Source organism: Alligator mississippiensis, chromosome 7 (assembly GCF_030867095.1).
Source record: "Alligator mississippiensis isolate rAllMis1 chromosome 7, rAllMis1, whole genome shotgun sequence".
Classification (NCBI taxonomy): Eukaryota; Metazoa; Chordata; order Crocodylia; family Alligatoridae; genus Alligator; species Alligator mississippiensis.
The window spans coordinates 85,904,408-86,010,428 of NC_081830.1; the positions used below are offsets into that span (position 1 = coordinate 85,904,408).

At 51.8% G+C, this 106,021-nt stretch overlaps 6 protein-coding genes across 7 annotated transcripts; 4 read left to right on the forward strand and 2 right to left on the reverse strand.

Annotated features, from left to right (window-relative positions):
* Nucleotides 1-429: 429 nt before the first annotated feature.
* On the reverse strand, nucleotides 430-21,877 carry PCYT1A (phosphate cytidylyltransferase 1A, choline). Of its 2 annotated transcripts, none has more exons than XM_059731257.1 (9): nucleotides 21,676-21,877; nucleotides 16,526-16,678; nucleotides 15,346-15,445; nucleotides 13,646-13,762; nucleotides 9,841-9,992; nucleotides 8,878-8,956; nucleotides 6,534-6,676; nucleotides 5,063-5,251; nucleotides 430-4,514 (listed from the first exon to the last, which is right to left on the reverse strand). In XM_059731257.1, exons 2-9 carry the CDS (start codon nucleotides 16,640-16,642, stop codon nucleotides 4,308-4,310), a joined length of 1,104 nt encoding a protein of 367 aa, XP_059587240.1. In that variant the 5' UTR covers nucleotides 16,643-16,678; nucleotides 21,676-21,877; the 3' UTR covers nucleotides 430-4,307. The 2 variants fall into 2 exon arrangements, with proteins under 2 accessions (XP_059587240.1, XP_059587241.1); XM_059731258.1 differs by lacking the exon at nucleotides 21,676-21,877 and adding an exon at nucleotides 20,815-20,869.
* Nucleotides 21,878-26,113: 4,236 nt separating this feature from the next.
* Nucleotides 26,114-31,384, reverse strand: DYNLT2B (dynein light chain Tctex-type 2B). The gene is made up of 5 exons (XM_019499066.2): nucleotides 31,272-31,384; nucleotides 30,278-30,411; nucleotides 28,543-28,612; nucleotides 27,256-27,319; nucleotides 26,114-26,622 (listed from the first exon to the last, which is right to left on the reverse strand). The coding sequence occupies exons 1-5, from the start codon at nucleotides 31,337-31,339 to the stop codon at nucleotides 26,575-26,577; spliced, it is 384 nt and encodes a 127-aa protein (XP_019354611.1). The 5' UTR covers nucleotides 31,340-31,384; the 3' UTR covers nucleotides 26,114-26,574.
* A 20,850-nt stretch (nucleotides 31,385-52,234) lies between these two features.
* On the forward strand, nucleotides 52,235-68,152 carry LOC106737595 (programmed cell death protein 1). The gene is made up of 5 exons (XM_019499038.2): nucleotides 52,235-52,635; nucleotides 60,396-60,728; nucleotides 64,306-64,473; nucleotides 65,383-65,417; nucleotides 66,927-68,152. Exons 1-5 carry the CDS (start codon nucleotides 52,554-52,556, stop codon nucleotides 67,140-67,142), a joined length of 834 nt encoding a protein of 277 aa, XP_019354583.1. The 5' UTR covers nucleotides 52,235-52,553; the 3' UTR covers nucleotides 67,143-68,152.
* An 18,112-nt stretch (nucleotides 68,153-86,264) lies between these two features.
* LOC102570376 (receptor-transporting protein 2) lies at nucleotides 86,265-89,143 on the forward strand. The gene is made up of 2 exons (XM_019499035.2): nucleotides 86,265-86,410; nucleotides 88,618-89,143. The coding sequence occupies exons 1-2, from the start codon at nucleotides 86,265-86,267 to the stop codon at nucleotides 89,141-89,143; spliced, it is 672 nt and encodes a 223-aa protein (XP_019354580.1).
* Nucleotides 89,144-90,778: 1,635 nt separating this feature from the next.
* LOC109286060 (receptor-transporting protein 3-like) lies at nucleotides 90,779-94,695 on the forward strand. The gene is made up of 2 exons (XM_019499037.2): nucleotides 90,779-91,070; nucleotides 93,339-94,695. The coding sequence occupies exons 1-2, from the start codon at nucleotides 90,925-90,927 to the stop codon at nucleotides 93,871-93,873; spliced, it is 681 nt and encodes a 226-aa protein (XP_019354582.1). The 5' UTR covers nucleotides 90,779-90,924; the 3' UTR covers nucleotides 93,874-94,695.
* Nucleotides 94,696-97,185: 2,490 nt separating this feature from the next.
* On the forward strand, nucleotides 97,186-102,015 carry LOC102570838 (receptor-transporting protein 3). Its single transcript, XM_019499031.2, has 2 exons — nucleotides 97,186-97,515; nucleotides 100,464-102,015. Exons 1-2 carry the CDS (start codon nucleotides 97,355-97,357, stop codon nucleotides 101,299-101,301), a joined length of 999 nt encoding a protein of 332 aa, XP_019354576.1. The 5' UTR covers nucleotides 97,186-97,354; the 3' UTR covers nucleotides 101,302-102,015.
* Nucleotides 102,016-106,021: the final 4,006 nt, after the last annotated feature.

The following is a 106,021-nucleotide window of genomic DNA, read 5'->3' on the forward strand; positions in this document are numbered from 1 at the left end:
GGGAGCCCCACCTGCTTCAGCAACGTGGGCCTTCCCGGAGGCGACTGGCGAGCTCTCTCAGGCTGCAGTCAGCAGCAAAACCGAGAAGAAGCGGACCCCCGGGCTGTAGCAGGTGTTTTCCGCTGGCCGCGTTTCAGCACGTGGCACAGAAGGCATGTTCCCTCTGCTTTGTGGAACGTGCCGGCAGTCCGGGACCAAATCCGACCCCCCTGGGACGGCAAACCCCGGGACAGCAGCAGGAGGGAGGAAACTGGTAAAATAAAAATAAAAATAGTGTCATTAACCCAGTTCTTCGTCAACCCCAGCTTCGCACCTAGGAGGGGCAAGGCTAGGGAAAGCTAGGGCTGACGGGCCCGTGTTAAAGGGCTGCAGAAGACAGCAAAACCGTGAGCACTGAGGAAGCCAAAGGAGGCGTCAGAGGCAGAGGGGTTGGGTAAAATTACTTTGTGTTTATTGGGCTAAACATAAAAGTCAGAAACCAACTCAAGAACAAGCCAGTGATGCACACACGGAAACCGAGACGGTGAACACTGATTGAGAAGGGGACGCCCCCGGCTGCGGAGACGTGACTGGTGAGAGAAGCCACCCGCCCCTCTCGTGTGGACCCAGCGTGGCAGCAGGCCTCAGCTAGGCTGCCACAACCCCTGAGGGTCTCCAGCACTGGGATCCCCAGGCTGTTTGATCCACGTCGCCTCCTGGCTCCCCCGTGAGCAGAGGTGAAGTTAAAGAACAACAATCCAGAACTTAAAATGTGGATGCCAACACATCCCTTTTGTGCATTTTGGAAAATAACCCCCGTAAAACTAAACCAACGAGCACCCTCCCGGAGAAGAAAACCAAACCGTTGCTCTGACACCTTGCAAGCAGCTATATATTGGAGAGCCCGTTCGGTTCACTGGGAAAAGACAAAGCCCAGGACAAACCATAACCCCACCATGATTAGTTACAAGATTGTCCAGTTCCACGCAGTTCGTTAGACTCCTATGATGACGCGTTGCTGGAGACGTTCCCAACAGATGCGGCTTTCAAGGATGTGAGCGGCAGCACTGGGCAATGGGACTGCATGCATCTGAGAAAGCTCTTTATCTGCTCACTGAGCTGAACGAGGGACAAGCCAGGCCCGGGGGCCACGTTCAAGGCGGGCAGTACGTCCACCGAGGAAGTCTCCTGCACCAACGAGCAGGGGCTGCATCTGGGCTCCCCACAGAATGATCCCCCCTTGTGCGTGTTCCAGATATACCGGGACGGAGAAGGGGACGGTCACCGAGGAGGCAGGAGAAAAACACACCCTGGACCGTAAACCCTACCGACGGGTGCTTGGAGGAACGGGATGGAGCCTCCCAGGGCTCGGGTCTGGGGTCCCTGTGAGAGATTAACAGAGGACAGATGTATTCTGCTTTCTTTCATCCAGCTTCCAGAGCCAGCCTTCTTCTGAAACCCAACCTACATGCCACTGAGTGTCAAAAGATCACAGCCGTAGAGCTGAAGCCATTTCGCCTTCAGTTCAGTTCAACCATCTGCCGTTCCTATCCTTCCTGCCCACCTGAAAACCATTTGCGAGGGTTTGCTTTCAAAGCTGACGGCCTTGGGCTGCGGATCAGGGCTGGCCCGACGCTGTCCTCTTGTGCTGTTGCAGCAAGGGACTCCTATGGGTGACATAGCACTACTTTCCATCTGAATACTGCAGAGGCTCTCCGTTGCAGGGCGCCTATCTGGAGCCTCCTCCTCCCTTGCCACTCTGTAGTGTTCGGCTAACCAGCCTCGTGTGATGTGCTGTGGAAGAGGCCGTGTGCAGGCAAGGTAGAGCTTGAATGGCGCTGAACAAACTGTACGAGGTAACACAGTGGGAAACCCAGCCTGTCTCTTCTGCAGCTCAGTGCATTGCAGGTTTTGCCACAGCGAGACTGTTGCCTCTCCCCTTCTCACAGCACCACACGTGAAAGGTGCCAGGCAAACAGTGAGATGATGCTGTTTCAGCACGTGCCACAATAAGCATGGGGAGCTGAGCGTCCATCTCCATGTGCAAAGCGCAAAGGGGGAGCGAGGGGTGTTGGCGACCAATGGCTTTGTTAAATCCAGCTCTGTGCGGATCCTGGGCACACAGGGCCTTGCAGAGGCCGGACCACTTGTGGGCTGCCTTGGGAGTGGGTTGACATCAGAAACACTCACCAGTAGTGAAAGAATACTGCTGCTCACACTGTGCCTACGGTGATGGCCAGGCCCTAAGCTGCCTGACCCCCGAATTGTGCGATCAGCTGGCGATATCACCTATGGACTCTAGTGTCTACTAACGGAGCGGGGGGAAATACGTCGGCATTAAACACCCTGTGCTCTTCGGTCACGCAGATACCGAAGAATGAAAAAATAACGTGCTTCCTTCCATCTTGTGGCTGGAAACAAAGCGACGGCTCCCCTGCAGCAGCTCGGCACGTGCCCAAGCGCGAAATCCAGCTGGTGTTTCAGGCAGCCAAAAGCTTTCCCTTGCTTCAGTGGAAATACATGGACGAAGGTGCACATGTGCGTGTGTCTGACCCAACACGGTGGGGAGGAACCGTCCATACGAAGCCTTCACAACAGCAGCACGAAGAACAGCTTGACAGATGGAGGAAGGCTAGCCCCTTTGAAGACGGGGATGGTCAGGTTCGACAGAAGCTTCTTTCTGCGGACAACGGCTCTAGTGGCTGTCTGTCATTTCCTTGGACCAGTCACCCCAGATTTGGAGAACGCCTGTCCCTTGGCTCTTGAGACTCTGCCCTGGCCTCATCATCAGCTCCCCAGCACCAGGGCACTCTGCTCAGGGAACTCTTTCTGAATGGGAGATGCTAGGACAAACACCAGCAGAAAAAACACACACACATAGGAGATTCACAGCTGACTCCGCTCCCGCCAGATGGCTCCCGGTTTAGAGAGAAGCCTGCTGGGACCACGACCTACCTGCCCAAGTCACCCCCATGGGAGCTCGCAGATGGCACCGCTACAGATGCTGCTAAGTAGCAAGGGACATTCAAAGCTCAACACAGACGTTTATTACGCGCTTGATGGCAATACGTCACGGGACCAGACTGGGCAGCGAGCGGGTTGGGGCCGAGCAATTAAAACCCGAAGAGGAGTGGTTTGCTCTGAGGCTATTTTGGGGCCCCTGCAAAGCAGTCGGGAGGTGACGCACCTGCATTTAAGGTGCTGCTGATTTAACATTGATACGAAGCTGCCGCTGGGAGAAAACGCGCCCTGCACCTCTCTTATGTCAGAGAACGGCCCCTCGCCAGCCCAAGGGCTTTTTTTACAGCTGTGGCTTCATCACGCAGGTATGAAAGATGGCTCCCAAATCCCTGCCTCTCCGCACGCGGCAATTTAAACACACAGACACACGAGGGAGGGGGGAAGGCAGAAGCAAACAGCTTGCAACTTCTAGCTGGGCTCACGCGCACACAAGACGACACAGCGGGTGTCCTGGGAGAAAAATTAATGCTCTTCTCACAATGGCAGGGCAGGGGTCAGAAAAAGTTCTTAGCTTGGGATTCAGCAATCCTCCCAGAGACCTGCCTGATTAAACAATCCCCAAAGGCCTTTCCCCCCTGGCTTCTGCAGCCAGCCTTCGAACAGCGAAAGCAGCGCTGACTAGGCTTGTGCTATGCTAGAGCATGCGGCCACGTCTGTCCTGCAGCGTCTTCTAACCTGGCGCTGTCCCCGCACAAGAGGCACCGTGAGAGGGCTCAGACCTCTGTGCCACGTGACTAGGACAGGCTGGGAACCGCAGCTAAGAGAAGCGAGAGCTTTTCTGAGACCTGGGGAGTTCCTGGCGCAGCACAGACATCTCTACACAATTAAAAAAAGAGAGCATTTCCCCCACGCTCCTGCTCCCAGCACCGTCTCCCAGGCTGAGGACCGTGGACAGCCACGACTCAAGGGACTCAGCAGCCAAGCCGGCTGCTTCCCAGTCGGGCAACAGAAGACTGCGGTGGGTCAGAGAAGAGACCCCTGATCTTCTCCCCATGCCCGCCACGCCCAGCAGAGGTTAACAGGGGCAAGCCCTAGAGCTAGCCTGTGATTAAAAGAATACCCTTATTTTTTTCTCTTTAAATAAAATCTTTCCCCCTGGAAACCACTGGGACGTAAACAATAAAAAGGGGCACAGGGAGGTGAGAATGTGCTTCCAGGGCAGCAGCCCTTGCTCAGAGCGGGCGAAGCCCCCACCTGCCATCAGCCCCGCCTGTGCCTATCGCGCTCTTGCTCAGCTGTGAAGCCCCCGTTGGGGTTAGAGTTGGGATCGGACGAGGCATGACGGGCGGCCAGCCCCCGCCGGCCACTTAATCCTCCTCGTCCTCGCTGATGTCATAGGTAATGGCGGCCTCGTTCCTGGCGCGGTTGGCTGGTGAGGCTGGCGGGGTCTTGGCGGAGAAGGGCCAGCGGAAGGAGGGGGACGGGGACCGGTCGTGCGTCGGGCTGCTGCTGGGGCTCTGCCGGGGGCTGATGGCCTGCAGCATCCGGCCCTTGCCTTCCTTCAGCATGTGTTTCTGGGGAGAGGAGGCACACAGGAGCAAGGTTACAGATGTGGGTCGGGGGTGTCATGCCACGAGAGACAGCTCGTGCACCACGCTGGGCGCTGCCCTGTCCCACCACAATGTCAGGCTGCAGTAGGAAGTCTATGCAAGACCCTCAGTGGAGCTGTGGGCCTGAGGACGTTTTATACAGGTTCAACTCCTTTGAAGCAGACTGCTCCTGGCAGGCACTGGTGGCATGCGGCTGGACCCCTATGGCGCCAGGTACCTGTACATAAAAATCTTGCCTCTGGGCCTTCAGTTCAAGCCCACTCGGGGACAGCAGTGATGGGAAGTTACCACAAGAACTGGAGCCTTAGTGGTCATCCAGGGATCTGCTAGCGTCCCCATTAAAGGTGTGTGCTGGGCATACCTGGGGACAGAGGCCTACACCATACCTGCGCTGGGTTAACTGTAGGTCACTGCTCTGCCAGGCTGTGGTCTGGGAAGCACTATGACCAGCCAGAAAGCCATCTGCAATTCTAACCCCTTCCCTCCCCTCCCCTTCCCCCCATCCTTATTACCAGTGCTCCTTCAGGGCCAAACATCTCCAGGAAGTTGCCAATGAACTCCCGGGACTTCTCCTCCCATTTCTGAATGAGGTCGATGCTCTTCTCCTCCACCTTCTGCACAAACTCCTTGGATTTCTCCTCCACGTCCTTCACCCGCTTCTTCACCTTGTCCACGCGCTCCTGCAGATGGTACCTCTTCTCCTGCGGACGCAAGCAGGGGCATTAGGAAAATTAGCAATCACGTTTCCCCACACACCATTCTGCAAGGGAACTGTCACTCGGACCTAGAGCGCCTGGGTTTGCTCAACAGTGGCTCCTGGATCTCAGCCTTTCCTCCTCTTCACCTGGTTCCTTCCTTACCCTACAGGGCAGCTGCAGAGTAAGTCTGAAAGACTCTGGAAACGCCAGTCCCAGAGACAGCAGAGGAGACCTGCAGAGCAGTTCAGAGTCTAAGGTAAATCAAGGTCCGTGAGCAACAAATGAGGAGGAAAATACAGACTACGTGACATACGGATCAGAATGTACCGCCGATGGTATCTGCAGGAAGGGGCAAACAGATCTACTTTGGCACCTGATCTGTTTTAGAGATCTCCTCTGGGGATCACAGGGATGGGCATAAGCCTGCTTGCTGGACGCTCTTTGCAGGCAGACAAGGGGAGATTATAACGAGGAGAGAGACTCTGACAATGGCACCATAAGCCGCCAGCTCTGTGTTTCTACATCAGATTGTCTCCATATACGAGATGGCGCCAGAGGCGTCCCAGCCACTGGAATGGAAACACACAACCTACCACTTGAACGCCCAGCCCTGCTGGTTGATAGAGAAGTTAGTCAGTACAGACTCAGCCTCGCCCACCCCTTCAGAGCCGGGCTGGTCCCGCAGGACTGAGGGGGAATGGTTGTGACAGCAGAAGCAAGTGGATCCTGCCCCCGCCCTGGGGAATAACACACTGCTGGTTTCCCTTGTCAGGACTGAACCGGGTGAAAGCCGTGTGCTGGCAACAACAAAACAGCCCCCTGGGAGGTGCTTCCCTTCCCTCACAGCCCCAGGGGACTCAACACCCGCACAGCCCCCAGCTGGGAATAAACAGACGAAGCTTCAGTCAAATGTGCAAGCCCCGTCTCCCCTGGCACAGGCTGGAAGCCAGTGCCTGTTTTATGCAGCTACGTTTCTCAGGGAATGAAAGCAGTGCCGTGACCTCAGTTATTTCCACTGCTCTCCTTATCCAGAAGCTCTCTCTCCCCTATGCTGACTTTCCAAGGGGACAAAATCGGAGCAGGTGTTACAGCATTAAAAAACCCACAAGGGCCCTGGAGAAGATGGACTCTTTAGCTTGGTGGAGTTATTGCAGTTCCCTTGGACCGCGACAGTGCCTGCAGGGCTCAGCAGGATATGGCTCCCACTAAGCTCCATGCTACTCAAAGGCGCAGCCACACAGCCTTTGATCTGGGGCAGCTCACGCTGCAACGTGCTCCGACTCACATTGATAAAGCTGACGTTGAGCTCCTTGGCCGTGTAGCCCCTCTGCAGGTTCCGCCGGGCGTAGACGTCATAGTCCCGCACGATACGGGTGATGATATCCGACGTGGAGATCCCCTCCGTCCTTTGGGTGGGAGCAAACATGCCTATGCCAGGGAGACAGAAACCGGGACAGCTGGAGCTCAGCGGGCAGCCGCGACAGACTGCTGCAGCATTTCACAGACTCTCACTTCTATCACCCTCTTTAACTGCTCATTTTCCAGTTGGCCTTTTACTTGATACCCATCCCCAAGCCTGGGATTCAAACTTCTAGAAGGCAACTGAAGAGACAGAGCGGGCCTCAGAGAGTTGCAAAAATGAGCAAAGGATGGGAAAATCTGCCTCAGAGAAAGGCTCCAGGGCTCAAGCTATTTCACCTCATCCAAGAGATGGGTCATGGTGTCTGTGTGCATGTGTATGAAATCTGGCTGCAGTTTATCGGCACCTATATGGGGAAGAAAGCTTTGATCACGGGTTGTTGGACTTTTGGCTGCTAGGTGCAAATACCACATCTCTCATACCACATGCCCCAGAATATAACATTTACCTTGTTTTTGAAAGGCAGAATGAAGGAAAGAAAATATTTTTCCACAGTTAAGGCTGCAAGGAGCAGGGACAGAGGTGAGTCTTCAGCTGATACACCCTCCCTTTTTTTTGCTTAACTAAAGCTGAAACCCTAGCTGCTGAAGACTGGTCTCCATAGATGGACCTATGATTTTGAAAAAACCTAAAAGAATCTCCAAGGCTGAAATAAGAGAGAGAGACCAGAAGCAGCTGGAGGCAGGAATGGACTCAGGGCTGTCCTAGGGACTCTGCTATGCTGCAGGTATGACTGGATGACCACCAATGGCCCCTTCTGGATTTTAAGGCTATGGAAATCAGCTCAGTAATAGCCCTGGGCCCCACTCCAAAACTGCCCTGGCAGACCCCTCCTTCTGCAGAGTTCCGCTAAGTCTGTGGTGCTCTACAACAGCACGAGGATCGGTCTATGATAGGGCCATGGTCACAGACTACAAGCAGAAGGTGACTTTTCACTGGCTTTCTCCTACTTGGGGAAAGGGACTCGCATATGCATGCAGGTTCTCCCTTTATGGTGTTGTTAAGGCCGGTGTCTTCAGACAGCCTTCAATGATCTGGCAGAAATCTGCCCGCAACACTGCAGGACCACGCATGCCTACGTAAGGATCCATCAGGCTGCAGCCAACGCTCTGTGCTCCTTTCTGCAAAAAAAAAAAAAAGGCTCCCCTGCTTAGCGGGCAGCGAGCCAGCCACTGGGCCTGCGCGTGTGGCAAGTAGTGTGCCTAGAAAGGGATCTCGGATTCTACACCTCTCAAACCAGTGGTTATTTAGTATCAGGCTGATTGCAAAGATGGGCTCTGAATATGAAGGCACTTTTGTACCAAGGATGGGAATCAGGGAAGGGGAACTTTCAGTTCGAAGGGCATTTTGTGCGGGGCTGTCGCACTTCGCTCGGTTCTCTTTGCTGCTATCAGAGATGTCTTTTAATGGAGGCTTCTCCTGCACTGACCTCATGGATGCTGGTCTGTTAAGGGACAAAGGACAACAGACTGAATGTAAGAGGAAAGCACTTTTGTTTGAGCTCAAATGAACACTGGTCACTGTGGCAGAGTGAGAAGGTCCCACAATGCAAGAGGGAAAAGTTCCATTTAAACTCAACAGGTACAAAGACCCTCCTTTTGACTGTCCTCAACCAAGAGATGAGGAGGACCGGTTATCTCTAGACCGTGGCACAATGGATGAGACCCACGCGTACAACAACAGGCAGTTCATTTTGTTCTCAGCTGAACAGTAGAACCTAGATTTTTTATACCCGGGTTGTTTGCAAACTGCTTCATTTGACAAATTAAGGATTTGACAAAACAGTTCCAGATGGGATGTTGCTGCAGCTACATCTACTCCAGCTAGTTTGCAAACCCCCAAGTTCATGGCAAGGGCCAGGAACCTGCCCTAGTGAAGAATCCAGGTCCTACTAAATCTCAGGCATGCAGACTTTACCCATGGGATATGCTAAGTGCAGCATTTCAGGCCTGGTAAGAAGAGTGCTGGGCTGTAGCCAGGGAGAGCAAAGGCTTCTGGTTTCTCAGTCTGTCACTGCATGGGCTTCCTCCCCACTGCCCTGGAAAGGAGCACCTGGCATGGCCCTAGCAATGGGAGCAGTGGAGGAGCCTAGGGAGAGGTGACCTCAGCCATCCATGCCATGCTTGGCAGTAGTGGGCACTGGTTATAGCAGTGCTTTCCAGGAGCAGGTGCCAACAGTGACAGGTCAGTGGTGTGTCTTAGGGCTCACCTGCATCTTTGATGTGCTTGTAGACATCGTCGCTGCCCGCAGAGGAATACGGGATGTCATCATGGGCAACAAAATCGATCTGGAAGTTAGAAAGGGGAGAAAAACGTTGGGGTGAACTCTCCCAGACCCCATGAGGAGCTGTTCGTTTGTAGAGAAAAGCAATGGTCAGGATGTTAGTGCATGTTGCCGGAGCACAGGTAGGTGTGTTCCAAAACAGGGACCTGCAAAGGGCTTTCCTAAAGACTGAGTTTAGCCCTTGACAGCCCAGTCCTCCTGACTGACCCTATTGCAGGCCGAGTGTCAGAAAGAAACCCTGAACCAGGAAATGCGTCAGAGATGCTGGCACAGAGAGCGGGTTGACCCAGACAGGGCCCGTTGCCAGCAGGGAGCCTAGTGTGGCTGGCTAAAAATCCCTGTGGGTGCTGGGCCCATGTCAGCATGCAGCCTGAGGCAGGATGGTGAACTGCCTTGATCTCCATCTGCATTAACACATGCAATAAAAATCACCCGCCTCCTTTTAAGTCCACCTGAGGCTTTTATCCCTTCAGACCCAGGAATTTTTAAATCAACCTGAGACTTTTGTCCCTCCAGACCCAGAATCTCGCTGCTGTTTGCTTTACAGTCACCTCCTGCTACCTCAGGTGACCCTTTGTTTCTGCCCAACGACAAAGCAGAGCCCAGGACAGATTAGCTCTATCTGTGACCTTCAGGCTTCTCACCTCCTTGCCAAGCCAGTGCCCAGATGGCAGCAGCACCTGCCATTCCAAGCTAATTCTGGTTGTGTTCCTAACTGCTTCAGAAATAAACATGCCTTGGATCCGACACAGGATTTTAAATGGAAAAGGGCTGCTTTGGGAACAATGCTCCCAGGGAAGTGCGACAGCCCCCCTGCCCAGGCCCTTCCTGCAGCCAGCTGGCACCTAGTCCCAACAAAGCTTGTGGCTACTGCAGGCTGTGCCTTACCCTGTGCTCTTTCAGGAACTCAGGGGTCAGCGTCCACGGCGCGTTCCTCACCACCTCGTCCACGTAGCGGCAGTGCTGTACTGCGTCGTACCGCTCATTCTCGTTCATCACCGTGAAGCCCTTGAAGTTGTGGGTCAGCTCGTCACTGCACACTGTGGAGAACGGCGCGTTGCCGGGAAGGTTAGCTAAACACATTGCCCTCATCCCAGAGCCCACCGCCTGCCTCTCTGCACCCTGAGACAGCTGGTGCTTGCATCCCACCAGGCACAGCCTGAGCGGCACTGGAGGCAATGGTGGATCAGGACGCCCATCCAGGTCTCCTCTCCAAACAACACAGCATTGGTGTGGGGAGGAGGGATGGTTGGAGGGGACAGAAGACAGAAAAGAGCCAAAGGGGCTTCTCCAACCAATTCCACTGGCTCACTGGGAGGAACTGGTCCTCTAACTTACTAGGTTCTCGATGCCAAACCCTCAGAAGAGTCTGGTGGTGATCAATACACAAGGCTAAAAATAAAGCCAACAGCCAAGGAGGTGGTCTCACTGCCAGGTTGATTCAACTGTGCCAAAACAAACCAACCTCTCATTGAAAGCTCTGCGCACAGTTCTGAGAAGGAAGGAGTTCTCTTCAGTAGAGATGCACTGATATATTGGTTGCGTATCGGATTGGCACCGATAAAAGGGAAATTTACATTATTTGCTACTGGCTCTTTTGGCCACTGGAGCTGATAATGCTCTCCGATAAATATAATTAATCATGCCTTCTGACCGGGGCCCCCAGACACCTGGTTTCCTTCTCCCCCACGGGGCCAGGGCCCCTAGATGCTTGGGTTCCCTTAGGAAACGGCAGGTTTCCCCTTGCAGGCAGGCAGCATTCTAGCCTGCGAGGGGTCCTGCTTGGGGTTGCTGGGAGCGAGACGCAGAAGGCATCGTGTTCATGTGCACAGCCTCACGCGAGCAGGCGGCCAGGAAAACAGCCAGGCAGCATGGAGAGCGGCTCCCTGCAGGTAAGTCTATAAGATGGGAAGGGGTGTGGTGGAGGAAAGGGGGGTGGGTGTGTGGGAGGTGGGGGCAGATTGAGGCCCCCATGATGAGGGAGGGAGTGGGCAAGGGGCAGGGGTAGGAGGTGCTGCCCAGCCAGGGTGGTGCTTGGGACCTGGGGCCAGGGCAGGGAGTGGGACAGAGCCACGGGTGGCTTGCCCACAGGGTACAGGGGGGCATTATATAAACCAAAAAAGAAAAAGGTTTATTTATGTCAGTACATTTTAAAGTACTGGTATAAATAAACCTTTTTTTTCATTTGACGTGCTCCAGCAGCCTCCAGCATCACATGTAACCAAATCAGTTATCAGATCAGTATTGGCTGATACGGCTGGTTAATAATTGGCTACCGGTATTAGCCAAGAAAATCTTTATTGGTGCACTCCTACTCTTGAGTGATCAGATCCCGAAGTAACCCACATATTGCCACCCCCCAGCCACAAACCAGCTGCTTGTACACCTATTAAACATCCCTCCGATCTCATCGGTCCCCAGCAGCCCCACAACGAAGCTGCATCCAGCATTCTGCTAGGATTCAAGTCAGTGCAGGTTTCAAACCCAAATGACGAATGCTTCACTTCTTGGGATGAACAGGCAACTTTTGAAACATGTGGGCGTGCAATCTGCCAGACAGCAAGGTGGCTTAACTGTGGTCTGCTTTATGTATCTGAGTAATTATTCTATAGATGCCACTTTAATATATTTTGTAGCTTTTAAGCCCACGTACACAGTCATTTCCTGCCATCGATTATAGCAAAAAAAGAAAAGAAAAGAAAAGAAAAGTGTAAGAATGCTATGGTAAGGGCAGCCCTCGACTGACACCAAAAAAATGGAAAAGAAACCCCCTGAACAAAGAGAGTCCTGTAGGATGGTTGCTAAGATTCGTATGGGTGTCTTCAGCTTCAAGAAGCTGCTACGTGGTTCAAAAGATGAGCCAGTGGTCTTACCAGCTCAGATGTGCTTGTGCTGAAGGACCAACAGGCTGACTTGAGGTTACTTCTAGACAGAAAAACTTAAGAGGCTGTTGCATTCCTGCCCTGTGGTGGTTAACCAGGAGAAAGGAGGATACACAGGCCCCTTTGGCAGATATGGCTGTGTTCATGGCTGGGGGCCAGTGGCCAATGCCACAGCAACAAGCCAGAAGCAATGGCTTCTTTTCCTCCTGAAGTGGTGGCCTGGCTGAGTCCTCCTGCTGAAGTCCCCATTGGTGCTCCTTACTGGTGGAGACTCCCATTCTGAAGTCCTTGGCACCACTCAAGGAGGCTGGATCGGGTCAAGGGCATCCTCGTTAGAGAAATTCTGGGCTCTAAGTCCAGTTAGTGTCCAAGTAGACCAGTCAGCAGCTATTAAGACACCTCAGATGATGGATCAGGCAGCCCACAGACATCTCATCTACCCCAATCCCCAATTTAGACTGAATCTCAGGAAAAAAAAACCTCACCGTTAGAACAGTGACACAGTGGAATAGGGAAGTGGTCCTTGCCCTACCTTGGGCAAATTCAAGAGGAGGTCGGATGATCACCTGTCTGGGGTCTTGTGAACCCAGCATTCATTCCTGCCGGTGGCAGGGGGTCAGGCTAGATGATCTGTTCAGGTCTATCCTGACCCTAGCTACTATGAAACTATGAAGATCCCTAAGAAAGTTGTGGACTCTCCATTGCTGGAGGTGCTGGATAGCCAGCCCCTGGTCGGGGATGATCCAGGTGTAGCAATGCCTATGTTCTACCATGGGGATTTTCCATTGCTGGTTGCCCCCTCCCCACCTTTCTGCTACATGTGCCTGGGTTTTTGCCTTCCTCAGGGGCACTAGGTTTTGGCTGCAGCCCAGGCTGGGGATTTTGCCTGGGCTGTGCCAGTGCTGCTGCTGTGACTTAAAGCTGGAGGTTCCTGGCTCGGGAGTCTCCCCCCTCTACTCAGGGTTGGAGCAATCACCATATTTGGGGTCAGGAAGGAATTTTACCCAATTAGTGTCAGACTGGTATTTGGGGGGGGAAGGTTCCCTTCCTCTGTAGTGGGGGGCACAGCCTCTACCTGGAGCTTCTTAAGCATATGTTAATAACCTTTCATAGAAGCAGGACACTAGCTGCTGTGGTCCCCCTGCTTTACCTGTGGCAGGTTTGGGTGTCAGATCTTGTGTTGTATCAGAGTTGATAGTAGTTTTACTAAGAGGTTGGACAATGGATTTGTACACGATGGTTTGGACAGGGCTGATCCTGCCTCAGGCAGGGGGTTGGATTAGATGTGACCTCTGGAGGTCCCTTCCAGCCCCATTCCTCTATGGTTCTATGAACTCCAAAACCATCACAAGTTGAAGCCAGCAGAACGCTAGGACTGACTCTCACAGTAAAACTCATCCCACGTTGGCTCAGCTACATGTACAGAAACAGTTCCTCCCTCCTCTGCTGCTCCTGGTTTACAGATAGTAGCCGAATGCCTCTTTTTATGGCTCAGTATTCAGCAGCTAAGCTCTGCCTAGCACTTGGCATGCAATACTGAGATGACAGGTTCAATGAACTCAGTTGGAACAGAGAGTCTTTCCCTCCCAGAAACAATTTCACAATTTCAGGATTTAATCTTTATGTTCAGGCCTACTATTTGCCTCAGTGTCCCACGCACACGCTGTGCTGAGCTGAACTCAAAGCTGAAGGGCGAGGCACTGCCACGTGACTGTCCTTTGAGGCAGAGAGCCCAAAGCAGGGTGTCACCTGCTGGAGAAGGACAGGGAAGATGCAGTAAGGTCTTCTCAAGGTAACAGATCTCGCCTTACCTCCCACAATGAGGTATGTGTTGGGGAAGAGGTTCTTAGCTTGCATCAAAGCCCGGGCATGTCCGGAGTGAAACAAGTCGAATATCCCATCAGCGTAGACCCTGACCGGCCGATCCACTGAACACAGAAAGAGATGGGCAGTTATGAGCAAGCAGGCCAGGGGCAGCAGTTTTTAGTCATACCTTACTGCATGGGCTTGGCTTCCCAGCTGGAAAGATCTAGCAAGGGCTGTCACTACAGAAATGACTGTTTGAATGTGAACCTGGGCCGGCACGCGTGTGGCCAGTGCGTGGCGTGGGGGCAATGACGTAAAAGGAACCTGGTGTAAAAGGAACGCCGGGGACATGCAGACGGCAAACCCCTCAGCCCCTGGAAAATCAAAATGCAACAGCGACATCCTGCTCAGTACCTGGCTACTCAGGCTGGCTTGTTGGAGATGTCAGAGTTGTTTATGAACTTCCCAGGATGAAGCCTCAGGACCTTCCCAACTTCCCACCTGCTTCAGTTCACTTCCATACGCCTGGAGGTGGAAGCTCACGATAACATCCACATCTTTGGGCTCCAGAAGATGGGCCAAGTCTCTTTTGAACCCACTTAACAGGACTCCTAAAATCAGCCAGAGGGGGCTGCTATGGAGTCAATTCTTAAACTGCCTGCTTCCGTGGTGTGCAAGGTTGTATGGTAAAACCCAGCTGGGGGATCATGGGAAGCAGCTAGGCACAGTACTCCTAGGCTGCTGGATCTGTTGGATCACTCCCTGCCCTAAGCCAGGGCAGACCAGAGCTTTCCTTGGACAGAGGCAACCATCAGCATCAAGTGACCAGGCAGGTTTCCAGAGGGCAAAGGCTGGAACCTCTGTTCTTGTGTAAGGTGCTGGGACTTTCAGAAATTCCTTCGGGAGACGGCTAGCTGGGTCTTCACATGTCACAACGGGACTAAGCTTGCTGCTAGTTGCTCTGTTGCTGTTTATTGAAAGAGGTGCAGGGGTTTTAGCATTTTCATTATGGTGGTAAAGGTGTCTCTGAGATGGGCTGGTAAGACAGGGGGGAGGATTGATGCCCCCTGTAGGGGTTGCCAACACCGCGTGAAGTAAACCACTTGTCTAGACCTTGTTCCTCTCTCACTGGCTCAGTTCTACTGGGAAAACTGACTGTAAAAGGAGCACTACTTTTGTCCCGAGGGGCTGACCTGTTGAGCTCACTGAAATTCCTTCAAAGGCCGTGCTGCATTTCACTGAGCATTTCCAAGAGCCAGCTGGGATGCTGACCTTGTGTTGGGGCTGGCTCTTGGAGTCACTTGCTCAGGTCAGGCTATTTTTCTTGTAAATGCCTCCTGTCTCTGTGACTGGTGGTGCTCTCAGCTACCCCTGGTCCTAGTGTACAAAAGATGCTTAGCCCTGACGCTTTTTTGCAGTGGTCTCTGGCTTTGAAGGGACTCAAGCAGGTGGTTGGAAGTGTTTACTGAGACCGCAAGTTAGTTGGATGACAAGTGACCTCACTGTGGGAAGAATGAGGCACCTGTTTCAGCGACAGGTGTAGGCAGTGGTGTAATCCTAGTAACAACAGCTGTCTTAATCACTAGGGTGAGTAGGGCTACCCAGCCCAGGAGAATGCTCCCCTGCCACAACTAAGGCTGAGTTGGGGGCAGGAGAAATCAGATATGCCGAGTTAGAGCATCGGTCTGCAATGGGGGTTACTCACACGGGGTTCCTCTCAGCGCCTCCTCGAATGTCACCCTGGCGTATGGCTTGCTGTAATCGATTTCGATCTCATCCGAGAAGGGGGCCGGCTCCCGCAAACTCTAAACAAGCAGAGAGAGAAGAGAAGCTCGCAAAGCCCCCTCCCCAGGTGAGCATGTTACCCAGCATGGCGAGGGAACTCTGATGTCACAGCGGTGAAGTAATCAGCTGTGTCCCTAAAAAAGTTTTATGCAAAACGCCTTCAAGGGATTTGCTGAAGCTAATCCTCCAGGCAGGCCCTGGGGGTGATTATCTGCTCTCTATACAGATTTTCAAAAAGCATCTTGATGCCCACCTTGCTGGGGTCATCTGATCCCAGCAGTCTTTCCTGGCCAACTGCAGGGGAGCTGGACCCGATGATCTTGTAAGGTCCCTTCCAGTCCCTAACATCTGTGAATCTATGAATCCTTAGGAGGGAGGGAGCTGAGCAAAGGTGAGGTTAACTTATGCCCCAAGTCAATGGAAAAGCTCGAGTGCAGCCCAGGGGCAGATCCACTTCTATGACTCATAACAGCTCCACTGAGCTCACTGGAACCATGACGGTGTGCATCAGTAGAGGAACAGTGCCAGGAGGCGGAGCTGCTGAGCCCTCAGGGAAAAACTCCCTTGACTGGTCCATAGCAGGGAACAAAAGATTACCCCTTCTTCTTCTTTTGCATGGCTGACTTGATGCAGTTTAGGATGAGTTAATCAGTCTAATGCTCTTGAGGAAAGGGAATGCATCTCTGCAAAGTCACTGTCACATCTGTATCGAGGGCAGAGTGTTGTTATGCGGTCCATAGTTTGATCAGGGTTGCCACAGTTACATCCTGCAGAGCTCCTAATACATCCCTGCTCTAGCATTAGTCCTGCAAGGGACAAGCGGCAACACCTGTCCCTGTACGGCCCTAAGGAGTGGTCTGAGGCCCCCGGGAAAGCATGCACTAGTCCTGGGGGACCAGTCAAAGCACAAAGCTAGGTGGGGAGGGTGGGAGGGGGGTGATGGAGCAAAGCTGTCATGCTTGCTTTGCAAGAAGCAAATACCAACACTGCTTCCCTCCTTGTCTTCTCCAGACACAGAACATTTTACTTGGCTCTGATCAATACTGCAGCTTCTGTGCCACTCACCCTGCTCCCCACCCCCAATTTAACTACTCGCTTACGAAGGCGCGGCGGGACATTTTTGCTGGGATTCCATCCAGCTCTGCTGCTCCGTTGGGTCCTGGGCCTTCTTTTCTTCTCTTCCGGGAATTCAGCCTGGATGAGGTTGGTGCCTCCATCTTCTTGGACGTGCCTGGTACGTCGGCTGGAGAGACCTAGAAGAAAGATACAAAAGAGGAATAGAAGTATCTGATACTTCTCTGAGGGAGCGCTGAAAGACTGGTCAATAAGGGGCACCGGATGCAGAAGGTCAGCCCAAAGACACAGCCATCTAAACACAGGGCTCAGCCCGTGTATTTGGCATCGGCTGTTAGAGCATCTTGACAAACGGTGCTTGAAGGGAATGCTGAATCACGGCTCCCTGTAAAGCAGCTCACAGTTGCATTAAACTGAGTGTCTAAGAATCAGCAGGCTGGAGAGAAACTCTCATGACAGCCAACGTCCTGCTTCTATAAAAGGATATCAACATATGCGCCAGAGATCCCAGGTAGAGACCATGCCCCTCACTACAGAGGAACGCGAGCCTCTGCCCCCCAGTCTGTACCAGTCTGACCACGGGGTGAAATACCTTCCTGACCCCAAATATGGTGTCGGTTTGAGCCTGAGCAGAGGGGCAAGACCCTCTAGCCAGCAACCTACGGCTTTACTTCCCATCATTAGCGAGAGGCGAACGAGGCTATTTTGGCACCTGCATGACAGGCCGGATTCAGAGCTGCCCGGTCCACGTGGAACGTTGCACAATTTCCCACTTCTAGTTTCAATGAAAGAGGATGCACTTCCCCTCCTCTGCACCCCCACCCCCACAGACAGCTGGCGGACGAAGCTGGGTTTCCCCTTGAAGCCCAAAGGGAGAAGCAGCCACTTTAAACAGGGAAACAAGGAGGAAAAGACCTGCTCGTGAACTCACCCTTGACCAGGGAAGCAGCAGCTGGCTCTCAGCTGCCCAAGTCACTAACTTATGGCTCGTGCTCTACTTACACCTTGGCACACGAGGGCGACAAGGGAAAAATCCCACTCCAGCTCCCACTAGAGTTAAAAGCGGGGAGCTGCTAACGGTGGGACCGACAGAGCCCGACTTCCTCCATGATGTGCCCATGAAAAGGGGGGCAGGCTCCCAGCTTGCACTTCTGTGCTGCCTTCGGTCAGAGAAGCTGATCAGACACCTGCCGGTAAAGGCCTGTCAAATCCTAGTGCTCTGTGGATTGAGAAATCCTCCCCACCCACATGCCACAGGTGTGCTGGGACAGATACTGGGTGTGTCTCGGCTCTGGCTGGCAGGCCAACACGCCATGCAGCAGAGAACAGGCCACGTCACAGGCAACCTTTTCTCCTACTCCCCTTCCCCCATCTGAAGCATTTAACAGCGTCTCGATTATGTCAGAGCTGTGGTGCCCCATGACCCTCCTGTGCAATCACCAGTCAGATCAGATAGGGAGGCCTCCGCAGGCAGAGCTAGAGAAGGGGCACGTGGGCAGCACTGCTGGCCTGGCACTTGGGAGCGTTTCCAACTAATGCATGGAGCAATGCTTCAGAATAAGGACAGGCAGCCCTTGGCAGCCTTCCCTGCTGCAATAATATGTGCCTAGCTTATGTCACATCAAGACTAAAAATGGCTGAGGAGGTTTTGGACAGCAAGTGCGGCAGCCTCCGGACACAAAGGGACCGAGGTCTGTCCAAGGCCTGTTCTTGGGCTAGTATGCGTGGTCCAGAGCAGAAGAGAAGGAGGGAGTTCAGAGAAGCTGAGGCGATCAGGGGGCTGGAGGAACACACCAGGTAGCAGGGAATGAAACGGCGCAGGAGGCGCAATGAATACCAGCAACAGAAAGCAACCGATCAGAACAGTGCAAAGGGAGACCGCAAGGTTTAACAGGACAAAGTTAATGGGGTAACCCAGGTGGAGCACGAGGGGGAAAAAGTCCATAGCAGTGAGATTTCCATCATCCAGTAAGTAGCAGCAGCCCGTCTTATGGGACCAGACCAGACCAGCCGAGGTACTGGGAAGTCCTGTCAATCTTGAACTGTCAACGAGCGGATCCCCCTCGCTCTTTGCTACTCGAGTCCCTTCTACAGTCCTGGTGCGTTAGTTCTGGCAAATGCTCGTTCTGGGAAGGGATCGACTGATTCGTAGCACCGGCGTGCTACAGAAAGCAACAATCAGCCCCCTTCAAAAAGTGTGCAACCTGGGGCCTTGGCTCAGCAAACACTTGTGCATGCTGGACTCAAAGCCTGCAGGTAATTCTGACTTTAAAAGACCTTCCTATGAAGAGACCAGCGTGCCTGGGGATGCTACCCGCAGCACAGACCAGCAGCAGGGAACACACGCTTCCCCTGTTCCACCAGGCAAGATCCCCCAGCCCCCACTTCAGCACCAGGGATCATTTCGCTGGTGCTGCCTCATCAAGCAGTGCCCAGCTCACGCACACCAGCGACCCTGGGCTACGGTTCAAGCTAACGGACATGAATGGAGATCAGCCGAGATGGTCTTCCATACGATCCGATACCTTGCTTCGCTGACGCCACATTGACAGGGACGAAGGAGGTGACTGAGCAGACAATCTGGACAGCTGATACAATAATCCCAGCTGGGGAAGACAAATCACTGGCTTACTCCCGGGCACGCTTTTAACTTTCCCGGCAGGGGGCTGGAGCGAGTCACAAGAATGATGGATCGGCTCAGCTGCTAACCCGCACGCCCCTTTCCAACACCGGCGGGAGGACTGTAACGGGAACCCCCATCGGGATGAATCCGAAAGATGCCTGCTTGCTGCGCTGAAGCCGAAGCGCAGAGTGATTGTGCCCTCTCCTATGACACGGGGAACGCTCTGCTGCCAGAAGAAAAGATTACGGCGGGGCCAGGAACCGTCTCCTCTTCTAGTACGGGATGATGCCGAGGGAACCACCATCCAAGTTCTGCCCTGACACCGACAGCAATAACCTCCCCGATTCTTCCCCCCACAACTACCGACTCCTCCTCTCCACTCAGTCGATCCACCTTCTTTCTCCCTCTCGCTGGGCTCCCTTCGGTCTCTGCTTTACCTACAGGAGCTGACTGCGACAGGGCCTGTCTGCTGGGGAAGGGGCTGCGCTCGCTTGCAGCTTGAGAAATACCCTGCTTTACGGGGGGGGGGTTGCGATACGTGCCAGCTGCAACGATGCCGAGGGCCACGTTCACTCCTGCCTAACCTACAGCAAAGCAGGTGCAGATCAAAGCTTGGAGAAAACCTCCTGTAAGAGCGGCGCGACCGCGCGGTGAGCCGCCTAAAGCATCTGCAGCCTTCGTCCTCGGCGGGTAGGCCGCCGTCTAGGCTGGCTTAGGAACAGCAAGCGTCCCGCTGATGTCAGTGCTGCGAAATCAGTGGGAGCCGTTCTGCGCTTTCCAAGGGGGCCGGACCGGGCGCCAGAGGAGCAAGCCCCGCTCTAACAGGTGCTAAAACGAGAGCGGCCCACGGCCAAGGGCTGCCCGTCTCCACGAACCTCCTCAGTGGAACAAGCCCTTATCGCCGATCTGGAAGCTCCTGCACTGAAAAGCACCCCTGCTATTTATACCTCAGACTAAAATAGCCCCAGGACCTATCAGCGACCCCTGCACCACCGGCCCGGCGCAGGCTCGAGCGCTTTATTCCCGAATGCTCGAAGCGCCCCGTCCGGCGGCAAGTTGGGGTTCGCTCCAAAAACTCGTTCGAGCAACTCGAGCGGGCACGGCCCCAAGGAAGAGCTCGTCTGCAGGCTCTCCACGAGCGGGACTTTCCCCGAAGCTGGGGCGTTTGCTCCGCTCGGACGAGAGCGGCAAGGGTAACAACCCATCCGGCAGATGCAGCGCTGGGGGCTTCGTCTCCGAGGTCGTCTCCCGCTGCGCCGGGCTGCAACGCGTTCGGCCTCGGAGCGAGGCTGTCCTACGAGCCCTCCTCTTGGCAGGAGAGCTCGAGGCGACTCGAAGGGGTCGGGATCTCCGGTGTGAACCCCCGCCCGCCCGCCCGGACCGGGACAGCGCTCCGGAAGATGGGATCTCCCCTTTAAACCGGATCGGGAATCACCACCCTCCACCGACAGCGCGGGGTCGGGGTGGGAACAGTCCCCATCCCCGACCTCGAGGGCCCGGCTGTTTCGGGCCTCCACGTTCACTTCAGCGACTCCCTATATCGGGGGGGGGGGCACCGCTCCAGCAACGCAAATACCGCCCCCCCATGACACGGCGCTGCAACGTGGCAGCGGTGCCAGCACGGGGGGGGGGGGGCGGCCACCGACCCCCCAGCCCAGCCCAGCCCAGCCCAGCCCGGGCCCCGGCTCTGACCTGCCGTGTGCCGCTCCGCTCCTGCCCGCAGGCCCCGCCCCGGAAGTGCCCGGCCCGCCGGAACGGACCGCCCGCCCCGCCCCCCGGAAACCGTCACCGCCACCGCGCGCGGGTTCCGCCCCCGACCACCGCCACCGCGGGGGGGGGGGGTTAGTAGTGAAGGCCGGGCCTGGGGACCCTGCAGTGACCTCGAGGGGAGACCCTACAAAAACACTGGGGGGCCCTACAAGAACGGGGGGACCCCAAAATAACGGGGGGGAGACCTTGCAATAACAACCAGCGGGAGACCTTCAAATAACACCGGGGGGGGGGGGGCTGGAGACCCCACGGGGTGAAGACCTTACAACAGTATCGCACGAGGGGAGACCCTACAATAACACTGGGGGGAGGCCCTAAAATAACACCCAAGGGAGACCCTACAATAATGGGGGGAAGCCCTAAAATAATGAGGGGGAGGCCCTAAAATAACACCCAGGGGAGACCCTACAATAATGGGGGGAGGCCCTAAAATAACACCCAAGGGAGACCCTACAATAATGGGGGGAAGCCCTAAAATAACACCCAGGGGAGACCCTACAATAATGGGGGGAAGCCCTAAAATAATGAGGGGGAGGCCCTAAAATAACACCCAGGGGAGACCCTACAATAATGGGGGGAGGCCCTAAAATAACACCCAAGGGAGACCCTACAATAATGGGGGGAAGCCCTAAAATAATGGGGGGAGGCCCTAAAATAACACCCGGGGGAGACCCTACAATAATGGGGGGAAGCCCTAAAATAATGGGGGGAGGCCCTACAATAACACCCAGGGGTGGTGGTGGGGGGGTGGAGACCGGTGCCCGTCAGCGGGGAGGGAGCTACCTGGGCCTGGCGCTTGTCCTGGCGGGGGGCCCCGGCGGAGGCCCGCGCCGGCCCAGGGGACAGGGGCCTGCTGCGCCACTCGGCGTCGAGGTCCAGCCGGGCGACGGGGAGCGGGGCGTCGCACTCGGGGCACAGCTCCCCCTCCGCCGTGCCCGGGAAGGGCGCCTCGCACAGCAGGCAGCGCTTGGACTTGCAGTGGTGCTTGCGCGGCCGCTCCGCCATGGCCTCGGCCACCTGCAGCAAGAGGGGAAGCGAGAGGAGGCCTGAAGGAGGGCCTGGGGGCTGCCCTAATTGAAGGGCGGGGCTTGGGGTTGAGTCCCCCCCCCCCCCAGGGAGGAAGTGGGGCGGCGGCTCGGAGACCTGGCAGCGGGAAAAGGCAGGCCCCCACGTGCGGGGCCGCCCTGCGGCACGTGGAGGGATTCGGGGAGGAAGCAAACCAAGGAGCCAACAAGCCCAAAGTTGCCAGGGGGGGCTGCAAACTGCCGGGTTCAATCCCGACTGCAGCACATGGCCTGCTCTGCGCTGATCACTGCGGCCTGGGGGACACATCTCTGCCGTGTGCTCGCTCCGGAAGAGACTGCCACTTGTTTTGTGCAGATCCTGGTGGAGCCAAGGCTCCCCTTCGTGCTAGCAATGTGACCGAGGTGATGCAATTAAGATGGCACCGAGTTGCGGAGGGTTGCACCCTCGTCTGCTTGTGGACAGGACTCCCGACAAGCTTCCCGCTGGCCAGCTTCCAGTGGGAGGTTCTTGGCTACACGCCGTCTTCATGGACATTCATGGAGATTTCTCTTTGGCTTGCTCCTGCGGCCGCACGGCTGAGGGCAAGTGAAGCTCACTGGCATCCAAACCCCAACCCTCCGGGCTCGGGCCTGCGCGTAGGATGCCCGCCAAAAGATTTGGAAGTATCCGAAGCCCCAGGCTGGAAAGTTTGGGGTGGGGGATATTTGCCGGTAGTAGGGCCACATATGGTTCTTGGAGGATCGAAAGGATTTGGAACTGATCTGGCTGATTGGACTTGGGACATGAAAAATTGTCCTTAAAACAACAACAAAAACCCACCCACCTTCTGTGCCCTTGAGCATGTGGCTCAGATCAAGCGTCTCAGCCTCTCGTGGGCTAAGATCAAATGGGGGCACCTGAATCCCAAGACACCTGGGCTTGGGCTGGCACGTAGGATGCCTGCCGATGGACTTGGGAGCATCTGAAATCCCAGGAGGAGAGCCTGGGAGGGAGGATGCTCACTGGCCGCAGCACCAGACAAGGTAGTTAGAATGACTGAGTCCTGCCTGCTCAATCGACATCGTTTTTGGAATGATTTTGTGCTCAATAGATATGATTTGGCTGATTTGACCTGGAACACAAAATATATGAATAAAAAAAAAAAGAAACTGCAGTCTGCACTGGCTTCCTGTATCTTTCCAGGCACAATCCAAGGTGCTGGTTTTGACCTCTACGGCCCTAAATGACCTGGGCCCTACAAACCACCTGCTCCCTTATGCCTCATCATGACTCCTGAGGTCAGCCCAGAGCAACCTTCTGCAAGTTTAAGCATCCATCAGTGTGCCAAGGCCGCACGGCAAAAACATGTGGGAAGGTTGTTTGCAGCAGTTGCTCCTCAGCCTTGGGACTCAATCCTTGAGGCCGCCAGAGCTGGAGCCTGGATATCTTCCAGAAGCACCCTGGACCTTTCTGCTTGGGCAGGCATTTAACAAGCAAGACCAGGCTGGGACAGTGTTTAGGTGGGTTGGTTTATATTTTATGTTAGCACTGTAAGTTGTTGCAAGTCGTATTGTATTATATTGCTCTGTAGCTGCACTGAGCCTTTGTTGGGAAGGGTAGCACATACATGTCAGAAATAAAACAGGGCTTCCTTTTTTTTTTTCAGTCCTTGCCTTAGTAAAAACCAAAATAATCACATGCCAGGTTTCATTACTATTTAAATTTTTTTTCCGATGACTTGATGAATCAGATTGATACAGGAAGATGGAGCAAAGAATTTAAACGTCAGCTTTTTAGCGAGTATTTTCATTGAATCGTCTTATTTTTTCTTTGCCCCCCTCATCTTCAAGCTCCTTTTCTTAAGTTAGTAAAGCTTGAGCTGCAATCTCAGCGATGCCAAGGCAAAATCATTTCTTAAGTGTGTGGAACATATGACAATCTGATGTGCTGATCTGTTAATAACTAAGTATATGGGGTGACAGTCTATTTGGTATTCAGATTCAAACTAGATGAAGCCGAGGTAGGTACTGCTTTGGGATATCACTCAGAGGAGGAAGAAAAATAATTATGGTGTGTGTCATGTCCAGCACTGTAGCATACTATTTCCAGCGCTGTAAGGTGGAACAGAATGCACAAGTCATAGAATCACAGACAACGAGGGTGGGAAGGGACCTCAGCAAGCCAGCTAGCCCAACCCCTGCTCAGAACAGGACCAGCCCCCACTCCATCATCCCAGCCAAGGCTTGGTCTACCTGGGTCTTAAAAACCTCCAAGGATGGAGACTGCACCACCTCTCTGGGGAACCTGGTCCAGTGCTTCACCACCCTCCTCATGAGAAAGTTTTTTCTAATATCAAACCGCAACTTCACTTGCTGCAACTTGAGCCCATTGCTCCTTGTCCTGTCAGCCGCACCACTAAGAACAGTTCAGCTCCATCCTCTTTGCAGACCCCCTGCAGGGAGTTGGAGGCTGCTCTCAAATCCCCTCCTCATAAGCGCAGTTCCCTCAGCCTCTCCTCACAAGTTATGTGCTCCAACCCCTGAGACATTTTTGTTGCCCTCCGCTGGAGTCTCTTCAATTTGTCCACAGCCTTTCTGTAGTGGGGGCCCACAGCTGGACACAGCACTCCAGATGTGGCCTCACCAGTGCTGAACAGAGGGGAAGAATCACCTCCCTCCATTTGCTGGCAACGCTCCTACCAATGCAGCCCAGGACGCTATCAGCCTTCTTGGCACAAGGGCACACTGCTGGCTCCTGTTCAGCTTCTTGTCCTCTGTCCCCCCAGGTCCTTTTCTGCAGAGCTGCTGCCCAGCCCGTCACCCCCAGCCTGCACTGATGCATGGGACTGTTCCGTCCTAAGTACAGGACTTTGTACTTTTCCTTATTGAACACCCTAAGTTTTAAGTCCAATCCTCCAATTTGTCAAGGTCTCTCTGAATCATAGCCCTACCCTCCAGCATATCTACCACTCCCCCCAGCTTAGTGTGATCCTTTATTCTTCATTTGCCTCCTAAAGTTTTGGAGTGTCATTGTGACCTGTTGTAACCCCCACTGTCATTATATGTAGCAACCATGGCTAATTTAGACTGTGATAATGCTAAAATGTCTTGAAATCCTACTGTGCATACACACACCTTGACACAGAATCAAGTGGGGTTGGAAGGGAGCTGCGGAGGTGACATCGAGTTGAACTCCCTGCCTGAGGCAGGATCAGCCCTATCCAAACCATGCTACACAAAGCCATAATCTAAATTCTTTGTAAAACTACCAATGACCCTGACACAACAGAAGACATCAAACCCAAACCTGACCCAGGTAAAGTAGGAGGACCACAGCAACCAACGTCCTGCTCCTTATTGAGATCCCAGGTAGAGACCATGCCCCACTACGCAGGAAGGCGACCACCACCCAGTCCGTACCAATCTGACTGTAGCGTAAAGTTCCTTCCTGACCCAAAATACAGCAGTTGGCCTGACCTTGAGCAGAGGGGCAAGACCCTCAAGCCAGAAACCTCTGGCTTTAAGTCCTAGCAGCACTGGCGCAACCTAGTCAAAATTCCTAGCCTTGGCTGCAGCTATCTAATGCTTAAACTGCAGGCACAATACTGCAGGTGCTTTACTTGGTAGTGGGGGGAAATTACAGACAAGAGTGAAGTTATCTCTGTCAGTGTTTGCAAAATCAGGGCCTACTTTGAAATCAGCTGCCAAAAGCCGGCATAGCAAGCAGTACGCAAACAAGGAGGAGGAGGAGGAGGAGGAGGCTGTAATAAAGTAACCAGCTGTGTGAGCTAATGTCTGACTTAACTGCCGTGAATCATTTTTCTTTCCATAAGTATCAGCTCAACCTAACTGGTTTATTAATGTAAGCTGGATTGATTAGCTTTCTTTTGTTCTTAGGCAACACTGAAGTCCATGATCTCATCATGGGATTCAGAAGAGGACAGGGTAGTGGTTTTGAGGATTAGTTGAAGATGGGCGTTCTGTGCCTTAGAAGTTGACTGGAAACAGTAGAGAAAGAAGCACTCTTGAATATCTAAGACTATTGTAAATGGTAGAGCAGGGCAGGGTGGCACCTTAAGACACTGACTGGTTCAGAGAGGCACACGATTTCATAAGAAACAGTCTATTTTGCCCGACAGTAGAGGGTGGAATGGAGGCAGCCCAGACAACACTGGAAGAGATGAGCAAACGTGGGGAGCAGCAGAGTTGCAAAAAGGTAAAATAAATACATTTACATTTATTATAATTGTGCTTCTCATAAATAGTTCAGACATTATAGAAACAAGTAGATACTCATAGAAAGGAATTGGCCATTTCAAGACAGAAGTTGGATATGCCTGCAGACACGAACTGTCTAGTGACTGAGCAAGATGCTTGGCTTGTGGGGATGGATAAATCCCTTTTTGCACACAGTACAAAGGGAAGGTTAAAAAGGATGACAGACTATTAACAGGCCACACAGCAACATTTAGCACGAGGAGGAGAGAGGAGAAGCTGTGAACACATGTATTCTATGGAGGGATGGCGAGTGTGCTTTATACAACCGTAGGTCTGCTGCTTTGAACAACTGAGTATGTAGCTTGCCTCATTTTTTCCCCTCCAAAACATATTACAGAAGAAAACCACACTAGAAATGCTCTAAAAGATTGTGAGCTCTTCTCTGCAATCTTCACCAGCATCAGTAGTAGAAGCACCCAAATGCAGCCACCACACAGAACAGAGTGTCCTGGGGGGAGAAAAATAACCAGACAATGGGGTTTTAAGACAAGTCAGCGGTCACAGAGAAGCACAACTAAAAGCAGAGCAGAAAGTTCCTAAGGCTTTTTGCACGAGAGCACCCATTTCAAAAAGTATCCATGGCAGACGCATGGGAGTGTGGAGAGATTAGCTTTTCTTCCCGTTGCATTAAGAACATAGGCTCTAATGGAAGATTCAGACAAGAGTACTTTAAGCGATCCCAACCATTTCTTATAGCAACTTTGCATGCCAGGTTTTCACCTGACTTCAGTCCATCCACTAAAATCTCACACATTCTCATCATTAGCTGTGCCCAAGCTACACTGACTTCGTATGAACAGCTGAATTCTGCCTCTGGGTGCATGTTTGAGGGTACTGAGAGTACTGTGTGTACCTCCCACGTCTTACTAATCCTCGGGTGACACAACAAGAGTTCTGCCAGCAGAGCTGTTGAAGGGTGACACATCCCATAGCTGAGGCAGATCTGGCAAAACCTTGTGTGTGGATACAGCTCTGCTGCAGAATCTCCTCCCCCCACCCCCTCCCACGTCACAGCCAAGAAAACACCCTGGGGAATAGATCAGCGCTCCCACCCTCGCCCTGCAAAAAAGGAAAGGCTTACATTCATGAAGACGTCGTGTGCATAGCTGTCTGTGTCAGCGTCCCAGAAGCATCGGGCAGCCATGCTAAACAAATGAACCGAGACAAAACCATTAACAAGACAGACTGCAGCATCAAGAGGGATATCATTGCGGAGTTGCTGTGAAGACCAATATTCTCCTTTAAACAACACGCAGGGCAGGAAGGTGCTTTTTGGGTCATCGAGTCCAGTGATTTGCTGTTGTGTGCGATGCCAACAGAATGTGACCCACCTCCAGTCTGGTTTCTTACCCCTGCTGCCTGCCTCAGAGCTGCTGTTCCAGACCCTCACTGTTCTGATCGTTAGGAACCTGCTTCTAATTTCCAGCCAAAAATTATTCCCAGCCAGTTTCTATCTACCTTTGGCTGAAAGATCCCTCCTCTCTCCCCTTGATATATTGGCAGAAAGCAGTCAGATCCCTTCTCGTCCTTCTTTTTTTCCAGGTTAAACACACCAAGCACTTTTAGTTTCCACCTATAGCATAGGCTCTTCTACTGGAAATACTTTGACTGAGGGTGGTTTGACTGGAACAGGCTACCTAGAGAAACTGTGGAATCTCCATCTTTGGAAGTTTCCAAGAGCAGGATAGACAGACACATGGCTGGGATGGGTTAGTCACGAATAATGCTGCTGTGAGCAGGTGGCTGGACTAGATGACCCCATGAGGTTCCTTCCAGCCCTACTTTCCTATGATCCCAGAAGGGCATGCGTCCTTACAGCTGCAAGGCACTGCGGGCTCATTGGTATCCTGTGACTAACACATACACCCACCTCCCTCGTCTCAGTCTTTTACAACTGCTGAGCTTCCAGTTCATAGCAGCGATACACAGATATGCTGCTGCACGGAGATGCAGCACATACAGATTACCTGGTTCTTGGGCTGTTCCAGCCGGTTTTCTTAGCTCAGCACCAGAGCCAGAACCTTGCTATGACATCAAGTAGAAACTTTCCTCTGATTGCAGACACCTGTGGCTAGATTGGCAGGTGCTCATCATCCACAGCTGGGACTGGGACTTAAAAGGCAGCACAGTATGGTGGGTGCAGGGCTCTTTAGGCACTTTAATCAGCTAAATAGGAGCTGAAAACTTTTAAATATTTAACCCTTAATACAATTCTTCCCCAGCTGCTTAACAAGACATTATAGTGGGCTTGGCATTTCTAACTCCAGCAGAGAGAACCTGATGAGAGCATCCGCTTCCAGGGACAGTTAGAAGCAATTCCTGAGAAGAACAACCAAAAGCAAAAACACTTGTGATGTGCAACACTTACTTCACCCCTTCACCTCTCTGCTCTCCAATCACAACCTGAACCACCATTTTGTACCTGTCAAACCCCTTCTCTGAAAAAGAAAAGAAAAAGATTACAAAGAAATAAAATTCAAAATTTAAGAGGCTTATAATTCTACTACAGAGGTTGCAAAGGCAGAACTATGTATTTTGTAGCTAGAAAGCTTTAGCATCTTATGGGTGGTAAAAGGAACGCAACCGATGAAGCATAAAGTTGCCTACTAGTCTTATTTTCATAAACGCTAATCACCCATTTACTTTAACAGGATGTTGAAGCGACTAGTGCTTAGTGCCTCCCACAAAACAAATCAAAGAGGAAAGTTCCCAAACAGCCACAATAAATGTAAACATTCCACTTATTATATCTTTCAAGGATTTAAAGATGCCCACAAGAGCCATTAAAACAAGCATCTGAGTGGAAAGGAGGCTGTTACATGAAATGAATCCAAAGGGATTCAGGCAATTTCACTGATTTTAAAATTAGTCTAATCCACAGGATGTTTCCTCCTGTTTCTGGCACACACAATGCCTTGAAGATTCCCGCTGTAGTGTTACAGACTTCTCAGAAGCAGGTGTAGGTCTAAGCTATGTGCTTGCAAAAGCACCTGGGTCTCTTTTAAAAGAAGAGCAAAGATGCACCCTGAGATCATGGGTGATCTCCACTTTGGACAAGGAAACTTGCCAGGAACCCAAAGGCCGGAACAAATTTGCCTTAAATAGAACAAAAAAAAGATTGCCTCTGTCTTTCACTCAGGAGGGCCCAGGAAAGCTTCAGCAGGCTACAGTCCATCTTTATCTCCCACTGCAGGGAACATGGGCTCTGTTAGTATGCCCTGTGAGCTGGACTGGGCTTCTTCTGCTGCAGGGCATTATATTTATATATTTAGATATAAATAGAGATTCTAGAGAGAGAGATTTTAAAGCCTTGCACTCAGGTCCTGGATGTTTAGATTGCATGCGTTTTGCACTCACAGGCACACACACACCCCCTTAATATGAATCTCTTGGGGAGGGAGTTAAGAAACCGTGGTCAGTGCAGGAACTTGCAGTGTTTCGGTTGTTCCTGCCACTGCAGCCAGCAGAGGGAGCACAACCCCGTTCCCTGACCACGCAAAGATCACTGATAAATTATCACTGAACAGCGATTATGCTGAATCTCCTACCGGGCCTTTGGAAATGTTTCAATGGGTCCTGAAATAATTACAAGTTACAACTACAGTACGGCCTCGTGCTGTACTGTGGGCTCAGCGTGGCAGTCTCGCAGCCCGTGCTTGCAATTTACACTCCTTCTCGTATCCTCCACTCTTTCCAATCCTCTTCCTGGATCCCGTTCTGATCCCCTATTACAATAGGGTTTACATGACAGTAAACCAGAAGCAATTTCCCTGAGGGTAGCAGGAGCGTGATCTGGCCCTTGTGTCTTCCCAGACTATCTGTGGCCAGTCGTGCTGTCTCTCATCCCCCCCTCTCAGGGGGATCCAGTCTGCATAATCATGTTTGTCTGTCTCAACCTGATTTTAAGTTCCTCCTTGCAGGGGGCAACTCCACCGAGCACCACACCCGTGGACAGGAATTTATTGAGCAACGCTAGGTTATGGGCAGTGAGTGGTCAGTGCAGAGGTGTAGGGAATGAGGAAGGAAAGAGGGAGTCAATACCTGTCAGAGGAAGAGGGCCAGCTCAGTAAGGAGAGAAGCATATCCCTATCCATCCTCATTACCTTTCAGCCTGTCCTTAATGGTCTCGGATAACTGCTTTGTGAGCTGCGGCGTCTCCTCCGGGCTGTACTGCACGTTGGCTAGCTCCTCCTTCAGTATGGCGTGGATGCACTCTTTTACCGCTGAAGACCTGAATCTGGAGGTGGACAAAAGCCAACAAAGTTCACACCCGGCCTCGACAAAAGCATCGCCACGCAAGAAGAAACGCAGCGTCCACGTCCGTCAGGTGGAAACGCGAGGGAAGCCGGATGCTCGGCCTCGCCACGCAGCCCCTGGGGTCGTACGGAAACCAGGCCCGAGTGCGAGATCGCGCCCTGCTCCCCTGCGCTTGGAGGTCGCTTGTCCCTTCCCTGGACGCTGCAGGGGGGCATCCCCCCTTTCCCTTTAGCCCCCCACGAGCTGCTCTACGTCCCAGCCTTTCTCGACCTGTGGGTTGCACCCGAAACCGGGTCGCGAGCGTGAACGTTCGAAAGGGGCGCGAGCAACTTCCAGGAAAGCGCGGGAGGGACGTCCTCCGCCCGGCACCCCGGCCTGCGAGGAGCCGCTTGGGCCCGCACGTGCGGAGCCAGGCCGGGTGGCGGAGCAGCCGGATGCAGGTAAGTGTCTGGGGAGCGGGGGCGGAGGGGCAGGGCTTGTCCGGGGCGCGGGGGGCACACGGCGACGCCTGGGGGGAAGTGGCCCGGCGCCGAGACTGCGCCAGGGCAGGGGAGGCAGTGGGGGAAGGTTAGGGGCGCTGACTCCCCCGTCACTCTGCCCAACGGGCACCTCCCCTTCCCCAAATCCCACCCCCATCAGTGCCCCCCTACGCTGGGGGCCCTTCCCCCCGTGAGCTCACCCTCTAGGGGCCCCTCCCCCCATGTGCTCACCCCCAGGGGCCCCTCCCACCATGAGCTCACCCGTTAGGGGCCCCTCCCCCTCCAGCCCAAACCCCGAGGGGCCCCTCCCCCCAGCGCACCCCAACCCCAGGGGCCCCTCCCCCGCAGCCCGGGCGCTCACTTGCGCTGGCCGGCGGGCCGCAGGCTGTACGTGTTCTCGGCCGCGGCCTCCAGCCCCAGCTCCCCCATGGCCCCGGGCCCCTCACACCGTTGTCACGGCAACGCGACCCATTTCCCCCTCGCTTCCGCTTCCGGGTTCACCTTTTCCCCCGTCACGTGGCGAAGGCGCGGCCCCGCCCCCCTGCCTCGGGGGAGCGCATGCGCGGTGGTACCCACGTGCGGGGCACGAGAGGGGCCTGGCTGCGCGCGGCGGCGGCCCCTGGCGGCGGGCGGGGGCGCTGCGGTCGGATTGGGCACGTGGCCCTGCCCAGGCTCCACTTGCCTGTGCACCCCCCAGCCCGGGTGGGAGTCACGCTGGCTTGCCCACCCCTGGTGCACGCATGCCTCCGTGGGCAGCGTCTGCTCGCTCCTCGTTCGAGGGCCAGGGCTCGCTGTTTGGCGTCCCCCTTGCATTGGCGCTCTAATTATTACCCTTCGACCACCGCTCCTGTCCCTGCTTTCGTCATTATTTGTCCCGCGCGATCTGCAACAAGACACTAGTAGCCCGCAGTGCTAAAGGGCATAAGGGTGGGCCACCCGGGCCATGGCCAGAGCAACTTTTGGCATGTTCATTTATATAACCCACCAATGCACAATTGTCATGCCAGTTAAAACGGTATAGCTGTTTTTTTAACTGCGTAGCTAGCTAAATGAACGTGCTAAAAGTTGGTTGGGTCATGGCCCGGGTGGCCCACCCAGTTCCACAGCCTGTGCTAAAGGGGCTTTATTGTTTCCCCAGTGGGCGCCTGGGTCAATGATTCCCCTCAACGTGTGAAAAGTCCTGTCCCTAGCCTGGTCACGTTTCAAGCTGAGGGTCAATGGGCAGCGTCCACTGGCTCCTCGGACTCATTTGCAGGCCAGTGGGTGCTGATGGGTGCTCTCTGCTTGGTGTCCCCCTTGCACGCGCGCACTCATTATTACCCTTTGGCTGCCACGCCTGTCCCTGCTTTCATTACTATTTGTCCAGAGTAATCTCTAACATGTCCTTAGTGCTTTCCCAGTACTAAAGCGGCCTTATAATGTCCTTGGTGGGTACCTGAGCCCATGATTTTCCTTGACGGGTTCAAAGTCCTGTCCCTAGTCTGGTCACGTTTCCAGGCAGAGGGTCAATGGGCAGTGTCTACTGGCTCCCCGACTCGTTCAATCTCACAAGGTCCCTTCCAGCCCTAAACTTCTGTGAGTTTGTGAGGGCCGGTGGGCACTGGCTGGTGCTCTCTGCTCAGTGTCCCCTCCTTGGATGAAGCCAGTAGGCAGTTAAGTTTAAAGTGCTTGTTATCAACCTTCTTTGGGTGAATCTGATATCTTTTATTAGACCAACTACACCTACAACCTACACCCTGGTTATCAACCTTGGACCCCCTGTCCCATGCCTGTCTTCATTTTGGTTGTCTTCCAGCATTAGTTGGTGCACGGCTCGTAACAGGGGAGCTAGCAGGTTCCTTGTGGGCTCACACCTACGGCTGTGCATCAGATAGGCCCGTGTAGCACAGACGGAGGCTGGAAGGGACAGTAGACAAGGTCTGACCAGGGTTTTTCCCCTGCTCCTCTCTCACTTCCAGCCTCCGGCATTTGAAGTCTAGTAAGCTCTGATTCAGAGACCCCTAATATTCAATAGCTACCATTGCACCTGTCCTCCAAGAAGGCGTCTAATCCCTTTTTGGACCAGGTTGAACTGTCAGCTTCCCTCACATCTTGCGGCAACGAGTTCTGCACTTTATGTGAACAAAAACATCCTTTTGTCAGATTTAAACTTAACTGCTTACTGGTTTCATTTTGTGACCCCTCGTTTTTGTGTTGTGAGAAACCATCAATAATAAATCCCAAATGACTACCTCTTTGCCGTTTGGTATTTGGTACACCTTTATCTTGTATCCCATCAAGCATCTCTTCTAAACAGAATAGATACATAGCATACGCTCTTATGAGCTCACTTTGTCAGATGCTGTGAAACAGCATCTCTTTATTCCCAGGCAGATCTAGATTTTTGAAAAGAGGGGTGCAGTGCATCAGCACTTATAACACAACACACAATTTTCTCCAGTTGAAAAGAAACTAGAAGCTTTATTAACATGCTTGGGGCCTCGGGCTGGGCTATTCAGTTTAAGATTGAAGAAAAAACAAGCACAAGTTCATTGAGATGAATTAAAAACAGTCTGCCGGGCTGTGAAATAGGAGCTTCGTGACCAGGAGCAATGAACGGACCGCAGCAGGGGGGAGCAGCAGTGAGCTTGATTGATGGAACAGCAAGCCTGTTCAAAAGAAGCGAGGGTCATTAATGCCTGTGGAATGAAGACTTTAAAAGGGATCAGGTAGATGATAACGAGCCACAAAGTCAAGCGACTCCCTCAGCACTGCCTGACTAGCAACGCTGCTGTCACTGCCAGGCAGATGATTTGAAACTTTGGGTGCAGCAGGAATCAAAGTGGGGTGCACGTGCACCAGTGCAACCCCCTGGGTACTCCCACGGGCCAGACCACAGTCCATCTTGCCCAGGCTCCTGTGTCACACAGGGCAGAGAGCAGAGGCTGGAAGGGAGAGTGACCTGGGTCTGAGCAGGGTTTTCTCCCCTGTTCCTCTCTCCCTTGCAGCCTCCAGCATTTAAGGTCCAGGAAAGTCTGATTCAGAGGCCGTGCCCCTCAGTCCCCTGCTCAATAGCTCCTAACGCCCCTTTCCTCCAAGTACATGTCCAGCCCCTGGGTGTATCTGGTTAAACTCTCAGCTTCTACCACATCTGGTGGCCGCGAGTCCCCCCCTTTAATGACACACAGTGTGAAAAAGAACTGCCTTTGGTTAATTTTAAATTAACTGCTTCCTAGTTTCATGTTGTGACCCCTCGTTCTTGTGTTGTGAGAGAGGCGAGACGCTGACTGCACAGTGGTTACTCCGCAGTTATTTAGTACTTGCATACCCAAGTACTAAATGATTGTGCAGTAACCAGCATTACTGCACAGTAGCATTCAGGCATGGCTTCATGGTGATGCTGGCTGCGCAGAAGCTCGTTACTACTGTGCAGTAGCGTCATGTCATGGTTCGTGCGCCGCGGTGCTACTGCACCGTAGTAATGAGCAGTAAGTGTCTTGTGTAGATGCAGCTGGTCAGTGATAAATGTCTAGTGACTTTCTCTTTGCCATTTAGTATTCGGTGAACCCTTATCCTGTACCTCCTCAAGCACCTTTCTAAAAGGAATAGATACAGGGCATCAGCTTTCATGAGCTCACGTTGTCCAGTGCTGTGAAAGGGCATCTCTTTAGCCTAGAAGGTGCAAATCTACCCTGCTTTCCGTCTAACTTGAGATTTGCGCAGGTACTTCCCTCTCCTTGGCCGAGGTGGAGGCTCAGCCTGCTAGCAATAGTGACCAGCAGCAACATGCACACTTTGCACACTTGTTGAACACACACTGGAGACTGGAGATCAAGAGGAGCTGGTGCCCCATGCAGTGCATCCCATAGGCAGCGAGGCGAGTGCAGGTGTTAGGGGTAACAGGTTGCAGGTGCTGTCTGTGGGCTAATGCAAAAGGGAGTTGGTTGGTGATCATTGGAGACGCCGCACGGCTGTGTGCAGTAGAGGATACCCCCTCTGAACTCCAGCCAGGTGAACCGCCATTCATTTTTCTTGTCCCACAACAGGATTCTTCCTTTCAGTCCCAAACCACTTGCTGCTCTGCAGCTGCAGCCTCTCATACGGCTCCCAAAGCAGCTCCCTTCTGGCTGTCAACGAGGTGCTGCAGACTGGGAAGACAGGAGAGAAATGTGAGATCTTAATTGTGAAAGAGCAGGGTGATGCTGAAGAGGCCTTTGCTTTCCCCTCGCCTTTGATCGAGCAGGCAGGAACACAGTCTGAAGATGTGCGATCTCGCAGCCAGGCGCCTTGTGGGAAGCTGCATACCGGGCTCGCACACAAAACACCTACTCGTGATGTTTTTTTTCTTTCGTTAAAGTGCGTGAAGCAGCGCGTGGAAATTATAGCCTGGCAGCTCAGAAAGCTCTATCTCATCTCATCTCGAGCACGTGTTCTGCAGTTTGCCTTTTTGTATGCCAGCTTGTTACCATCCTCCTAGGCGAGTTATCGGTACAGGGTGGGGGGGAGCCCGAGCAGGGCTGGAAGTCGGGGTTCTTGGGTTCTGCTCCCACCTCTGACCCTCTCGGGTCCCGTCCTCTCGGTTTGCTCTGTCTGCACCAGGAGATAGCACTTGCATTGCGAAGGGCCGGGGAGGAAGTGTGCAAAGTGCACTGGAAGCAGGAAGGGTTGTAGAGGAAGCGTCGGTGCTGGGTCGATAGGGTTAGAAGAGCTGAACAGTAAGATGTAAGAATAGGGAAGAAACTTCTTGCTTTTCCTTTATGAATAGCCCACCACAAACCTAGAAAACCCTGAAGTATCTGCTGGATAATTCAAGCTTTGAGGAACCAGGCTGCTTTTCACTACCAATGAACCCCTGAACCATGTGGGGAGCAGACATGACATCGGACACGTCCATATGGGAAAGGTTTTTGGGCCCGCATCCTCATCACCCCTGAGTGAGCGTGTCTGTGTATGCTCTGCTGTACGTAGGGAATACGTGCACCTCCTCTTCGTAACGTTGCCTGATTGATAGCATCCCAATAAACCGGTGCATAGTTCAGAAAAAGCAATCAGGACTCGTGGTAGAGGTGGTATCTTTTATTACACCAACTGGATTTTTGCAAAAAAAATGTTTCTAGTTGCATATGTTCACTGTATAGCTCCGAGGAACTTGTTTTGACTTCCCTGGATAAAATAAAAGCCCCCCCAGAGTCATCCTGGCTGTGACACTTTGGCCAGGCAGGTGGAGCCGGCTGCAGTGGACCGGGCACTCTCCTGGTTTGTGTCACAAACTGTTTACAAGCCCGGTCTGCATTCATCTCGATGCTTTGCCGCCCTCCGTTCAGCCCAGACTGGGCCTCCATTTGGATCTCACATGAGGCCGCCCATGTTTAAAAACACCGGCTTAAGTGACCTGAAGACAGCTCTGGGAACAGAAACAGGAGCTGCGACGGCAGTTCTGGGTCTCCAGAGAGACCCATCTAATAGCACTGACCGTTTTGGTGCTTGTCCCATCTAACCCCTGTCCTCCTCGTTGCTCTGGGATTATTCTGCTTTTCTCCAGGCAGAAGTGTCACTTCCAGCTTGCAGTTCACAGCAGGGACTTTTCTGTCTGCAAGGCAGAGCAGAGCATGTGAGAAAGCTTTATTAGTCGGAGGCTGGTTATATCTCGGAGGACAAGAGTAAGCAAGGAAGCCTGATAAGGAGCCGTGCAGTAATTAAATAGCAAACCACGGCAATTAGCAGCAGCCCCATGTTCCATCACACCTCCTCCTCGTATCACCCGCGCACACACCTGCATTACTGGAAATGCAGTGCCATAATATGCCCCATTGGAACTTGCTTAGTTGTTTTTAGCAGGTTTCTTTTGTTTAGTTTTGCTTTTAAAGGAGTCGCATCATTATTCTTACAAAAGGGGAAGTGACTGCAGCAGAAGCGGTGATGGTGAGAGATACAGGCTCCTTCCTGAGAAGTTATCCAGGAAGAGGAGCTATTCACAGGCCTTTCCAGTTCTCTGCTGTGCAAATCAAAGCTGCTCACATATGCTACCCCTGAATGGAGTCAGCTACACCCAGGGCTTCTGCATTTTAAAGCCTGGTTTTCCCCATTGACTGAGCTAGAGAAGCATGTTGGTTCATGCAGATTTGCAGGCAATCTAGAGCAGCCTGAGTGCCAGGCTGTGTGAATGGGGTTTTTACCAAACACAAGTGGCTTGGGTCTGGTTTTCTGTTTCAGAGCAGTATATAGAGGCGGAGAAGCATAGAAATGCTCTCTGTGTTCACATTCCAAATAGCCCGGCTTGTTCCCTACAGTACGGTGGGAAATGACTGCAAGGGATACCAGGTTTCGTGGTGGGGGAGAGGGCCAGGGTGGAATGAGGGATCACGGGTAAGGGATGGTGCAGCCACGGCTTGAAGCTGACAGTACGGTCCATGATACGGTCTGTCTCACTAGGACAGAGACGGACCACGGTCTACAGCTGCAAGGTGTAGGTAGGACCTGGTGTGCTGGGTGCATGCTCTTCCTCCCAGCCAGGCTGTATCTGCATTCGTGCTCGCGGACAGAGGAACAGGAGGAACTCAAGGATCCTGCCCTCCAACAGGGCATGGAGAGGGAGCAGAGCCCGGCCAGCCCCACGCGTACAAGGGAAACGGCTGATGGAGCCATGCTGCAGCCTCTCCCTTTCTCCAGCCCTGGCTTGTCTATAGGGTCCTCCACAGGCCCCACACCTCTGCCTCCGCGCCCTATATACAGACTTCTATACTGCCTGCCTGGGCAGGACTTGACCTATAGGCTTTTCTTAAAATACTTCAGCCGATGTATGAACCGTCCCGCTCTTTGCCTAACCCAGCTGCTCATGCAAGCCCTGCTTCCTTCCTCATCCCTATTCTTGCCTCGATGAGCGGTTCTTAGCAGGTGTCCTCAAGGAGATTATCATCACACAGCCCAGCTCATGTAACGACCTCCTGCAAAGCTCACATCCTGCTTCCTTTTTTATTTATCTTGTTACAACCACCCTCTTGCTCGCATTTCCGACGTGCAGCTGGTGACACTTTTCAGAAGCCGTCTCCAAGGACATTCCTGAGACGTGTAAAATGTAGCCACCGCTAAAATGCAACCGGCTCTGGGGTGGAGCACGGCACAAGTGCTAAACCGTGCTTTGTAATGGGGGGTGGAAACTGCTGTATCTCGTGGTGGCAGCACAGGGGCTTCAAGCAGCTGTGTGACCCAAGAGGAATTTGGCTGGGATCCTGGGGTTCATATATTAATTTTGCAAAAAAACACCCAGGGTGGCGTGGCACCTTCAGTGACCACAATGATGATGATATCCATCATGCAGCACCAAAGATGCCATCAACGACAGCACAGCATCCTCTGTCCCCGTGGTAGGCAGCCTCGAGTGACAAAAAGCCACGTGTCCACTTCCCCAGGGCACGGCTTGCATAGTGGAAGTTCCCGGTGTCAGAGCCGTTCGGATGCCTGGGGCTGTTTGTTTGTTTGTCAGTGCCTTGTGGTCCGGGCTGGCGTGTTTTGTGCATACAGGACAGCCTGTGCCTGGCATCACCCCGTACGATCTTGTGTTTCACAGACGAGCCCACGCTTTTCCTTGTCAGATAATGACTAATGACCTTTTTCTTTATCGGCAGCAGATCTGAGCATGTGAGTTTTGAAAGCACAGCTCTGCCATGATAGCTCGTCAGTGAGGTGTCAGGGTGCCGAAACGAGCCTGCAGCACACCAATACCCACTACTGGCCGGAGGCCAAACTGTTTGCCCCTAAAATCCCGGGGGCAGGGATTTTCGGAGTAGAGGAGTCGGGAATCTCAGGTGGCCACCAGCGTCGGGTGTTTCTCGGGGTGCAAGATCTGGACGCCGTCCTTGCTGACTGCTCCAAATCCTCGGTGGTGGCAGCAGTGCCGGGACTTGCAGCGTGGCACAGTTGCGATGCTTGCCAACTGATTTGTTTCTGGATGCTCGCTCACAAATGCCCCAGTTGAGGTTTGTCAGCAAAGGTCACGATAGTTCAGCCTAAAGGAATTTTTGCTTCATTATCTGCCCAAACCACCTGAACCTAACCTACCTGACGAGGTTAATTGCAAGTTCCCTTGGGAAAGTAGTGTACAGTCATATAGATATCACTGCCGGCATCTTTCTCACCTTCACAAGCAGATGATTAGCGTGGTGCCTATATAATTCCTGGGTGATACAAAATGCATAACATCACGGCACCTGCTTGAAAGAGTTTAGCAATCTAAACCGACCGAGGAAACAGAGGGGAAGTGGCCTGTGGAAAGTTGTGTAGTCGGTTGGTGGTGAAACCAGGAACAGAAGCCATCTCTCCCCAGTCCCCGTTGAGCCTCCTTTTCGATGCACTCGCCGTGTTCCCTACAATTTATGAAATAAATGACGCTCTGTTTGCTTCAGGTGCGTGTGTGATGTGAGAAGGCAGGGATCTTGCTGGATCCCCATCCTGCCTCAGTGAAGCTTGGCGTTCTTCGAAACCAGCCCTTTTCTCCAAGCAGGGCGGGTGTCACGTTCATGTGCCCGGGGCTGGCTTCCAGCTTGGAGAAGTCTGTTATCACCGCACCGCTGCTGAAAAGCAGGAGCTAGACTTCTAGGTATAGCACAAGCCTTTGCAGTGCAAGCCTTTGCACCCAAGTGGTGTTGGTATGAAACCCGCTGGGCCCACAGTTCCAGATGCCACATGTCTCAGCGAGGCGACGTTCTTGTCTCTGTCTGTACCACACATGACGTATCTGAAAACCCATTCAATGACCACAAAATGAACAGAGGAAACTGCCTGCCTGAAGCCATCATTAGACATGCAGCGTTTGGGAAAAAACTTTGCCTGTTAGTGCAGGGGTCAGGCTGATTTTAAGCCCTGAGGTCTGCCTTTTCATAGACATCCACGATCTTTTTCCTATAGTAGAGGTTTGCTCTGTGATCTTTGCAAGTGGAGCTCTGAGCTTCTGCTCTTCGCTCCAGTGGCAGCTGCTTCTCAGTGGTGTGGCCATCCTAGGGACCAAATCCCATCCATCTTGCATGCACTAAAATCCACAGACATATACAGTCCATAGGATAAATTGCCAAGAGAGAAGAAACAGGCCTGTGGGGCATGTGGAAGGCTTGGAGGTCTTCAGAAACTAGAGAAGTATAAAAGGACCTCGGGCAGCTTCGCACACTGGGGCAGGACAACGGGTTGGTACCACACGCCCAGTCTAAGCACAGATTCAGGCCCAGATCCTCACCGGGTTTGCATTTCAGTGGGCATTAGATAGGAGTTGGGGGTTTTATTATCTTTGAGGATCTGGGTCTCCAGGTTTTCAGGCCGGGCCGAGGTTCTGTGCCTTCAGAAGAGGAAGACTATTCCTTCTTTTCCTGCCATCTCTAAGTAGACAATGCTCGTTTGGGTTGTCTGCCTCAATCCTGATTGGCGTCTGTAGAGGTTATTGCAATATTATGATTAATGGAACCCTTCTGCTGGGCGGCAGCACCAAAACAGGCTGCGATCACATTTCAGGGCACCTTATAGATTATACCAGTGGCTCGAGCCCCCACCCAGAAATCTGGCAACACTAAATTTTCTGGGGTGTCCCATATGAACAAAAGTGCCTCCTTGCAAGCAGTGTAAATGCAACACCCCAAATATATTAGAGAATTAAAAAAAAAAAGAAAGAAAACACTAAATATAATTTAAAAACACTATTAACTATAAAACAAGGTCTGCAGGTGGCACTCTCTTGGGGAGGCGTCACTCATGCCCAGACAGCCTGGGACTTGGGGCTCCCCAATGGGTAGTTTCAGGGACCTGCACCCCTATATCTGCCCTTCAGCAATGGGCTGGAGAGTGGGGAGTCCTGAGCTGCTCCTTGAGTTTGCTGCTCGAGGGTGCAGGTCCTTCTGCATTTGCAAAGGGCTCCATTGCTCCTGGAGAAGTGGTAGAGCACCGACCTCCACTTCTGCATGGTGGCTTGCTTGGAGGGGCTAACTGCGGCATTCATCAGTGCACCGCACCCCAATATTCCTAGTCCCAATCCCAACTCGGTTGGGTGGAAAATGATAAAAAAATACTCAAAGAAAAGGTCAGGCCTATCTTGGCGTGGGCCTCAACTACAACTAGCGCTCAACCACACCGCTTGGTTGGGACATCAATGACAAAAGGGACAAAAGGCGACCTAGGTGTATCTCACTGGGCTGGAACAAGGCAGCAAAAGCCGGCCAGGCCTATACTCCACTTAGGGTTGCCAACTCTGTTTGAATCTATTTTGGGGGTTTTTATTGCATGATGTAAGGACATTAATGACTGATCTACTGTACTGTACTCAGGAAGGCAAATGCACATGACTACTACCTTTTAAAAACCCACTGGACTACTGTATAATTTGGATTCAACATTTAATATTTATTTTCATGAATGCCCTATCATTTATCTCCCGCGTGACTCTCAGCAAACTCCTGGAGATTTATATCTAATTCCTGGAGACTCCTGGGCAATCCTGGAGGGTTGACAACCCTAATTGCACGGAGGCCTGCATCAATGACAAAAAGTGCCCGGTCTTCCCCTGGCTCAGACCATGGCAGGCTTTACCCTGGCCCAAACACATGGCTGGGGTTCAGCCACACAGCTATGAAATGCAATAGCTGTGAAGCAGCAAAAACAAAGAAGCCGAGGCCTACGGCTGCAGCTCGGGCAGTCTCAGCTACAGCACAATGCGGAGACAATGCAATTATAAAACAAAGGGGGCCAGGCCCATGTGGCCAGTAATTGCCAGGACCCCATTCCTGGTCAGTCTGCTCCAGGGATTAATACCCCATGGTATTATCCCACTCAAAGCTTGTGTGGCCAAAACTGCCAGGACCCCATTCCTGATCATTTGCTCCAGGGATGAATACCCCCATAGTAGATTAGGGGTAAGAGGGAGGAAATTAGGGTCTCAAACTCCGAGACAGACTTTCTCTCCCTGTAGCCCAATAGCTTTTGTTCGCCTCTCCAGTGAAAGGGGGCAGGGGGAGATCCCCTCTCGTGGGGAGCAGGTTTTCTGGCTCCCAAATCAGCTCTTAGCAGCCCCAGGAGAAAGAGAGAAAAACCGTATTCGAGCTGTTCTTATATATCTGGTGTGACATCACCCACGCCTTGTCCAATGAGGGAGTGCCACGCTCCAGCCTCTTTTTTAACCAATCTGCCTAAGACGTCTTTGCTCCCCCTGGCCAATGAGGCCAGAGGATGTTGCATATTTGGTCCAGATATAGGCTCCAGCTTTCCACGTGCAGAGCACACAGCCAGAACAACAGGGGCTGTTTTGCCCACATTAAAACACACGCGCACACACACACACACACACACACAACCCCCCCCAAATACACAACCAAAAGCACACATTTTACCGTACACAACTCAAGTGTGCGTGGGTGTTACATTAACAATAACAGCTCTGCCATAGCTCTGTGGTTGGCTAGGTAGGCCTCATAACCGGTCAAATTCATTATTATCGTGGGCTGGTTGACTAATATGACGTCCCCTGTTAATTTGGCATTTAGGCATTTTAAGAACAGAAATGCTCCATACCCCTTGGTCCTGCATTTCAGTTTGCTACTGGGCTCAATTTTGTGACGGGGTCAGAGGCAGGTTATATAAAGCTGCTGCAGAATCCAAATTTCTGAGAAATGTTTGAAAGGCACTGAGCTTTCTGTGCATTTATTTGCAAACACTGTTAATCATTTCCTGTTCCTGCCCCAGCCACTGCTGCTCATGGTGCCTAGGTGAATTTGCATCAAGGAATCCCATTTTGGAAAGGAGTTGTGCATTGGCGATGCATAGGGGGTGCATGCGGGTGCACACGCGCCCCCCGAGATCGGCCGTGCACCCCCTGGAAGCGCTGGTTGTTAAACTGGAAGTGCACGTCCTGTTTCGCTGCTGGCTCAGCGGTTGGCAGTTGGGTGCTGGGGGACCCCCTGGTTGGCGATCAGTCATTGGGGGACCCCCTCCCTGTCGGTGATCTGCTGCCCCCCCGCAAACTTGGGAGGCACCAGTCACCCATGGATTTGTGCAATGCTGTTTTCAGGGATCTTACAGTCCTCAAGTCTCTCCCAGTCCCTGAGCTTTTCCAGTGACAGCGAACAGGGGTGCAGGATGAGACCTTGACCTTCAAGCTACGGCTGAGAAGATGTTGGATGAAAATAATGCTGAAGTTTGGTTGGGCCCCTCAACCAAAAGGCTTCTTGTCCTTTCTGGGTCAGATCAAGTGTAGATGGGGGTCAAATTAATTCCCAGACTGTCTGGCTCAGGAGCTGCACATAAGGTGCCAGTCCAGCAGAAATCAAGAGGTCTTGAAGCTGAATGACATGGAAAGTAGGTAGAGATGAGACTGGATTTGGCCTTTAATTGGAAATGATTTGGAAATGGAGCTCAGTTGAGGTACACACATACCAAAAATGTCATTGCTGTCCCCAAATTCTGTGATTTTGATCCTCCTTCAGAAATATCCGTGATGGTTTTGCCTATCCTGAGCCTGTTCCCAAGGTCTTTGCAATGGGTGTGAAGGGGCCAGGGTTGGTGAGCACGGCAGGGGGGAGCTGGATGCAATGGTGAGTGTGAACGTGGAGAAATTTGGGTTCTCATCCAAATCCCCTCAAAGCCAGTGGGATTTTTTCCTTTGAGTGCCACTTGGGTTTGATCCAGCCCTGAGAGAGCGTGCCCTGGTTTTCACACTTCCCTTGCTGGTGGAGACCAAAGAAAGGCAGGCGCTCTCCTAATTACAGTCAGGGCTTTGTCAGTTCGTTACAGTCAGTAGACAGAGTCCATGGATTAACAGTGAAATACTATCTTATGCTAATGATCATTATAGAGAAGCACAGTGCAACCTGTTTGGCTGTTAGAACTGGCTGGATTTTTTTCAACAATGTTGCTGAAAAATAACTTTTTTGCCAAAAAATGTCAATGTTAGAATTTTTCTGGTTTTATTCATTGAAGAAAACTGGAAAAAAAAATCAGTTGCTGTTTTGGGCTGCCTTTTTTCCTCCCTCCCCAGTGTTTTTATGTTGTTTCTCTTTTAATAGTCAAAAAGAAGCAAGAGGGGACAAAAGGTAAAACAGAGAGCACAAGGAAAAGAGAGAACGGGTAGTTTTTTAGTCTGAGATCTCTTGGTAGAAAAGGATGCAAGTGCTGTCTTCTGTCATTTGGCGACAAGCTATATTCTCTCTCTCATTCTCTGCTTTGTACTGCAGCTGGCCCGGTATTATTTTAAATTTTAGTCCTTTATTGCTATAATAGGTTTCCAATGACCAGCTGTGGTCATTGCTTGAGGAAGGACTTCCTAGTTGGCCAAATGCAGCAAAAACAGGATGTATTGCTCATTATTCTGTTTGCTGCTATTATTATTCCGTTTGCTGCTAGTCTATCAGTTTTGATTTGGCAGGTCAAAGTCTGCTCTGTGTCACCAGTATCAAACCCGGATAGAAATCCACTGATTTTAGTGCAGTGGTGCGGAGTAATGTGCGCGAGAGGAAAAAGGTTAGATCAAGTCTTGTCAAACACCTTAATTAATAGGCTGATAAGGGTAGTTAATCATAAATACTCCTTGGAGCTGATTGCTTCTGCCTAGTGATGGAAGGTAATGTGGTGATGCCCCTAAAAGAATTAAAGCACCATTTATGACAAGTGAAGAGCAGTGATCACCTCTATTGAGTCTGTGCAGTCTGTTTTCTTCCCCAGAGGGCTAATACTTGGTAAGAAAGTCTGCCAGCTGTTTGCTGAGGCCAACTTACCTTCTGTGATGTACTCAGTAGACTTGATTTTACCAGGAATGCCAGATGTTTCTGAAGGGCACAGCAGTTACCTCTGGGTAATACAGCGCTGGAGCTCTTAGAATAACACTTAGCTATTTGTACCCAATCTGCACAATCTGCAGTGTTAGCAGTTCCACTATTATCTGTGTAGGTGTGTTTATAGCTCTCGTGTGCTGATTAAATATAGCTCTTTCTGAGCGATAGTGCTGATCGGTGGTTCTGTCTGCCCTGGGACGGGGTTGCTGATCCTTGGTGCAACCAATACGAGGGGAGCCTGCCCACTCCAAACCTTTGTGGACATCTGCTCTCCTCACTATTGCCTAAGGACCAAATAGATGGAGCCTTCCTCTGTCCTCTCCCCTTTGGGGCCTTGCTCTGATGAAGCCTTGCTCTGTCCTCTCCCCTTCAGAGGGAAGGCAGAAATGATGGAGGAGCTACTAGGCCAACGTGGGCTTTTTGGGTCCCCTATTGTAAGATGGGTTCAGTGGAAGTTGCCCATCTCTTGGGGACAGGGGTTGTGAAGCTAAATTTCCTAATGCCTACAGGATGGTGCTAGAGAAGGAAAAGCCAATGTCAGGTGCGTGGGAACTTCTCGGTTGCACCACGTCATGCCCTTGCACAGTCAGCGTTCCCTGGAAGTAGCAAGGTTGATGACAAAGTCTTCTTCTCTGACACCCTGAGTTTCCACCGGTCTCTAGGACAAGGCCTGTGACACGCAGCGGAGCTGCATCGATTCCACCTAATGGAAACACATGGCTTGACCTGAAGGCTGGCCCATAGCCATGCTTTTTCCACCGATGGTCTTAGGTTCTGGACCGGCCACATTGTTATGTAGAAGAGATGAAAACCAATGAGTTCTGGTCACCAAACCTCCTTCTGTTCCCTCTCAAACAAGCCAGTTGCTGCCTCCCTGCATGGCCATTCCCGCGGCTGTTCCCTCACTCCAAAACCAATCTCATTTTCTAAAATAAGAGACCGGTGGGGGGGGAGGGGGAGCGGTTCCTCTCGAAATGAGCCACACTTCCCAGTGCTCGCAATCCTGGGACTGGGAAGTCAGATGCCATCAGCATCTCTCTGGAGAGCTCCATGACCCATACCTGCCTGCAGTTTCTTCTTTACATACCCATTTTTCTGAAACCCCACCTGCATTTCCTGTTCTGAAAACGAGCCTGTTCTGAAAACAAGCAGGAGCACAGCAGAGAGCCTTCTCGATTATCACCGCAGCGATCTGGGGCTGCGGGTGCTGGGCGCTCCTGAGGAAGTGCTCAGCGTTGGGTAGGATCGGGTCCCAGCAGCAGCCAACCGTTGTCGCGGCAGGATTCCAAGAATTATTTTTAGCTTTTTACTTGGCTTTGTTGTATGTTTAACTCAACCGCCTTGCAGACTGGGGGCCCGATCCAAAGCCTGCTGGAAGCAAGGGGAAGGTTACCAGGGATTCCAGCAGGAATGATTGCATTGATCCCTAAATACACAGTCCTTTGTGTACTTGATAAATGGAAAGGACGCTCCACGGAGGAGTTTTAGAAGAACACACAACATCGGTGCGGTTGTGTGGCCTTGATGTCTGGGATCGCCTTGCAACAACCAAGGGCATGAACCTTCAATGCCATGTGCTCAGTTTAATGGTGTTTCATACTTGCTAGGGGCTGGAAGGGACCTTGTAGATCATCGGGTCCAGCCCCCCTGCACTTGGGCAGTTTGAGGTTGAAAGATAAGGCCAAACCAACAGGAGATGCAAAGTGACACCAGAGCTGTAGGGCTCCATCTGCTTGCTCCAGGCTAGGGGCTGGCCCAGCTACATATTTCTTTTTTAAAATTATAATGGAAAAGAAAATATTTTGTGCTGGAAATGAAGAGTTCATATGTTTGGGGATGTGTCATGGACTGTCCACCTTGGAGCATGATCAAAGGGCTTTTAGTTCGGATGGGAGGTAAGCAGCTAAGTGCAGGGAAAAGAGTTGGAAGATGCATTGCAGACAGGTCCAGCAAGGGCCAGAGGCTGTGGTGCCTGCCACGTAGACAGTACAGCTTCAGATCGGTTTTTGGAAGTCATTCTTGCTTTGGTTTCAAGAGTGATCGGGAGCAAAATAAAAGCAGGGGTGGCCTGCCAGAGCGCGGGTCTTGCTGGAATCGAATGGAACTTGAACTTCAACAATTCTGAATTTGGGTTTAAATTTAGAAGCCGACGCTTTCGGCGGGGCTCTACCGAGTTTCCCTTCCCTCTGCTGAAAACCGCCCCTGTGCTCCTTATTATTAGAGCACGTATCACCAGTCCTGCTCCAGCTTGACTCACGTTCACACCTGTCCACGGGGCACTCTCATGTCACAACGCAGGTGCATTGCAAGAGATGCAAGCGAGCCCATAGCTCCCGAAGGACGTGCGATGCTCATCTCAGCTTCTGCATTGCCTTCCGTTTACAGGTGCCAGCATTGCTCTGCAAGCATGAGTTAAACCTGCTTCACCCGTCGAGAGCACGGTTAGCAAGATAAAGCACCTCTCAAGCAGAGGGTCCTCAAAGCGCTCTGCAAACCCTGCAGTTCTCTTTGTGAGCAACATCAAATAGCAGCAACAGGACACTTCAATGAGCGTGCAAGCGTAGAACTGGGCTCAGGGAGGTTTCAGGGAGACAGTCCCACGTGTTGGCGGTGCACAGCAACTGCTCGCCTCCCACTGCACTGATGGAAGCCCATACCTGATTTTTAGGCATGGGAAAATGCAGGGTTTTTTTAAAGGGTGCCTATCCCCCAAGTCCGGTGTGTGAGCAAACCCAAATCCTGCTACAGGAGGATTGAAGGGAAGCAAGGTAGGACTAACCTTTCTGCTCTGTGGAAAAAAATACACCAAGGACATCATTGACCACAGGATTTCAGTTGACGCCTCACCCAGATGACAGAGCCAGAAAAGCAGAAGCGGTGCGGGGAAGACAAGCCTCGGAGCAAGACGGTGACATTTCAGATCCGTTCTTGGCCCCTTGCCCCTGAAGCTGGCACGCGCTGCCCTGCCTCCCCCACACGGGCACATGCACACTGGCTTTTTGATCACCAGGCTCACATTTAGTACAATCAGACATTTTTCCACAGCTGATAAAGTCTAATCAAAGGACGTTTTCTGGAGTGGGTGGCAACTGAAAGTCTGGTGTTCTGGCGAGGTTTGCCTCCGTCGTGTTTCGCAGCACAGTAAGGACATTTCTCCTTTGCCCCAGATAAAGTATACCCTTGTTCCATTCAGCTCTCTGGATTTGGGCAGGAAAGTGGGAAAGGCAGAGAGAAGGGTGGAAAGGGCAGGCAGGTGCTGCAGAAGAGGAGGAAAGCTGCCACCGAGGCTTTGGTATAACATTGCACAGGGGTTACAGGAGCTGTTGGTGGGTTTGATGTATTTGTGGAGGGGCATCACCCCAGACTCAGTGCCTGGAGGTAGGACTGGTATACCTATAGCAGCAGGACATGGGCTGCCACGGGTCCTGGGCTTTACCTGTGGCAGGTTCAGGTGTTAGGTGGGTGTTGTGTCAGGGTTGAGGGTCATCTTAGGTAGAGTTTAGATGATGAATTTGTCTGGGATAGGCATGATCCTGCCTTGGACTAGATCAGTGGTTTTCAACCTGGAGCTCTGCAGACTTGTCTAAGAGGTCCATGAAAGATGATGAAGATCAATCAAATGTATGCGAATGCCCACACTTACAATTCAAAGGGGCCGGCAGCTCTGTTAAAAATTAATAGGGGGCCGCAAATGAAAAAGGGTTGGAAACCACTGGACTAGATGACTTCTGGATGTCCCTTGCACACCTACTTCCCTCTGTCTGTGTCTATGTCTATGAAAGGCAAAAATCTAAAACTCTTGGTTCAGAGATGATCCCTGAGAAACTGCAAAAAAAAAAAAAAAGATATTTTTCTGCAAGCTTCCAGGTTCCCACGCTCTTCATCAGGCTCAGGGAAAGTTAAAGATGGGAAAAAGTCCCCGTAGGTGGGAAATAAACTTCATTTTTGTACGCATCTATGTCTATGAAACACTGCCAGTTGCTAGACTCTTTAAAAGAGCACCGACTATTAATGTATGAGTTGCTGCTTGGAAGACTGGTCAATGCAGCCCCGCTCAGTCAGCTGATTGATCGGGATTATAAAACCTCATAACCACTAATGAGGTAAAGCGTACATCCCCGCATCCTGGGCTGTTGTGGGCTGCAGCGTATTCTTATGGAGGAAGCACAACATAGATCATAGCATGACCCACTCTTAGCGTTAACCGGTTTATAACCCAGGGTCTGATCAAACGGCCCGATTAGGTGTGCTTGGGCAGAACTCAAAACCAGGAGCGTATAAGAAAAGTGCGGTACCAGACAGGCACAGCATTATACCAGCAGCTACCTGCATTTTACAGGAGGAACTGATTGAAAAAGGCCATTGATCAGCAAACTCTTAACAAAAGCAACCAGGCAGACTTGTATCATAGCTAAGAGAGTATTAGGAGAGTTGGGCCGGCTTCTTAGACTAACTGAATGCTGATCCTAATGAAAGTCTGAGCTTCAATAGGTATTAGGGCTGAACAAGAGTTAGTTCCTACCCTTGTGCCATCCTCATATACCCAGCTGGTGGCTATTCCTAGCTTGCTGCCTGCTACGTCTCTCCCGTTGTGTTCCAAGAGGCAGGATTCAGGCTTCTCGCTGGGCAAGAGCAGAAGATGGCCTGTCTCCCCTTCTCCCGCATGCACCTGGGGGCCCATGTAACCAGATGAATGTTGGCCCGAGTCATGGCTGCCTGCGCAAAGTCCAAATTAACGTCTTGCTCAGGGAATTTTCATGGAAGAATGGAAACTGCTCTTGGAGAAGCTGTCATCAGACCTCATGGGCATCTGGTTGCCCTCTGGGGAGGATTTTAGCCAGCATGATCCCATGCAAGGTTGCCTTCATGCACTTTCCTAAGCTGAATTCAAGATCCCTCTCCCTAATAGCACTCATGGTCTTTCCAGATGTCATAACATCCATCCAAGCAAAGGCACCGTGCTAGGGTTGATGCATGGAAGGGGCGGGTAGGCAAGAAATCTGGTGGAAAGCAGAGCCGGTTGCATATTTTCCATCGTTTCCATGGCAGGTGGCTTTGCAGGGGAATGGCCGTGTGTGCGCAAAAAACTTTCTGTGTTTGCGGCAAAAGTGCAAGTTTCATTTTAACATCAAAAGTCAATGCCAGAAATTTTCCAGGGTACCGATTTGCGATGGAAACTCAAGAAACTCCAACAAATTTGTGCTTTTTTGGGGGCGATAACTGATTTCCTGTTCTTTGCTTTCTTGTAGGCGGACACATCCGAAGCAGAAGGAGCTTCTTTTTAAGGTTATGGAGAGCAAAAAAAAAAAAAAACCCAACAAAGAACACAAGAGACTTGTCTTTCACCTGGGGTTTAAGTCGAACATGGCAGAAATGTCATGAGAATGCCTGACTTCAGAAAGTTTCTGCTTTATGGTGGCTGAAATTTAAAGCAAACAAAAGGCGAGATTTACTGAGACTGGTCCTGAAGCACTAGCCTGGATAGACTCGGTTTGGCCTCAGATCTGAAATCGGTCTCCCTTAGCCCATTAGCAATTGATTCACCTAGCTGCTGACACTATCCTGATGCTATATTGCAATGTTTTACTTGAACAAACCATTATAATGCCCTTCATTAACGACATATGGAAATTTGCTAAATTGTAGTGACAAAACACCAGCCCATTCATTAATTTTTCCCCTGACACTTTCTGAAAGCCCTAGCATCATGAGATTCCGTTCAAGAAGCAGGAAGAACCAGAGAAATGGGTGGTTTCATCACTGTTTATTTCCTTTGCAAATATTAGTCACAGCGGCCGGGTAAAATGACAGACCGAAGATGGTACAGCTCACCGAACTAAGCATTTGTCATGTTTTCTCGGATGTTTCTGCTTGTGGCATCTCAATCAAGTCCAGCTCCTGGCCAAACCAGCCTCAACGCTTCTTGTGCTTCAGCCTGAGGACGTCTTCACAATATACGTGGGAGCAAGGGGCACGGCCTCTGCATCACACCTTCCTCAAATGCTGGAGGCTGCGAGGGAGAGAGGAGCAGGGGAGAAAACCCTGCTCAGCCCCTGGTCATTGTCCCTTCTGCAAGTGAGAGAGGAGCAGGGGATGGGACAAAGCAGTGGTCAGGCCCTGTTCACTCTCCCTTTCAGCATCCACTCCCTGCCCCCGCGTGACATAGGAGACTGGGCAAGACAGACCTGTGGTGTGACCCAGCCAGGGGCAGGTCTTGTGTTCTTATGTATTTGTGGTCTTTGTTTCAGATAGGATGATGAGCAATTTGGAGATGGTCTGACTAGAAAGATGAGACACAAGCCTGATGCACATGCTAAAAATTGTTGCTTAGGTCCTCTTTGTGCATGCCCAGCAACACTCTCAGATCCATCTCAGTTGCTATCCTGGCACAGTGGTGGCCTTAGGGTAGTTGGGGCCCTGGGCAAGACAGTCATTTAGGGCCCCTTAGAGGCTTAATTTGGACGACTTATAAACAAGTTGGGCATTTGTTGCAAAATTTTGGGGCCCCCTAAAGTGTGGAGCCCTGGGCGGTCACCTCCCCTAAGGCCGCCACTGCCTGGCCAGATGCCCACAAGACTTATTTTAAACTGTGAGCTTTGTTCAAAGTGGGAGCCATCACTCCTCACACGCCATGCACTGCACGTTCACCGTCCCAGTCCCGTGCAATGACAACGATGAGGAAGAAAGCGATGGTGATGAAGCCATCTGCAGTGGCTGCCTGCTGCCACGCATGGAGCAGTAGCAGGAACAGGAGGATGTGGCTCCTAGTCATGCCCGTGCTTTCCAGTCCTCTAGTGGCAAGTCACAGGTCAGAGATCAAGCCTTAACATGTGAGTGCTCTAAACCCATTATAAAATTAACACCGTTCAACATTTCACAGCACTGTAATGTGGAACAACACCCATAGCCTTGGGACACCACGTCCCAGAGCCTTGGGACGCCACCCGTAGCTTGGGACCCGTAGCCATGTCTTGGGATCACCAGAGATGAGGTCTAGACATCCCTTTTCTATCTTTCTTTCACTTTATGCCTCAAGCATTGCACATTTGAATCCAGTCCAAGTAGGCCATGACTCAAAGTGACCCTGAACTAATGGCTAATCTGACTTTGGTGACCTCCGTTGCATGTTCAGTGGACAAGTTTCTCTATCACACCAGCAACTTCAGAGGTTTTCTGTGTGGTGGGCCAGGGTTGAACGGTCCCTGGAGGCTCTTCACCCCTAGAAGCAACTCCCGGAGGACTAGGTCTTTGGATAAAGCGAGGTCTCCAGCCTCTGGGGCTTTCTGCCCAGGTGCTTTCACTAGCCCTGCAATGAGTCAGAATACATAACATGTATTCAAGTCTTTGCACAGCCACAAGCCAGCAGCATGGTGTGAGCGCGACCCATTGCGTTGCACAGAAAACAGCCTCTGCAGCCCGCTGTCCCCTTTTCTTGTGGTCTCGTGCTTCAGACCCTTACGGCGAGGCTGCTGCCTCTTTTCTGGGTTGGGTGAATGATGCGTGGGAACGTGAAGAGGCAGCGGGGAGAGGGCCGGGGCCAGGTGGAGGCACAGCTGTCAGGCTGCGTTGGAGGAGGAAGCAGGGGGCGGATGGCAGGGAGGATTTCCCTCCTCAGCCGCGATGGGCACGTTTCATTTCCATTCCTGCCTCTGCTGCACACAGTCGGAGGCAAGCAGCCGCCACGCTGGTGCCAGGGTCACCGTGACGCAAAGCCCCCACTTCAGTGAGGCACGAAGGGACCCTGCGGGGACACAGGAGCCCCCCGGCACCCCCCAGCCACGCCGCTTGGGCCCAGCTGCTTGGATTGTGCTCGCTGCAGCCCACGTGCAGACCCCGTCGCAGCTCGTGGCCCCTCGGAGACAGCCATGGAGAGACTGCACGTTATCGTGGCCGGCGTCTGCATGCTGCTGCTATGCTGCACGCCGGGGCTCCTGCTTTCCCAGCTCGGTACGTAGCGGTGCAGCGCGACCCATGAACAAAGGCTTGTGGTGCTTGTGCCTCATGGAAAATGTTTGCTAAGCTCCGAGCTTTGCCGGCTGTAGAGGGAGAGATCGTACCTAGGAGGCTGAGAATCCAGATTGACGTGCTGGGCTTGACGTGGGCATGGAGGGGGGACAAAGCTCGCTTTGAATTTGTCAGGAGCAGGGTGGTGGGACGAAGGCTTCATCCCTCACTTTGGACTCTCAGCCGTCCCGTTTGGGTGGGGGCACTAATTCCCCCTCCACGGAGACCTCATCTCCGTGGTCCAGGCCCACGGACCCTTGCTGTCTGGGGCACTGTTGAAATAAAGACGCATGGTGGGTGACGACGGGGTGCGGGGATAAGAGCAAGGACCTCGCGGGGGTTTGTTCCCGGCTCTGCCAGGGACTCACTTTGTAGCCAAGTCACTTCCCGTCCCCGCGCTCCACCTTGAAAGGGAGGTTAATGGGTCTGGTTTACTTTTATAAAGGGCAAGGAAGAAAAGTGATGTGGAAGTGCAAAGATATCAGTCGGCAAATCGCTGACAGTTTGTGCTGCGGAGAGGGTAAAAACTCAGGTCTAAAAGTCATTGTCTGGCTTGTAAGAGGAGCAGCGGGGGGAAAAATGAGCTGAATGCATCCAGAAAGGCAGGAATCGTTTTCAATGGAGTGGGCTCTAAATTTATTGAATCATAGAAAATTAGGCTTGGTTTTGCCCAAACTGGCCCAAGTGCTTTCCAGAATGAGCTGTTTTGGATGTTGAGCTGAGAGCGGGGTGTGCGGGTGGAAAACAATGCCTCTGTCTGTGACGTGTCCTAAAAAGCTGAGGCATTGCCCCTCTCATGCATCCCTTGTAAAGAGTCAAAAAAAAAGCCAAAAAAAAAGCCCAAAAAAGCCACAGCACATGTAAAATTGGCAACAGCAGCACGATCCAAGCAAGCTCCTTTGCCTCGCAGACAACTGAACTTGTTTCTCAGCTTGTGCTGATCATTGCTATGCCCTGAGCTCTTAATTCATAACCACAGAGCTGCGATTTCACGACAGACCCGTGGCCCGTCAATTCTCATATCTAATCGAGGAAGCCCCACCGCGCTCCTGGGCCGTTCGTGGTCCCAGAGTTGCTTTCCTTGCTCAGCTGAACTTGATTACAAAATGAAAGAGTTTCTGTGCCATCAATGCAGGTTGTTTCTGTGCCAAGAGTGCACCCGAAAGCTGGGGGTTTGTCCATGAGAAGGCCATGCAGGTTTGTTACCTGAGGGGAAGTTCGAGGAGAAGCCAGCTGGTTTCATGGACTCCTGCAAATAACCTGGGAAATAACCTTTCTTTTTTACAGGGAAATCTAAATTACTGTTAATTTAACATGTCTTGCCAACCATGTGAAAGATGTGGTTTGGACTCAGACTTTCAAATACTCCAAACTATAGGGGTTCATGCCCATCTCTAATCTAGACAGCTAGACAGACATATAGACAGACAGACATATAGACAGACAGATAGACAGATAGATAGACAGATACATTTTTAAGGTTGGAGGGGACCTCCATAGATCATCGAGTCTGATCCCCTGCCCTGGGCAGGAAAGAGCACTGGGGTCAGATGACCCCAGCCAGGTGCTTGTCCAGTCTCCTCTTAAAGACCTCCAAGTTCGATAGATAGATAGATAGATAGATAGATAGATAGATAGATAGATAGATAGATAGATAGATATTGGGGTGTCTATGGTGCTGATGGATAGATACAGTACAGGGGGAAAGGCCCGAGAACCTTATTATCAACAATTAATGATGGTGATTGAGGGCTAGATCATGGATTATGATAGGGGACAGGTCCTAATATCAATGTAGCCACATGGACTTCAGTCCCTGGAAACAGAGGGTCTGCAACCTGTCCTCATGTTTAAAAAGCTCCTTCCTGCACTTCCAGCAATTAGCCCGCAAAGATCATAAGAAGCTAAAAAGGAGGAACAAAATAGAAAATGTCAAATATTAATCACGTACTGGCAGCAGCTGACTCTGATGTATCGCAGCAATCCTTCAGACAGCCGCAGAGTGAAATTATCCTTTTTACTCAAGTGCACACAGACAAATTTGGCCTGTTATATTCAACCCGCTTCTATCAGTGAACCCAGGGGTGCTTGCCAAAGCACTCCGGGCTGATTTTCTTCTCCTCTATGTTGGTGAAACTCAATGTCTTCAACAGGGTGACTCCTCATTGCATTTGGGGTGAGAGTGGGCAGAGTCAGGCGAGCATTTCTTATCTTGCTGTCCATGAGGCCTGGGGCGTTAGGGAGGATGTGAACACCTCCCATGTGTTGTGCATATGTGATGCACGGACCATTTGCATTGCAAAAGGCCTGCAAAGCTAGGTGTGCCTACAGCCTGGTGACCCTGCCTTGTGCCTAGCCCACCAAAATGCCCATGCTGCTGGCTCTCCAGTGTTTATCCTCTGGGCTGCCATGCCCAAGCACTTAGAACAGCTTTCCTCAGACAATAAAGCCCCTTCCTCTGATTGCATTGATGTCAATAAGGGGTGGATTCAAGCAGAACTGATGATGGGGTAGGAGCATTTCACAGCCAGGCAATGGCTTGTTCTAATCCCAGCCCAAGACCTCCTGAGGTCCCTCCCAACCCTCATTTTCTATGATTCATCCCATGGGCAGACCTAGGGTTTGGAAAAATGGGTGCAGGCACCATGGCACAGTGTGGCAGCGGGAGCAACCCCATTTTTCTCCAGGGAAAGAGAAGCTAGAAGCTTTAGTGATAGGTGTGGAGGGGCTGGGGAGGTAGCGCTATATTATCCAGGTGGAGAAGAAAATAAAAAAAGTTTCACTTTACTGCAATGTGCTATAGGAGAGATCAGAAGAGGACAGAAGGTGAAGGGAAAGGACATGGTGACCTCAGGCCAGGTCCTAGATCTGCCGCCTTGGAAACACTGGCTGGCAGTCCCAGGGGAGTGGGTAAAGGCTGTCTGTGTGATGTCCTTATCCTTTTGTGATGAAGATGAGAGTGGTTGCTTGTTCCCTGTGGGTACAGGAGGAAGGATGGGAAGAAATACCAGCTGGGCACTGCACTATACCAGCAGCTATGTGGCATTTTACAGGAGGCACTCATTGAAAAAGGCCATTGATCAGGAAACTATTCACAAAGGCACCCAGGCATAATTAAAAGAGCATTAGGACAGTTGGGTCAACTTAACACTGATCCTAATACAAGTCTGAGTTTCAATAGGTATCAGGGATGCTCAAGAGTTAGTTCCTACCAGCCTCATGTACCCAGATGATGGTGACTATTCCTAGCTTGCTGCTTCCTCTCAGGGCTATGTCTATCCCCTTGCGCTCAAAGAGGATGGATTCAGGCTCCTAGCTGGGCAAGAGCAGAAGATAGCAGGAACAGAAGACATCAGCTTTCCTGGCAGCAAAACATTTGTGGTTTGGATAATGGGAAGAAGCTTTCTAATTGCAAGTGCAATGAAACTCCAGAACAGGTTACCAGGGGAGCCTGCAAAGCCTTCTTCACTGGAGGTTTTTAGGAATAGGCCAGACAAACTCTTCCTCAGGGCAGGGGGCTGGGGCTGGAATAGAGGATCTTTTCAGGTCCCTTCCAGTCTCGGATTTCTATAAATCTGTGATTTAACGATGATTTGGCTCCCCGCTCCTATCTGCAGGGGCGGTCTGTCCAGATTTAGACACATTAATCATCCTGTTAATGAGGGGTTTAGCGATGCTTGATGAAGACAACATTTTCTTTGTTAATAATAATCATCCTACTCATTCAAAACGTGCTCCTGCAGAGGAGTAGGATTAACCAGGAGGGTCTTTCTCTCTCTGAGCAAACAGGCATGGCTGTTTATGGTGTGCTGTGCTGTGTACACGTCCTTAGGGATTAGGGCATAGTGATGGCAACAATGACCGTGTCATGGAACAGGACCCTGAAATTATGTGAGAGCGAGAAGGCAGATTGACTGGATCATGGCTTGAGTTAGGAAGCCAAGTGACGAATAGACTCCTAATGCATGTAAGTCATTAGACAGACAACAGCAAGTAGCATGTAGGCAGTAATGAGTGGAAAAAGAACTATACCGAGGGTTTTTTAGAAACACTCATAAAAAGAAGGTGGGAAGTTATAATTGGCTTATCAAAGGAGGACAGAAAAGAGAAAAGCGGAGTCTAGTTTTGACCGCAAAGGAACAGGCTATTTGCACAAAGTACGTGGATGCAAATATAAATGGTAGGAGATCTTAATGTAGCCTACACAGCTGGCCCTCTCAGACACTCGGTTGTCTTGCAGGTCGTATTGCAGATGAATTGTACTCACCAGAGAGGAGTACAGAGCACGGCCTGACAAAGTTGGCAATATTGCGCCCTAAGAAGTTGGCAAGGAGTGAGGGCCACAAGTAGGAGAGATGCATTGACAAAGCCTTGGCTGGGACGATGTAGCTGGGGCTGGTCCTGCTTGGAGCAGGGGGTTGGACTGGATGTGACCTCCTGAGCTCTCTTTCAATCCTCATTTTTTATGATGTTATGATTACAAAGGCTGGCCAGACACCATGTGCAGAGGATAGCAGTGAAATATGGGGTTTGCCATTTGTTAATGTTTAACGCGCTTTCTTGTGGGTTCTTCCTTTCCATGGTGGTGAAAAGATTCAGTTGAAAGTGCAAGGAAAGATGGAGCTCAATTACTAGAGAAATGGAGGGGAAACAATTCTAGCTGCTTGTGATGGGCTGGGATTTAGTGCAGCAGCATTTTGGCGATTGGATATTTGGCTCTATGATTAGGTGGCGGAGCTGGGTGAAGCAGGGTGATTCTGTAATCCTAAGAAGGGAAGTTTAGGTTAGATATTGGAGGGAAACTTTCTCACAAGGAGGGTAGTAAAGCACTGCAACAGGCTACCCAGAGCAGTGGTGAAGTCTCCATCCTTGAAGGTTTTGAAGCCCCAGGTAGACAAAGCCTTGGGTGGGATGATGTAGTTGGGGCTGGTCCTGCTTGGAGCAGGGCTTGGACTAGATGCAACCCCCTGAGCTCCCTTCAACCCTCATTTTCTGTGATTCTCTGTTTCTAAGGTGATAACTTTCCAAACACACATCTAAGTTAGCCCCTCCTTAGTGACTGCGTTCCCCCAGAAATCTTGAACACTGGAGGCATCGTGGTAATAAGGGGATGTTATTTCAGACATGTCGAGGATGGGCGCAATGAAGAATCATGATGCTAACCATTGTGAAGATAGTGCCATGACAGTCCCCACCCCAGACAGGCTACAGTCTAGTTCAGGACAAGATGCAACAGGTGGATGAGACAGACATGGGAGGTAGGGATGGGAGCAGTAGCACATGGTAGGACAAGGTGTTCAAAAGTGCATGGGAAATGTGGGCGCCAACTTGGGACCTGGCAAAGACCTGATCATCGGAGGGAATATGCAGCACGTTCTAGAGATCAGTCCCCTTGAAGAGGTTTGGACGTGATAGCCCGGGAGACCCCTTGCAACCTGTGTTCCTCTGTCTGTAGCAGGGCACCACGGATCACTTTGAAAGCCCCGTCCATAATGCATATCTGTGTCAAGCCTGTCTGCCTGCCTAACGCTGATACATCACTTGTTTGCACCCTTCAGTGAGGACACAGCAAGGTTGTCCCATCACCCACTTCCCATTGTGTTTGACCACATCCTTGCAGCTGAAGTCAGCATTAATTCTGCGAGCTGGAGAAGGGTGCCACAGACCCTGAGTCCTGAAGTGAAGGCATCACGCTGTGGCTACTATATGGATGGTGTGGCTACAACTCAAAAGACTGCAGGGCCAGCTATGGGAAGAGGCACAGCGGGGTGATAGATGAGACACAAGCATCTTATCTGTCCAGTTAGCAGTGTGAGCCACTGCAGGCAGGCGGGGAATGGGATGAGACTGAGGATGGGTTTGCTACCCCGGTTGTGAATCACCGCTGTGCATTTCATCCGTGTGCTGGTTTCACTTGCTGACTTGCAGGAGGAGAGTCAGAGAAATGATGACTAACATATAATAAAAATAGTTCCTAATTTTCATACAAGACACAGGCAGGATGGAAGTTCCTCTGGGGCTAATTGCGGGGAACTGAGAACAGAATTTGACTCGGTACCATATTGAATGGAACAGTTATTACTGATGATGAAAAGCTCTTTGTTTCGCTCAGGGTCTGGCTTTAACTATTGCTTTGATTTCATGGGAGTTAAGTCACAGAGACTTTGTCTCTTTGTTCAGTACCTCCAGAAGGATACATCCCCTGCTGCATACAGCTTCCATTCCAGGAGGCAGAGATAACAGGTCATGCAGATGCCTTTTAATTTAGGCCCAAATTTGTAAAAGTAACTAGTGATTGTATATGTCTCAGCTGCCACATTTGGGGAACGGGAGCTCTATGGGGCAGTGAGGTCTAGCTCAAGCCAAGGTCCTCGTGATGTTCTTAGGGGCAGGCTTGCAAGCACTCAGCTCCTAGAGTTGGGACCAGGTTTTCAGAAGAGCCCAGTTGCTACTCAGTGGGTGTGTCTACACGTGCATTTGCACCAGCTTAAATTTACTGCACAGTAAGGTACTGTGCAGTAAGTTGGAATAGGCCGGCGTCTACACATGCCGGCATTAAAGCACATTAATGCTGTGTGTGGACTGACTTGGGACTAAAGCTAGTCCCAAGTCCGTCCACACACACAGCGCCAATGCACACTAAGGCATCTATACGTGCGTTACGGCGCAGTAACTAGTTGGGTGTAAAAATGATACCTGCATGATGCAGGTCTAAAATTTACACTCAAGTTGGCATAAGTTGCCATATTTGCTGTGCAGTATGGGCATGCACATGTAGATGTTCACCTATACTGCACAGCGATTTCAGTTACTGCACAGTAAATGCGCACGTGTAGATGTGCCCAGGAAGCAGTCTGCTGGTCTCTAAATCTGGAGGGGAGCTGCATCTTTTGCCACTCTCCTGGGCTCTGTGTGGTCCTAGTATTACTAAAAAATGTTAGAAAGTCAAGAGGCAAAACGTGTGGGCTGTGTAATATCCAAAGGAAGGATTATCCCAGATACCAAAGGTTTTGTCTGTAAGGTCTAGGTGCTGCTGTGCATTTAGGCAGAGTACTCAGACTCAATCCGCTTTTGTGCTTGAATAAAACAATCACCATGAATGGACCCATGCCAGCCCCTTTCAGCATCACAAGGCTTTACCCACCCTCCCCTGAGGCACAGGTCAGAGATTGGAGGTGGCCTCCTAGGCAGGGCTACCAAGTGCCGGAGAGCTTTTGCAATCTTTTCTCCTATGCCTGAAGAAGGGTACCTTTGCCCAAAAGCATTCAAATAGAGACTGTTTTTTTGCAAACATCTAGTTGGTCTAATAAAAGATATCACCTCTAGCACAAATTCTGATTCCTCAGAGCAGGAGACACTGGGATGAGTTGCTCTTCCTTTGATCTGACACAGTGTTAACCATGCTGAAGCACGCTTTGGGTTCATGGGTATTTACCACATCCATTGGCCACATCCTTCCATCTGCTTCTAAGAGTGGGTAGATAATTAAGGCCAAAGCTGTGTCCACACACACATTGGCCAAGGGTTGTCTGTGGTCTTCTCTTTTTTCATAGCTCCCTATACAATGCAGTCCTTCATTTAAGACTGGGATCTCCAGGACCCTTAGCAAGAGGCCACTGTGAAATGTTCTCACGAGGCTGATCAGTGTGTTGGCTGGTAACTGAGCCCTGTTCTTTTTTTCCTTTTTTTTGTCTCTGAAACAGTGACTTTTCATCCATCAGCATTAAGCAGACGCGAAGGGGAGACCGCCTCCTTCTTCTGCAACATTTCCAGGGGAAACTTCCATGCATTGGATGATAACTTGAACTGGTACAAAGCGACCAATGGCACCCAATCCCTGAAAATTGCTGGGCTTCAAGGGAATAAGAAAGACATCAAGACAGCAAAATACCACCTCATCAACCACACGTCTGTGATTGAGATGAAGCTTTTGAACCTGCAGAAGAATGATACGGGCTTTTACTTTTGCGGGCTGATAACTTTCTCTCCATCTCACAAAGTGATAGAAAGCAACCGGTCTGAGCTCAAAGTGACAGGTTTGTTTCAAAGATACTGTCATGAAGTGTCTTGTGTCTCTGGCTATGGTTATGCTCTGCTGAATGGGATCTCAGCTGGGGGGAACTGGCCCTGCGTTGCTAGCAGAGGTTGCAGGCAGGCATAACTTGAAAAGGGTTTGAAATGGGAAATGGCCTTGCTGCTCTAGAAAATGCATCTGCAGGTTCAATAACTGTTATACCTGTCCACTCCTATATTGCTAGCCCAAGGTAATGGTAAACCTGAATGAAACATGTTTAAAGTTACAGCAGTTTAGCTCCATTATACCCATATAGGAGTAGAAAGATCTATGGATTATACTGGGACAGCTAATACCCGTATAGTATAATGTTGGTATAACTGTTACATCTGTCCACTCTCTAGAGCAGAGGTTGGCAACCCCCAGAGCATGGCACACAAAGGCATTTTGCTTGGCATGCACACCTCAGGGTGAATGGTGGGGAAGGGGTCGGGGCTGAGGTGCCACGACAAGGATCAGGCCCTTTGTAGCTCTCGCACGGTCCACCCCGGCATGTCAACATCGTACAAGTGGAGGTTGGGGTGTTTTTGGCTTTCTGCCCCAAAACCTTGCAGACGGCAATTATTTCAGCTGGAAAGAACCCACAATTCATTGAGAGCAATTCATTAAGAGCAACAATTAACGAATTGTTGCTCTTAATAATCAGCTTATTATTCACGAATTGTTGCTCCAACAACCGGCTGGAGGGCCGCTTAACGAGTTTTGGTGAGCCGTGAGGGCTGCGCATGTGAAATCTTTCGGAAGATATCGTTTGAACAAATCAGAGATGAAAAAAACAAACCGTGTCCTAAGCATCAAACATCTACGCTAGCATATTTTAATTTTCTTTCCAAAAAGAAGGTTGGTCCTTATTTATGTTTTCTTTGAGTCGTGTGTATAGAGGCGTTTGCACGATAGCTCAAAATAAAATCTCCCTCGCTGTCCGGAGTGGCACGGCAGGGGCAGGAGGAGGAGGACTCGCTGGAGGCAGGAGGAGCTGAGCGGTACCTGGGCGCTTGCACTGGGAGCAGCCCCACTGGGAAGCTGTGTGCACTGGTTGGGGCTGGGACCAGTGGGCACAGGCTGCCCTGGGTGGGAGCAGGAGCAGGAGCCCGCCTGCTTTGGCCCTATGCGTAGCGCCGTGGGGGCAGCCGCAGGCCAAATGCATTCAATTAGCAGGCACCTGGATCCAATCAGTTGATCTGCTGGATCCAGGCCGCGGGCTCTATTTTGCCCACCCCTGCTCTAGAGATTTTCCCTGAGCTTGAGGGGTAGGGACTTGTGTTTGGAGGGGCAGACTCTGAGGTCTGTCCATGCCGCTGTTTTCATAGCATTTCAAGGGTCCGCAGTGAATCTAAAGCTGTGATTCTCAACCAGAGTGCCACAGCACCTTGAGATCCTTTCAAGGGTGCCATGGGCTGCCCCACATCGTGAGCACTGTTAGGTATACAAGCTTAATTCATGAGATAAACCCAGAGATTTTTTAATAGAAATCCATAGGGGTGGTCTTTCTGAGTTCTTTGCAGCAGAAAATATGCCCTACTATTTTTCTGTAGTCAAAGAGCGAGTGAAAACATCATCTGAGGGGGGCGTGGAGTCTAAAAAAGGGTGAGAACCACTGATCTAAAGACTCATTACAGGGTTGTTGGCATGTGCTATATTCCCCATTTATTTCATGTCTTAACATACGAAGCCTGCTTAGCACGTGTGCTGCTAAGACTGATGACAATTTTTGGCTGGGGAACTCATTTCCACTCAAGCCAGCCAAAACCTTAGCAATCTGGTCTTCAGACAACATGCCACCCTCATTTTCCCAACCAACTATTTATTATAGCCTAGCACCCAAAGACTCCAGCTGGGGATGATGGCACTTTGGGGTTAGATTCTGTGATATGTGCTGTCTCAGCCAAGGCAAAAACAGTAAGTACCTCTGCTTTGAAGTGCAGTCGTGCTCAAGTGCAGCTTAGACATTTGCAACTCTATTTCCAGGAGGCGACCTTAATTAAGATCACGGATAGGTGCTGGGGCCAGTTCTTGCACGTTCACCGCATGAAGTGAAAGCACGTTTGTGGGTGCTTTCACTCCAGCGGCTGAAACGTTGGCATGCGTCAAGTACCATCTGCATGAGTAGGCTCCTATGTATGTATACATCTATATTTATATGTATATAAGTAGATCATGGTAATCCAGCAGCCCACCATGGGTGTTTTCTTATGTTATTTTCCCACCACAGCTAACTATCTGCAGCAGCTGGAATGAACCCTTGATCACGGGCGTGTGCCTTCTAACGCACAGCACTGTCCGATCTACCCCTTGATTTTCTCCTTTGTGTTACATTGGGCTTGTGTTCAATCCCGGATCCCAACCTGCGCTAAAGCAGCTGTGAAATTGACATTATGAAATTGACATTGTGCAATTGACATTGTGAAATTGACATTATGAAAAAAACAGCTCAGCCCCAGAGGAAAATGCCTGTAGAGCTCAGATGCTATGGGCCAGATGGACCGATAGTGGAGTGTGCAATGCATTTCTTTTACAACAGAATAAATTTTTCACACAAAATAACTTTCCTTTTTGGGGGTGTTTTTTGCTACAACCCCAACATGTGAATATCTGTTGGCTTTTTCATGCTTTCCAGTGAAGGTTTGTATCAAAGATGTTATAGAAACTGTTACTGATGTGTTTCTTGACATTTTTTGTTTGCCATACACGGGGGAGTTTTTCAGTGCTCTGAAAATACGGTGTTCAGAAAATAAGGGTGGGAGCGGGGGATTCACTGTTTCAATTGTGAAAAATTCCAGATTTTTTTTGTTTTCAAAAAGGTTCATTGGGCGCCCTGAGAAATAGAAACATTTTCAACATTTCTATTTTCGGCTGAATCCTTAAAAAAAAAAAAAAATGTCTACTAGCAATAAATGGCTGATGATTGGCAATGAGACATGGCCCTGACAGCCTGCTATTTAGAATCAGGTGATGGAGGTAGCCTGTATCTCAAGGGAGTATGTTTGATTCAAAGGCTTTAGGTGTTTTTCCTACCTGAATAGGACTGTTGGTTTTTATACGTAAGTGGCCACTAGTTTTTGCACTGCCACCGCTTCAAATAGAACGGAGGGAATTAGATTATTTTAGGTAAAAAGGGGTGGTTTTTTTTCCATTCCCTTGCCTTTCTTTTATTCAAATGAAACAGGAGACTGAACAATCGGAGAGGGTTGGACTGAGTGGGTGGCACGGTGGAGATAGAAATCGGAAGATTTAATCAAGAGCTTTGTTGCGTCAGCCCCCGTTCCAGCTCTTGCAAGCTGTGGGTGAAGTCCACCTCCACCCAAATGGCTGGCCCGAGTCAGAAACACCTCCTGCCATGGGCTGGAGTTCATTGGGATTTGGGTTCCCCTCCATGCCTTTAAAATTTGCAGCCAAAGGGCTCACGAGAGACTGAAGCGATGTCAAGGTCTTGCTCTCTGCCTAGCACCTGGGGAGGTGACCTGAATGCCTTTATATTTATACAGAGACTTGACAGCATCTCTTATAGTCTGATCCTTTCCTGTATTGACTGATTTCAGAAGCTGTGATGGACAGGAATACCACAGACACTCCTGATGAGACCCCGAGCAACCTCTACCCCGGGGATCTGTATAAAGTCCTGCTCATTGTCGGCCTGACTGTCACCGCCTTGGCCCTGCTGCTTCTCTTCAGCTACCTGCTCTTCCTCATCATGCACAGGCGAGGAAGTACGTTGAGGCAGGGCGGATAGGGCAGTGGGTACCTGCTGCCTTCTCCCTCCTTGCAGCTACAGCCAGCTCGGCCTTTGGCCTGGGGAGATGGTTTGAAGTAGGGGTCAGAGATGGCCACGAGGGCAGACATGTGCATTTATTGCCGTGTTGTCTCAGAATAGGTCCCAGGCCTGCCCGAGGCCAAGGCTGCCGGGCTCCTCCTGCCTATCTTGCCCAGTCCCTACTCAGTGTGGACCCGTTCCCCTGTGGCTGACAAGCCAAGCTATCTGGCCTGGGTCATATTTGCTTGACCTTTTTGTGGGTTTACCAAGCAGTCTCTCCTTTAGACGGGGAGAATATTAGCTGCTGCACCGAGGTGCAAGTAGCCCAAGAAAGGGGCTGCAAGTGCCAAGTGGATTTCAGTCTGCCATTTCCAGCAGACCTCTTGGAAGTGGGCGCTTCCACCATGTCCTGGGATCATCCAGGCTCTCCAATACCCCAGAGATGCTTGTGCTATTAGGATCTGAATAGAGGAGAATAGGGTCTGGGTCTCTTGCCGTGAGAGGACCTTGAGGGTTGAAAAACACAGGAAATTTCTCCCCATCGTGGGCCTTCATTCTGGGTTGAAGGGCTGAATTCGCTCAGGTCTCCTCCTATGGCAGGGCTGACCCTGCATCCCATGCTTCCTCAAGTAAAATTTCTTTGCCCAAAGTGAGGAGTCTTTATGGCTCTGCATATATTGGCACAGCCCACAGCATGATGTCAGGAAATGCTCTGGGGGGCAGGTGTGGGGTGCTGAGTGGTCCCAGCGCCATTCTCAGGTTTGCAGGGAGCTGTCGGGCTAAGGCGGGTGACCCTGCTAGCTGCTGTGCTGTTTGCTCTATCTTGCCATGTGCATGTGTACTAACCAAATGTGTTGCTTTGCAGAAGAGCCAAAACCACAGAGTGGAAATGCACTGAAGGTAAGCTTCCCGTCAGTCGCCCTGGGCCACACACCCCTGGGATGTCACCAGGGGAAAAAGCACCTACACCACAGTCATGGCAGTCAGCAGAGCTGTGCAAACTCATGGCTTCTCACCCATAACTGGTAAAAAGACCAGGACCTGGGCCAAATGTACCGGAAAGCTAGACCCAGACAAACTGAAAGATGCTAAGATGCAGAAAAAACACCTTGGGTTGCTGCCGTGACATTGTGACTGTTGCTGCCGTTAATCGAATATTTTCATATTGCATATTTATATGGCATCTCATGAGGCAAAGTATCCCTTTCTCTATAAGCCTTGAAGCAAACACTTCTCTGAGATGGAAAATCGTCAGTCTAACCAGGTTGTTGGTGTTAGCTGTGTTGGTCTAAGGACATAGGCAGGCAAGGTTCTTTGGGCAGATGTGTAATCTTTTATTACACCAACTAAAGAGCTAGAAAAAATGTCTTTGCAAGCTTTCAGGCCCAAGCACCCTTTGCCAGGCTGGTGTTATGTGTTCTCTAAAAAAGAAGCTAGTTTACAACAAACAGATCTGTGAAAATGCAAATGAGTGGAGGTTAGGAAGGCAGTGGGTAGAGATAGGAGGGAGGGAAATGTGTGCACAGTCTAACAGTGCATGAATATAATTATCTGAGAAGGAATTTGGCCAGGACAGCTGGATCAATGTCCCAGCTTAGGACAGATGCATCATGGGACCATGTGCCGTGGTTGCATATTGTATGAGAACATCCTAATGTCATGCTATGTCCTAGCGCCATGCTGGGGCAAACACCCACTTGGAGGGAACAGGGCTCCCTGCAACATCCCTAACAGCTCCCAGTTATCCTCTGGAGGTCTCCCCTCCAGTTACTGGCCAGATCTGCTGCTCTGAGAGCACCTGGGAGCAGAGCACAAGATCCTTTGGCTGCAGCCTTCCTGAGTTGGTAGAGCTGGGTTGGTTTTGAAGGATGCTTTTTCGGGAGGAGACTAAAGATGCTCGGTCAGTTCATCAAAGCGAAGGGTAAGAAGTGACCCTGATCTCAATCTGGCAGTCCCAGCCATTGGGGAAGAGATTTCTGATAGTAGTTGGCTCTTCAGACTACCAGCAAAAGGCCTAACAAGATCCTTTGGCTGGAAGGTGAAACCAGACAAACTCGAAATAGGGTGCGCATTTTTTAAAGTGAAGGCAATGAGAGGCTTGCGATGGGTTGTCCCCAGTTGTCCGAGGGTTGCGATGGGTTGTCCATCTCTTGCTGGCTCGAAGTATCAATAAGATGCTTTGTGAAAAGACAGTCGGGGCTCGATACAGGAATTCCTGGCTGTGGTTTTTGGGGCTGTTAAGTGAGAGGTGAGACTGGAGGATTACAGTGGTCCCTTCTGGTCCGAGCGCTGATACATTTCTGAGTGTGTATGTGAGTGTGTGTGGGTGTGGTGTGGGGACACTTGCAAGATCGAATCACGCACAGACATGACTTAGTTAAAGTGTTTCCTCCTCCTGTTTTGCTGCAGGGAGACAAGACCGTGGTGGTGACTGAGTCCACCGTGGATTACGGGGTGTTAGAGTTTCAGAGGGACGAGAAGCCGCCGGCCCCCGGGGAGACGGCCCCGCACGACCAGACAGAATATGCCACCATCGTCTTCCCCGAGGAGAAGCCCATAACCCCGGAGAGGGGGAAGAGAAACCAGCACCAGAGGAACTGCCAGACCCACCTACAGCCCTGCTGAGTGCTCGGGAGTCAGTCCAGATTTTTACTTCCATTGCACCATATCTCTACATCCTTTTCAGAGGCTTTTGGACAGCAAGACCTGGTGGTCCTGGCCGCACTATTTGTACACGTGGTGTGCTAGAAGTGTGCCAGTTCTTGGCATACCTTCTTCCACTGAGGGTAGTGACTGGGGTATCAAGGTATCATCCAGTTCCTAAACCCCTTCGGCAGATCACAGACAGTTGTTTGCTGCTAATGAAAACATGCAATTGGACCTGGATGAATGGCCTGGGAGGAAGGAGGTTAGAGCCATGGATTCCCCATCCTTGGTTCCTTGCACTGCCTGGCTGCTTGACGGGATCATCCGAGGAGGTGGGGAGGGAAAGTAGAGTCATATATCGGAAGTGACCTCATTCGGGCAGTGGTGTTGGGCTCCATAAAGAGCCGTGGTCCCCTCTCCTCATGCATTAGCTTGGTGATGGCCAAGCTGGATCTAAAGGATGGGGGAAGGTAATGCAGCGGAGGGTGCAGACATGAGCCAACCCCTGCCTCATTCACCATCTTGCAGGTCCATGGGCTTGGAGGAGAGCAGATAAAGCAGCTGAACCCCTTTGGCTATTCCAGACAGTCCCAGCTCCCCATACACCTCTGATGTGCCTCCGTTTGTCCCCACCCATGGCTCTGACAATGCCCTTCCATCCATCCTAGCCTCCGGTCCCCCCTGCCACCATATGCCATGCCCTGGTTCCTGCTCGTCAGGCCAAACTGCGCACACACTTCCCCCTTTCAAACTCCCCTTTGGGTTTGAACCTACTAAGAAATCACAATTTTGGGAGAAACCTGCAAATGTATGCTGATGGGTGCAGTACAAAACCAACTGCAGCACTGAGATGCTCTCCTGTTCCCCACAGCAAATCCACCCAGCTGAAATCAGTCCAGTTAGCGGGATGCAGCAGGCAGGAGAAGACAGTACTTTCTGTGTACTGTATCATGCCGGGGGCTTTTCTGAGCACTGTGTGAAAAGCTCTCTTCTATATAAATGTTTATTTAAATAGACAAATAGGAAACATGCTGTGATGATGGCTTTTTTCCCCCCTTCCCCTCTGTAAATTCCTACTTGCATTTGAGGTTTTAACCTCTCTAGCATGATTGAAATGTCTGGTAGGAGCCTGTCCCAATCAAGCCAGGCACTGGCAGAGCAGAGAACAAATATCTTGCTCTTCTTGGAGGCACCAAGACTGCAAAACTCTTATTTACCCTGAGTAGCACCTAGCTACCCCATCGATTCCCTTGGAAATGTGCATGCAGTTTAAGGGCTTGGGCCTGCTGAGTGGGATTGGTTTCAGGTGGTAGAAAGTTTCAGGGGGTAGAAAGTTTCAGCCCTTATGCACAGATGCTCTCTGGGTCCTTGTGAATCCCAAGAGGCTTTAATGTGATTTTCAAGTGCATGCAGGCATTGGTGTGGAAAGAGAGACATTGAATGCCGCTTTGCTAGTTCACGCCAGCCTGCAACTTGGAAGTTACTGTGGTCCATAGTGCCCCACAATTATCAGGGTCCATTGTGCCCTGATCGCTCATGGTATCAAGGACAATTCATTCACACAGGACTTCAGAGACAGCGTGCTTTGCCATCTTTAGACCACGTCTTGCATTTCAAGCATGAATCATGGGTGCTTGTCCCAGGACTGGTGATATTTTAACCCTGCCGAAGTTCTGGGCACTTTTGTTGTGTTTATTCCCCTGCTTATTTTAAAGGCTGGATGTTGCAAGCCAGATCCAATCTGACCCTGGATGCAATGCCACAGTCCAGATCTGACCCTGAGCCAATACGCCAGATCCAATCTGACCCTGATCCAATGTCATAGCCCAGATCTGACCCTGATCTGACCCTGGATCCAATGTCACAGCCCAGATCTGACCCTGATCTGACTCTGGATCCAATGTCACAGCCCAGATCTGACCCTAAGCCAATACACCAGATCCAATCTGACCCTAGATCCAATGTCACAGCCCAGATCTGGCCCTGAGCCAATACGCCAGATCCAATCTGACCCTGGATCCAATGTCACAGCCCAGACCTGACCCTGATCTGACTCTGGATCCTATGTCACAGCCCAGATCTGACCCTGATCCCATGCCACAGCCCAGGCCTGTTGGGAGGGCTCTGCCCAGGTCCAAACCCCATGCCTCGGGCCTTACTTTTCAAGCTAACTTTTCCTTTCAGAAGCGACTTAAACTGAATTAAACTCTGCCCGCGTTGCACAGAAACCAAAACCGAAAGGAGACAGGAACGCCAGAGAGCTCGAGACCACTCTGAGCTTGGAGCGGCACCGAAGGGCTTGGAAACATATAGCGAGATACCTGCTCAGTAGGAAAAGTGTGGTTGTGACTAATATCCCCTGCCGAGGTAATACCCTCCACGGGGGTGGGTTTTTTTTTTTGTTTGTTTTTTGCTTGCCTCTACTTTACCTAGCGAAACATCAAACACTTTCATAAAATAATTCCTGCACGGGGCCTGCAACCTCAGCATTGCTTTACTCATGTGAAGAGCCTTTCCGTGGTGGGAACAGCTTCTACAGAATCAGGTCAGTAGGGCTCGTAGCACGAAGCAAATGTCAGAGGCTCGGAGCCAAAAACTTTGTAAGGGGCAGGCTGCGTACGAGGAATCAGAATGAAAGAGCCCAGATAAGCATCTGCCACTTGCTTCTAGTAGCCGGCCCAGCCGATATTTGCCTACTGCATCAGAAACGGCGAGCTCAGGAGGCAGCGGTGGGGAGATAGTGCTGGGGCGAAGTGGGAACTCAGTCAGCAGTTTTGTTTCTCGCTTTCCCGTAAGATACCGGCAGCCCTGCCTCTGGCTCACTTTTTCCACCCTGCCTCAGTGGCAGAACTGAAAGAAAGGTATCGGAGCTATTAGGTGTTGCTGGCTGCCTGGTCGCAGGTCGTGTGCTGCGGTTAGCTGAGCGCGTACTCGGCTCGGCGCACGGACCGTGCAGGCGGCTTGTTTACGCCTCGACCCGCGGAGGAAAAAACAGCCTGAGCGGCAGCCCTGCTTGGCTGCAGGGTGCGGGGTGGTGCCGGGACCAAGCATCTGAGGTCTGAGCCTGATTCTGGGCACAGGGTCATGCTCGCCGCCCGCCTGAAGAAACCCCATGTAGGACAGCAGTAGCAGGCTTTTATCCCCTTGCCAGGCAAGGTGCTAACGTGGGACAGGGCACATGGAGAAGGGGACTGCTTGCACAGTTAGGATGGTGTAAAAGCATTGGGGAGACTGAGTCTGGCAGCACTTTGTACTGTATGGAGCAGCTTTCCCTCCCTTCCAGTGTCTCCTGTGGCATTGGAAATGTTGGGGGGACAGGGCTGGATGCAGGCATGGGCAAACCAGACAGCCGCCCATGGCCTGGGCAGCAAGGGAGCCCCAAAACGGTCATTTGTATTATCATCGTTATCTCCGGTGAAGGTGGGCCTGATATTAAAAGTTGGCCTGGGGCCATCAGGAGTCTAGGTATGGTGCTGTAGGGAGATGACAGTCTCTTCACTACTCCCACCTGCAAAACCTTCCACCCATCACACCAGAGCCACCCGTATGGTTAAGGGCTTGTAGACCAAGCCCTATGAGGAAAGACTAGGGCACCTGGACCTTTTCAGCCTCCGCAAGAGAAGGTTGAGAGGCGACCTTGTGGCTGCCTATAAGTTCATCACGGGGGCACAGAAGGGAATTGGTGAGGTTTTATTCACCAAGGCGCCCCCGGGGGTTACAAGAAACAATGGCCACAAGCTAGCAGAGAGCAGATTTAGACTGGACATCAGGAAGAACTTCTTCACAGTTCGAGTGGCCAAGGTCTGGAACGGGCTCCCAAGGGAGGTGGTGCTCTCCCCTACCCTGGGGGTCTTCAAGAGGAGGTTAGACGAGTATCTAGCTGGGGTCATCTAGACCCAGCGCTCTTTCCTGCTTATGCAGGGGGTCGGACTCGATGATCTATTGAGGTCCCTTCCGACCCTAGCATCTATGTGTCTATGAATCTATGAATCACACCAGCCAGATGCTGCTCAGGACATGGCCCTTCTCGGTGCACCGTGTTCTCCGAGTGAAAGGACTCACACATCCAGGGACTCAAAGCAGAGGGCCAGAGCCAGAACTGCTGGAAAGGCAGAGCAGTGCGTGCAGCCACACAGCACATTTGATCCGGAGCAAACTGACTTTATTCCATAGTAAGTAGAGCAGTGCACACAGCCCTACGTCATTTGAAGGCACTCCCCTCTGGGGTAAAGTTCCCTCTTGGAAAGTGAGGACTAGCCACACACCAGGGTAAGTTATACCAGTGTAGTAGTTGTGCTCCTGTGGCCCTAAATCCGTTTCATCGCAGGGTAGCACCCATGTCAGTGCAACCCAGGTCCCCTGACACCGAGCAGCCGGGTGCTATGATAGCGCCTACTGCAGACATTCATCCCGGCAGAGCTGGCCTCATCATGGCTCCTTGCTACAGACTGGAAGTACTACAGTGTGAAAGCCAGGCTAAATTACTCCAGAGTATTCGTGATGTGTGTCCTCACTTGTCATCTTCATGCCTTTGGGAGGAAGGTGTGAGCAGATGATGCGTACTTCAGGGGTACCGCTGAGAAAGACCCATTGGTGCCCAGTCCAGAGAGGTGCCATTCAGGAGGGCACTCCCAGGACCTCTGCAGGGAGTGGCAGAGGAGGGCTCATCCCATCAGCTCCCTCGGGCTAGCACGGCTCTGTACTCAGCACAGGCCACATCCTGACCCTGCCCTCACCTGGCTCTGCCAAAACTTGAGCCTGGCATGGCAGTGCTGTGAGCTGCAGAGCTCTGCTCAGCCCCTGTGTGTGTGTATATGTGTATATGTGTGCTTGTATTTGTATGCAGGTGTACATATAATTGTATGCATGTGTGTGTATGGGGGTGTGTGCTTGCCTGAGCAAGTGTAGCATCCATATGTTTGTAGGAATGTGTGTGTATGGGGTGTGTGCTTGTACATGCATGTGTGGTGTACATATGTTTGTATGTATATGTGTATATGGGTGTGTGCGCTTGTATTTGCATGCAGGGGTACATATATTTGTATGCATATGTGTGTATGGGGGTGTGTGCTTGTATGCGCATGTGTGGCATCCATATGTTTGTAGGAATGTGTGTGTATGGGTGTGTGTGCTTGTACACGCATGTGTTGTATATATGTTTGTATGCTTAGATGTGTATGGGTGTGTGTACTTGTATGCACACATGCGGTGTACATATGTTTGTGTGCATATGTGTGCACAGGGGTGAGTGCTTGTATACGCATGGGTGGCATACATGTTTGTAGGCATATGTGTGTATGGGGGTGTGTGCTTGTAAGCGCACATGTGGCATCCATATGTTTGTAGGAATGTGTGTGTATGGGGTGTGTGCTTGTACACGCATGTGTTGTACATATGTTTGTATGCTTAGATGTGTATGGGGTGTGTACTTGTATGCACACATGCGGTGTACATATGTTTGTGTGCATAGGGGTGAGTACTCATACACGCATGGGTGGCATACATATGTTTGTAGGAATGTGTGTGTATGGGTGTGTGCTTGTACACGCATGTGTTGTACATATGTTTGTATGCTTAGATGTGTATGGGGGTGTGTATTGTATGCACACATGTGGTGTACATATGTTTGTGTGCATATGTGTGCACAGGGGTGAGTACTCTTACACGCATGGGTGGCATACATATGTTTGTATACATATGTGTGTATGGGGTGTGTGCTTGTTCGCACATGTGGTGTACAATCATATGTTTGTATGCTTAGGTGTGTAGGGCGGGTGTGTACTTGTATGTACATGTGGCGTACATATATTTGCGTGCTTAGGTGTGTACAGGGGTACATAATTCTATGTACAAGTGTGGTGTACATATGTTTGTGTGCATACGTGTGTACAGGGTGTGTACTTGTATGTGCATGGGCGGCATACATATGTTTGTAGGCATATGTGGGTATGGGGATGTGTGCAAGTACGCACATGCGGTGTCCATATACTCGTATGCTTAGGTGTGTACAGGGGTGTGTACTTGTATGCACACGTTTGTATGCATATGTGTGCATGCTTGTAGGTGCACGTGTGTCTTTCTGGCCATGCGCTATAGCCAGAGTTGGGCTCCTGTGACTGTGGAGGGAGAAAGAAGAGGAGACGTCCGGGACGTCCGGGCTGTGCCGAGGACTGCGGGGCCGGGGTGTTATTTGCTCAGGGGCAGGTCAGGCCCGCTGTTTGTGCGCTAGGACTGCGTGCTCCAGCGTGCTATTTTAGGCAGTTCCGGTTTCACCTCACCTGAAACCGAGAGCCCGTGAGGTAGGCAGTCCTGCCTGGCTCAGTCATCTCGACATTTTCCACGCTGGCCTCTCTCGGGCAGGTTGCTGTTTGCCTGCCAACACCCCGGTCGCGAATGGCTCCGTCAGCAGCAGGATCCACCCAAACCCTCTCATCGGAGAGCCCCCCACTGCAGCCTGTTTGGGGGGCTGGGGCAGGCCTCCTAGATGGGCAGGTGTCCTAGGGACAAGGCACTGGGGAGCTCTGCCTCCACTGACTCCGCTCCTCACTCCCCATGTGCTGCTCGGGTTGGTCCAGTGCTCAGCTCTCCCACAGAGCATCAATCCTGGCCTGAAACCCAGTCCTGCGTCCCCCTGCACACAGCCCTGCCGATGACCCTCGGTCCTGCACCACAATCCCCTCTGTCTGGCACTGCCAGCTGTAGTGACTGGAGGGGTCCTAATGACTTGCTGTCCCTGGAGGAAGCTGAGCCCCAGACAACTCATTGCTACTTGCGATCTTGCGCTAGAATTGGCAACTGATGCTCCAGAGGGGAAGGGCTAGAGGTGCAAAGCCTCGGTCCTAGCACTGAAAGCCGTTCAGCTCCTATCTTTGCTTTTCCAGCATGCAGAAGTTGCATAAGGGCGGTGAAGAGATGCCACAATGACGCTGGGCTCCAGGGGATGCGTTCGCCATGCTGTATGGGCTTCTCAGACACCCGTGGCTGGTCTAAGACTAGGACTGAGGCAGGAGGGAGCTGTGTGGCTGTGGTGGCCTGAGCTTTTGGCTGGGGAGACACCACGATTTGTGGCTGCACCGTGCTCTGGATTTGACCTCACCGAATTAAGCAGAAAACCAGTGGGTGGGCCTGGGTCTGACCCCTCCTTAGCTTTGCAGCGGCGTCCCTCCATCGGCATCTGTAGATTTGCTCCTGCTTTTCACCAGCACAAGGGAGAGCAGAATTTGGTCCGGAGCAAATACCCTGCAGCTAGACGTGACATCACGGATCTGATTCTCCGTGGTCCTGGCATCCTGTTTGATCACGTGGCTGTGCGCACGGTGGGAAATGACCTCCAAAAGAGGACTGGGGTCAGTAGGTCCAGCACAGCCTACGTGCATGGTGGGAAATGACTTCCAAAAGGGGCAGATCTCAGGGGACCAGGCTTGTTTGGTCCCGCACAGCCCTTGCTCATGGACAAGGCACCTTGGTCTCAGCGATGCGTTCTCCAGACTGGTATAAAATTACTGTGGCGGGGCGAACCTGCTCAGCCAAAGCAGGAGGGTGCCTAGCTGGGAGAGCTTTCCTGGCATGCTCACCCCTGGATATCAACACGCACACATGGATATCTCCAAGGACATGCACACGCATGTGTATACACACAGCCTTCTCTAAGGCTCCCAGGGACTTCTTAATGTTGCCTGAAGCCTGCTCCTGTCCTCGCCTATACTGGGACCCGCCAGCTGATGGTGTCTGAAGTCCTGCTTCCCTCTGCGCTGCGCCCACAGCAGGGCAGGCTGGGTTCACTCTTCCTCGCCGCTGCACGGGCTGCAAAGTGCTGCTCTTTCAGCAGTGCTGGTGCCGGTTTGTCCTAAGGCGGTGGCTGTGGTCTCCGCAGCAGCTCCCCGTTTCCTGTGTACTTTGGTCTGCCAGAGACGGTAACCACTTCCGACCACAGATACCCAGCGCTGACGAGGGGAGAGGGGCCTTGTCTCATTCCCTATTGGTGCTGAATTGCTTCGTCAGCCCCACCCCGGGCCCTTACCGGGGATACACCCGGGGCGCGGCAGAGCTAAGTGGTTCAGGCCCCTGCGATCCCCGGCAGCTAAGTCCAGACTCAAGATCCATCCCGTCCCCTTTCCCGACCTGGAATAAGGCTCCTCGTGCCCAAGGGAGCAAGAAGTGACTCAGGTGAGAGATGTTAAAACTCCTCGGGCTGTTTGCAACAGCATCCCGCCAAACAGAGTAACATTACACCACGTTTTCCACTCCGAAGCAGTGTATCGCTCACCTGCTAAGTACTTGCAGGGTTGATGTGTCACAGCATCACCCGGCAACTCTTGCTGTTTCCACGGTGATAATTATACCTACCGCAAGTGGGTGTTGTGCAGCTTACCGACTGTTTCAAAGGGGTGTTAGGATCCATGGAGGGAAAGTGCCGGGAAGGACGAAGCGCTGCTCTCAGGTGCTTGGGTCCACGCAGCAAATGGCCAGGGCATGGGCAGGATCTCCAGCCTGGGCTCACTGGGCACCCCGTGATGGTGAGGCATAGCTTTGTCGACTGTATTTAGACAGGGCGACCGCCAAGGTCTTGCCCAGGTTCCCACCCATGCGCTGCCGGCTGACATCTCTCACCCATTTCTGCTCCTTGCTAGAGGCTGGCATCCTTCCTTTCCCCAGCGCTGAGCCTCGGGCTGGCTTGCACTCAATGTTAGGGTGACAGACAGTTTTCATTTCCTCCCCGTTGCCTCCTTTTGCTTTCTCTAGTTTTGCTTTGAGTTTGCTCTGGCATCTCACCGTTTTCCCTTTTCCTTCCTCCCTCCCTAGCTGCTGAGCCGTCAGCCGCGTGAATGGCTGCATTGAACGTGCCCTCCTGGAAAGGCACCGGCTCCCGTGGCTTGAAAGCCAGCAGGGTGGCCGGCTATTGTTTGAGGGGATGCCATAACCCTTGGTCTGACAGGCCGAAATGATCTCCGTGCAGCTACAACTTGGAGTATAATGCTTCTTTCCAAGTGCCTCTCTCCTGCTGCCCTTACAATCAAAATCTCCGATGGTTGCAGGGAGCACAGCGCTGAACGAGCTTTCCATCAAGGTCACCCACATGGATATAGCTTGACTCAATAGCTGTTCTCTGCCCTGCATAAAATGAGGTTAATTGGGATGAGATACTCAATTAATTTTAACAGAGAAAGAGGACCGCAGAATAGGGTAAGAGAAGGTTAAAGCTTGTTTAGAAAAGGCAGAAGTATTCAGCTTGGCCTGGCCCAATGAACTTCACTCTCCATTGCTTCAACACTGCACTAAAGCCATCTCTGATCCATTAGCAATTATCTCTGAGATCTCTTGGGGAGTTGGAGACTGCTCAGAGGAGCGGAGAAGGGGAAAAACACAACTTTTCTTGAAAAAGGAGGACCTGGGGTATTCAAGACTGGTCAGCCTCACTCCCAGCCCTGGAAAGGGTCCAGAACAGACGCTTAAATCATCCACCTATAATCACCTACAAAATGGCAATCAACACAGCCAACATGGCTTTGAACAAATTGCATCCAACCAATGTGATTTCCCACCGGTACTGGTCTAGATGATGTGGTGAACTGGCCTAGATGGTGAACTGGCCTGGATGATGTGGGAAAGAATAGATGTGGTATACGCTGATTTTAATAAGGCTTTTGGCACAGTCCTATGTGAGATTCTCGTGTGTAAATTGAGATATGATCCAGATGAAATTATTGCGATGGGGGGGTGCATTTGGCTGAAAAGCTGTCCTCGGAGAGTACTTGTCAACGGTTTGCTATACAGTTGGGAGGACATTTCAAGCGGGGTCTGACTGAGGCCTGTCCTACCAGTGGCACTATCCAATAGTCCCATTGATTGCTGGGATGATGGCACGCACAATGGAAGGGTTGGAAGCACTTTGGAGGACAGGGTCTGATACTCAGGAAAATCAGCAAGACAGAGCTCCGGACAAGGAGGTGCAAGGAAATCTACTCAGGAAGGAGAAATCAGAGGCACAACTATAAAACAAAAGCGGGATAAGCAGCCCTATGGCAGGAAAGACCCGGGAGTTATCACGGATCACAGACTGAATGAGACCCAACCAGGGGGTGTTGTTGCAAAAAAAAAAAAAAAAATAAGGCCAATATTATTCTCAAATGCATTCATGGGAGAGCTGTAAGTGAGACCCAGGATGTAATTATTCTGGCATGGGAGAGGCCTCCATGGAGTCCTGGAAAAATATGTGGCCAGGAGGACAGAAACCAGGAGGATAAGAAGCTTAGCACCTGACTTGCAAGGAGGGGTTACAAGAATCAGGATTATTTATTGTAGGAAAGAAGAGCCCCTCGACAAACCTACCTAGGGCTGAAAAAGGCTGCTATAAAGAGGATTATTATCTGTTGTTCTACACCACCGTAAGAAAAGAAGCACTGGGCTTAATTTGCACCCCAGAGATCTAGCCTGGGCTACTTGGAAAACTTTAATTTGAGGCTTAATTCAGGCTTCCTGGGATCCTCTCAGCTGGGGAAACATTGAGGGAGTCAACATCATGTGGAAGGACCCAGCGAGCTGGGTGGAAGGCCCTGCCGGAGGGGGGGTGAGGGAGACTTGCCATCTATATGTGGCGGGCTTATCCGTAGCAGCATGCGCATCCGGGCTTGGACAATCCTCGTTGCGATTGGTGGGACACTTCCATCAATCAGGCGATTGCTGGGGAGGGGCTTGCCCCGGCGGACCTGGTTGAAGCCTGCACATTGCTTCAACCTGATTGGTCTGTTTGCAATCTGGGGGTGGAGTCTCCGGAGGGAATAAAAGAGCAGCGTGCCCAGCACACAAGCGGCTGCATTGAGGGATGAAGAAGAGGACCAGGCAAAAGAAGAGCTGGCACGAGCTGGCTAGCAGGGGTGGAGTTGTTGCCCCGAAGTGCCCGAAGACCTTCCTCGCCGGACGGGAGCAACAAGCAGCTGCAACCCACAGCCCCATTGCTGAGAAGCGCGGTGTCAGTGTACGGATTGGTGCACAGGGCCGAGACCCTGGGAGATGCATGAGGCAGCTCGGGTCCCCAACCTCTGGCAAGTGGCCAGGATGCAATGCCAACAGCATGGCATGGAGCGATCTGGGAGGAATCGGGACCCGTGAGAGCCGCTTGGGGTGACACGGGTCTACATCCACTGGCACGGGGTCAGCAGCTCGGTGCAGACAGTGCTGTACAGAGGTTCTGGGAGTGGACTGAGCCCCAGTGCTGCACAAGACGGGTCTGGCCTCCAACCCCTAGCAGAAGGCAGAGCCATCGGTGCACATGACAGTGCACAGGGCCACCAGTGGCCAGCGGCCCAACAGGAGCCAGTGGCCTTGGAGGCCTTGCATGTGAGGAGCAACTCAGCCAAGGGGGACTAGGACCATCTATCCAGGCCCCGGAGTCATGAGTTGCTGGGGAAAAGGATTCCCACAGGGGAGGGGAATTCCTCCCAGCTAATACGGGGCTCCTAGAAGGAAAGCGAAGGGAGAGGGCCCTTGGGTTTAGGGGCTACCTCGGGATTGTGAAAGCCCCAAGGGGCATTAGGGTCTTCCCCCACCAGTCCCTGGAGCACTGGCAAGGCCTCAGGACCCATCAGGGTCTTGGGGACCCTTAAAGAGTTAAGTTTTATTTCTGATGCTATATGCCTCATATTTTGTAAGATAACGCCTTATATTTTGTTATTCCTGTGTCATGATAATTGTTGATTCGTCGATATGTGACCCCACCAAAATCCTTGCTGGCATCCCTCTCGGCCACCCACCTGTTGCTTATCCGTTCTTGATTTGTGCTCACCTGTACTGGTTTACTATTTGCCCCATAGATTTATGCCAAAGTTGTACGTTTGCAAATATGTCTATTAATATCTCTCTCTCCGTCTATTTTTATTAATAAATCTGTATATAGTTACGTCCATATTGTCCCGGATTGTCTCTGTAGGGAATAGAGGGAGACTGGGCTTCAATTGCAGTTTCCTCTCACAATACTCCTGCCTAGCCCTTCCACTGGGGGAGGGAGCACTTACCCTGGTTCACCCAGGTTACATATAAGGAAACCCTAGGATTGGGGATGGGTACAAGAGGGGAAAAGAGGAGGCAGAGGATGAAGAAATCCTTGCAAGTAGTCAGGGTGCCTGCCTCGGTGTACAGAAAAGTGACTCAGGCAACAGGGGAGCTGAGCTGATGCATCACCCAGCCCCAGGGAAGTGAAAGCAGCAGGGAAACACCCACGGAGCGGCTGCATTTAGCAGCTGTGTCCTTGAAAGCAATGTGAAGTCATGGCTGTGAGGCCAGCCCCGGTGCCCATGGGAACGCACCCGGTTCACGGCGGCTGCCGGGAAGAGCCTGGCTCCCGGGCGGTGCTGGGAGAGGGGCGCGTGAAATGGAACGAGATGCCAACGCTATTTCACCTTCGTGGGTGGGGGACGGGGAAGTCCCTATTAGTAATATCGGCCCAAAGGCTTTAATAGAGGGAGTGGGGGCCGGCCCGTTCTCAGAGATGACTCCGGTGCTCGGGGAGTCGTGTTTTGACTGTTGCTACCGTGACGCATGGCTTTCCATGACTGCAAGCTTTCTCGGGCTGGGGGGGCGAGTGCAGAGCCAGGAGAGGGGAGGTCGGGCTGTTCTGGGACCCGGGGGATTTTCCCAACAGCTGTATGAGCCTCAGCAGCATTTGGGAACAGCTGTCCTCTGGAGAGGAGACACACAGACCAGGTGCTACTGGCTGGACCTGCCGTGGGTTTGGGGAGGAAGAGCTGTTTTGTGACCACGTCTCTCCTAGCCATAGGACCGGTGGGTTGGGGCAGAAGGAAGGGTCCATCTCACACAGTTCAAAACAGATTGAGATTCTCCACGGAGCCAAGAGGATGTAGACACCCACCTGCCAGGGAAGTGGATGGAAGGGGAGGTGCCTAAATCTCCCAGGCTGCAATCTTGTCACTGCAGGAGACATTCAGGGGCCATTACTGAGTGATTGCACAATCTGAACCCTCTGGTTTTTGTTCGTGTCATCGAATCCCCATCTTGCCGGTGATGCTGCTGTACTAAGCACAAGGCAAACAACACCCCACCCCCTAGCTATAGCTGCGGTGACAACAACAGTACTTATGTCACACCCAAAGGTCCCCTGCGTGCATGGTGAGATGCATCCCACATCTTTGCTTTCATTCTGCACCATGCTGTTGTGCGTGGTCTCTCTTTCTTTCATAGATTCATAGATGTTAGGGTCGGAAAGGACCTCAATAGATCATCGAGTCCGACCCACTGCATAGGCAGGAAAGAGTGCTGGGTTCAGATGACCCCAGCTAGATGCCTATCCAACCTCCTCTTGAAGACCCCCAGGGTAGGGGAGAGCACCACCTCCCTTGGGAGCCCGTTCCACACCTTGGCCACTCAAACTGTGAAGAAGTTCTTCCTAATGTCCAGTCTAAATCTGCTTTCTGCTAGCTTGTGGCCATTATTTCTTGTAACATAAGATTCGATACGATGAATGCTGGTGCTAATCTATGGCAGCGTAAAGCCCTCCCCGTGGCTGATCAGGCAGCGAGGCATACACAGCAGGTGGGAGCCCTGCTATTATTTCATAGCTTTCATAGACATTAGGGCTGGAAGGGTCCTTGTATTATCCACTCTCTGTCATCGTGGCCCAGAGATCTTTTCTGCCCATCGGGCTTGTTCTGCGGTTCCCCTGGTTCTCCTATGGCTTTTGGCCGTGGAAATCCATGTCCCAGGCTTGGCCCTTCTCCCCAGCATAGCTAGCTGCTTGGTTAGTACCTCGGCTATCGCAAGGCACACAACCCAGGCCTGTTCACAGCAGGCTTCTCTGGGGAGGGGCTGTGCACAGGGCTCTTCCACAGGTCCCATGGCAAACCTGCCAGCTCACGCCTTGCAATTTGCTGCTCATCTCAGCGCTGCGATCCCAGGACAACCGGCTCCGAAGAGCCTGGAGCTTCGGGGATGCTCAGAGACCCACGAGCCCATCCACCGATGACTGCCACATCCCACCCAGCTCAGTCCAGCCCCTGTGCGTGAGCCCCAACGGGTGCATGGAAAGGATTTGTGCCTTGTGCTTGGGGCTGTCACCCCCCTCTTTGCTGACCTCAGTGATGAGGTCATCCCAGTAATGCTGCTGATGTCACCGGTGCAGTCCCACCAGCCTGGACTCCGACCGCATCTCGCTGCGTCTTCAAGGAACATCTGAAGCAACCTGTTTTTCCCCGGGGAGAAGGCAGGGCAGAGAAAGCAGGCCACAACCGTCTCTGCCCCCGCGGCAGATGTGGAAACTGAGTGACGCTGCCTCGAGACCCGGCGCAGGGGCCCGCCGCGACCACATGAAAGGGCTCTGCGAGCGCAGGAGTGGGAGCAGCCAGGCAGGCAGAGGGTTAAGTCGCTTCCCTTTAGCAGAGAGAACAGGGCAGCTGCGCCCACTGAGCGCCACTGCCACGCAGGTGGGGCTGGGGGAGCCGATTGCTGAGCCAGGCAGCCTATAAAGGGAGCGCAGAGAAGGGGCTCGGCCCTTGTAGGGCAGCTGATGGAAAGGAAGGGATGTGGGCTTTGCTTGGAGGGGAGAGGGGCTGCTGCTGGCGAGGGGGGGGATCCTTGTGTTAGGTCTTGCCTAACTGGCTTTGCAGAGTCCTTGTTTCTATTGAGTCTCCCTTGCTGGCTCTCAGCACCTATTTTTCTCCTCCTGGGAGCCAGACCTGCAGCCTAGCTGGCCCCTGGCTAGTGCACCCCAGCTATTGCAGGGCCACAGTTGTGAGCTGCATCTCCCCAGCAGTGCTGGATCTCCCATCCGGCCGATCCCAGTTGGAAACAAGCACCCTTGCGCATGCAGTAGGCAGGAAGCAGATCCCCACCTGAGCAAGAGCTAGGACATCCCGGCTATGAGGGCTCATGCTGGAAGGGCCCGCTGTTCTGAATGCTCATGTCCAGGCTGATGGAGGGGTGGTAATGCCAGCCAGCACTGCGCAAACAGCCCCCTTCTTCCCATGCACCTGAAACAGCCACCGCTGCTGCCTCGTGCCTTCCCATCTGCCTGCTGCCTCCTTGCACTGGCAAAATGCTTTTGGGCAGGGACCATCTCTTTGTTCTGGGTTTGCCCAGCACCTAGCACAGCAGGTCCATGCACTGGGATAGAACTTGTTGATTATTTGGGGGGCAGGAAGGGGAGTATCTGGGACAAGAAGATACTGGTTCTTCTCAAAAGTAAATGCTGCTGATGGGGGGATGGATCTGTTCTAGCAAAGAGCCAGAGTATTACTGCTGGGATAAGTTCATTGAGTATTCATTGGCTTAGCTTCCTTGAAGTCAATTTTTACCAGCTGAGAATCTGGCCCAGGTTATTAAATTACTGAGGATCATTTGGTTGCATGGATCAGAGAGAGTCCTGCCCTGGAGCGACATAACTGAGCTGCATAACGAGTGCTTTGAGCCACTTAAAAGTGTTAATGTGCGGACCACCCGAGGGTGAAGAGTTCCAGGAGTCACCTAAAATTAATGTGCAACAAGGCCCTTGGCGAGCACCATACAGGGCAGAAGGAATTAAGGCACTGGGGAAGGTGACTTATCTTGGGAGTATCACTGCGAGGACTGACTCTGTGCACATGCATGCAATGAGCCAGCCCCCAGTCCCTGCAGCCCCCGTATCACTGCATGCATCCAGCCTCCCCACACGGGACTTGCCAGACCAGATCAGACTGGGGCCTCCAGCCTCAGACGCTCCCCAGCACCAGCCGCCCCAGCGGAAAGTGTGAGAGGCCCTTCGTGGACCACTGTGGCATAGCCCAGCAGAGCGGAAGCCCCGGGACACCCATTGTGGTTGAGGTCTCCCCTGAAGCCAGGAGTCTCGTACCACTTCCTCCAGCTCAGCTCATGCCGCGGAGAGAGTGCCAGAGGAAATGCCACCGCTGTTTCCCACGCTGCCAGCCCCAGCCTTGACCTCCATGTCTAATAAACATCTCCTGCTTCCTTTTCCTTCCCCCCCAGAGCCAGGGCATCTGCCAACAGGAGAAGTATTGATATAGGGCTCTGGAAGGAGAGCAATTCACTTGCATGGCAGCCTCGCCGGCTGGGTGCAGGCAGAGGCTGGGCATTCGGCTTAGCTTGGGGTTAGTTTATTGCACTCATCTTTTCTATCAGTGCATGAACCAATACCTAGGGACTGCACATGTCCACTGGAGACACTTTATTATTTATTGCCTATTCCAGTGCTGCTCATAGCCTGGTCTGGGGATTGCTGTTGGCTCGTAAATCACTGAGCTCTGGCTGGCTTATTTGAAACCCATCTCTTTGGTTATTTTTCTATTGCTATTACAGGGATGTGTCATGCGGCCAAGCAGAAGGGAAGTGATCAGCGCAGTTTTAGATGGGCCTGCTACATGCTCTCCTTACTATTCATTTCACTGCACAGCCGGCACCCCATTGTGCTAGGCGCTGTACAAACACCGATCAGAAACCCGGTTCCTGCCCAAAGCATGGGGCAGTCAACCAACCCCTCTGTCACCACAGCGTACCCTCAAGGAAAACGCTTGAGACCTGCTGGGAGAAGCTATCTGCTGTCTCTTCCTCCCCACTGGTGACGAATATTGAACTCGCTGCTTAGGAAGTTGGTCCAGGACGTGACCATTGCAGTTGTGGCAGTTGGGTTGTTTGTGGAGAGTCAGGTATAGAAGAGGAAGCAGGTCATTACTGTTTCATGCACGGTGCTCTGTGCAAGAATAAAAGGGCTCCATTTGGACTGCAGCTGGGACTATCATGCGCTTGCAGCCATGTGGTGCTGGGACTATCATGTGCTCGGAGCTGCTGCTTGCAGCCATGTGGTGCAGCGTGCGCTTGGAGCTATTGCAAAACTCTCTAAGCACGTGGAGCTTCTTGGTGTCGGCCTCCAAATCATCCCCCTACAACTTGGCTTCAATCTACAGGGAACTTGAAGGCTGTCACATTTTCCAGCTGGACAGACCACAACACACACAGCATTACCACGTATTCCTATTTATATGATGGTCATGCCCTGATGCTGTACACCCAAGCTTGTTAGACATAAGGCCTGCTTCAGAAAATGCCTTCTTGGCAACAAGAGCATGCTGCTGGCTCCTGTTTGGCTTCTTGTCCACTGTCACCCCCAGGTCCTTTTCTGCGTCTGTAAGTCCCCGCTGACTCTGGCTGGGAGCCCCGACATGCAGGCAGTTTTATTTTCAATGTGCTGTTGAAGATGTCAGCCGGCAGGAAGCCATGCTTCATTGCATTGGTGCTGTACTGTTACTTAACCATGCTAAATATGGATCAGAGTCTGCCTCTGCAGCCTTTTTATTAGTGGTGTATTATTTTGATGCTGTTTCCCACAAGCCCATTCGACTGGGGTAAAGGACAGCAACATTTTCATTGCTAAAAATACACTTCACGGCACACTGGTTAAAACTCACGCCCATTCAGCTGCGACCCAGGGCTGAACATTACTGTACTGAATGAAAAGTATCCCTGCTCCAGAAAACTCAACACCCAACTAAATCCAATGGATTCCCTATGCATGATCACGTGTTTGGCTGTAGTATCTTCTAGCAATGCTCTCTCAGGGAAGGGATGGTAATGGAGGTCAAGATTGTGGTGTTTCTTTTTCAGCCACCATTTAATAAATCATTTCTTGAAAAGCCATTTTTATCTTTGCCATCAACATGCTTGACTTGGCCTGTATTTTTTGACATATGTTGCGACCCTTCACAGTTTCCTTTATCTCAGTGTTCATTTGAAGCCAGTTAAAAGCATCTCTGGCCCTTCTATAGGTAGTTCAATCTCTAAATAGCCCTTGTATGTCATTTGAAACATGCTCCTCTCTAGAAGCATAGGAATCACCATCTTGGTTTTAAACAAAAACCTCTCCAGTCCTGAGCATGTCACCTTTGAGTGGTAATAGTGGCTTCAGAGATGATGTCCTGCCCATCCTGTGCTAATAGGCTTAATTGCTTCCTCTGGGATCTCATCCTTGGCAGAAGCTCTGGCGCTCACAGTCCGAGATGAGACTCACATGTTTGAATTGAACTGAGATGCACTGTGTGTTGCTCGGGGCTTTGTTTGATTTCTTTTTTTTGGCAGATACTCCACCCTGTTCATCGCTGAGCTTCCCTACCCCTGGAAGATGTCCTGCAGCTCGTACTTGCTTGCCGACCTGTGGTTGTTTTCCACATCGCCGCTCTACGTGTTATTTGTACAGCCTCTGATTTTGAGCTCCACAAACAGCTCCTTTTTAATGTAGTCTACTGGACTCTTTTATACCCCCAGCGTCCGAGCATTTTCCACCCCCCGGAGAAGCTTCAGTCTGCCCGGGATGACTTTGCTTTTGAAAACCCTTGAAAACCCCAACTACTCCAACCCTGCCATTGTCACAACGAAGGCTTCTGTCTTCTCTTCCACTAGAGGCAAGGCTTTTAATGGCGATATCGTTTATTGTCCCAGTTTACCCGCTGGAAGAGATGCTAGGCACAAAATTGCCCTTCTGTTTCTTGCAGATGCACCGCGAAGTGCTGTTTAAACCCGCTCCACGTCGTAATCTAAATTTCCAGTCTCTGCTATGCCGGGGGCTTTTTGCCTCTCTTGCCATCACCTTGGCTGAGTTTACTCCCGAGGCCAGGTGTTGTTCAGTGATCACTCAGAGCCAAGGAGCTTGCATGCTTTGGTGTGAGCTCAGCCTAGTGTAGCACAAGGCTCTGTGCAAGGCAGCGCCCCTTCCAGCTGGCTCTTAATGCCCACGATTAAAAACTGCAAAATCAGCAGGCCCATTTAAAATAGCTCCCTTCCTCCTGTTCTGCTGTGGTCACATCCCACTCTGGCTCGTATCTCATAAGCCCAGTGGTATCAAGAGTCCCTGTGACTGTGAATCACGGCAGCTGGTTCCCCTTTTGTCTTGGGTGCATTGGTTCTCCCCCAACGAGCCCAAAACGTGGGTGAGTGCCCAGCTGCCGATGCTAGGAAAATGAAAGTCTCCCAAGAAGGTCCGTGTCATGGGCGGGCCCAGCTGCAGATGTGGAAAGCACAAGAAGACGGGACTTCAGTCCAGATCCCATCAGCAGACGCAGGTCCTAGTCCGGAAACGAACCCAGCTCCACACGCCAATAGTTTGGGACCATGGAGATGTGGAAGCAGATATTTTCACAGAAGATGCAGCAGGTGCACCCAGGGGACAAGTGGGCCCTTAAGCTAGATGACAACCTGCAGCCCAATGTCTTGGGGCCAGGATGGATGCAATTCCTGCAGCAGCGTGCATTCGGCAGGTGAGGAGGATACAGCAAAGCAGCCTCGGAGGCCTTGGAGCTGCGGTGGTTTCCCCCTTCAGTGCTAAGGAAGAGGTGGGCTGGACAGTACAGGGGGCTTGATTCACGAGGAGTAAGGCTGGCTGCAGTGTTTTCCTCCTAAATCTTTACTTCATGGGAAAAGTCTTTTTTGATAACACAGACATTTTTGGGGCGTGGGGGGGGGGGGGAATTGCTGTTTTCATCCCAAAATGTTCAGGGTCTTGTTGCAAAACTGACAGGTTTCCCCTTGGGTTTGCCACGATCCTTCCAATTTTTCCTGCAGGTAAGGAACCCTTTCCGTCCCCTTCAGTCACTGCATGTGAGCGGTTGCTGAATTTCTCCCCTTGCCTGTCGACATGTCGAGCTTTTTGTATGCGTTCTGTGTTTGTGCGAATAAGGACTCGACTTGCCATTTCTTGCAATGCATGGGGACCTGCCGTCTCATATTTATACGGATGCTGGACGTGTGTTGAAAGGGTCTCACATGCCAAGGGTTTCACAAGAACTTAGGAGTAGTGACAGCTTGATTGATCGATCATTGGAAAAGTTACGCCAGAGGAATACAATTCCCTGGTTTATTATTCTTGGCTATACTGATCAGGGAGTAGAAGCAAGAGCATGAGGCTCAGGTGGCTAATCTCAGGGCACAAAGAGTGAATATTGAATAGTTAGAGACAACTCTCCAGCGATTTGCGCTGTGTTGTTTTGGAGTCAGAAGGGTTGGGTGAATTTTTACCAACAGCCAAATACACGTGGAAAAAGAAATTAAGATCAGATCATGGCTGATTTGCTAACCCCCAAAGTGGGGCTAAACCATAGGAAATGCTAAGGAATAGTTTGACTGGATTATGGAAGCATTTGCCACGTGCCCGTCCTTCCAGCTCCTAGCTCCGGCGTCCCCCAAATGCACTGGACCCACCAGACAGCAGCGGGAGCAGCAGGTGGAAGGGAGGTGGTGGAAACAGGTGGGGAAAGGCAAGAAAGGGGCAGAGGAAGAGGGAGGCTGAACTTTAGGGGCTGTGATGAGATGGCTGAGAGAGAGGGTTGAGGTGTGAGAGCGGGGCCAGGCCACATGGCTGATGTCAGGCACCCTTCATTGCTGGGAGCGGCCCATTGACAGAGCTGGGAGTTACGTCCGGTTGTCCCCAGGCTGGGCCAGAGCCCTCCACCCACACTTTCCTTTTCGTTTTCTTCTTCCTCCTATTTCCCCAGGTTCAGGCTTGGTGCTCCTACGGCTCTGCCTGCTGAACAGCACCGAGCCCAGCTCACGTCTGGGTAGGGGCAAAGCTATCACACTCAAAATGGACAGATGTTGTTGCTCACTAGTACCCCCATTCCTGGCTTGGGAAACCACTGGCAGTAACCAGTAACCATTGCGGCATTATTGATTCTGCTGCGTGCCAGGAGGTGGTAGCCTGCATAGTAATAGCTACAAGGTGCATATTGTCTGTATTGGCTGGTGTGCCAGAGGCACCCCTTAAAAATAATAAAAAGAACAGGATAAAATTGCAGTGGAAAAAAGGCTTTTAACCTCAATTCAGTTGCATTTTGGTCCATTCCCATTATGACAACTTCAGTGATGTTTTGTTCCATAGCTTTGGTGCACAGGATGATCTCCTTTCCGGCCATCAAATTTTGTGATCATTTTAGATCATTTTTGTGTGTGTTGGGGGGGGGGGAAGGCAGATCCAGTTCTTCCTGTAGCCAGCACTCCTGTAACACATCTCTTATACTGAAAAATACAGTGCATCTGCATAAGAGCTGCCATTGACTGGGTCAGACCGTAGGTCCATTTTGTCCCATCTCCTGTGTCACGCAGCAGCAGCGGAGGCTGGAAGGGAGAGTGATTGGATCTGAAGAGGGCTTTTCCCCCCGTCCCTCTCTCCCTTGCAGCCTCCAGCATTTAAGGTTCAGGACGTCCTGATGCAGAGGCTGTGCCCCTCTTGCCCATGCTCAATAGTGACCGATGCCCCTTTCCTCCAAGAAGGGGTCCAATCCCTTTTTGAGTCTGGCTAAACTCTCGGTGTCTGGTGGCCACGAGTCCCACATTGCAATGACGTGCGGCGTGAAAAGCAACTTCCAGCCGCCGCTCCTCCTGCAGCTGCAACGGCCCCCGCATGAGAACGGCTGGTGGGATCAGGGATGCGGGTCGGGGCTAAGTTCGATCTGCTCCTTTCTCCCATTAGGTTCCAGTGTTCCCAGTGCCATCATGCCTGGCAGTCCGCCCAGGTGCACGTGCTCTTCCACATCCACCTGGACCGGAGGCAGAGAGAGGGCCAGGTGAAGATGAAAATCTTCAGGCAAGAGTGCAAGAAATGCCTCCTGGTCGTGCTGGAAGAGCCACAATTCAGCCCCCGGCATGTCAAGAGGGTGCTGGATAGCCTAGGGCGGAAGATACGCCAGAAGTGCTATGGGGAAGCTGCCCATCCCAACAGTGTGCCCACCATCGTTGCGGGAGACCCCACAAAGGGGTCGCACGACAGCACCTGCTGTGGACTGGGTGTTTGCAGCATGAAACATGAAACACAAATGCTGCCCGACGTGATTGTTGGATCCACTTGCACCCGCCCCGACCAGTGGGAACAGACTGGGGTGGCAACAGGGGTAAGCAGCGGCTTCAGCTGGCGGCAATGTTGTTGCTACAGCTGTTGCGTGCTGGCTATTTCGGCCGTGCTCTTTTTGCTTCTGCTGTATTTCACCCCCAAGAAGTAGAAAGCCGGCTCTCACGCTGGTCCCTTGAGCCACAGCTGCCAGAATAATTATAGGTCATTTCCATACATACATGTGCAGGGTTGAATGCATCATCGAACGCATACGTTACAGATGCTCACAGCTGCAGGCACCGCGTGTGCTTGAAACCTGTTGCTTGAATCATGTCGCCTGACATAGCTCATGTAGGGCTGTCTTATGGCTCTCCTCACCGAGCATCCCCAAATCATCTGAGGCTGGCACTAAATAACCAATGTGCTAAAGATGTAGCTAGTGTAAAACATGTGAGTGTGTATTAGATAACAGAAAGAAGGGATGCATGTGCCAGCATTCATCAGTGTGCCCGGAGAGGAGATAAGACCTCTGGGCACCTGCACTGTCCTAGACCGTGACATCTTGTATAAGTGCTGCTTTCCAAGGACCCGCTCCAGAAGTAGTTTTGACTGGTCCTGCACCGCGCAGGAGAGAATGGGGGGCTTATCTCCCCCGTGGTGGTGCTGGCTTTGAAAGGAGATGGTAGAGACAGGCCCTAAAGGCTCCATGTGCGGATATAGAGGCATAAGTGCTGAGGCTTGGGTAAGGGTCCAGGAGGTGACATTTGCACATCGGAGCTTCATTTGGAGATGGGTCAAGCCAATAAAACTCGGTTAACTTGGTGAATCACCTGGTGTGTTGCGCAGCTCGTCACCCGGAGTTGGGAGCACAGCAGGGGGTTGGCAGTTCCCATCAACTAGTACCCTTTGGGTCCGACCCCCAGCCATCGGACCGTGAGCTGTTGGACATCTGTGCATGCATGCGTGTGTGTGTGTGTACATGTGCAAGAGAGAGAGAGGAACAAGGCAGGTTCTCAGGGCACGGGGGAGCAAGCTGCAGTAATGCCAACTCATAAAAAAATCACAAGACTCCCGATGTCCAAGTCAAACGAACTCTGACCCACGATCGCCTGATAGAGACATCAGATCTTGGGGTTTTTTCTTTTGGTGCATGTAGACAGTGCCTAGCTGGTAAGTCTGTGGAGGGGAAGGGGCAGAGGGCGAGGGAAGGGGTGGATGGGTGCATATCGAGGTCCCCACGGTGAGGGAGGGAGCGGGGCAGGGGCTGGGGTGAAAGGGGTGCTGGGGCTGGGGCGAGCATGCAACAGAGCTGTGGGAGGCTGTCTGTGCATGCATGTGTGCATGTGTGTGTGTGCATGTGTGTGTGTCTTCCCCTCACTCCCAGCCCCCCAGCTGCCCCTCACTCCACAGTACCCAGTATCCTGCCAGGGTGTGCAGAGACCCCCCCTCCGCTGGGCTCCAACCCTCCCACACATACCCACAGCCCCTCGCACCTTCACAGACAACGTCCCCCCACCCGTACACACATTTCAAAAATAGCATCTCATGATTTGCATTTCAAATCTCTTGATTTTCAAGAGTTTGTCTCATGATTTTCGACCTGCTGGGCCTGGCGATACTGAAGCTGTGGGGTGCACCCTGGCCGGGTCTGGCTGTTTCTATTCTCGGAGCGAACTCAGCGCCCTGGTCCCTGGGGAGAGGGTGGGGAGCGGGCAGGGGCAGCCATGCATTTCCCTTTTACTTTCATTTTTCACCAGCCCTGACCTCCCTTCCACTTCCTGGCTCTTGCAGTTGCAACCGCAAAGACCTGTGAGGACAGGCAAGCAACCTTGCCCAGCCAGCCAAGGGCTGTGCCCGGGGGTGCAAGCGGAGGTCATTGTCAAGCAAACACTGCCTTTCCCAGCTCAGCAGCGCAATCAGCGTCCCAGAGAGGCTCCAAAGAGAGTGAACATGGAGCTCTGGGAGAGAAAGTTCACTTTAAAGATGGCCCTCCGGGTACCAGGGCACAGCTGGTCCCTGACCCAGGAGGACAACCTCAATCCCTGGAGCTTGCCGTATGGATGGCACCAATTTCAGCAAAAAAAGTGCTTCGCCAGGTGAGACAAACTGGGCAGTGAACAAGGCCCCAGGGTGACCATGTCCTTGGGGGGAGATGAAGTAGGGAGGGTGTGGGGGAGGCTTTGACTGAGCAATCTCTGTGCCAATCTCTATTTTCATTGTGCTGCCAGGTGGGGTCGGTGGCTTGGTTTCCGTCCACAAACATGGACGTGTCTCTGTGCTAACATTCCCATGCGTTGCAACCATTTTCCTCCTGTTCATGTTCCCTGGCACTCCAACAAACCGTACCCCTGGAGATATTGCACCCTGTACCCCTGGAGATAATTGCATCCCGTGCCCCTGGAGATATTGCACCCCGGACCCCTGGAGATAATTAAATCCCATACCCCGGAGATATTGTACCCTGTACCCCTGGAAATAATTGCATCCCATAACTCTGGAGATATTGCATCCCATACTCCCGGCGATATTGCACCCCGTACCCCTGGGGATATTGCAACCCATGCCCCTGGAGATGTTGCATCCTGAACCCCTGGAGATATTGTATCCCATACCCCTGGAGATAACTGCATCCCATACCCCTGGAGATATTGCACCCCGTACCCCTGGAGATAATTGCATCCTGTGCCCCTAGAGATATTGCACCCTGTATCCCTGGAGATTGTCTCTAGTGGGTTGTGGAATAGAGAAAATCCCACACAACTTACTGATTCGTTTGATGCACTGGCTGGGGAAATTTTTAGCTATTGCACGATTTCACAATGATTGCGCACTTAATGCATACAACACAATTTTATTTCCTTTAAGAAATACCACAAACATTAAGAAACAATGCTCCAAATGCACTTCCTTAAAACAATTACAATTACAACTAAAAGTTAAATTTGAATCAATACTATTATTTTCATGATATACTTACAGGCCTAGAATTCTGAGAAGCCAAACACCTAGATATGCTTTCATTCCTCAGTAGTACAATTTAATGGGTTGGCCTCAGCAGTACAGTTCAATGGGCTGGCCTCAATACTGATAGGACTAAGCCCCCTTCCTTCAGTCCCTTTCCTTCAGTCCCTTTCGGGCGCTCCGTGGCTTCAGCGTGAACTAAGAGATTCGTGTTCACGGTTTCAATAAATTGAAACCAGCCACGTTTGCAAAGTAATGATCACACAATGAACTGAATAGTGGCACAGTACGTTTAGACCAGCCACACATGCAAAGCAGTGATCACACCATAAAAATAGCCATCCAGCTATAAAAACGGCCAACTAGCTACAAAGTTAGTGCTTGAAAATGAGTAACGACTTTATTGCTGCTGTCTATCCCAGTTTAATTTGCATGTGGAGCAGTTATGCTCCTCTTGTCAGGGAATGGAGCCGTGCTGTGTGACCTGAGCACCCAGACAACCCTGACCCCAGTTCTTAGAGGACAGAGGGCTAAAAATGATCCCTCCAATAACTTGAATTAATCTGCCTCTCAAGCCAGTTGCAAACCACCTCCGGGTTGTTTGGTAACAGGAACTGGGGTGAAGGTGCTGCAATAAATGCTTTCGTACCAATTATTCTTTCTGGTGTAGTGATGGGCGTGATGGTTTGAGGAGAGGCTGCTGGGCCACCCTCTCCTGCCCTGGCTGGAAGGTGCCGAAGGGGGAAGCTGCACGTGGCTCGGAGAGATGCAGCATGCGACAGCTGCCAAGGCTGCGCTGCAAGGGAATAGGAGCTACCCAGGGGAATCCTGAGCCCGTGCACCTGAAGGAAATGTTTCTCTCACAAGAGGCGGCGAGGCTGGGCTGATGCTCATCTGGGTACATCTATGTGCAATGCTGACTGCGCAGGAGCCTAATAACACCGCGCAGTAGCGTGCTGTGCAAAATCCATATGAATACACTACTGTGCGGTAGCATTAGGCTGCTACACAGTTGGCGTCTGTAAAAACCTGCGAGCTTGTACTACACTGCACAGGAGTGCCAGTTACTGCGCGCTGGTTTAACACTTGGTTATGCCAGCACTAAACTTAAGGCGCCGTAACTACGGCGCATTCATTGCTGTGTCGATGCACCCACTGGCCCTCAAGTGACATTTGTGTCTGTCCCAAAACAGAGGAGGAAACTCTGTGTGAAAGTTTTCTATTAAGGTATCCCTTTGAATTGGCAAGCCTGGATTCCCCATTGCTTTCCTTAGGAACAGAGCCTGGAAATGTGGGCTGTTGGTGCTCAGGGGACCCAGTCAATGGGGGCAGGGGAGTCTCTCCCACCCACGTGGTGGCTGGTGCTGGTTTTGGGTTCAGTGGCTTCTTCTCCATCCCGGCAGGTTCCAGTGCTCGAGCTGTCCCAACTGCTGGCCCTCCGCTCAAGTACTCGTTACCTTCCACATGCACCTGGACGCGAGGGAGAGACGGGGCCGGGTGAAGATGCGGCCCTTTGGGCAGAAGTGTAAGCGGTGCTGGGGCAGGAAGTTTGAGAAGCCGAAGTTCAGCGAGAAGAACGTCGAGAGGATCCTGGACAACGTGGTGCTGACGATCCAGGAGAAACTGTACCGGCAGCCCGTTGCCAACAGGCATCTCTTGGAGCCGCTGGTGGAAGATTACGTGGAAGGGCCTCACGACACCGCTCGCTGCGAGGCGTGCGCGCTGGGGATCTGTTACCTGAGGGATCTGGCCCCCCAGAGCCAGCCCTCTGCACCCCCCTACCACTTTGTTGCCACCGCTTCCCGGGCCGTCACCTCTCCGTCTGGCCCGCAGGCGCAGTGGGTAGCAGACACGAGAGATGGCACGGAGGCCATGAATTATGCGGTGGTCATTGTGATTGTCTTGCTCATGCTGGCGGCACTGTATTTTAGGAATTAGGACAGCCCTTCTTCAAAGTGGGTCCTATGCAGATGGGTCTCTAAGGTGTTGCTGTCTTGCTTCAAGCAAAGCAGCAAAGGTTGGATGGCATGAAAAGTGGCAGAAATGCAGACACATGCCCATTCACCCTGTGCCAGGCTTCCTTCTAGCCCAAGCAGCCTCACCTTTTCTCTCCCTTCTGCATGTGTCCAAGCCCTGGGCCCCTGCCCAGGTCTCCTGGTCCATCTTCTTGCCCTTCAGCCCTGGGAGTGGAGGGAGACACCTGCTGTGAGCTGTCAAGGGAGGGGGCACAGCCGCTGAGAGATACGGCCGCACATCGCTCCGGGGTCTGCACCACTGCCCCTCTTGACCCTCGGGACCTCCTTGGGGTCAAGTCCTTTGCTGGTGATGGAGCTGCTCCTGCTCTCAGCAGCTTGTCCCCTGCTGCAGCTGTGATGGACATTGCTGAGGACAGCGCGGTACAGTTCATTCGCTGCACCCCCATGCAGTGCCCTATACACATGTCTTTGCAGGTTAGAAAACAAGGGTTTGGCCATCAGTCGCACCGTCTTGAGTAGTGCTTTTCTCTCCAGCTGAAGGAGCTCTGGGCAGAGCAGCGTGTGGATGAGAGCCATTTCCTTCCTTTGTACTTTCCAAGGGAAACTCTGACTATATCCCTGCAAAAAATCTGCCCCTCTTCCACGTGCTGCAGCTCTCAGCAGAAGCCTCTGTGTTAGATGGCCTCTTTTCCCTCTGTCCTGGATTTTGCATGTTAACCGAGTGATATTTTCCTCCTGTTTTTTTTTCTATCCCTTCAATAAAGCATCCCTGTTGAAAATGCAAGCTCCATCTCCACAGGGTCGTTCCAATCTCGGAGGTTTTACCCAGGGTTACTCCGAGGGTCTTTTGCTAATTTGGCACAGGACAAGCTGATGCGAACGCTTCCGAACTTCCCTCCGGGTTATTGGGGTATTAAAAACCAGGCAAAATTCCCAATTGCAGTCATACAGCAGAGAATAGAGTCAGGCCCACTGCCAGGGTGTGTGGCCTCAGGCACCCCTGTGTCTGTGCTCCTTGTCAAGGCTCATCCCAGCCTTTGCATGCCTGCTTCTGCAAGCCCAGATTTTATATGCTGCAGATTCAGGTTTTTCTTTGTTTCCACCCATCTCTTGAGTAACTTTCTCTTGGACTAGTCAGCAGGAAACAGTGAAACACTGAGTCATACCGTGTGACCGTGGGCTGTACCTGGGGTTGTTGGTCTGCTCTGGTGTGGTCCCCGGAGACTGTTCATCGCAGTTCACTCAAAATGGTCCCTGCGTGGGCTCGTTTCATCTAGTGTGCCAGTCATTGCATAACTTATGTGAAGAGAAAGCAAGTGGTACATCCACGGTGAGTGGCTACGGGGGCTCCCGAGCACTGGTAGCGGTGAGACTCCCTCCGAGGTGGCAAAGCAGTACCAGCCACATCAGGCTCCCCCAGTTTGGATGGTCTGTGTGTGCGTGGTCAGGATCCTGGGGGTGATACAACACCGCCACTCCTAACCACCTTGTTGCTTATGAGAAAGAGACGGTGGGCTCCACTTCTTGGTAACAAAGGACTCTGCCAGGCTTATTGCTCACAGACCCCAAGCACTCCCGAACATCTGTGCCCCATTCGGGCACGGTGCCAGGTTATCTGCACACAAGACCTCCCCATAAAAGACAGCCCTTACCTCAGTGCGAAGTATCCAGGGTTCCCAGGTCTCATTTTATACACCGATCAGGATAACTTCACGTTTTTGACATCTGCGTTCTCACCAGCTACTAAGACATTTGCAGGTGCCGTTGTTCATGTCCCGTTCTCCCCACACCTTGAGGCCTTCCCACGAGACAGGGGGACTCATGTAACAGAGCTCTGTTTCAGTGTCTTGCGCCCGTCTTATCCAGCGTTGTCCATCCATTGGCCTTCTGCGGGGGTCCAGAAGCTAATACTCCTACCTTACCCAGCTAATACTCCTACCTTTCTGCTTAGGCTACATATGGTCTGCTTTCTGGTCATCAAGGTTGATTGCTCGTGCCGTTGCAGAGGCCCACTTCAGTTCATACCATTAATAGGCCTCTGGATGGTTTCTAGATGCGCTAATCAGTGGTTCATAGGTTCATAGAAGTTAGGGTCGGAAGGGACCTTAATAGATCATCGAGTCCGACCCCCTGCATAGGCAGGAAAGAGTGCTGGGTTCAGATGGCCCCAGCTAGATACTCATCTAACCTCCTCTTGAAGACCCCCAGGGTAGGGGGTTGTGTTAATCCATGTTCTAGCAAGGACTACAACAGCTTTTGTGGAGGCAGGTGTTTGCTTGCTCCAATGCACAGATGCCCAGGCCTTTATCAACACAGAAAGATGCTGGTGTCATTGCAGCCGTGTGGGGTGCACTGTCATCCCTGACAGCCTGGAAGGAAATGGAGATGCCAGCTTTTCAGGATGCATCCCTTGGATGGGATATTGCTGGCACCCCAGTGCTGCTAAGGACCTAAGACCTCTGTTCTGTGCTGGTGATCCATATTACAGTGCACCCTAAAAGCAGGAGCCTGCAGCCAGAGCTACTGGCCCAGGGGCTTGCTGATAACTATTGCGCCCTACTGAAGAAGGATCCCTGCAGGGGGTATTACATCCCCCAGCCCCCCCCAAGCATGTGGTTATGCCCCGACCAGCACAGGTCCAGGACAGCATGGTCCTGAGGGGTTAACTTCCTATTAAGCAAGGTCTTGGAATAGGCACCAAGGATGCGATGGGCAAGATCAGGATGCTTCATGAGTCTCTTGGCTCAACAGAGTAGGACCCCTTGGCACCGTTAGCAGCCATGGGGTGTAGAAAATGCTGCAGCTGCAAGCAGGCAGCTCCTGGGAGGTCGGGGAGGAGAAGCCGCTGGAGGAGCTCTGGCTGCCGGCATAGCTGAGCTGTGGGCCAAACCCCCAGGACCAGTCCACCAAACTGGGGGAGGTGAAATACGCCCAGTGCCAAAGCCCACCCTCCTCGAGCCACCTCACTGCACCCCCTCCTCTAGTGGTTCCCAAACTTTTTTAGACTCTGAAAACACCGGATCTTTGCTTTCACTCCTTTTTTGGGTTTATGTCGTGCAATGTGACGAGGCTGACTTAATGTGGCATCCTGCAGCACCCTTGAAAGGATCTCACGGCACCCCAAGGGCACGGTGGCACCCCGGCTGAGCACTGCTGCCCTGTGCAAACGCCAGCTGTCTGGTCCCACCCTGTTGCTGTCAGTGTAGGAGTTAAAATCCTGCATCCTGTTTGGCTTCCAGACAAAAAACGGTTTCCTTTGGTTTCATTTCTCAGAGGCACAGAGGAGGGGCCAGAGCTCCCTGGGACTGGTTTCTGGGGGCAGGAGAGAGGGAAACGGGAGCGAGGGGGTCCTGCCTGTCTCCCAGGGTGCTGCAAGTGAGCGGTCCCAAGCTCAGTCTGTGATTTCACCTGCTTGGAGGGTGAGAGGCCAAACCGAGGAGAAGATGAGGGAGCTGAGCATGGATTCTTGGAGAAAGCTATTTTGGGAGAAGATCGACAAGGCCCACCTAAGAGACCAGTGGGACCTGAAGATGCACCAGGACCTTGGTTACGACTGCTCGGCTCCTGGTTGGGTGCAGTCCGTGGAGGAGCACGCACGTGCCAGGTGGGAAGACAGGCTGCCGATCTCCTTGGCATTGGCAGGGGAAGGTGTTGTGCGTGTGGGTGTGAGTGTGCAGGGCACTGTGCCTGGATGGGAGGGTGCCTCTGAAGCCCCCACTTGCAAAGACACTTCCTTGCTTGCAGCCACCGCAGCCCCACACCAACCCCACACCCTCAAATGCTGCTGCTTTTGCTCTGGACCAGGGTGTCAGGGCATCCCAGGGTGCTGCCAGATCCTTTCAAGGGTGCTGCAAGGTGAGGAAATCAGCAGCTAAGCTAAGCAGATGATCCCTCCACCCCCACTGCCCAGCCCCTGGGAAATGGGGTGCTCCTCAATTCACAGAAGTTACAGGGGGTGCCTCGAGTCCAGGGAGAGGCATCTTGAGTCCAAAAAGTTTGAGTGCCACTGCTCTTAGGCTTGTTAATTTGTGTTTCCCTGGCTCTCTTGCCCTTTGAATTATTTCTGGTCACTTAAGCAGTGCCATGCCCAACCCTCTCCTGCCCTGGCCTTGTAGTGTGGTGTGCCTTGGCACAGCCCAGGGGTTGGGGCTCCAGCTGCGGGGCTGGGAGAGTCAGAGAGAAGCAGGGTGAGGGATTATACCCAGAAATCCTTCTTGGGCCACCTCAGATTGCACCTCCGTGGCCCCGCAGGACTCTCCTTGACATCTCTGACCAGAGACTTCCCCGGCCCAAAACGTGGTTTGGCCATGCCAGGCTGCCAGCTGACTCCACTCTTGCCACTGTGCTAAGTATATGGACCCGAATAAGGAACTGGAATTTGGAATGGGATGACAGCTAGAAATCCTTCTTGGGCCACCCCAAAACATGACTCTGAGGTCCTGGACATCTCTGACCAGTTTGGCCGTGCCCGGCTGCCAACTGACAGCCCCCCATTCCCACTGTATGAAATACATTGGCTTGAATAAGCTTGCTTAATAACTATTCTCCAACTATTTGGGTTGGTCTAATAAAAGATATCAGATTCACCCAAGGAACCTTGTCTTGGCTTGAATAAGGAATTGGCTTTTGGGATGGGATTAGAAATGGAAATCCTTCTTGGCCACCCCACACCATGCGTCTATGGCACTGATGGATCCCAAGTCCTGGGGTGGCCCAAGAAGGATTTCTAGCCATAATCCCATTCCAAATTCCAGTTCCTTATTCGTGTCCAGATACTTAGCACAGTTCCTTATTCGGGTCCAGATCCTAAACCACGTTTTGGGCTGGGCAAGTCTCTGGTCAGAGATGTCGAGGAGAGTTCCCCAGTGGCACAGAGATGTGGTCTGGGGTGGCCCAAGAAGGATTCCTGGGTATAATCCCAACCCAAATTACGGTTAAGTATTCAGGTCCATAGACTTAGCACAGTGTCTGGGGGGTGGTGTCGGTTGGCAACCTGGCACGGCCAAACCGCGTTTTGGGCTGGGCAAATCTCTCATCAGAGATGTCCAGGACAGTCCCCCGGGGCCACAGAGGTGCGGTCTGGGGTGGCCCAAGAAGGGTTTCTAGCTATAATCCCAGCCTGACATCCAGTTCCTTATTCGGGTGCATACACTTAGCAAAGTGGCGGGGATGCTGTCTGTTGGCACCTGGGCACGGCCAAACTGTACTTGGGCCGGGCAAGCCTCTGGTCACAGCTGTCCAGGACAGTCCCCCGGTGGCACAGAGCTATTCTGACGGGTGGCCCATGCAGAATTTCTAGCCACAATCCCAGCCCGAAAGCCAGTTGCTTATTCAAGCCATTATACTAAGTATAGTGGCCATGGGGGCTGTTAGTTGGCAGCCTGGTAGGGCCAAACCATGCTTTGGACAGGGCAGGACTGTAGTCAGGGGTCTTTAGGACAGTCCACCAGTGGCATCGCCATGAAATTTGGGGTGTCTTAAGAAGTATTTTGCCCCATAATCCCATCCTAATCTGACCTATGTTTAGGGCTCTGTACTTGATATGGAATATTATTTTATGTATTAATTAGTCCATATGCGTAGCTAATGAAAATCTCTCTTTTTAGGATGTGTAATTCATTAATAACAAGTTTTTATTGGGTCTAGATTAGCTTTGAAAAAGGAACCGGGAGCTGGGAGTAAGGAGTAAAGAACTGGGGATAAGGACTAGGGAACCAGGAATAAGAAACCAACTTCAGCCTCACCAGGAAATGCGGGCTCTGAGCTCCTGCCCGCTCTCTGGAGTCAGACCCCCTCATTCAGAGCTGCGTATTAGCCAGCTCCTTGTAATCCAGGTCCTGGCTCGTCGGCTTTGGCTGGGGGGGTCGATGGGAGGCAAGGAGTGGCGAGTCCAGTACCAGGGTGCCACAGCACCCAGGGGTGCCTTGAGATCCTTTCAAGGGTGTTGCATAATGTCATCCCTGTGAAGTGTGCGAACACCATTCACAAGATAAACCCAGCCATCTCAAGCAGGGAGCTCAAATAGGTTTTCTGAGTTCTTTGCAATGGGAAAACCGCTCCATTTTTCTGAGTCTGAATGAAGAGATGGCATTTTCCAAGGGGGCCTGGAGTTTAGCGAGGGGCCTTGAGTTGAAAAAGGTGCACGGCCGGTCTAGGGGCACACAGAGGTACAGGAGGAGGAGTCGTCCTGCCTAAGGGAGAATCCTCCCGAGTGGTGAAGACTGCGGTGTTGAGTAAGAGGTGGGATCAGAGCAGCTGAGAAGAGATGCACTTTGAACACGTGGCCAGCCAGTGCTCAGGGCAGTGCCTATCCCAAGGGTATGCCTGTTTGGAAAGGTCCTGGGGGAACGTGGTCTGTATAGATTATACATGTATCCTCGAAACTCTTCCTAGACTTATGAAGAGTTTGAGGGGTAGATTTATACAGGATGCTTTGCGCAGGTCTGATCCTGCCTTAGGCAGGACTAGGGGAAGGACTTGATGTGACTTCTGGAGGTCCCCACGTCTCTAGGAGGTCTGTGCTTTCACACTCTGCTTCCTTCCTCCTTTTAGGTTCCAGTGCTCGGGGTGTGGGCACACCTGGTCGTCGGTGCAAGTGATCATCCTGTTCCACATGTGCCTGGACGGGTCCAGGAGACAAGGCTCAGTGAAGATGAGGGTCTTTGGACAGAAATGCAACCAGTGCTCTCGGTGTGACTTCAGCGAGCCAGTATTCAAGGTGGAGGGTGTCGACAGGGTCTTGGAGAAGCTGGTGATGAGCATTCGGGAGAAATGCTATGGCGAGTCGGTGGACCCTAGCCAGCTGTTGGAAGTGGTGACTGGTGGGCACGGCGGGCCACATAGGAGTGACGACTGTGAGGCTTGTCACCTAGGAATACACAGGAAGACTCAAGGACCAGTGCAACATGGGGGGCACAAGCACCCAGTGGTTCCCTGGGTACCCCAAACGCCAGTGCCATCCATTCACCCATTCAGACCCAGTGTACCCCAAATACCAGTGCCATCCATTCAGCCCTCCAGACCCAGTGTACCCCAAATACCAGTGCCATCCATTCACCCATTCAGACCCAGTGTACCCCAAACGCCAGTGCCATCCATTCACCCATTCAGACCCAGTGTACCCCAAATGCCAGTGCCATCCATTCAGCCCTCCAGACCCAGTGCGCCCCACCGGACAAAGCTTCTGAATCAGAGTTTTTACAAAGATTATGAATCACAACGCCTCATCCAGCCCTCCAGACCCAGCGTAGCCCGCCAGACAAGGGTGCTGGATCAGAATTCAGGCAAAGATTTTGAATCCAAATGCCTCATTTGCTGCTTGACAGTGGATTCCTGCTTTTTTGCTGCTATTTTTCTTTGTCTTCTTGTTCTCTACATCCTTCCCAGTTGAAAGCTGCTCAGACCGTGGGTGTGGGGGAGATACAGAGTCATGGAGATTTTTCCACGTGCAGCCAGTGTGGTGGTTTGCTCAGGATGGGCGAGGTGGGGTTACTGGTTATAGCGGCATGTTCGGGCAACTGTGGGAGATGCGTCCCTCCCCAAAAACCTCCAGGAACAGTTCTGCCTCTGAAGATCCCAGCCAGAATTGCACCCTGCTGTCCTGTTCACACAAAAGAAGGCTTCACTTGGATAGTCAGAGGACAGAAATGGTGGGATAACCGAGGGCACCCCATCAATAGGTGCTGCTGCAAATAGTGTGTGAACATCCCAAGAGGCAGACACCGTGTCTTCGGCTTGCCTGTCGAATGCACAGAGCCAACGCGATCGATTCCCGAACCCAGGAATTGAAATGAAAATTGCTTTTAACGACTAGTTCGGCTCTCTCAGTATGTCACCTTTGTGGTTTTTAAGTTTTTGGATGTTAAAAGTGAACACTGGGAAAGAGGCAGGATTTAGTCCCTGCACTATACAAGGGAAGATGCAATATCATTGGGACTTTTGCAAAGCCCTATCTATACCCAGTGCAACTCATAATGTATATTGCTTTATTGCTGTGTGTTTTATGACTTCCGTATTGCCTCAGTCTTTAGCTTTGCTTGTATAAGGAATTACTTGGCCCACGGGTCTTTAATAAACACTCGATAAGGCAGCCAGGGTGATGGGAGTGCCAGATGCTGTCTCTTTTTAGAGGCAAGGAAGTTCAGCAAGCCTTTCTTGCAGTGGTAGTTAAAAGTGAAGCAGATGCTTAGGATATTTTTAACCTGAGCCTTGTCTCTCTTTTCTGTACCTGGGGCTAGATGCTACCGGGGGCGTTGATGGGGTGGGTGAGTTACTCCCATCCGATTGGCATGGACCATCCTTGGTTGTAACAGATGGGGGTGAAGCGGCCTGGCTGTGTCTCACACCCGCTTTCCTTTAGTGTTTTACCTCAACTCCCTATGCACTCGCCCATCTCTGCTCCCTTTCTAGATGGGAAGTGGGCAGTCTGCATGGCAGGAGCCAGGAGGAAAGGGTTGGCTTCCCGACGTGCTGTTTTGGGCCTGAAGATGGTGCTGTGCACCCTTACATGGGAATTTGTATTTCTGCCCTGGGACTGAAACCAAACCCCGCAAAGAGATTGGGGAATGGGCTTAACTCTTGGCAGCTGGGCTTGGCTGCAGTGATCTGGTCTAGACAAAGCTGCTAGACAAGGCAAGGAGAGCTCCTTCTCCCACCTCAGTCCCATCAATTCTCCCCAGAAGACCCAAATAAGAGGTTAATAAACCCAGAAAAGCTCGCAGGCCCTTTCCCCCAGCAACAGCCTGCATCAGAGCCTCTGTGAACTGCACCAGGGACTTTGTGATTGCTGCTATAGGGACAGGCAGGAATAAACCCCCCCACAATGTGGATGGATAGAAAGGTGGAGGGACAGGTATCCTGCCCCCCAAGCCAGTTCTCAGGCCTTTTGCTGAATGCAGCATCCAGCAAATCAGACTGGATTTAGTAGTAGCTGTATCAGGGTGATGTTGGAGCCATGGTGGTCCAGGAATTATGCAAGAGGCAAGGATTTATAAGGGTGATATCTTTTATTGGACCAACTGCAGAGCTGAGATAGAGTTAGACCAGCTGTCCAATGCAAAGCATTGTTTATTAGGGCTGAGCACTAACAGCTGGTAGAAGGCAGGGTAGATTTGCACACTATAAACTAACCAAAGTAGATACACAGATATAGCACAAGCTTTTGAGAGCTGAAGCTGACTTCATAGGCTCATAGAAAATGAGGGTTATCAGATGCTGTGCTCACTTCATCAGTAAAAGCCATCCCAGTAAGACACGTTTAATAAAATACAGTTAGTAACCCAGTTCAGAGGCTACTAAACTCTCATCTGGGCAACCAAAAGAGAGGGTTGGAAGGGACCTCAGGAGGTCACATCTAGTCCAACCTCCTGCTCCAAGCAGGACCAGCCCCAGCTCCATCATCCCAGCCAAGGCTTGGTCCAAGCTGATCCCTGGTGGAAGTCCCTTGGCTCCAGTGCCCTCCTGTGATTGCATGTGGCAAAGAACAGAGGTCTAGCAATCAGGAGGAACCCAGTGCTGGCAGAGGGGAGCTCGCTTGGTCACATCAGACCAGAGTCGCTATCTCTCATTAGCATTTGTTATGGTCTTACTCTCATTGCACACCTTAACTGAAGGCTCCTGTGATTTCCAGTGTCCTTGTCTGCTTCCTTTTGGACTCTCCCATAAAGACCAATCACATTAAGCTAAATGCGACTCTAGGCTAAAATCCCACCCAGACCGGCAGGGGCAGACGAAGTCCCCCACAGTCCACCACAAAGCAGTTCCTAGAGCGACTCCCATTGCTTCAGCCAAAGACCACTGGCAAAGCCAGTGTCCGAAGTGCATCTGCACCACCAGTGAGGACACAGGGCTTTTAATGCACATCTAGCTCTCAGCCTTGGCTTGGCCAACTTGAGCTCACCTCTGGGGCAGATACACGCTTACTCTCCCCGTGCCTCAGTTTCCCCCTCTGTGCAGTCAGGACGATGATCTTTCCTTCCTGCTGATTTGGACTCTGAACATTTCAGGATTTAGGCTGTCCCTTGTGCTGTGTCCATGCAGCAGCCGGCACGAATACAGGAATCCCCTATTGCCTCAATGTAATCTACCCTCAAGGAGTTTCTGCCCTATCCAACCTGTCTGCAGCCACTGATCGGACCGTATCTGCCTCCATGACACCAGTGGAGTGACTCCAGGGTCATAACACAGCCCTGTGTCTGGCCCTAACAGCTCCCAGTGCTCCCACTTCCAGCCTCCCAGGGAAGGGATTTGGTTTCCTTCCAGCTCTGGCTCTTCCTCTCATTCTTCTCTTGGCTCTTCTTTCATCTGGGGTTGCAAGATAACTCCTCAGTGACAGCATGGCTGCAGGGACTCATTACTTCTGTTTGTTGAGGATCGGGTCTCAGGAGCAACAGGGAGATCATGGCTGGAAAGTTAACCCTGTGTAGCACTTGGGCTGCTCTCTGCACCTCCCAGCAGGCTTCTGGAAAGGTATTCCCTTCCAGAAGGGGGAAACTGAGGCATGTATAGCCTGTGTGAGGTGTGCACAGCTGCTCCCAGGCATGGGGATAGGCTTGTACTCAGGTCTTTGTGGCCTGGAGCTTTGCAGCTGACCTGTAGTGAGATCAAGAGCCTCTGCTATGCTTGCAGACCAGAAAGCACAGCTCAGGTATGTGCGTGCATGCATATGCAGGTGGCCTTTGCACTCTGCCAGTCCTGGACCTCCCAGCCTCCAACATAAAGCCCCCTTGGGCCTGTGACAGCCGGCAGAGATCAGTCAGAGGGACCGAGCCATCATCCCCCCGCTGCCAGCACAAGGGTGGAATAGGAAAGGCGCCCATAGGGCATAGAGATGTTTGCAGAGAGGGGCAAAATCTTGAGGCAGCTCTCAACTCCTGAGAGTGCCCTGTCCTGGTGTGGGGGTGTACCCCCTGTTGTGAGGGGGTGTGCCCTGTTGGGGGGCATCTCTCTTCCTCCTCTCTATGCCCCTGTCTGCAGTGGCTGAGCCCAGTGGGGCTGCATTGCAGCCTGGCCTGCGTGCCCCCTCGTGCCGTGCTTCGTCTCAGTCTGTGCCAGAACACACTCCATCCCGGTGACCTTCCCCTCGTCCTCTGCTGCAGCTGGACACTGATAAATGACCGCCTCGGCGCCCGTCTCCCAGGGGAACTGGGCTCGTGTTGCCGGCAGGTCGGGAGACGCCAGCAACGGCATGGCTTGTTATTGCTTCTCCCTTTCTCATTGCCAACAAGCTCTCCAGCCCTGTCCTCTGGGGCACTGAATACAGCAGGGCCCGCACCCAGGATGGCCTCTTGTCACGAGCAGAGGGAGGCGAGGGCAGGTCGGCTCCATGCCTGGCATCCACAGTTTCCCTGCAGAGCTGGGAGGGAGATGCTACCCGCAGCACTAGCTCATCGTTGCTCCTGCTCCATGATACAAACACGGGGGGGGGGGGGGTGTACAAGCACCCTTGCTCCCTGTCTTGCTGCTCTGGGAGTTCAGGGTCTTGCTTGGACCTTCAGGGGCATCTTCCAGCAGATCAGTACTTTAGTGATGGAGCAATGCAGTAGTCCAATGATCTTTCGTTCCCAAACTTTTTACATCTTTTCTTTTCTGCATATTCATTATTTTTACTACTCCTCATGCTACCGCAGGCTGCTTACAGCCTACTTATACAATCAATTTCTTACTCTTGGGCTTTCCTGAAAGTTTCTGTGCATAAAGACACCCAGACCATTGACACCCACACCTGTGATACCTTTATATCACATGCCTTTCTTATCACACATCCTCTCTCTCCCCATCCTTATCCTCATCTCCATTCTTATCCTCATCCTCATTGACCATGTTGAGGCATCGACAACATTTGTAGCTGCTCACTCAGCTTTAACCGGGTAGGCTATGCAACCCCTCGCTGGTGTGGGCACTGACATTTTATGGTTGTGTAGGGACCCAACCTGGAGGCTGCCTTTTCATGAGGAATGAGGGTAGATTTGCACATGATGGACTAGCCAAAGTAGATCTGCATCTTGCTGCACATGCTTTTGGGAGCTGAGGTGCTGCGCTCACTTTGGCTGTAAAAGCTCACCCAGTAAAACATATAGGGAAACCCAGCTGGTGCAGTTGCTCCTATGCCT

Bases quoted from the DNA above. Each gene is read 5' to 3' on its own strand.
- PCYT1A (XM_059731257.1), bottom strand. From the start codon at position 16,642: ATGGAGGCACCAACCTCATCCAGGCTGAATTCCCGGAAGAGAAGAAAA. The intron at 9,993-13,645 runs GTAAGGCGAGAT...CGTTCTCCACAG, and splicing joins CACATACCTCATTGTGGGAG to TGTGCAGTGACGAGCTGACC. The intron at 8,957-9,840 runs GTAAGGCACAGC...TCTAACTTCCAG, and splicing joins AGTTCCTGAAAGAGCACAGG to ATCGATTTTGTTGCCCATGA.
- LOC109286060 (XM_019499037.2), top strand. From the start codon at position 90,925: ATGGAGCTCTGGGAGAGAAAGTTCACTTTAAAGATGGCCCTCCGGGTA. The intron at 91,071-93,338 runs GTGAGACAAACT...CCATCCCGGCAG, and splicing joins CAAAAAAAGTGCTTCGCCAG to GTTCCAGTGCTCGAGCTGTC.
- LOC106737595 (XM_019499038.2), top strand. From the start codon at position 52,554: ATGGAGAGACTGCACGTTATCGTGGCCGGCGTCTGCATGCTGCTGCTA. The intron at 52,636-60,395 runs GTACGTAGCGGT...TCTCTGAAACAG, and splicing joins GCTCCTGCTTTCCCAGCTCG to TGACTTTTCATCCATCAGCA. The intron at 65,418-66,926 runs GTAAGCTTCCCG...GTTTTGCTGCAG, and splicing joins AGAGTGGAAATGCACTGAAG to GGAGACAAGACCGTGGTGGT.
- LOC102570376 (XM_019499035.2), top strand. From the start codon at position 86,265: ATGGAGATGTGGAAGCAGATATTTTCACAGAAGATGCAGCAGGTGCAC. The intron at 86,411-88,617 runs GTGAGGAGGATA...TTCTCCCATTAG, and splicing joins CAGCAGCGTGCATTCGGCAG to GTTCCAGTGTTCCCAGTGCC.
- DYNLT2B (XM_019499066.2), bottom strand. From the start codon at position 31,339: ATGGGGGAGCTGGGGCTGGAGGCCGCGGCCGAGAACACGTACAGCCTG. The intron at 28,613-30,277 runs GTAATGAGGATG...TTTCTTTTTCAG, and splicing joins CATTAAGGACAGGCTGAAAG to AGAAGGGGTTTGACAGGTAC. The intron at 26,623-27,255 runs GTAAGCCTTTCC...TTCTCCCCCCAG, and splicing joins CACACGACGTCTTCATGAAT to GACACTCTGTTCTGTGTGGT.
- LOC102570838 (XM_019499031.2), top strand. From the start codon at position 97,355: ATGAGGGAGCTGAGCATGGATTCTTGGAGAAAGCTATTTTGGGAGAAG. The intron at 97,516-100,463 runs GTGGGAAGACAG...TCCTCCTTTTAG, and splicing joins GAGGAGCACGCACGTGCCAG to GTTCCAGTGCTCGGGGTGTG.